Raw genomic sequence first — 144179 nt, forward strand, 5'->3', positions numbered from 1 at the left:
GTTTTCCCTTTATTTCATCTGTCAGAATGAAAAGCTTCAGGATTTGTAGCCAAAAGCAGGAGTGGATACAGAACACAGAGGACATGCAAATATCCCATTTACTGGTCATCTCTGTTTTGGATCAACTCCTGTTTGTTTTTGGCTTTAGCAATACTGATGGATTATTGACCGATTGAAGGAGGACACTGAGGGATGAAAAGAAGGGCAAAATGATCAGCGACGTCAATGCAAAATTACTGCCGACACCCTCTGCACTCTTTTGGGGAGGTTTCTACATGTAACTGCATGTCCTCCCCTGGGGCGCGGCCAGCCGAGTGGAGGACACGGACGGCCTGGGAGTTGGCTGGTGTGAGGCATTAAGGCCCCCACGCCTGCACACTCACTGCGGTTGGTGGATTTTTACACATGAAGAGTCACTGGCTGAGTTTGGCCTGGTGTAGAAATAAACACTTCACAGGACCCCGCCGGATATATCAAGGGGCCGAAGCCTCTTGATGTATCGGGCCACGCAAGAGCAGAGGCACCTTTGCATGATAAATAACCCCCATAGAACTGACCCAATGAGCTGATCTAATGATAAATAACCCCCTATATGTCTCATTATAGGTTAATTGGGCTTATATGCATTTTATTACTTTACCCATTTATTTTTTTGTATTTCAGGATAATACTTCAGTATTGCAGGGTATTAGCTGAGTCAGCCAATGCACATTCATAGGCTGACACTGTGCCTTTAAGATCTCGTCATAGATGGTATCTAGAGGGATTCATGAATGTGGCACACTCTGCACACTTCACAGGCAAACTGAACCAAATAGACGTACATGTGACATTACAAATACATGTTTGTACTGTAAAGAATGTACATAGTTAGACAAAAACCTGGTGCAGGTGCTTTAATAAATGTGGGACACTGAGACTGGATCTATGAGTAAGTTCCCCAAGTTTATCATGGTTGTATTTGATGGTATATTTCCTTTAAACTTTTTACGGTCCTCTCACCTCTTTCACTAAATGTTCCATGAATTAGCTCTTTGCCTGTAAATTAAGCATTAATGCTTAAAGGGGTTGGCTACTCTTTAACATAAATTGCCATTGTGCCTTTACAGCCTAATAATATTCCCTGAATGTTCACCAATAGATTTATCATCCCTGAAGCTTCCTTTAGTGCTGTGTGCAGACTCTCTATGCACTCTGTAGGATCTTAGTTTACATGTCTGTGCAGTGATAAATAGGAGGGACCTGTAGAAGGAGCTCCCTGCTACTCCTCCCACCTCCATGTGTCTGCCAGTGAGAAGGACTGAGAGAGAAAAAACACACCGGAGGACAGACTGAAAGATTGAGAAACAGCAAGCTGTGTATATATGTAGAGTGCAGCTTGGTCAGACCAGGGAAAGGCTGAAGCTCTCACAGGAGGCAGAGACATGTCTAATGGAAGAACATTATCGAAAAGTGACCAACCCCTTTAAACTCCTCTTAAGTTGCTTAATTGAATATTTGGAGAAGCCTGCCGACTTTCCTCTCTCCCATCATGTGAGCCAATCTCTCTAGCTTCAAGCATAGTTGTTTAGAATTCACATCTAATGTATGTTTGCTAAACATTTTTATTTAAATTTAAAGACAAAACCAATTTTGTACAAAACGATTCCATTATGTATAATCCGCATAGATTATACAAGTGTTGTTTTTAAACAATTACTATTTATATATCTTTTGAACCAACCTGCATTCTTTATCTACAATAATTGAAAACAGTGTTTAGTACATTTTTAAATCTTTCATATGTTAATTTCCTTAGAAAAATGTCACCAGATCTTGTGTCAATTTGAAGTAGTAATCACATGATTGTCCAAATATTTTCTGAAATGATAAGTGCATCATACCAGAGAACATTAGTGCTAAGCCACCCCACTACTGGGATATCTAAACTCTTCACAATTGCTCTTTTTGAATTTGTTTTTTAAAAGTGTCAGTTTTCACAGGTATGGGAGTAAAAAAGATTCCATCAGTAAAGCATTCAACACAAGAATGTTTGACTTATTCTAGTTTAGCCATCATTTCCTTAACCTCAGCAGAAAAAAACTAGAGTGGGGCACTTTATATAAGTATTTAAAGGAAATCTACCATGGGGAATCTACTTTTGGAAATATTCCCCATGGTAGATTCCCCATCCCTGCCACAGATGCAGTTTTTCACTGATTTTGGGATGCAAAATCAGAAGCTTTCTGCATCAGAAGCTGCATCCCAGAATTAGTAAAAAAACAGGATCCAGCTGCTGTAGGGACTGGGAATCTACCATGGGGAATCTTTCCAAAAGTAGATTCACCATGGTAGATTTCCTTTATGAAGAAATTGATGGCATATGCATTTTTTGATGGTCTCTTAAAACATAATGATATTACTATTTCGTTTTAATCTTAAAACATAAACAATTTATATGTAAAAAGATGAAAATGTAGAATTAGTAGTATGTTGAAAAACATAGCAATTAAAAAGTTCCAAGACATGGATAACGTTTACGCGTTTCAAGCAGAGACCCCGCTCTTAATCATGACAAACATGTTCGTCATGATTAAGAGCGGGTCTCCGCTCGAAACGCGTAGACGTTATCCATGTCTTGGAACTTTTTAATGGAGATGTACTTAATAAAGATATGTGAAGTTGGAAAAACTAGGCTGGACCGTTACCTCTTTCGTATTGGCATGGAAGAATAACTACCATCACTATGAAGTGCAATTTGTTACGCAGAAAACAAACCATCACAGAGCTCTTTACGTGTAAAAAAAATTATAGATTTTTGATTGTGGGGAGTGAAAAATGGAAATGAAAAAACAAAAAAGGGCCAGGTCCTTAAATCAAACACCTTTCTGGTTAAGCTAAATATATAGTTTCATATTTTTAAAGATCATTAACACTTATATATAAGACCATATGTACAAAACACATTGCAGACATAAACTTCAGAAAGCACTGTCCACAGTTGTGAGTTTATTCCTTATTGAAAAGACATATTGGTTTGTCTATCCTCCTGGATTAGAGGCGGACAACAGGGTAGACAAGGGCAATGAGCTCTAAAGCTAGCCCCACCTTGCCTGAAGGGGCAAACAAATATGGGTCCAAATCAAGTGAGCAATGCAGTACAGAATCAAGAGACAAATGGATAGTTATAAAACTAGAAAAGTTTAAGAGATCAAAGAATACAGGAGTCCAGAAAACTCACATGGGCACAGATGTTACAACATATAGACATATTTACAGACATAAATTAAAATATTTAACCTTATCAACCAGTCAGGTTGCACTGTGAAAATAAAATAAATCTTATTGATGACATAGATCAGTGGTGGTGAACATTCGCTTCTCTGTTGGCATTGTTCAAGAAACAGTGTTCGTGACTCATGCAACAGGACACAAAGCCTCCTTCTGCAGTCTCAGGATTTTCCGTGCTCACAGCTATGTTAAAGAGATACACCATTGGGTGCCTGGGGCTGCATGAAGAGTGAGGTTTGACGAAGGCTGGATTATCTTTGAAGCCACTTCTCTTGGTCCAACTACTCTTCCTGAAAGGGGAACCCTTGAGGGATGCTTTAATATAATCTTCATTTACCCTCTGATTTAAAGCTGACGCAGCCCAGATAAATATGCTTTAATTGCAGTGTTAGCACTTTACAACAATTGTATCATTGCCATCTGTTAGAAGCCATTATGGGGCACATTTACTTACCTGGTCCGGGAGTTCACCAAAGTGCATTGTCCAACGATAATGTACTGTGCCGTGATTTACTAAAATAGTGCACCTGATATCGTGTATGTGTCGCCTCCCTGCTCACTGCTCAGGTCCCCCGGAATTCACCTTCTTCTTCCTGGTGCATGTAAGTGCATTGTCTTGTGACACAATTTGAAAGTTAACTACCATGCTCAGTCTTAATCACTCGGATCGTCTGACTGCGCACCCCCCAATTTGTGTCGCATGGACACAATCCCATCGCAGACCCCTGTTAAATACCTGTCCTAGCTGTGCAAATCCTCAAAAAACAGTGCAAAGTCTGATGAAAGTGCAAACCGTGACCCTTAGTATATAAGCCCCAATATCTTTTCTGTCTCTGGAGCTGTGCTAGGCCTTGTTTTTTAGGAGATTAGTAATAGTTTTAATTATACTTTTATATAGCAGATATGACTTTTTATTTCTTTTTATTTCTTTTTTGTGCTGCAAAAAAAAATTATAGCTTTGTCAAGACAGAGAACAAGTCTAAGCCATGCACTTCCCACAACCTCTGTCCCTGTTTCCTTGCCAGCACTGTGCTTAACGGCAGTGGTCCTTACTCTAACTATAACTGCACTGTACATAATCATAAACAGACACAAAACAGACAAGGCAAAGTCAAACAAACCCAAATAATGGCAAGGTACAACATTGTAAGGCCTAAAAGTAGTCAAAGTACAGACATAAAGGTAAGTATCACAGCAGTATATATCAGAAAATTACAAGGTAGAACACAAAGTCGATAACAAACTTGCACCTGGCACCTGATTGGCACTTGAGTCACATACCCAACTCCAAAATGCTATTGCCTTGTCAATCAAACAGACTTCTGCAGAACATTACACCCAGGTGTGGAGCTCAGCCAGGAGGACTATGCTCATTTATAGAACCTTGCTTCAGAAAAAAACAAAGAGCAAGGAGGATGCAAATGGAGTCAATTAAGAGAGCTCTGACACGTTTTGCTTCTTTCAAAACATTTTGCTATTTTGCTGAATATGTGTGTTCGACAATGATTTATTCTTGTTGTATGAGTTGTTTTAGGCACACAGACAAAATGGGGCACATTTACTTACCCAGTCCAGTCGCGATCCCGCTGTGCGTTGTCCGTTGAGAAAACAGGTCTTCCGGGATTCACTAAGGTCATGTGCCCGATATCCAGCAGGTGCCGCTGCTGCGCCAAGGTCCGCCGGAGTTCACCTTCTTGTTCCTGCTGCATATAAGTGCGTGATCTTACCACACAAATCGTTTCTTAAATTGCACGTTTTTTCCGAATCCATCGGGTTGTCCAATGGACAAACCCCCGATTTCTGTCATGTGAAAGCCGGCGCCTATGCTCCACAATCTGGTTGCGTGTGCCAAAATCCCAGGGCAATTTGTCGCGAAATGGAAATTTTCTGGAATCCAGACGAAGTGTTCGGACCCCCAGTAAATGAGCCCCAATGTGTTGTATTTTTACACAACTATTCATTTTTTTCCATTATTTGTTGATTTTAAATGAGAAGGTGTTGTTTGGGGCATTTTAATTTATTTTTATTTTAAAAATGTATTATTTATGTAATGCATTATCATTTAGTTTGCTCACACTAATACATTGCAATAGTGATGATTATGCACAGACTGATACAAAGAGTGCTGGATCCTTCCTCTGACAGGGTCTAACAGTCGAAATCCAAAGGCAGACCTGGGACCCTTGTGATGCTGGTGTGAATCCTTCAATGCATATTCTTATCCTAAAAGAAAGTGTATGAGAAAATTAGGAGGTTAATAGTTACCGCAGTGTAGCCAAGCACTTGATGATGGATAGGATATGTAGAACTGTGAAACAACTTACTGAAAACAATCTAAAAATGACCTAGAAGTGACAAATATGAAGAATATTTTTATTTTGACACATGCCCATTGGCTAACCATTGTATTGTTTGGAGTTAATGTGGAACTACAACAAGAATTTTTCATGCATTTATTTAGCATTTTTACATTTTTGTACATTTTTATATTTAATAAATAGTCCAGAATAGTATAAAAGACCATTCTTGTTTCAATTCAAAGTAACCCTTTGAAAATGATTGAATAAAATATAAATCTGTAGCTAACTATTAACGCAGTCTAATATGAATGTAACCAATGAATCTTTGCTGGTTAAGTGCCGAAACATCAAAAGCTTTGGTTCTAAGAACGACAAACAGTCTAAACAGAAATCACAGTGTTTTACTAAAAACAAATTCGGCTTTAGTATTCTTATTATTGCTGAGCCTTTTCATTTAAAAAATGTGTAGCAACAATGTTACTTCATATACCCATTACTTTACAATGGCTGACTGCTGGAAGACTTTTAACTGTGCTGAAAATCATTAGAGATTCTACAAAGCCAGTTGGCCTTGGATCCTTCGAATTTTTTTTATGAATTTAGTAAATGGAAAAGCAATTCTTTGTGACTATGTACATTGTTAAATTATTCCTTGGATTTTTTTTCACAAGGACATGCCGAATGAAGGGACGTATTTTGACAAATGGCTTCTTATTTGCTGAGACTGTTTTCAGTTTTTGATTTTGAAGACATTGGTCAAAATAATTTTACATTAGCGAGAAACATAACAAATCTTAATTTCTAAAAGTCTTATTTAAAAATGTCTAGTAGTCAATAAATTCACAAACAGAAAAAAATTAAATAAATCTCCTTTAAGAAGATAATTTCTTCTACCTTAGCTTTCAACTACCTGTTTTCTGATATGCATTAAGGTTTAGGAATAAATCTAATACAAATAATACATCCTTCTTTTACTTTCACTTTCATTTACTCACAATAAAAATAATAAAGATATATTTTCACTGAGGAACTGAAATAAATTAAGAAATATGGCATGTTAAATTATTTTACTGTGGTGAAAATAATTCTTTTTTTAAATTGCACATTAAAATATTTCTTTAACAATTTCCTGTTTTGTGACAGTTATATCCATCACTGATAATCCATAACCGCTAATTAATGCACAACAACAGATATATCTGTTACTGAGCTGATGCCGGTTCAAATGAATAAAAATACCCTCTAGCATCTTTTACATATAAAATCCATTTAATAGAAAAAAGGGAGAATCCAGACACAAACTCCACATACAAGACGGCCCCCTACTTAAGAACATCTGACTTACAGACGACGCCTATTTAAAGATGCCCCCCCCCCCCTGCCCACTGTGACCTCTGGTGAAGCTCCCTGAATGCTTTACTATAGTCCCAGGCTGCAATAGTCAGTTATAAAGTGCTTGTAATGAAGCTTTATTGCAAAACATTTTGAAACTCCAATTGTCACAATTTTTTTTGTCTGGATCTGCAATTATAAAATATACAGTTTTAACTTACATACAAATTCAACTTAAGAACAAACCTATGGAACCTATCTTGTGCGTAACCCGGGGACTGCCTGTCATTGCATCCGCAACAACTCGTCCAATAAAATTGAATGAAAACTTCAACATCCAAAGCCATAAAAAAAGAATTAAATACACTCACCAAATAGATCATAAAAAGATCAACTTCAGAATGGTACTGGTGTAAAGTGTTATTCCTCTTGGAAGACGATATACAAAAACTATAAATTTTTCCACATATTAGGTTTTATCCTGAAAGGTTTATAAAACATAAGAAAAAAATATAGAAATATGGTATTGCCAAGAGGAATGTTGCTTCACTTATATTCAATGTAAAATATATGTCTCTTTTTAAGAGTATAATGATGTTAAAAAACCTGTATTCAGGGCATTTTTTATGGCTTTTTGTTAATATTATTTATCAAAAGGATGTTTGCATCTATTTAGTCTTAAAGCATAGAATGGTATATTCTACATTAAAAACAAAAACAGAAAGGGAAAAAAAAGAAAACCTTCATATTTCATAAAATCCCCCCCCACCAACCAGATCTTCCACGAAGTGTGAGAACATCCCTAATGGGAGTAACTTATTTTTTCCCAAGCTTCTACCTTTTTGATCAAACCTAGCCACTCCAAATAGGATGGCTTCTGTGAACTACCCCACTTTTATTGCTATTCCTAATATGGCCAATAATAGAATTTTACTAAGAGCTCATTTTTTCCCCATAATCCTGACTCTTTAAATACCCAACAATGCCACTTATATTGAGCCTAGTAAGATTATACTTACGCCTACTTATACTTATACTTACGCCTCCTCTATAAATTGAAATTTTTTTCTACAGAATAGCCCTAAATCCGGGCAGGACCAGGCCACATGTACAAAGTTCGTAGCTTCTTCTGCAAGCTGACAACCTGCAGAGTTTTCCCTCACCTTCATTTTCCATAGAAAATTAGGTGAATAGTCGAGCTAATGAACAAAATTAAATTGAACCATTCTATGATTCCAAGGCATAGATGAAAAAGAAATACCTTTAAAACAATTATTTGAAATGATTTAGACATTACTCCAATATCCCTATAATAGATATACCACTGTTAATTGTATACTGTATCAAGGTTATGAAATGATAAATATTTGAGGTTATTTTAAACGCAAATATTTTTTTCTGTAAAATGTTGAGGGCAAAAATATAAATATCAGAACCAATCTCTAATGCTCTCAGTCAGTTCAATACCAAAGCAACATTAGAGACATAACTTTTAGTGAACACCGTCCATCTTCAAAGAACGTAGCATAAATGTATTTCTTTGTAAAATGGTAGGATTTTAGATACGACAATACACATTGAGATATGATAGTTCTTCATCAAATATATATCCAGTTTTAAGATCTAAGACTAAGAGTTAGTGTCTCTGTTCTTGATTGCTAGAAAAACACTTAAAATCACTCAGTTACATTTAAGCTAATGGAAGCTACGTTCAAAGTGAGCTGCTGAATGTAAGCAGTGGTTGGTCAGTATTATTCTAAGCCTGTATTACACCATTAAACAACAACAAATTAACCTTTGACTAGTAACAAGGGAATTTCACAATACATCTAAGGTCGAGCTTGACAGGACATATTTATTTGTAGGCTTCTTACTTCATTTACTATTATGGCCCAAGTAAGTCTTTATGCTATTTTCTGTTTGCTGTGCTTTACAATGAATACACTTGACATGCAGTAAAGTCAGTTCAAAATCATTACTTAGGCTGTAACAACGTCTTGCATTAGTCTATCATTCTTTTCTTTGCACTTTGGCTTAATGTTGATTTGTTATTCCTTAGTCATGTTTTCTTTTTCTATTTTTGTGTATTTTTTTCACTTAATGGTCCATTAAACCATACAACAAGGTTCTTCAATAAGAAACAAATGTTTCTTCCAAAGGTAAACAAGATGAGTGTATTATTGATTACTGATTATTATATGGATCTGTTTTACAATATGTCAGTACTATAGATTTGGACTTAAGATACAGGATACCTTATCTTAAATAATCTTATGTTAAGATACAGGATAGCATATCTTAAATAAGTATACTCTTAGCATATAAACAGCAAAAAAACATGATTTAGCAAAATGGTGAAAAAAATGACCTTGTCTTTAACCTCTTAACATCAGTATAGCAGTGTATTACTTTGAACAAGCGATCAGATGATCGCTTATTCAAGTCCCAGAAGGAGACAGTTAAAAAATGTAAAAAAAACATTAGTTAAAAATTAAAAAAAATTTTTACAATAAAAAAATAAATAAAATAAAAAGTAATACAAGTCCTCTAAATGGCCAATTAATGACCAAACACCTACATATAAAAAAAAGGGGAAAAGCACCATATTCATGCTATACTGTGCATAAAACAAAGAGTAAAAGTTAATCTCTTGCCTACCATGGACGCAAATGCACGTCCAAGTCGGTGGGTAGTACCCTCACCAGGACTTGCATTTTTCGTCCTGCACGAAATTGTAACAATGACAACTGTAACCGGTGACAGTGTGCGGGCATCTGGTTGTATGTGATAACCAGAATCATGACCATGTTGTCTATAAGGCTTTCTCACCCGCCCCCACCTCGAACGCCACCCCCAGCGCTCCAGGTTCGGCAAGTGCCAATAGGCTCCATGGCAGCTCCAGGATCCTATGAAGGACCCCAAACTGTCTTCAGCTGCTGAATGAAAGATCCTGTTTCCAACTGGAAACAGGAATACAGTAAAAGATAAAAAACATGACGAAAATTAGAATTTTGAGGATCCAACCATTCAACCAACTAAAAAGCAATAAAAAGTGATCAAATGTCACATTGACTGCAAAATCACAATGATTGCAATAAAAAGTATAACTCATTCTGCAAAGACAAGCCCTAATACAGCTCAATCAACCAAAAAATCTAAATGTTACGCCACTTAGAAGATGTTGATGTTAAAGCAAGTGAATTTTTTCCTCAATGCATTTTTATTCAGCGAAATTATTCAGGCATAATAAAGCTGTAATCGTATGGACTCATGGAACATAAATAACATGATACCTACCCTCTTTTCCCAAAAATAAGACAGTGGGGCACATTTACTAAGCGTCCGCATGCCCAATTTCCGTCAAGGTTCTCGACTATTTCCTATTTGCACCGCATCTAACAGGGGTTTTTGGTGCATGCGACCGGATTTTTTTATGTGACACAAATTGGAAGCGTGGCCGTTGGACAACCCAACTGATACGGACTAAGTGCGGGATTTAAAATTCAAATTGTGTTGCAAGACATGCACTCACGTACACCGGGAAGAAGAAGGTGAACTCTGGCGGACCTCAGCGGGGAAGCGACACATGCAGGATATCGGCGCATGATCTTAGTGAATCACGCGGGACTTCATCCTCGTCGGACAACGCACCCCGGAGATTGAGACAGGACCGGGAAAGTAAATGTGCCCCAGTGTCTTATATAAATTTTTGCTCCTAAAGAGACACTAGGTCTTATTTTCCGGTGATGTCTTTTCCAAGAACAAGAATTCACTTGTTGTTGAACAAAAAGTCAACATATATTGATATCCTTTAGACCTGCCATCACATACATGAGTGTAACCATCTGACTTCCATCAAGAAAGTCTTGTTACTCTTATTTCACTGGGTCACATTTACCTACCTGTCTGACGAAGTTCCCCGAATGTGCATTGTCTGACGAGAATGCACTCTACCATGGTTCACTAAGATTGTGCACCTGATATCGTGCATATGTCGCTTCCCTGCTCAGTTCCGATGGAGTTCACCTTCTTCTTCTTCGCACTCAGTCTAAATCAGTCGGATCGTCTGACAGCACGGACTCCAATTTCTGTTGTATGAAAGCAAGCGCAGCTACGCCAAGATCTGACCGCGTACGAGACAATGCCAGTGTAGACCCCTGTTAAATACCTGTCACAGCCGCGCAAAACCTGAAAATGTCGGAAAGTCCAACAAAAGTGTGCACCACCCTTAGTAAATAAGCCACATTATGATTTTTGATCATATTTCTTTCAGGTTCCACACAGATTTCCCTGACCTAAATCATCCTCTGTTCGTGGTGTGCGGCTGAGGAGGTGCTGCTTTCTGTTTTTCTGTAACACTGTCAGTGTAAACACAGGTTTAGGCTTGCTAGCTGGTTTGATTGATTAGCACCACACACAGCAGTCTCCCTTAGCTAAGCTCTGACTCATTGATAGTTAACCCGCTGTTATTGACAGGTTCTGTCTCTAATCACATTGCTCCTTTGGTTTATCTCAGAATTCTGACCAATCACTGTTATTGCGTACACGTTTTGCTCACCCTTCATTGGGTTCCTTCTATAGTTGTTTCTAAGAAAGCTCCATATCATTTTTCTCATCTCTGTCTCCTGATATCCTGCCTTTTGGCTTGTGTCCTGACTATTATCTGTTAATGCGGTTATGTACTGCAAGGAAATCAGGTAGAAAAAGCTGGGTAGTGGGCTAAGTGTTAGGTCCCACTGTATTTGTCTTCTTTTCTTGTCATTTCTCAAGGCATGAATTACAGGAAGGTGTCAAAATATGTTGCTTAGAATTGAGGTATGAAGCGCTTAATTAATAATGTCTTTAGCTGCCTTCTCTAAGGTATCATTAGGGGTATAGTTTTCCTTTTCTCATCCTGAAAAACTTATTTGCAAAATCCTCACCACTAGTTTAGAGCACACTCCCTGTAAGAACACAGAAAACTTTACTATTCATTAGCTCAGAACTTTTTTTAAGTTTTTGTGTTGTGAGCTGTAGTTTTCATTGGTACCATTTGGGGCTATGTTAATTTAAAAAACAAAAAAAAAAAAGAAGATGACATAAACACAGAATTTTTGCACAATTTGGATTTGTCTTTACTAAACCAGGTAAATAATAGAGTGTTTTTTATCTGACTGTTACAAACATATCTAAACCTAATATGTAAAGTTTTTAGCAGCAGCATATTTTATGTGTGATTTTGAATTTTGTTTTCATACTTTCAAACATTTTTTACACATTATTTTCATTATATTATATTACAGCCACAATATTAGGTCCAGTCTCTGATAGGATCAAATATAAGGTTAAACTCTGTCAGGCCTGGGGGCCTTCACCAGACCCCCTTCTACCATGACAAGACATCAGTACCCTCCGATAGCAGCACAGGGGTGCTAATGTATTGCCACTCAGGACGCTATTGGTGTTTACACTGATTATGGCGAGTGTAGTGAAAGCTCAGCTATCATTATATGATCCTTCTCTATTTGCACAGGCTCTGAACACATTTCAATCTTACACCACACACATTTTAAACTATCTAGCAAAACATTAATAATTTTAAATTTAAAAAACTGCTGAAATTTGCTGTCTAAATAGTGGGGTTACATAAATGTTAATGCACCCGCTTGTATCCTTCCCTTTCAGAATATCTACCTACTGATAAGAAGAAGCCTCATGTGCTGTGCTATTTATTGGGTGGGCTGCTTAATAGCTGAAATAACTGTGCCTCCACCATTTGGTATGCTTAAGGTTGTTATGAATTTTTTTTTACCTTGTACTCACTCCCCCTTTTGTTCAAAATTTTTGTGCCTTGATAATTATGACATAATAATTTATTATAGAAAAAAGAGATTACTGTGTTTCCTATGTACATGAGATCCTGGCAGGGTAACTAAGTTACATATATTCATTCATTCATTCATTCATTCATTTTAATTATTTCAATTCCTAATTTACTATATTTTTTGGTAAGATCATTAGTTCTTTGAAAGCAGCTTTTTAATTAAAATACATTAAAATTCTGTGACAAAAACTTTTGAAAAAAGTTAATGCTATGTTAGCAAGGAAAAACAAACAAAGGGATTTGAAATATTTTTAGTGTTTATTTGAGTGAGATTACCATAGAGTGCTCGGAAAAACTGCCTGGAGGTATCAAAAAGACAAAGATTCTAAGAATCTAGTAAAATCTTCTTTCACGGATTACTTGGTAATCAATGTGAATTGTGTGTAGGATGTGAAGAGGTTTGAGTAGTCAGAACTCTCCAAAGTTTCCAAAGTCTCTATAGTTTCCATATTTACAGACATATTGATAATAGATATAATACATGTTTACAGCAATTTAGTAGTTGCCATTAAGTAGATCTATCAACAAATTGATGTCAAATCTTACTAACCATATAGAACACAACACATAATGACCGGAAACTCTTTACACAATGTATATAATAGGCATTCAGTCTATAAATATAATGGCATTTCCTGATCTAGTCTCTTTTACAAACACCATGTGCTGATCAGAAGCATCCTAGCTGTAAGGATGGCTGTGGGGGAGGGGGTTGTTCAATTATGTCCCTACATCAATGTCTATTATGTTATAATATATTCTACCTAAGTCATCCTAGGTACAATGCTCGCATGTATTTTGTAATACTTTTCTGTCCACAAAGCAATATTTATGGTACAAATCTTTAATTCAGTTTGATAGTTTATGAGAAGAGGAGATCATTGTTATAAATTATCTTAAGACAATCGGGGTTACTTATCATTAGAACAGCTCGCTGGGACAGTTCTCTGTCTGTATTTAGAGGTCTGTTGCCCATCAGATATATTAAGGTGCCTTTGGCCCTTGAATAATAATTCATCATCATCATAATAATAATAATAATAATAATAATAATAAGCTGTTCACAGTGCTCTTTAAAAATACACTGCAAGTTATTAACTGGCTTTGCACGGTGTGGCACTCGAATTGTTCTATCTTAATGTCCAGGGATTAAGACTGCCATAGGCCCTGGGCTATATGAATATTATAGCCCCTGAAATTCACTTCCTACATATGGTACTAGAATCAATCTTCTTGGGGAATAAAGGGTATGTCCCTACTACCTGCTTTTAATCTGCAGATTCAAAAGTTACGGAAATGGCTCTTGTGTACATGTGTATACAGGGCAGGCGCTATGGGTAGGCAAAGTGGGCAAGAGCAAAGAGGAGAATCTCTTATTTCAGATGTATCTAGAATTGTATATCTAGGTGCCATGGATCCAGAGATATTCAGGTTTAAATTGAGAATATCAGGTGCGATTTTTATATATAAAAATTACTCCCAACTGCATTTTTACAGTTAATATCTCCGTTTTCTTGACACTTAGAAACAGACTCTCTTCTTTTATAGGAAAAAAGAAGTGAGGTTCTATGTGTCACAGAGCCAGAGATACAGCCCCCTGAAGTGTACCCCCCTCGAGATTCTTAGCCATCAGGCTGCAGGGAGCATTTGCTGCACACAGGAGCTGCTGCACCTCACAGATAATGGAAATATTCACTTTATATGTTACTACATTCTGATAAGGGATAATATCAACTAATATTCATGTTTTTAACCCTCTCCTATCCAGAACTATCTAAGAACACACTTTCTCTCTTATTGCCTTTTATTTTGTGATAGTTTGTTTTGCAAAAATTGACCGATACGATGAACATTCAATCCTATTCGCCTAATGTGGCTACATATTAACACCGTGACCCATGTTCATAAAGCTATATGTAACACCAAAAACACACATGTGGAATAAAGTTTTTATTTCACACCATCCTCCATTATTTACATCCATGTTATGACTTTCTCACTCAAATTCTTATGAATCACAGAGGGTTCTGTTATTGTGCGGCTAATACATTGGCGCCCATCTAAAAATGACTTTTGTTATCTCATTTGCTTGGTTTATGGGTATATAGTTTTTTTGGGGGGTTTCTATTGTGTAAGAATCATACAATGATAGATCTGTGTGATGCGCAGTGCAATTTTCTGCAAAAATTGTTTAGTGTCACCTGTGGATTTAACGTTCCCTTTGCTGCATATTTTGGGGAATATACTCATGTGGGGAATGTATCAATTGCTGTTTTAGGAGAGTACATTTTATTTATATAAGCATTCTGGATTTGTACATATTTTAGAGGAAATTTAGAATTTTTATGCAATGTTTGCATTTTATTGCAGTTTGCTGCAAAGTTGCATGAAGGGGCAGTGTGTATGAATTAAAAAGTTATTCTTGTTTATATGGCGATTTCTGTATATTTTTCCATAGATTCCTTGCGTGGTTCTAAGTAACCTTCAAAGCCTGTTTTGGATATTGTTTGCATCTGAATCTATGATAGAGCTCTTTACATTCGCTCTGAAAGGCTGATTCTTCCGAGCAATTAAATCTTGCCCGTAAATATTGCCCTACGGAAATGCCCCTTTTAAAAGCCGGTGGATGCCAGCTGCGGAAGTCCAAAAAGTTATTATTGGAAGTAGGTTTCCTATAGATACTTGTATCCAAGGTTCCTCTTGATGACACCGAAATGGTTAGGTCCAAGAAGTTGATTCGATTAGTCTGTATTTCGGAGGTGAAGTGCATACCAATATCATTTTAATTAAGTGCCCTTACAAAGGACTCAAAACTGTGTTTATCCCCATCCCACAGTATAAGGATGTCATCTATAAAACGACCCCAGAATTGTGTTCAATCATTTTATTAAACATTTTCAAACAGAGTTTACAAAACAAAGTAACCATCAAAGCAATATAAAAGCTCACAGAGTCCATGAGGTTGTGACATGTATTGAAGTGTCCGGGTCTGTCTCCAGTAGTTCTGGAGCAAATGTGATGCCATCACTAATTGTAGGAAAGGCAGTGGATTGTGAAATAAACCTACAGTAAGACATTCCGACTAATTCACCTCCTCCCACTAACGACATGATGATAATTTTAGAAACCACTCTCCGACGGGGGAGAGGAGATAGCCTTAGTGTGATAGCTTAAACAATCAGAGACATTCCAAACAATGAGCAACAGATAGGACTTCACATAACATTCATACACATAGAAGGGTGTGGAAAAGACATTGGAAGACATAGTGGGGAAGAACAAGAGGAAGGTTGGGGGAAGGGTACAGAGGAGGCCCTAGTGATGGGGGAATCAACTGGATCTGAGTTACACGTCTAAGAGCCTGTCCGGGGACTGGAACTCCTAGCACCCGGAGTCCTAGTTAATATATCCTTGAAGTGCTGTGAGTCCCGGAGGACTATCCATGGCTGCGAGTGTTTTAAAAATTTCTCTGTAGTTCCAGAGGTGTCAGCGAGGACCTCCTTCATGCGATTGAGCTGTATCATTTCTTGGGCCCAGTCGGAAAAGGATGGCAGTCTTGGGGAGTGCCACTTCCTAGCAATGACGGACCGGGCTGCTGTGAGGGAGAACCTCAACAGGCTGTTTTTTTGTTTCTTAATGGGCCTGGGAAGGATCGATAGAAGAGCCACCTCCGGAGTCTTGGGGGCCTCTGAGCTAATGAGGTCATTGGTGGCTTTGAAGATTTGGTCCCAGATGTCTGCAATGTCTTGAAATGTCCACCATATATGAAACATGTCTCCCCTGACCAATCCACATCTCCAGCACGTGTCTTGGATTGAGGGATAGATCGAGTGAAGCAAGGTGAGAATCTTGTAATTCCTCTCTTGGGAGGAGCATGCTACCGAAAGCTTATGTGTATACAGAAATGACTTATCCCAATCTTCTGGAGAAATGGAGGTTCCCAAGTCTGTCTCCCAATTAGTGATAAAAGGTAAAGCTGATGTGTCTGACTCTTTTATTAAGAGGCTATATATTTGGGAGATACAGTGTTCTGGAGGGGATGCTGAGCAGAAGAGATTCTCAAAGGGCCGGATAGGTGTACTATATGCTGCCTTTGGACCACGATTGAATGTGATTAGTGTACTGTTCCATATCTTCTGAAAAAACTGAGATGGCTTCCCACCACCCTAAAAAAAGATTTGCGTAATAAGGGGCACAGGCTGTGCCCATGACAGTTCCCTTTATTTGCCAAAAATAAGTGCCTTCAAACAAAAAATAATTGTGTGTTAACACAAATTCCAGAAGTGGTAAGGTGAAGTGACTGTGTGCCTGATATTGTAAACCGCGTGTTCCACGTCAAATGATGCCAATAGGCCATTTGAAGAAAACTCTATGCCTTGTAAATGAGATATAGTGTCTTTGGTATCCCTAAGGAAAGATGGGAGACTTTCTACAAATGGTGCCAGGATCTTGTCAATGTACACACTGGCATTTTGGGTAAGATTATCGTTTCCCGACACTATAGGTCTCCCTGTCAATGGTAAGCATTTTTTATGCACCTTCGGCAGGGCATAAAACGTAGCAGTAGTTGGTGGCTGATTAAATATAAAAAGGTACTTCATTTAGGGCTCCATCCAGGAGTGATTTAAGTTCATCTAGAAAGAGTGTAGTGGCGTTCCTCTCCAGTTGAACATAGGTTTCAGGGTCATCCAGGAGTCTCCTGGCCATATCAATATAGTCATTTTTGTCCTGTATAACAATATTACCGCCTTTATCTGAAGGCTTAATAACTATATTTGAATTCTTCTTCAGTTCAGTCAATGCCAGCTGTTCATTTGGGGGTAGGTTGGATGCAATCTTTCTTTTGGATGGTTTGATCTGTTTAATTTTTTTCCATAACCAGCCTAACAAACATGTTGATATGTTGAAATTGGGAAAAGGCAGGTGTGGTTCTAGATGTAGGTTTGAGGTTGGTAAATGGGCCGGTTTGTATTGTCTGGCCACTAACATTACTCCGGATCTCTATTGGGTCCACTTCATTTTCCTGAATCAAATCTTCCAAGATTTCGAGCGCTTCTGACTGACAATATCTTGATATTTATAACTGCTAATAATCTTTTTATAACTTCACTCCAACAATCTGATGTACATAAGGAACTAATTTGATACTTTTTATATGCGTGATATCATTCATGGTGTTGATATACATATATATACTTCTCAGATTTTAACAAATCGGCTTTCAACATTACTATGGAAGCCATCTGAATTCTGGATTTTGTTTTCTTGCAGATGATGTGTTATAATTTTCATCACCTGTCCCCATTGTCCTACGCTCAATTCTTCAATCACGGCATCCATTATGTTTAAACATCAATGACCGAACATCCGCAGGCGCCAACTTACATCTGTCCGGCGCATGGTACCCGACACTTCTAATGACCTTAGATGCTGTAGAAAGAATGTGGCCAAGTCCTCTGACGTCCTCAACCGGCGACTCATCTACAGATCCAAACATCCGGCACCAGGTATGATGCGGTCAGGTCCTTTTGACCTATCCGCTGCGATTTCACTAATCCTATCGTGTCACTTTGATCTTAAATTACGCCTCATTGGTATTTACCCCATCTGCCTCATGACGCAGGATGATGACCAGAGAGTAGTAGGTTATATAAGATTAGCATCGACACTCTACACGCCACAGTACCAAACCCCTGATGACACCAGTTCAGGCGAAACATGTCGGGGGGCTTAGCTGATGTGAATTTTAACAATGCAGCAGACAGTGTACCGTACTAGTTACGTATCCCTAGGGATCGCATGATAGGTGTCACTCTAGGGAGAGGTAGTACCTCCATCCCTTTTTGGTCTTTTATCCATGTCTTGACCGATACATTGGGGGGGAAGTGATCAAACCCTCCTTCATCTAAATACAGTATATATTGTCCCACATAGGACAGTATACCCCCCTGAATACTATCAATTTAGGCCATTGTCTGCTTGTACTTTTAATCCTTCACTGCACAGTTCTTTAATACTAATTGAATAAAAGTTATATTTTAATTTCACCATAGCCTGGTGGATAAGAAGGGTTTCTTTTGGTCGCAAGCCAGGCGACTTTTTGTAAATATATTGTTGGCTTCTTACCCTTATCCACCCAGAGCTTATACCCCAAAGGGTCAAGTTGTTTTTCCTCCCCCCTAGGGTGGAGTTTGGTGTATGTTAAACATCCACTTCGATGTGAGTTTTATGTAAAAACATACGTAATCAAGGCATTTTCAGTGCACTTTTTGTTTAATAATTTGTGTTTATCGCAAAGTTACATGAGGGTGGTCTGGGCTGTCAAATGTTAATTGCCAAATGCATCGCCTGGTTGTCTGCTTTCAAAATTATATAGGTTTTACGAGTACCGTTCCTTTTTAATCTATTTTATTGCTATATTTTGCAGGTTGTGACTGTCTTAAAATTTGTAGCTGAGAAGCAGATATTCAGTTATTTCAGTTTTAGAGATATTGGGGCAGATTTATCAAGCTGCGTGAAAGTCAGAATATTTCTAGTTGCCCATGGCAACCAATCAGAGCCCCTTTAAAATATTCATAAGCACTGGAAAAATGAAAGCTGTGCTGTGATTGGTTGCACTGGGCAACTAGAAATATTCTGACTTTCACACAGTCGGATAAGTGCCCCATATTATGTTGATTTATTTATGTGAACATATCAATATGAGGCATTTGTGAATTCTACACATGTCCATCTATTACATTTAAGAGATGTGAAGATAAATATTTTCTGTTTGGAGCACATTTTTGGTCATCAAAGTCAAAATGTTTTAATTTGAATCAAAATTGCATGAAGGCGCCTATGTCTATAAACCCTTTTTGCCCCTTGGTTGAATTCCTGGGTGAAGATGCTTATCATCAATCTCTTGTCTATATATCTATCTTCTATCTGTCTAGTTATCTATCCCATATAATCTGACCATTCATATATCTTGCTTTTTCTCTATTTTTCAATCAATCTTCTATTTCTCATCCACTGTATATATTATCTATGTTATAGTTCTGTATCTAGAAATCTCTATCATGTTTCATATTTATCTTCTATCATAATAATTATAATTAATAATTCTTTATTTTTATAGTGCACACAGATTACGCAGCACTGCACAGAGCTTGCCATATCACTCCCTGTCCCCAGTGGGGTTCACAATCTATTCAACCTACCAGTAAGTTTTTTGAGTGTGGGAGGGCTGCAAGGCTTTAGTGCTAACCAATGAGTCTCCGTGCTGCCAATCAATCTCCCTATCATCTATCTCCTGGAAAATTCTCCCATATTACAGATTGGTTTACCATACTAAAGGCAGCCTTTTACTGACTGTGACTGGTCATTAAATAATTTTATTTTGGGGCCCCACTTTTAGTTTTGCCCAGGGTCTCACTTTGTCTAGAACCGGCCCTCTGTGTATTGAGAGCATAAACAGATGTATGAGGATTTCATGGGTGGAGTCAAAATGTGAATAAAATAGCAGTATATTAATCTTATTTTTTATAAATTGCATATATTCTAAAGTACAGAGTAAAATGTAAATTAGATAATTGTAAAAGAACACTGATCAAAATTAGAAAACACTTTCAGATACCTGCTAGTTATTGGTGGTAATCTGGCACCTGGTGGTCATTTCCTCAAAGGGTACCTGTCTCCAGGAGACCCATTTTTAGCACTCCCCCAGTCCCCACAAAGCATAGTACATACACTGCCAAAGTGTTTTGTATAAAAAATAGGTTTTACATAAAAAAGATATGTTGTATTGTACCTTTCAATACCCTGTGCTGTGTGAATAGGCACTTGTCACCTGGGAGTGGCTGGAAAGGAGCAGTTCCCCCTCACCCTTGGGAAACTGCTCCTCCATGTGTCCTTTTCAAATAAATTAATAACTCCCATCACTCAGGATTGTCTGTAGAGTAGCAGGGGGTGTTGCTAAGCCAAGTGATGGCTGTTTTCATATATTTGAAAAGAAAACACGGAGGAGCAGTTTCCCAAGGGTGGGGGGAAACTGCTCCTTTCAAGCCACTCCTAGGTGACGAGTGGCTAGTCATACAGCAGATGCTAATGAAAGGTACTATATAACATATCTTTTTTTCTGTAAAAACAATTTTTTATACAAAAACACTTTGGCAGTGTATGTACTATGCTCTGGGGAGACTGCTACAAATGGGTCTCGTGGTGACAGGTTCCCTTTAATTATCTGACAACCCCTATTTAACTGACGGTCTAACTTTCCAACTTTTCACTGACTTCGCAAAAATAGTGTGACTTCCCAAATAGACTGAAACCCTCCGGGGCAGCAGGTTGTCCAGATGCAGGCCAAAACAATAACCCTATCAACCATAGAAAGAGATAATGGGTAATTGTTTTAACACTGCAGCTCGAATGGCATGCTTGTTCATCACTGAAAAGTATAGGGCTCTTTGCTTCATACAGTCTCAATGTTTAAAGGAAATCTACCGCCAAGATGAAGGATTGTAAGCCAAGCACACTTATATGCTTGTGTGTGCCCCCTCTGTCAGGATCTGCTCTTCATTTTGCTTGTTAAGCCTTTGTTTTTACCAAAAAAAAAGCTTAAACAAATTATGCAAATGAGCACAGGCTACTTTGCAAAATTATAAAAACCTTGTTTTCATAAAAACAAGGTCCTAAGAAGCTAAAAGAAGAGCAGATCATGACAGAGGGGACACACATGTAAGTGTGTTTGGTCTGCAATACTTGATCCCGGTGGTAGATGTTTATTAAGAGCATTTGGACCCACTCTGCAGTGAACAAGGCTCTTATTAGCAGAAAGAATCAAAAGGCTAGACTCATCTTTGCTGAGGAGCATGTTGTATGGACAGAGGAGAAGTGGTCCACAGTTCATTTTAGTGATGAAAGCAAGTTTGATTTGTCAACAAACTGGGAAAAGACTGAACCCAATATGTGTAAAGAAGTTAGTGAAAGTTGGTGGAGGAAGTGTCATGGTTTGGGGATTGTTTTTTGCAGCAGGACCTCTTATACAGCTACATGGAAGAGTGAAAGCAAGTGTATATCAAAACCTTCTTCAACACGTAGTTCTTTTATTGGGATTATTCACTCACTTAGCCAGCAATTTTTATGCAATACAATGCTCCTTGTCACACTGAAAAACGGGTATAGTTCCTCGAAACAAAAAACATTGAAACAATGAAATGGCCAGCCCTGAGTCCTGACCTAAACCTAATAGAAAACCTTTGGCACATACTTGGCCAAGAGACTCGAAATAGAGTGGACCAAAATCCCACCAGAGCGGTTTGAGAGACTAGTGATATCCTGTGGCTGCAGGTTTGCTGAAGTCCTTCAATAAACTGCCTTTATACGTCTACTGATTGGTGACAGAAAATGTCATTATAATCTTTATCTGTGTAACAGTTATTGCTGTTCTGTAATTATGATCATCACATTTTTGTTAAATAAATCTTTTGTTGATTTACTTTGGTAATTTTGTAAATCCACCAAATGTTTAGCAATGGAGATTACATTATTTTTGAAAAAAATCAAATGTCATAAATTGTTCTCTAAATTTTGCTCACCAGTGTATGTTAACATCCTTTAATGCATACAATAACATTTAAGTGCAAAGCAGAATTTAATTAAGTGTTTTACCTTGTGTGTAATGTCTGTTGAAGCGTTTGTGGTTTACTATTGCATGTGTGAAGTGGCAAATTACTGTGTTTGTGGTTTTTGAGTGTGTTTTGGAGCATGTCAGCACTATCATAATACAAATAGAAAGACAAAATTCTACCTCTTTTCTCTGTGACAGCTCTTAAGCCTCCTTTTTGTCTTTGGTAATATGAGCACTAAAAGTTTTATGTTACAGCTAGGATGTAGCAGGTGATTATCTCAGTAAAGTGACAACATCCTGTCTGTCCCAGGATACGCTTAGACTAATAATATGGAACAAAGTAAAAGAAAATCCTGTCCAAAATATAAAACTGCTTTTATTCTCTTATAAATTTTCTACATGTTCTATATGTTATTCTTTTGTCTCTTAGTGCAATTAGAAAGACAGATCTTATATAAATATAAATGGTGCACAAAAAAAATCATATATTGGAGAAATGGAAATGACAAACAAGAAATAACAATGCTCATTGAACTAGGGAATATACCAAGCTACATGGCATGTGTCCTCGCAATATTTTTTTCCTTTTTTTCTAAATTATTATAGATGCAATTCCCACATGAGCCTCTTAACCTTCTAATAAAATTTGTCATTTTATGAAAAAGGAACAATCTGGAGGATACCCAAATGAGCTCTGTTCTGGTACCTTTACTTACATATTTTACAAATTTGGCATAAATTAATAGTGATATGATAAACACATCATTATTGCAGCAAAGAATTCCCTCTACCATCCTAATTTTCTTTTCAATGTGAGATTGGGTATTTACACTGTACTACTAATTTTTGTAAAACCTGTAGATATGGGGGGATTGTCTACTATATTACATGTTAGACATTTGAAAACATCAGTAAACATTCGATCCTGAATACAAGTGTCAGAACTATCGCAGTAGTACCTGTATAAGTATAAGAAGGAGAAAATGTGTGGAAAGGAAAGGGACAAGCGCAAAAAGGAATAAAGTGTAGCACCTTTTATATTTCCATGTAAAGAGATGTATGGGGGCTTGTTTTCAAAATGTACAAAATGTACTTTGTAGTCACTGTATTTAATATCCCATGCCAGGTACTGGTAAGTGGAAAAAAAATTCAAAATGCAGTGATATTGGGGAAGACAAATGTATCTCTGCTGTAACTTACCTGTTCCTGCATGTGGAGGCTGTCCAGGAGGCTTTGCGTTTTTTATCTGGTCCCTCTAGGCTTCTGTAGTTTTTAGTTTTTACTATTTATGAGTGTAACTGCCACCTAGTGGCCACAGATATTCTTATTCTTTCTAGGCAACTGCCTTTTTCCTATGCTTGTATATTTATATTTTTAATTTTATTACAATTTTATTAATTTATTACAAAATTAATGCAAGACATAACATAGATAACAACATGAACAATACATGTAATGTGTAAGCTTCGATGTAAACATTTATTTTATTGTCTTTTACTGATAAAGTTCATTGATTCAGCTTCCTATATACAAAAAAAAGTTTAGCATTCACATGGATAAAGTTTATTGTTGCTACTCCCTAGATATAAAAAAAACTGTTTGGCATCCACATGGATATGACGGAGGATGGATCTAGTTCCGATCCAAAACACATATTTGTATTATTTTTATCAGTAAAGGGCTGATATTCCATAACCATTTGGTTGATATACCCATCCCTGTAATTACTTTTTTTCATGTTTTAAATAAAAGTATGTATATTTTTATGATAAAGAGCGCCTCAAGTGAATTTTTGTACAGCGTTACTAACCCAAAAAAACCTTCTGGCACATTATGAATTTGCTAGGACAGCCTTAATTATGTGCCTGGGGCCCATTAGGCATGATTCAATTGTATCTGTGTATTTAAGACCCAAATACGACTGATTCAGAGAATATGTACATTATTGCGCTGCTGTCATGGGGGATACAGGTAATACTTGCATCATATGTCAACCATAATACCTTTATTCCTATTTCCAGGGCAGTTATCAGTCCCTTAAATACAGCCATCACATGGTGCATACATCCCGAACTGAACCTGGTCATGTGTATAAGTCCTTAATGTTAACCCTTCTATTCACAGCACTGGGAGGGTTAGTACATGTGTAACCACATCTTGGTGGGGTTGTAAATCTGTCAACCTGATAGCCAGAGGTAAAACTTTACAGTATAAACTCCGAAGGTGCATGGGCGCCGCCATCTTGTTTTCGATTGTTGCTCCCTGTGAAACCATATGGGATGTGGTTAGCTAGTGCTGTAAGGTGAGCAATAAACAAGAAACATGAGGTGTTTAGATTGCTAGGACAAAAAGAAAAATAAATTCTGTAAAATACAGAAAGAGGCCGCAAAATAGAGACTGGATAAAATATTGCCAAGTAAGAGTAATCCCAAATTACTTGTCAAATATTTTAATGGCAGGAAACTAAACAAAAAAAAGTGTTATCCCTCTGAGGAATAACCTGGGGGTTATGGTGGAGGGAGAAGAGGAAAAATCTAGTGGATGTCACCTTCTCATCTGTCTTTGCCTGGGAAAATCCCAGGGTGGAAGACATGTTCTGAAATTCTCTTTTACATGTCAGATGTTAAACCCAAGAAGAAGCAACTCTCTGCCTCAATACCACTAAAATAGGCCTATCACCGGACCCAGATGGCATAACCCATCTGTTATACTGTTACTGTTGTACTGTTATAATTAAAACATTATTTTTTTATATTTGAAGATTCCTTATGCAGGTTCTGTTCCATAGGACTGGCTCATAGCAAATGTGGTGTCAATATACAAAAAAGGATCAAAAAGTGATCCCAGAAATGTAAAATATTTGAGGGGGTTTGTTAGAGATGCTATCCTGGAGTATCTTAATAGACAAAACCTTTAAACACGATCAGCATGGGTTTATAAGGTTAGAAATTGTCTTAGTGATAGAAAACAGATAGTTGTCATTAATTGTATTTCCTTAGATTGGGTTGAAGTTAAAGGGGTTGTCCGAGATTTGCAATAAATTAGGGAAGGGCTGGGACACGTTTAAAAAAAAAAAGTATACTCACCTCCTCTGCTGTGTCCTGCGCCATGGTCCGTCTACGAGCTGCGCTCGGGAATCTTGCGGCGATCTGGGCCATCCCATCCGTCACCATATCCCAGCGCATACAATGCTAAGAGACAGGGACGGATGGGACTGGCCGGCCACCTCTGCTGGCCGGAAGCTCCCCGAGTGCAGCTTCCATGCCCCTCTAATCAAACGGGGGCACAGATCAGAAGGACCGTGGTGTGGGAAAACAGCAGCAATGGAGAAGTTGAATACATGTTTATTTTTTTTAAATGCCCACCCCAGCCTGTCACTAATTTATTGCTAATCTCGGATAACCCCTTTAAAAGTGCAGTGCCACAAGGTTCAGTGTTGGGACCCTTATTTCAAATTTTATGTAATAAGGACCTCACAGAGGGTTTACACAGTCAAGTGTGCTCAAGTAACGCACTCAAGCTCATTAGCATAATTTTATACATTAATTTTAGAAAGAAGGAGGCCATGGAAGATGATTACCACAGTCAATGTGCCTGGACCTACAAACAAATGCCTCTGCTTAATCATGTTTGATTCTGATGGTAGATTTCAATAACAGAAAATATACAAACTGAACACAGAGATGGTTCGATGCCAATGCATATGATCCATGTAGCCTGGATATTAATCCTTTGAAAGAACTCCTGCATATGCTAGGAAGTATGTTACATTATCTGTATAACAACTGCACAAATTTAAGCCACATAAAGTTCAGCACTGGCTACAGCCAATGGCATGGCACATGATGTAAGTAAAAGCTTCAAACTACAAAGTTTGCCACTGTGTTTATAAAGGAATAGATTTTACAAGCCATGAAATAACATCAGACAGAATGTTTGCCAGCTGTCAGAGTACATCACCCCGAATGTAATCCCTTTTACACAGTCCAGAATCCAGGTTTTATTATCCAGCATCCACAAGAATGGCAACTACACATCTTATTTCAACAGCTGCAGGTGACCACTCACAAATGTTTTAGCTTTGCTTTGGGGACTTAAGCAGATCATAGGATTTAACAAAGGTGACCCATCTGTATGATCTGTAGCTAAAGTGTTAACCTTATTTGAATGCAAGAGTCTAATCCCTGCAATGAATGTAAAAAAGCCCATTCCCCATGGAAAATCACATCATTGTTAGAGATGAGCGAACATGCTCGTCCGAGCTTGATGCTCGTTCGAGCATTAAGGTACTCGAGACGGCTCGTTGCTCGGACGAGTATTTCCCCTGCTCGAGATCGAGCATTTAATTAAAAAAACACAGTGAAGAACAATGAAGAATAGAATAAAAACAGTGACCACAGTGAACACAGGATCATTTAAGTGAAAAACACAGTAAAGAACACAGTGAAGAATAGATTACAGATGTTCGGCACATCTGCTTACTTGTCGGAAGATACGCGCGGAACCGTGCGAACAAAATAGTATGTGAAGAACAATATATATGTGTGAAGAACACATTGCACAACAGCACAGAGACACCGGGGAGCAGCACAGAGACACCGGGGAGCAGCACGAAGACATGGGGCAGCGGCAGCACGGAGACATCAGGCAGCGGCACGGAGCAGCACGGAGACAGCGGGGCACAGAGACAGCGGGGCACGGAGACAGCGGGGCACAGAGACAGCGGGGCACAGAGACAGCGGGGCACGGAGACAGCGGGGCACAGAGACAGCGGGGCACGGAGACATCGGGGCACGGAGACAGCGGGGCACGGAGAGAGCGGGGCACGGAGAGAGCGGGGCACGGAGACAGCTGGGCACGGAGAGAGCGGGGCACGGAGAGAGCGGGGCACGGAGAGAGCGGGGCACGGAGAGAGCGGGGCACGGAGAGAGCTGGGCACGGAAACAGCTGGGCACGGAGACAGCGGGGCACGGAAACAGCTGGGCACGGAGACAGCGGGGCACGGAGACAGCGGGGCATGGAGAGAGCGGGGCACGGAGAGAGCGGGGCACGGAGAGAGCGGGGCATGGAGAGAGCTGGGCACGGAAACAGCTGGGCACGGAGACAGCGGGGCACGGAAACAGCTGGGCACGGAGACAGCGGGGCACAGAGACAGCGGGGCACGGAGAGAGCGGGGCACGGAGAGAGCGGGGCACGGAGAGAGCGGGGCACGGAGAGAGCTGGGCACGGAAACAGCTGGGCACGGAGACAGCGGGGCACGGAAACAGCTGGGCACGGAGACAGCGGGGCACAGAGACAGCGGGGCACGGAGAGAGCGGGGCACGGAGAGAGCGGGGCACGGAGAGAGCGGGGCACGGAAACAGCTGGGCACGGAAACAGCTGGGCACGGAGACAGCGGGGCACAGAGACAGCGGGGCACGGAGACAGTGGGGCACGGAGACAGCGGGGCACGGAGACAGCGGGGCATGGAGACAGCGGGGCACGGAGACAGCGTATCTCCCGACAAGTAAGCAGATGTGCCGAACATCTGCAATCTATTCTTCACTGTGTTTTTCACTTAAATGATCCTGTGTTCACTGTTTTTATTCTATTCTTCACTGTTCTTCACATCTGCTAACTTGTCGGGAGATAATATACGCGCGGAACAGTGAAGAATAGATTGCAGATGTTTGCATACATCTGCTAACTTATCAGAAGACATTCTTTTTAAATTAATTAACACATTTTATTCCCGAACCATGGTCCCTTTGAAAAATGCTCGAGTCTCCCATTGACTTCAATGGGGCTCGTTACTCGAAACGAGCACTCGAACATCTGGAAATGTTCGGCTCGAGTAACGAGCACCCGAGCATTTTAGTGCTCGCTCATCTCTAATCATTGTACATACACACGTCAATACACAGTGTTATTATATAAGTAATGAAGAAAAAGCATGTCTGAAAACAGAATTATGATAATAATTAATAATAATCATAATCAAAAATTATTGCCGTTAGCAAACATAAAATAGTGAGCTGAAAAAAACATTAAAAATCACATTTGGTGGACAGTGTGGATTCCACCCTAAAAACTTTAAAACTAAAACTACATCTCAATAAAAGCATCCCATTTATGTCATGAATCAAACCTTTTGCAGTGCAAAGATTAAAATCCAAAGGAAAAAACCTGAACGGTCGATTTGAGACCTGTTGCAAGGACACTAAAACAGGTAAAGCAAAATCTGTAGAGGAATTTTTTCACGTTCACATTTAGTTAGCATTCACGTTTTTAAATTTAAGCAAAAAATTTAACATTTTATTGCATGGGAGCGAAAAAAAGATTTGAATATCAGAAAGGAATTGTTTTGTAGTGTATTACAGTGATTCACTTTTTATGAAATTATTATTTTGATAAATTTTTTTCCCAGTAAAACATTCTAATATAGCTTTTCTGGTATTTTATCAATTAAGTTTATTTTGGCAAAACAGGAACAATCCGTTTATTTCAAATCACTTTTATTTTCTGCCAATTTCTCTCATTTGTTTCCACGGTAAGGGGAATTCATTCTGTGAATCTTATTCATTTCCTTGCTGTCTGCCTTACCTTCCAAAATAATTAAGTAACTGGAGAGGCTGTCAATTAAACAGTGATACTAATCAAAGCACAAAAGCTTCCTTAAGAAACAGTGGGTCTAAAAACATTTTCCAACATTGTCAGCATTGACTTCATTCATCCAATTCTCCCACAATTGCATGCTCCAGATGTTTATGTGTCATCAAGGCAACATTTGTAACATGGATGACCCTTTATAGAGCAAAAAAAAAAAGAGAAAAGAAGCCGCCTATTATGTGGCCTAGCTGAATTCTCGAAAAAATGTGGCTATTTTCAGCATTAATTAACGTTAGCTTCCTTAATGAGGACACTGTCAAGGACAGTTAAGAAAATGACTACAAGTGTCCTTGGTAACTTGAATGTAGTACTGCTGAATTTACCTTACTTCCACTAAGTGTGACATAGAATGTCAGTTTCTTTGAAGTGTAAGGAGCAGGATTCATTGGACCAATAGCATTATACAATCGCGCAAAATAGAGGCATCTGCCATCTGCCTTAGGAAAAAAAAAATATTACTAGTCTGTTTTGACAAATTAAAGCAGAATGTTCTTTATAGTATCGTTTTGGTGTCATTGGGATTGTAGAGCAGGTTTTGCTGTATGGCAATGAACATAGAAAAAACTAAATAAAAAAGGGGTCACATACTTGTTTTACTAATGTAATTGTACTGTTTGCGATGATGTACAAAAGATTGTTTCTAGGGCACTGATAACAGAGACAGCTTCAATTGTTCCAGTGAAAGAAAATTTTATTCTCACAAAAGGTTGTAGTCATAATAACTAATTTCTAGCATTAAATATAACCTAATATGAATAAAAGGGATCAGTTATGTACAAAGATGGAACACATTAATTGTTGTAATCTACATCTCATTCAAGGAGAGCTGGGCTGTTGCTGCCTGCAGAGTTTAAAAGGAAATTTGTGTCCATGAGCATTCTACTCTGCATAAAGAAAGAAGAACTGATATATAAACACACAAACGGTCATATATATATATATATATATATATATATATATATATATATATGACCTCAGATGAACAACGCAGAACAGATTCCATCAGGATCAGGATGGTATGTGTTTGTTTATTCACAATTTTTCTTTACGTTATGCCCTAGAATTTATGTTTGGTTGATGTCTGAGGACATATCATCTTGATTTGTTTTTTCTTTTTTTTGGCCTTTCTTTTGTACTAAGGTACTTAGAATCATGGTCCTCTTAATGGTTGCATCGTTGATTGTTACTTGTATCTCAGAACTAGAAATTTTACAAATCTTCTGCTTTTATAAAGGCACTCACACTTGCTGACAATCAATTCACCAAGGCTATTTGATTATCAGATACTGCTTGAAAATTTTCCTTTGAGAAGTTTTAGAATTTTGTAATAAATAACTAAATTACAAACCCATAAAATGAGTAGTGCAGGGGTCCATACTGGTTTTGGAGATGTATTATGTTAATATACACGTACTACGAAGTATATAATAACCTATTGGAAAATCCACAAGATTCGTATTGTGCCATACTGCCGAATGACAGGTCCTGGAGTCTCATCCAGATGACGTCTTGATCCAACCTGATCCAAGCTGGCGGTACCCACGTGATGGCAGACATTGGATGACGTCACCCGGCTGTCTGCAATTCTGCACAATTTTACTTTCCGGGATACCAGTGTGGATGCTGCAGGAAAGAAGGCGACAATGAGATTACAATACTTGCAGACAGATGGGAGGCGTCACCGGTTTTCTGCAAATCAGCGGGTGGGACCTGGCTGAGTGGGGGGCGTGCATACACTATTAGATGGCAGTGCCAACAGGTGCTCCGGTGACGTATGTCCAAGCTCCTGCAGCTCATTAGAATATTTTTATAAAGTCTTTTTCTGGAGGGTGCTGTTTCCAAATATAAGAAAAAAGATGCCAACAACTATAAAACCCAGGACCCAGCTTCAGGACCAAGCTAATTTTTAAAAATCTGCTCTGTGTCACTAAATGGTTATAACTTTGGAACACTCTAACATATACAGGGGATTTTGATATTGTTTTCTAGTGACACTTTAGCCCACATTTATCAATAAATAGTGCAGTTTGTCTGTAGAGTGCAGTGTGCGACAGATTCATGAAATGCGCCCCTGGCACTGGTCCAGCAGAATGTACAATTTTTTTTTGGTGTACAGGCAGTCCCCGAGTTATGTACAAGATAGGTTCCGAAGGTTTGTTCTGAAGTTAAATTTGTATGTAAGTAAAAACATATATTTTGTATTTTTATTTTTAGTTTGAGGCAAATTTTTTTATTTCCCCAGTGAAAATTGGAGTTTCAAGATTTTTTTGTTGTAATGGGACCAAGGATTATCAATAAAGCTTAATTACAGACACCTTACAGCTGGACACTGCAGTTTGGGACTATAGTAAAGCATCCCGAGAGCTTCATCAGAGTTCATAGGGGACAGAGGGGTACGTCTTTAACTTGGGGTCCTTGGGTCGGGTGTCCTTAGGAAGGGGACTTCCTGTATTTTCTTCATTATGCAGAATTGTGGCGCAGACACAATTGTGGTGCACGTCGAAAAGATTTGGAGTGCACAACCTAACTATCCGCCAGAACTCCCCTTTTGTGGCACATTTTTTCTGTCTTGTTGGACACAGTGCACCTGCGACACAAAACTGATGCAGACAATTTATAAATACATGTGCAAGCAGTTTGAATGTTCTTTCAAAGTCAGACTGAAAACTGTTGTAAATAGAGATGAGCGAACATACTCGTCCGAGCTTGATGCTCGTTCGAGCATTAGAGTACTCGAAACTGCTCGTTGCTCGGACGAATACTTCGCCCGCTCGAGAAAATGGCAGCTCCCGCCGTTTTGCTTTTTGGCGGCCAGAAACAGAGCCAATCACAAGCCAGGAGACTCTGCACTCCACCCAGCATGACGTGGTACCCTTACACGTCGATAGCAGTGGTTGGCTGGCCAGATCAGGTGACCCTGGGATAGACTAGCCGCTGCCCGCGCTGCTCGGATCATTCTGTGTCTGGATGCCGCTAGGGAGAGAGCTGCTGCTGTTCAGGGAAAGCGTTAGGGTGTTCTATTAGAATAGTGTTAGGCAGGAGTGATTCAACAAGAACCCAACAGCCCTTCTTAGGGCTACAATAACGTTATACTTTTTTTTTTTGTTTGCTTGTGGCTGGGTTTGCTGGCACTAGTAGTGCAGCTAGTACCATATTGTGAGGAATTTGCAGGGGGACTTGCGACCACTGTGTTTTGCGCTTAGTGACGCACATATCCATCGCAAAGACCGAAGTGGGAAAATTTATTAGGGGTTGGATTTCAATTAGGCACAGTCTGCCATTTCCTTTTTTATTTTACGTTTATTTTTTTAATAACTCAGCGTCATCTCATCTGGCATAGCAGTGTGCTTTCATACTTGGCTAGAAAATAGCCATTGGAGAATCCAAACGGCTTACTTACGCCTACAGTAGCGTTATATATATTTGATTTCTGGTTGATCTGCTGGTGGCTGTCCTTGCTGCAGTGCATCTACTAGCAAATTGTGAGCAATTTGTAGTGAGACTTGCGACCGCTGTGTTTTGCGCTTAGTGACGCACATATCCATCGCAAAGACCGAAGTGGGAAAATTTATTAGGGCTTGGATTTCAATTAGGCACAGTCTGCCATTTCCTTTTTTATTTTACGTTTATTTTTTTGATAACTCAGCGTCATCTCATCTGGCATAGCAGTGTGCTTTCATACTTGGCTAGAAAATAGCCATCGGAGAATCCAAACGGCTTACTTACGCCTACAGTAGCGTTATATATATTTGATTTCTGGTTGATCTGCTGGTGGCTGTCCTTGCTGCAGTGCATCTACTAGCAAATTGTGAGCAATTTGTAGTGAGACTTGCGACCGCTGTGTTTTGCGCTTAGTGACGCACATATCCATCGCAAAGACCGAAGCGGGAAAATTTATTAGGGGTTGGATTTCAATTAGGCACAGTCTGCCATTTCCTTTTTTATTTTACGTTTATTTTTTTAATAACTCAGCGTCATCTCATCTGGCATAGCAGTGTGCTTTCATACTTGGCTAGAAAATAGCCATCGGAGAATCCAAATGGCTTACTTACGCCTACAGTAGCGTTATATATATTTGATTTCTGGTTGATCTGCTGGTGGCTGTCCTTGCTGCAGTGCATCTACTAGCAAATTGTGAGCAATTTGTAGTGAGACTTGCGACCGCTGTGTTTTGCGCTTAGTGACGCACATATCCATCGCAAAGACCGAAGTGGGAAAATTTATTAGGGCTTGGATTTCAATTAGGCACAGTCTGCCATTTCCTTTTTTATTTTACGTTTATTTTTTTAATAACTCAGCGTCATCTCATCTGGCATAGCAGTGTGCTTTCATACTTGGCTAGAAAATAGCCATAGCAATAGGATAGCATCGTTTGGTTTTAAAAACTAAAAAACACAAAAAAAAACAAATAACACAAAAAAAAGTTTAAAAAAAATTAAAGTTATAACTCTCATTTTCAAAATGTTTAACCCGAGGGCTAGGGGTAGAGGACGAGGGCGGGGACGTGGGCGTCCAACTACTGCAGGGGTCAGAGGCCGTGGTCCTGGGCGGGGTGAGACACCACCTGCTTATGAGGGAGCAGGGGAACGCCGCAGAGCTACACTCCCTAGGTTCGAGTCTGAAGTTACTGGGACTCGTGGTAGAGCACTGTTGAGGCCAGAACAGTGCGAACAGGTGATGTCGTGGATTGCCGACAATGCTTCGAGCAACTTTTTCCACCAGTCAGTCTTCCACGCAGTCCACCCATGTCACCGAAATCGGCACTCCTCCAGCTCCTGCACCTCAGCCTCCTCCCCCCCAGTCTGCCCCCTCCCAGGAAAATTTGGCATTTGAACCGGCATACTCTGAGGAACTGTTTTCTGGACCCTTCCCACAGTCACAAACCACTTGTCCGGTTGCTGCTGAGCAATTTTCCGATGCCCAGGTTTTCCACCAGTCGCAGTCTGTGGGTGATGATGACCTTCTTGACGTAGTGGAAGAAGTGTGTAAAGAGGTGTCCGACGATGAGGAGACACGGTTGTCAGACAGTGGGGAAGTTGTTGTCAGGGCAGGAAGTCCGAGGGGGGAGCAGACTGAGGGATCGGAGGATGATGAGGTGACAGACCCAAGCTGGGTTGATAGGCCGGGTGAACACAGTGCTTCTGAGACGGAGGAGAGTCCTCGACCAGAACAGGTTGGAAGAGGCAGTGGTGGGGCCAGACGGAGAGGCAGGGCCAGAGCAGGTGCATCAGCGCCAAATGTGTCAACTAGTGAAGCCCCCTGTGGCGAGGGCTCCTGCGGCGAGGGCTAGATTTTCAGAAGTCTGGAGGTTCTTTAAGGAAACACCGGATGACCGACGGACTGTGGTGTGCAACATTTGCCAAACCAGGATCAGCAGGGGTTCCACCACTAATAGCTTAACTACCACCAGTATGCGCAGGCATATGAATGCTAAACACCCCACTCAGCGGCAACAAGCCCGTTCACCTCCGGCCGTGCACACCACTGCTCCTTCCCCTGTGTCAGCTGATAGTCAGCCCCCTGCCCAGGACCCTGCCACAAAAACCCCATCGTCGCCTCCACGATCCTCCACAGCATCCACCAGCGTTCAGCTCTCCATACCCCAGACGCTGGAGCGGAAACGCAAATATAGTGCAACCCACCCGCACGCCCAAGCCCTTAATGTCCACATCTCCAGATTGCTTAGCCTGGAGATGCTGCCCTATAGGCTAGTAGAGACCGAGGCCTTTCGCAACCTCATGGCGGCGGCCGCCCCTCGGTATTCGGTCCCCAGCCGCCACTACTTTTCCCGATGTGCCGTCCCAGCCCTGCACCAGCACGTGTCAGACAACATCATCCGTGCCCTGACCAACGCCGTTTCTGACAAGGTCCACCTGACCACGGACACGTGGACGAGTGCTGCTGGGCAGGGCCACTATATATCGCTGACGGCACATTGGGTTAACTTGGTGGAGGCTGGGACCGAGTCTGACCCTGCGGCTGGTCATATACTGCCGACGCCGAGGATTGCGGGGCCTACCTCGGTCCAGGTGTTTCAGGCCTACTATGCCTCCTCCTCCTCCCACCCCTCCTCCACCTCCTCCTCCGAACTACCATCCGTGGGCATGGCGCCATCAGTCGGTAGCTCTAGGCACAGCAGCAGTGCCGTCGCTAAGCGACAGCAGGCGTTGCTCAAACTGCTGAGCCTAGGCGATAAAAGGCACACCGCCCAAGAACTATTACAGGGCATCACGGCGCAGACTGATCTGTGGCTGGCACCGCTGAACCTGAAGCCAGGCATGGTTGTGTGTGACAACGGCCGTAACCTGGTGGCGGCTCTGCAACTCGGCAGACTGACACATGTGCCATGCCTGGCCCATGTGTTAAATCTGATAGTTCAGCGTTTCCTCAAGACATACCCCAATCTGTCTGATTTGCTCACGAAGGTGCGCCGCATCTGTGCGCATTTCAGGAAGTCCAGCACAGATGCTGCCACTCTCAGGGCAGCGCAGCGCCGCCTCCAACTGCCCGCTCACCGACTGCTGTGCGACGTGCCCACGAGGTGGAATTCAACACTGACCATGTTATCCAGAGTTTACCAGCAGCGCCGAGCGATTGTAGACTGCCAGATGTCAACTTCCACCAGAACTGGTAGTCAGGTCAGTCAGCTTCCTCAAGTCTACAATGAGGAGTGGACGTGGATGTCTGATATCTGTCAGTAATTGTTTCAAGGGATTTCACCGCGCTCCTAGGATGTATGGGGGAATAGAAGAGATGTTTAGAGAAAGATTCTGTAGAGGATATTATTTTGTTTAGCTGCTGCGTCCTCTGGTTTACAGGAACAAGTCCTGATATGCAGAAATATTTTTGTAGGATGGGTGGCCAGTGGATGGTCGCGCTGCTATTCAGAATTTGGTATATTAATAAGGCATTACATGCGTGGCAATAGTAATTCATTAAATGAAAGGCATTTATTTCACATAAAAACAGTAGATTTACAAATTCATAGGTTTTGGGATTGGACGACGCGTTTCGGGGTGGATTGACCCCTTCTTCAGGTCCACGAGGTTCTGTGGGTCGTAATGGTGTATTGTCAGATTTTTCAATTACACAGAAGTACAATTTATAATTTCATAAAATTTCTTAAAAGATAGCATTGTTTATAGTAAAGAATATTTAAATACATAAAACAAGGTTAAAAAGTATGCTGATAGATAAGAGCAATCATTGTTATAGAACCAGTGTTTAGAGGTTCGAAATCGTTATTATAACAAGGAACAAAGCATCTATTGTTACAATTCATAAAACTCGTAGGTAAGTGTACTGACCTTTCTGTGTGTCAGAAATCACATGTGAAAACTCTTTTTTTCTTTTCGGGAGGTAAGTACTGTTTTATGAACACTGAAAGCAGAGAGTGGGGCGTATTAATAGGGGAACTATTATCTGTTGGTTATGGGACGGGGGGAGGTTTGTATGATGTCTAACCTTTTAAGCGCTACGCCGAGATTTGGGCCAATTATCAGGTATCGAGTTGGTCTGTTACCTGTGATGCTGTGGGGATATCAATGGAATCAGTATTGGGATAAGGTTGGTTTTTTTCGAGAGATTCAGGTGGTGGATAAGGCAGTGTATTTATGTATTTAAATATTCTTTACTATAAACAACAATGCTATCTTTTAAGAAATTTTATGAAATTATAAATTGTACTTCTGTGTAATTGAAAAATCTGACAATACACCATTACGACCCACAGAACCTCGTGGACCTGAAGAAGGGGTCAATCCACCCCGAAACGCGTCGTCCAATCCCAAAACCTATGAATTTGTAAATCTACTGTTTTTATGTGAAATAAATGCCTTTCATTTAATGAATTACTATTGCCACGCATGTAATGCCTTATTGATATACCAAATTCTGAATAGCAGCGCGACCATCCACTGGCCACCCATCCTACAATGATATCTGTCAGGTGCTGAGTAACTTTGAGGAGTCAACACAGATGGTCAGTGGCGATGCCGCCATCATCAGCCTCACCATCCCGCTGCTTGGCCTGTTGAAAAACTCTCTGATCAGCATGAAGTCGGAAGCTTTGCGCTCGTCACAAGAGACGGGGGAAGAAGATTCCCTTGTTGATAGCCAAAGCACCCTTAGGTCTGTTTCTCAGCACATATCAGAGGAGGTGGAGGTGGAGGAGGATGAGGAGGAAGAGGAGGAGAATGTTGGCGAGACACAAGAGGGGACCATTGTTGAGTCCTTCACTGTTCAGCGTGTATGGGCAGAAGAAGAGGAGTTGGAGGAGTTGGAGGAGGAGGAAATGGACAGTCAGGCCAGTGAGGGGAGTGAATTCTTACGCATTGGTACTCTGGCGCATATGGCAGATTTCATGCTAGGCTGCCTATCCCGTGACCCTCGCGTTCAAAGAATTTATTCCAGCACCGATTACTGGGTGTTCACTCTCCTGGACCCACGGTACAAGCAAAATCTTTCCACTCTCATCCCTGGAGAGGAAAGGAGTGTGAGAATGCATGAATACCAGCAGGCCCTGGTGCACAAGCTGAAACAGTATTTCCCTTCTGACAGCGCTAGCAGCAGAGTGCGTAGTTCTGCGGGACAAGTAGCGAGGGAGAGTAGGTGAGCAGGCAGCTTGTCCAGCACTGGCAAGGGTACGCTTTACAAGGCTTTTGCCAGCTTTATGTCACCCCAACAAGACACTGTCACCTGTCCCCAGTCTCGGCAGAGTAGGGCTGATCTTTACAGAAAGATGGTGAGGGAGTACGTAGCTGACCATACCATCGTCCTAAATGATCACACAGCTCCCTACAACTACTGGGTTTCAAAGCTGGACATGTGGCACGAACTGGCGCTGTACGCCTTGGAGGTTCTTGCCTGCCCTGCCGCTAGCGTCTTGTCCGAGCGGGTTTTCAGTGCAGCTGGTGGCATCATCACCGATAAGCGTACACGCCTGTCGACTGACAGCGCTGACAGGCTGACGCTTATTAAGATGAATAAAGCCTGGATTTCTCATAATTTCCAATCTCCACCAGGTGAAGGAAGCTCAACCTGAATAATTTATCCACTCCTCCTCCTCCTCATTTTCCTCCTTCTCCTCCTCTTTGTACAGTAAAGCAGAGGAAACTGGCTATTTTTTGACAGGGCCCACTGGCTCTAGCTATAGTACTTTATGCATTTAATTTTTCTGGAGGGCCACCGACCCGGTCCTCTGTTTTAAACAATTTTTGGGAGTGCCACATACAGGCACTCAATCTATTCAATTTTTCTGGAGGGCCACCTACCTGCTCCTCTGGTTTGAAAACTTTTTTTGACTGCCACATACAGGCACTCAATCTATTCAATTTTTCTGGAGGGCCACCTACCTGCTCCTCTGGTTTGAAAACTTTTTTGGACTGCCACATACAGGCACTCAATCTATTCCATTTTTCTGGAGGACCACCTACCTGCTCCTCTGGTTTGAAAACTTTTTTGGACTGCCACATACAGGCACTCAATCTATTTCATTTTTCTGGAGGGCCACCTACCTGCTCCTCTGGTTTGAAAACTTTTTTGGACTGCCACATACAGGCACTATCCAAATTAAATTGTCTCCATAGCAGCCTCCACACGTTGTCTCCATTGCTACCTCCAAAAGTCGTCCATATAGCTGCCTCCATACATCGTCCCTTTATCAAACGAGGTGTGTCAGGCAGAAATTTGGGTTGTTTTCATGGATTCCACATCAAAGTTGTTAACTTTGTCGCCACCCAGCTGTGTTATCCACAAAATATACTGGCAAACTTTTATCATTTACCAATATTATTTCAGCGCTTCTTGCGCTTCTGTTTACATTCCCCTCACCCGCCATATCCTAAACTTATAAGAACGCTACTACACTTGATCTTATACAAAAGGTTCTTAGAAGTGCTGTTTGGGGAGTAGCCTAGAGACACGGGCTTGGATTGGCGAAAGCTCGCCTGGCAGCGGAGCGCCAGCTCCATTCCAAGATCCAACTAACATAGTTTTAACTGCAGCACCTTTAATCTACTACTAGTTCACTGCCTCCATACATGGTCCCCTTATCAAACGAGCTGTGTCAGGCAGAATTTTGGGTTCTTTTCATGGCTTCCATGTTAACTTTGTCGCCACCCTGCTGTGTAATCCACAAAATATACTGGCAAACTTTTATCATGTACCGATATTATTTGAGCGCTTCTTGCTCACCTCCTTTGGTTCCTCTCTGCCACCCATTGGTTTGAAGCCTGAGTCCATTTAGGGTATGTCGCCATGCCACTCTCTAGCCTGCCGCTGCTGCCGCTGCCTCTGCATGCCATCCCCTATAGTGTCAGGGTCAATTATTGGATGTTTTAGATGCTATCTAGCTTCATTCTGTCACTCTGTCATGGCCATGCTGTTGCCCATAGTTTTGGCATAATGGTGCGATTAAGCAGCCTCAGAGGCATCCATGCATGCTGCCCCTGCTGTTTCCTGTCCATTTCCGTGGTTTTTCCATCCTTTTCTGAGGTTCCAAGGTGTTTGGCCAAGCTTCCCTGTGCAGAGCCTTGGTCCCCTTGAAAAATGCTCGAGTCTCCCATTGACTTCAATGGGGCTCGTTATTCGAGACGAGCACTCGAGCATCGGGAAAAGTTCGTCTCGAATAACGAGTACCCGAGCATTTTAGTGCTCGCTCATCTCTAGTTGTAAACGTTCAATAAACATGGGCCATTATATTTAAAATAAGTTGAAAAACTGGATGATATCTTTTGCAGTTTGCCAAATGGAAATTTGGCAAAAATTTTGAAAAATTCTCCATTTTCAAATTTAAAATGTTTTTGTTTTTCAGGCAGATAGACATAGCACCCAAATAACCTCTAAACTAACATTTCCTGAATGTCTGCTTTATGTTGGCATGGCTTTTGCATCCTCTAATTTTTCTAGGACGTTATGGGTTTTAGAATTTTGGGTGCTGTTTTTATGAAAATTTCCAAAACCTATATTTAGAGGGACCTTCTTAGCTTTCAAGGGACTTTGAGAGCCCTAAATAATAGTAAAATCCTATCAATTACACCAATATAGAAACTGCACCCCACAATGTATGCAAAAACCAACTTTAAGAAGTTGGTTAACCCAGTAGGTGTTTCACAGGGGTAAAAAAAATGAGGGTGGAATTTACATTTTATAGATTTTATAAATTTACCGGCTATAAAATGTTGATTTTTCTTTAACTGGTTCGTGACCGCCCGCCGTGTATTCACGGCGGCGGTTGGGTGCCGCTGCATTGAGAGGGCTCACGGGCTGAGCCCTCTCCATAGCCGGAAAGTCTTTGCTGCATATTGCTAGCACCGATCGCGGGTGTTATCACAGCAATCGCTGCCGGCAAAGTTTCCGGTAGCCTCAATAAAATGGTGGCGCATGGGCGCCGCCATCTTGCCTAAGCGGCAATCCATCTCCATGGTAGCCTCAGGTCTTCCGAAGACCAGAGGCTATTTCGTTTTAACCCCTTCATTACAATGTGTTGATAGCACATTTTAATGAATGAGGAGGAAAATCCCCATATACTGCCATACTGTAGTATATGATAGGATCGATCAGACAACCTAGGGTTAAAGTACCCTAGGGAGTCTGAAAAATAGTAAAAATAAAAGTAAAAAAAGTTTTTAAAAAAATCATTAAAAAAACCCCGAAAAATTCATATCACCCCCCTTTCCCTAGAACTGACATAAATATAAATAAACAGTAAAAATCATAAACACATTAGGTATCGACACATCCGAAAATGCCCGATCTATCAAAATATATTAACGGTTTTTCAATGCGTTTAACCCTGTAACGGAAAATCACACCCAAATTCGAAAATAGCACTTTTTTGCCATTTTGAAAAATATAAATAAAATCTATAAAAAGTGATCAAAAGGTATTACAGTCCTAAAAATGATATACAGGCAGTCCCCGGGTTACATACAAGATAGGGTCTGGAGGTTTGTTCTTAAGTTGAATTTGTATGTAAGTCGAAACTGTATATTTTATAATGGAAGTTCTAGACAATTTTTTTCTTTTGCCCCAGTGACAATTGGAGTTTCAAAATTTTTGGTGTAATTGGACCAAGAATTACCAATAAAGCTTCATTACATACACCTTACAGCTGATCATTGCAGTCTGGGACTATAGTAAAGCATCCAGAGAGCTTCACCAGAGGTCACAGTGGGCAGAGGGGTCCGTCTGTAACTATGGGTTGTCTGTAAGTCGGGTGTCCTTAAGTAGGGGACCGCCTGTAATTGAAAATTTTATCAAATGTCGCAAAAAATGACACCATCCACAGCTTCGTTCAACGAAGTATGAAAAAGTTATTAGAAGATGGCAAAGTCAAAAAATTTTTGTTCAGGAGGTTTTAATTTTTGTAAATGTATGAAAACATTATAAAACCTATACAAATTTGATAGCCCCGTAATCGTACCAACCCAAAGAATAAAGTAGACATGTCATTTGGGGCGCTCAGTGAAAGCCGTAATATCCAAGCCCACAAGAAAATGGCGCAAATGCGTTTTTTCCACCATTTTCACTGCATTTGGAATTTGTTTCCTGCTTCTCAGGAACAACACTATGAAGTGCAACTTGTTACGCAGAAAGCAAGCCATCACACAGCTCTTTACGTGTAAAAATAAAAAAGTTATAGATTTGTGAAGGTGGGTAGTGAAAAATGGACATGAAAAAACAGGAAAGGGCCCGGTCCCTAACCGGTTAATGTAAATATATGGTAGCCTATTTTTTCCAGGATGATATCCACTTCTCAGTTAAATCATTTAGGGGGATGAGATTTTATTACCTTTTTTAGGGGGAGGATAAGAAAATCACTAATTCTGGTTTAGGCTTTTTATTTTAATTTTTTGTTGGCCGTTCACCATACCATAGAAATAATATGTTAACTTCCTTCTAAAGCTTTTGATTGTTGAATGTTCTTGTTTTTGCATTGCCATGTTCTAAGAGGCATAACATTTTTATTTTTTGTTTGTGGAGCTGTTTTAGGGCTTGTTTTTTGCGTGAGCTTTTTACCTTTATTATGCCGTTCACCATTTTGGTCACATCAATACCAAATAAGTAGTGTTTGTGTGGTGATCTTCACTTTTTAATGTTATATATATTTTTATATTGGATTAGGGGATATTGGGACTTTTATTCTTCAATTAGCTGTAGCCCCCCGGCGTTGCCCGTGATAGTAAATAACTGCTCTTAGCTACAACAAAATACAATAGGTTGAAAAAAAATATAGATATGTATCCGTATTTTCCGGGCCATTAGGCGCACCGGAATATAAGGCGCAACAGTCCGATGCGCCTTATATATGTAATAATTCCATATATAAGGCGCATCGGACTATAAGGCGCAGGGTCGGGGGCGTGGCGGAGGTCCGGGGACCTGACGGGACGCGACGCTGAGAAGAGACGCGGAACGCGGGGAAGGTGAGCGGGGAAGGTGAGGGGGAGGTGGAGAATGGAATACTTACATAGGTCCCCGCTACCGGAGACAGCAGATCTCCAGCGGGAACTGCAGACCACGCGGCAGAAGTTGTTCGTGCCGCGTGGTCTGCAGTTCCCGCTGGAGATCTGCTGTCTCCGGTAGCGGGGACCTATGTAAGTAGGGTCCGCTGCCCTCATATAGGGCGCACCGGACTATAAGGCGCACTTTGGATTTCCAAGGAAATCCAAGGCTTTTAAGTGCGCCTTATAGTCCAGAAAATACGGTATATACTGGTTCAGACTGTGACTGATCATCTCTTTTTTATAAACTTTTTTGACATTCTCATTCCAGTGACTATTTGTCTCTGACACTCTCATTCCAGTGCCTGTCTGTCTCTTGACACTCTCATTCCAGTGACTGTCTGTCTGACACTCTTATTCCAGTGACTGTCTCGGACAGTCTCATTCCAGTGACTGTCTCTGTCCCACAGCCGTTTATAAAATTACAGCTGATCTCTGATTGGTTTTCTTGGGCAACTGGAACAGTTTTATAAATGACCTTTGGCAGAACAGCAACCAATCACGGCTCAGCTTTCAATTGCCACTGCAGCAGACAATGGCTCCTGTATATAATGGGTAATAAGTGGATTTTGGAAAGCTGGGGTGAAAATATTGGATCAATGACGTTCCCTGAGTCACAGAAAGCAGCTGTTCAAAATCTGTAAATGTTTCGGTACAGATTCCTTTAGCAGACATACATCAATACATACATCCCCACACACATACCCTCAGCATTATATATTAGACTAGCTGTAGCTCCCGGCATTGCCGGGGATAATAAATAACTGCTCTTAGCTACAACAAAAGAGAATGGGTATACAAAAAATATTTTATATATATCTATCGACCGTCCCTTTTTTATAAACTTTTTTGACCGTTTTGACTGTTATCGGCAGTCTCTTTCGGTGATTGACAACGGCAGTCTCTTTGAGTGACTGTCTGTCACCGGCAGTCTCTTTCAGTTACTATCTGTCTCTGGCACTCTCACTCCAGCGACTGTGTCTGTCTCCGACTGTCACTTTGTCTATGGGGAGATTTATCAGAAGTGTCTGAGAGCAGAACTCAATCAGAGCTCAAGTTTCATATTTGCAAAGCTGTTTATAAAATTACAACTGATCTCTGATTGGTTTCCTTGGGCAACTGGAACAGTTTTACCTCAGGCATTTCTGATAAATCTCCTCCTATCTCTGTATCTATCTTACCTCACACATAAGCTGTCTTATAATAATTGCCTATAGTAACCAATCACAGCTCAGATCTCATATAAATGACCTTTGGCAGAGCAGCAACCAATCACAGCTTAGCTTCCAACTGCCATAGCAGCAGACAATGACTCCTGTATATAGTGGGTAATAAGTCGATTTTGGAAAGGTCGGGGTTAAAATTTTGGCTCAAAACTGAGTTTATGATGTTCCAGAGACGTCCCAGAGAGCGGCTGTGCAAAATTTGGTGACTGTAAATGCGATGGTACAGCTTCCTTTAGTGGACATACATACATACACACACACACATACACTCAGCTTTATATATTAGATTAATGATTTGTTTTATTGAACTCTTTTAGTTTTTCCCAGTATGGGACTAGAACAAGTGATCAATAATATCTCTTGTTCAGTGTAATATACTGCAATACTGATGAACTGCAGCATATTACATTATTCAGCCTATGCATTTTGCTTAGGCTGACAGGAGCACTAGTTAGAGAAGGCTGAAAGCATGAACTAACAAGCATCTGCTGAAGGCAGCCCTACTGTCCTTCGTAGGCCACCAGGGCTGACAGCGATCAGCACCCCGATGGCTGGCACCGAGGGTGCCAATCATCCTGGTCATTACTTGGTAGTGCCCTATAAATGCTGCTGTCACCATTGCAAGTAATCAAAGCTGTAAGCGCAGGAGCCAGGCTGTCACACACTGATGGTCTCCTGCAGCGATTGCACAGGTTCTGCTTGTGAGCCCGTACAATCACTATGGCTTATATGGACCTCAGGGTGCTACAATAGACCACATTTCCTTGCGTACATATACGTTGGATTGCGTTAAGATGTTAACCCTATCTTAAGATGTAAAATTCTTCATAGGAATTCCAATTTTTCATTAAGTTGATGTATAAATGACATTATCAAGCTGCCCCTCAGTAACATGCTTGTGACTCCATACACTGTATAATACAATACGATACGGTATAATCACTGGAACTTTATCTCAAATAATTGTCTTTTGTCACCAGCGTCTCCGGTACTCCGGTGGGCCCTGACACCTGCCGGGTCCCGGTGCTCCAATACCTGCGGGGGGCCGCGGGGTCCCGGCGCCCGATGCCTGCTTCCTGCTCCTGTGCTCACCGGCACCTGAGATAGCACGTTCCCGCGGCTGCTGCACAGGTAAGGCCTTCTGTGTGTCTATGTCGGTCGGTACTGAGGTGGGGGGAGGCCCTATTTCTATCCTGGGGTGGGGGGAGGCCCTATTTCTATCCTGGGGTGGGGGGTGAGGCCCTATTTCTATCCTGGGGTGGGGGATGAGGCCCTATTTCTATCCTGGGGTGGGAGGTGAGTCCCTTTTTCTATCCTGGGGTGGGGGTGGGGGGAGAAGGCCCTGTCTCTATACAGCCGCAGTAAACAGCCATACATGGAGCTACAGTAGCAGTACACGGCCATACATGGAGCTACAGCCGCAGTACACAGCCATACGTGGTGCTACAGTCGCAGTACACAGCCATACATGGAGCTACAGCCGCAGTACACAGCCAAACATGGAGCTACAGGCACAGTACACAGCCATACATGGAGCTACAGCCGCAGTACACAGCCGTGCATAGAGCTACAGCCATTGTACACAGCCACACATGGAGCTACAGGCACAGTACACAACCATACATGGAGCTACAGGCACAGTACACAGCCATAAATGTAGCTACAGCCGCAGTACACAGCCACACATGAAGCTACAGCCGCAGTACACAGCCACACATGAAGCTACAGCCGCAGTACACAGCTATACATGGAGCTACAGCCGCAGTACACAGCCATACATGGAGCTACAGCCGCAGTACACAGCCATACATGGAGCTACAGCCACAGTACACAGCCATACATGGAGCTACAGCCAGAGTACACAGCCATAAATGTAGCTACAGCCGCAGTACACAGCCATACATGGAGCTACAGCCACAGTACACAGCCATACATGGAGCTACAGCCGCAGTACACAGTCATACATGGAGCTACAGCCATAGTACACAGCTATACATGGAGCTACAGCGGCAGTACACAGCCATACATGGAGCTACAGGCGCAGTACACAGCCATACATGGAGCTACAGCCGCAGTACACAGCCTTACATGAAGCTACAGGAACAATACACAGCAATACATGGAGCTACAGCAGCAGTACACAGCAATACATGGAGCTACAGCAGCAGTACACAGCAATACATGGAGCTACAGCAGCAGTACACAGCCATACATGGAGCCACAGCCGCAGTACACAGCCATACATGGAGCTACAGCCGCAGTACACAGCCATACATGGAGCTACAGGAGCAGTACACAGCCATACATGGAGCTACAGGGGCAGTACACAGCCATACATGGAGCTACAGCCACAGTACACAGCCATACACGGAGCTACAGCCGCAGTACACAGCCATACATGGAGCCAGAGGCACAGTACATGGTAATATAATAAGATGTTTTCCCAGAGATGATTGGACACAATTAGGGTGGATTCACACTGCCATTGTGGGGACACATATACAGTATGGCTGCAACCTTGGCTGAATGCTACAGTTATATATGGACCTCGATTCTGGATTTGTATCTAATGTTTGATAGAACGTGTTTTACACTTAAATTAGGAGTAGTCTGGTAGTCTTTCTTATTACATGAAGGGTGGGCCCAAGGTACACCAGTCCGACACTGTTTGTCACTGTAAGTTTTTGCAGGCAGACCTAAATGAAGTGATTTCCATGTAAATCACAGTGCGCAATGCGTTCCGAGCTGATGACCTGTTGACTTGACGTGTTTATTGTGTTTGAATAACTGTGTTTATTACAAGTACAAACTTCGTGTCAGGATAAAAGTGAACGCATTTTTACTGTGGCAAAAATCTATTGAGATTTCTTAAATATTTGCCACCAATAAGAGAAATGCCTTCAATGTCTGTCACAGAAGTCCACACACAGTATTACACTGACCTTTTGCTCTGTGGTAGTAAAGAAGCATGCACTTGTGGAATTCAATACCTTGGCTCTAGCAGAAGTTCATGGATTCATGGCCATGGTTTTCATAATACTCTGTCTTTAGAGATGAAATTTACTTTCCTCAAGTGACCAATTTTACAGTTTTACAAAGACATACATTGCTTGTGAAGAAAGTTTGTATTTTAATGAATATTCTTCCAATACTATCCAAAGATCCTCAAGATGTAAAAATTGTAAACTTGGTGTTGTGTCAATTCAGTTTCATATTAATTAGCTATATTTCTATATAGTGTATTAAACTTCTAGTTATAAGTAGAAGAGACCAGCTCACAACACTGTGCATCATTACGCTTGGATATCTCTACTAAGCATGCGGGACATGAGCAGCTTAACTTAAGTGACAGAGATCTTGGAGGTGTAGCATAGGGGAAACAATCAGAGCTTTATTGTTATAGCAAGTTAAAAGACATCTGTCAGTTAACTAAACCAGCCCCTTTCCAGTTATGTCACTGTGAAAATCCTAGTTTTATCGGAATATACCAAAGAGCTGTGCTACACTGTGGCACATTGCGGTCAGATTGACGGACCAATCTTCCAGTGGTGTGGCATATTCACAAGGGGGCCGTTCAGGTACTCCCCTCTCTTCTGCTTCACCCGTGGACTACCATTTACATATCAGATGCCGGCGGTGACTGCCAGACTTGATGCTGCAGTCACCTCCCCCTCAGACGGCCCCCTCATGAATATGCTGGACGGCTTGAAGATGGGCTGTTCAGTCGGATCGCTACATACCACAGCTTTTTGGTATGTTCCGATAAAACTAGGATTTTCACAGTGACATAACTGGAAGAGGGCTAGGGAGATTCTTTCATTAGTATGTGCACTTAGTTCATTTTATTGAGGTGACAGGTGTCCTTTAAAGGGGTTTTTCCATTAACACAATTTAGGCCCTATCCACAGCCTAATTGCTGATCAGTTCAACAGATCACGAAAACAAGGGGTTCAATGGGGGTCCCACGTACCTCTGTTGGATCCCTTGTTGCTCCGCCAGACTAATGGAGCAGACGGCCGCACATGACCGTTCTGTTCATTTATCTCTTATCTGACAGAAATTTGCGAGTGTCGCTAATATAAATTATAATGATAAGCAAACCGATTCAGGAAAAGTGAAAATTTCAGCTTACGTGGGGCTGAACATGTAAATGAAACGCCCATGAACACCATGTTACAGTACAGGATGTACTGAAATCAGCAGCTAATCAACAGCTACCTGTCTCTTGTGATGTCACAGCCACCAACTGTAGGGACAAGGGAAGTTTAGGAAGGGATAATATTTTAGTTGGCCGGGTGTGTACTGGCTGGGGTTTGAATGATCACGTAGTAGGTCGCAATCCACAGCCTCTTTATTCCAACTGCTGCTGCTGAAACTTTTGTGATTTCTGGGGTCTGTACATCCTTCTTCTGGGTTGTGTGCCCTGATGAATTATTGTAATCACTTTTTTTGCATGTTGCAATGGGGCATCAATGGGGCATCAAAAGGGCAGAGAGCAGGTTGGGGCTGTCAGCCATTTTAACTTTTCCAAGTTTACTTTAATTTCAGTTTTTGTCTTGCCTTTTTTGTATTTCCAGTTTTTTTTTGTTTCCCTGCTTTGTTTTTCCCAATTAGTTTTTTTGTTATATTTTTATTTCTTTATTATTTATACTGAACGAACTGTATATATTGTACTATTTATATTGACACCAGTCTGCATCAAGCCTTTGTGTCCACATGGGAAAGTAGTTTTAGATTGCACTAATTGTGGGTTTTGCCTGACATCTAGAGGTGGATTGTAGAAGTGACATAATAAAAACATTGCTGACACTTAAGAGGACTGTGGAGCAGACAATCTTTAATTATTGATTGGAAATTGCTTTGTAAATTAAGGCCATGCAACATATGAGCAGAACCACCATTTGCTCTATTTTCTTTCTTTATTATACAAAATTGCATAATAATAAATTAAGCAATGCTTGTAATACTGCCCAAAGTATAGAATGCATCTACATCATCAAAGTCTGTTTCCTCCTTATAGATCAGGGGTCACCAAACTTTTTACGTAGGGGGCCGTTCACTGTCCCCCTCAGACCGTTGGAGGGCCGGACTAAAGTTTAAAAATAAATAGCGGTACATGTGACCGCATCCATAATACACTGGCACCCCCCTCAATTAATTATTTAATATTTCGGTACTGCACCCCCTTGTGAACTATTTTATATATTGGCCCAATTAATTAATTAATATACTGGGACCTCTCTCCATTAATTATTGAATATGCCTCCCCCCCCCCATTAATTACTAAACTGCCCCTCAAAATTAATTATTTCCTATACCCGCACCATTAATTATTTCCTATGCTGCCCCTCATAATTAATTATTCCTATACTGCCCCTCATAATTAATTATTTCCTATTCTACCCCTCATAATTATTTCCTATTCTGCCCCTCATAATTAATTATTTCCTATACCCGCACCATTAATTATTTCCTATGCTGCCCCCACCATTAATTATTTCCTATGCTGCCACTCATAATTAATTATTCCCTATTCTACCCCTCATAATTAATTATTTCCTATTCTACCCCTAAATAATAATTATTTCCTATGCTGCCCCCACCATTAATTATTTCCTATGCTGCCCCTCATAATTAATTATTTCCTATGCTGCCCCTCATAATTAATTATTTCCTATGCTGCCTCTCATAATTAATTATTTCCTATTCTACCTCTCATAATTAATTATTTCCTATGCTGCCCCTCATAATTAATTATTTCCTATTCTACCTCTCATAATTAATTATTTCCTATGCTGCCCCTCATAATTAATTATTTCCTATTCTACCTCTCATAATTAATTATTTACTAAGCTGCCCCTCATAATTAATTATTTCCTATGCTGCCCCTCATAATTAATTATTTACTAAGCTGCCCCTTATAATTAATTATTTCCTATACTGCCCCTCATAATTAATTATTTCCTATTCTGCCCCTCATAACTAACTATTGGCCCCCAGTTGCCACAATCTTTTTACTGCCCTTTTTAATGGAGCGATGTGCGCCGGGGTTGTTGTTGTATTCCGGGGTTGTTGTTGTATTCCGGCCACATCGCTCCAGTAATAGTGCCCGAGCGGCCGTTTCCGGCCGCACCGAGCACTATACAGTGACGGGCAGGAGCTTCTTGTCCGGACGGACCGAGGCTCCTGCCCGGCTGTTGCAGGCCGCGAGGGCCCGGCGCTGGCACGCCAAGTGTCGGGTGCCGGATCGAAACGGTCCGCGGGCCGCATGTGGCCCGCGGGCCGTAGTTTGGGGAACCCTATTATAGATGATGGGGGACATTTATTAGGGCCTCTACGCCATGGCAGTGCTTTAGAAGCCCTGAAATAATCGCAAATGCTAGTTTATTGATATCACTTGTGATTATTTTCCCCAATCTGCCTCCTTCACACTAGTGGGGCGTGAAGGGGGGGCCTGGCCATGCGAGTGGTGGGCATGGCCACGGGGAGTGGGCCGGCACGGGGCGTTACTGTCCCCAAGCCTGCACACTCACTGCAGCTGGCAAATTTTCACATGTGAAAAGTCGCCGGCTGCATATATTTCTGCGTAGAGCCGCAGAACCTGCCGGATACATCAAAGGTCTGAAGTCTTGATGTATTGGGCTGCGCTAGAGCAGTGGTGGGGCTGTCAGAACGAGTGACAGCGTATGACAAATAACCCCTGATGTTTGTGTCCCATATTGCACCCAACTCAGTTGTTGCTTATGTGTGGATATCCAGCTTTACCATTTTCTTTTGATGAAAATAAACTATTCATTAACTATTGAATCATTACCTGTTATTTAACCTGAAGAATTTATCAACTGTCTTGTTTTTCAATAAGATTCACCTATATGTGTCATGATCATTTAAAGGGACCTGTCACCAGCACAAGGCATTTTGGTGCCCTAAGCAAAATTGTGCCTCCCCCAAACATGGCCGAATTAGGGCCGATCCTAACTGAAAAAATGAATTAACAATTAAAAATAATAATAAAGAAATCTAAGTGGCCAACTCCTATGGAAACATCTACAAGAAGGTCTCCAAGCTGTAAACAAAGTGTAAAATAGAAAACTATATCCCTCCAGTGAAAATACCTTGCAATTCTTATACCAAAAATATAAATCTGCAAAGAATGTAGCAGGTGTGGCTTCTGGAGAACATCTCCACACTCTGTCCCTAAAAGTCTGTCAATGTCCCCTAGATAACAGCTAAGTGCCCCCTGCATATACAGGTAACTCTGCAACACTACTGCTACCAGTACATGCAAAAAAAAAAAATGTAATGAAATAATACTTACCTACCTGTGCTCCCTGCCAGTACATGGTCACTGGAGCGGCGCCAGCGTCCTCTAACTCTTTGACCGAGGTGGTGCCTACACAATGACGTTGGCAGCCACGCACCTCAGTCATAGAGGGTCCTGCTGCGTACAGTAACCAGGGATAGATATGCAACATCCCCCACCAGGGCCTGGCCTTTCCTTGGGGCCTGGAAGCAGCCAGGGCCCAGAATACCGGAGTGGCTGATGATTGCGGCCTTTGGAATGCTGATGTCACTGTGCTTGGTATGGGGACCAGAGGTTTGGGCAAATCAACTCACGGTTCTTTATTGAATAGGTAGCAGCCAACAGGCCTAAACAATCAACAGCAGAGTGGTTGTGGAGAGTGGTCGTGAGGAGTAATGCAACAGCCTGGTAGCAGATGCAGGCTGGGATATTGGAGATGAAGCTGTGTCCAAACTGTGCAAGCTGCAGCTCTGGATTTAAGTCTCCTGACTCTGCACCTGGGCACTGAAGGTGTACTGAACACTGTCTCTCTCTTCACTCAGACCATGTGCAAAGAGACCTGGTGGTAAAGAGCATGTGCTCTCCAGACCAGCTAAGACTGGAAGCAGACCTGAACCATATGCTCCCCCTGCACAGGGGTTTTATACTCCCCCTGGTCAGGTGGTAGCACCTCTTCATTCATACTCCAATTTACAATGCAGCCACATAATTGGATACCATCCTACACCCATTTAACTATTACCTGTTCAGGCAGAATCTACAGCTGCTATTACATAATGACCAGGTTCTGAAACCTTTATAGAGGGTTCCTGACTCTCTCCCTCAGCTCCTATCCTGGAGAGGGCGCTTTTAGCAACTACCAGCCTGCCTATGTACAGGCGGTCCCCTACTTAAGAACACCTGACTTACAGATGACCCCTAGTTACAAATGGACCTCTGGTTATTGGTAATATACTGTACTTTAGCCCTAGGCTAAAATAAACAGCTATAGCAGTTCTCACAGCTGTCTGTAATGAAGCTTTAGTGTTAATCCTGGTTCTTATGAGAATCCAACATTTTTAAAATCCAATTGTCACATAGACCAGAAAAATTTTGTCTGGAGTTACAATTATAAAGTATACAGTTCCGACTTACATACAAATTTAACTTAAGGACAAATCTACAGAACCTATCTTGTACATAACCCAGGGATTGCCTGTATTGGTAGAGGTGTTGCAGATATGTGTATCTTTAAGATACTTAAGATCACTAGTGAGGACTGGGACAGGGCCCCATGATGGGAGGCGATGGTAGCGCCTCCAAAGTCATGTGAAAATGTACAAAGAAGAGTCATATTTTCCCGAAATGAGCCAAGTTTAGTGGCTGCATATGGAGTGTCACTTTAGTTGCCCCTATTTTCTGTTCTATAGTGATGATAGGTTTTTGTTATCATAATACAGATAAGAATCTCATCTTAATACATTTTTAAAAAGGCAGAATTCGGATGTTTATCTGCAGCTTGCATTTCCAACTATGTCTTAAGCTGCTACATTCTTCGCTTCTGCATTTCACAGAACTACAAACCTGATGCTTTTTCACTATCACAGTGTATAGGAAGAAATCAGTGGAAGTTGGATGGGGGAGTTGGCACCTCAGAACTAGATGATTGAGTAGATTACAGCACTGCACCCGATAAAGTGTTACATCAGAGAAACTACTACAAGAAAATCAGTGATTCATATACTGTTATAATTGTAATTTTATATAAATAACAAATATAATGGGCCACATTTACTCACCTGTCCTGTCGCGATCCCCGAAAGTGCATTGTCCAACCAGAATTCACACTATTCACGACAATCATGTGCCCGATATCCTGCATGTGTAGCTTCCCCGCTCAGGTCCGCCGGAGTTCACCTTCTTCTTCCCGGTGTATATAAGTGCATTATCTTGCGACACAATTTGAATCTTAAATCCCTAGCTCAGTCCGAATCAGTCGAATAGTCCGACGGCCCGCCAGCCCAGCTGCACCACAATCCCAGGTTAAATACCCATCACAGCAGCGCAAATCCCGTAAACTACAAAAAATCAAATAAGTTTTATACTTATGGATGAAGCTATACTTTCCCACAAAAAAAATCTAAATTCATATATAGTGTACCGAGGCAGATTCACCAAGGGCACAGCTAACAGCTCAAGGGCCTGGAGGAACGTTTCATTGTCAGCTGAACAAAGTCAACTAATTCCTTATACAAAGTGATTCAAAAGTAAATACACATAGCAAACCAATACCCTAAATAAAATATGCACAAATAGCAATAGTATGGAAGTGCATTAGAAGACTAAGGCCGGCGGCACATGATCGTGGTTGGTCACTGAAAAACAGACCATATTCTGGCCTGAATTCAAAGGTCCAGGGTCAGCTCCAGTTTTCAGTAGGTCTCTGAGCGACAGAGCCTCAGTGGGCCTCTTAGTAGTGAACTAATGTGGCGGTGTTAAAAACGCAGAAACTTAAGATACCAAATTAATATACAGCTGAGCCAGCCTCCATGAATTAATATACAGCCCCCATGCTCAATTAATTAAGTATATAAAGCCTCCCCCTGCCCCATTAATTAATTAAATACACATTAAGTACCTTATAGTTGCCAAAAAAAATAATAAACGCTAACTTACCTCAAGCACCGCACAAATGTCCAGCTCTATTCTTCACCTCTTCTAGGGCTCACCGCTCTTCTGCCACAACAATCTTCAGCGCAGCGTCTACTGTGCGGCAGCAGGGACGTAGGCTGTGTGAGGTCATTCCGCCGCGCAGCGCCTTACGCAGTGAGAGACGCTCTGCTTCTGGATTACAACAGTGATGCTGATGCCAATGCAGCTATGTTCTGTCAGGAACCGCTAGCGGTGCTGCCCTCCTGTCACCCGCGCCAACACTGTGAGGACACCGTCAGATGCTTCTCTCAATTACTTTGGCGACAAGGATACCAATGAAATTGAGTTTTCTTATCTGGCCAGTGTATGCCAAGGGACTTTCTGGGGGCTCTGGGGCCCCAGAACTGGCCAAGCACAGGGCGACCATAGTGCATAGGAAAGGGACCCCGTGAATTACCGTAATATATGATGTAAAGAGCCCCTTTTTCCTATAGGTCTGAACAAAGGCTGACAAACAAATATCTATATTTCATAAGAGTATAATCAATACAGTGGAGGTCTGTTTAAAAAATGCTATGGGGAAGATCTATCCTTTTTTTTTCTTAGTATGTTCATTTGAAAATGTTTGGAGCGATGGGAAATTTGACCATTTTTAATTTACTGTTCTGCATTTGCATTTCAAATCGGCAGTATTATTTTTTTTCCCAGATGTTTTGGAAGTTTTTTTAAAAGTTGCTAAAATACTTGCAGACTACACTCCAGACAAACATGTTAGCCATTACCCCTTATTAACACAAGAAAAAACACAAGGCTAAGAAAAAAGGCAAAATGTAAAGAATATAAAAAGATAAACCTCCCTGTATATATATCTTCAATGTGAATAAAAGATGTAATCATTTGTACACAGGGATTTTATTGTATGCCACTTGATCACTGAGCACATATACACATTAGGGAGTTATCAGGAGTAGGAAATATTGTCGCAGTGTGTAAAAGGAGCTTGTCTATGCTTTTTCTTTGTTGTCCCAGATAAATTCTATATCCAAATCTCCCATCTTTTCCTGAAAGATTGTGTCAAAAACTTCACTCTGTGCGACTGTCATTGTATTTTTCCAGTCTCCAATTGTACCTACAACGATAGTCACATAGTGAAATACAGTATATACATACAGTACATTATCAGTTATACAAATAGGCAACAAAGAATCAATCTGTATGCTAATAATAGATTGTTTAACCATGAACAATTAAAATGCATTTTATTGGTTGAGAAGGTGTACATAGCCTTTTAAAAGGAAGTGCAAAAAGTAGAAAAAATTTCTGGAAAGAATGTCACACATGTCCATTATTAGGACGGAAATTTAAACTAAAGATGAAAAGCAGGTCTTCACAATATTTAGCGTCCATTGTGAAAATTGCAACATAATAAAATAGCAAGTTTTTGTTTACTTGGTTTGAAACAAACAAATAATGAAAACCACTAATCGCTAACCACGAAGCCAACTAAACATGAGGTTTTTTTTTTAATGACATTCCTCGTCTCTCTATTATTCATGTTTTCTGCACTACACTTACCAGGAGTTCTACGAGGGTCACAGGACCTTCTTTAGCCGATGAGTGGCTTCCTTGGATGTGGGGACAACAAAGTAATGACAAGTGATCCCCTTGCATACATAAGGTACATTCCATGGTCTAAGGAGGCAATTTATTGGCTGAAGTGGGTCACTTAACACTGATACCATATGGCCAAACAAAGTGCCAGGAACTAAATTAGAGCACTGATGTGAGGATGCAGGAACTGTTAGAGCAGGTTAAATATGCTTTTTCCCAGCTACTTTAAAGGGGTTTTCCCATGAAACAAAATTATCAAATTTCGATCCCCTAATGATGTTAACACAATAAAGATCATTCTTAACCCTTTACTTCATAATTTTACACAGTTTTATTGTTGTTTTAGCTCCTATCACTTCCTAGGCTTGCAAAAATTATAAAAACACAGTGCAGCACACTTCCATACCACAGGAGCTAACACCACAGTCCGAGATCGATCCAACAAGTCCCAAACGGCAAAACCCAGGGTCGGCCGAGCGAATGGAGCTGGCGTCCCATTTTGTATACTGTTTTATGCGCATTTTAAACATACTCTTGTGAGTATAACTTTTAAGAATAAAATCCAAGGTTTTAAAAACGTACTATGCGATTTGGTGCCTACTTTCTCTTTTAGTTTTTGCTACCACACTGTTGAGTGAGTTTAAGGAGAAAACTGCACCTAAAGGACGTTCTGAATAGTGACCTACATCTTGTTGCAAAACTTTCTTCATCGGTAGAATATAATTGAAGATCTTTGAAGGAATTTTGAACAACAGCCGTATTAGAATCTTTGGGAGCTCCGGTCAGAGTTTTTTTTTATACTTCCTAGGCTTGTCAGTGCAAAATTCCAGAGTGTGGGCGGGGACTCTCTGAGCAGACACATTGGGGGTCATTTACTAAGGGCCCGATTCGCGTTTTCCCGAGGTGTTACCCGAATATTTCCGATTTGCGCCGATTGTACCTGAATTGCCCCGGGATTTTGGCGCACGCGATCGGATTGTGGCGCATCGGCGCTGGCATGCACGCAACGGAAATCGGGGGACGTGGCCGAACGAAAACCCGACGGATTCGGAAAAACCGACGCATTTAATAACCGAAAATGTGTCGCTTGGGAAGCGCTTACCTTCACCTGGTCCAGCTCGGGGGATTCTGGCGCGTTCCGATGCTTTTCAGCACAGCAGCGCCACCTGGTGGACGGCGGAGGAACTACCTTCATAAATCCCGTCCGGACCCGAATCCTGTTCAGAGAACGCGCCGCTGGATCGCGAATGGGCCGGGTAAGTAAATCTGCCCCATTATGATCCATCTAGTTCTGTGAGCTGACAATGTGATTAGATTATCAGGGTACAGGTGTATATACACTTTCATTTGGCTTCTGACATTGTACTAACACACTGACACATAGAAAGAGAGACAGATCAGAGATGAGATGATGAGATCCCTTAGAAGCCTATTATACACAATATCAGCTCTCCTACATCACTGCTATTTCACAACACACTAGATCTCCTGTGCTCTCCAGCTGTTCCCCACCAGATAAAGAACTTATCTGCCTGTAGCTTGTAGTTCTCCTGTCCGTCAGGAACCGATTGCATCTTAGCGTGCATCAGTGAGTGAGCTCCATCCTGGACTGCAGGGGAGCGGGGCAAGAGTGCATGGAGCAGAGAGAGAAAAACTCAGCACCACGGCCGTCACACAGAAATCCAAGATGGCGTCCCTGAGCCTAAGTCAGAATTTACAGGGTCGTGTCTAGGGGCAACTGAAATTGTGTTCACCAGGACTGATGTGTAGATTGCAAGAGCAAAAAGTTTTGGAGTTATGTGCGGGTGCGCTACAAACCAAATGAGGAGGTAAAGGGTATACAATGCTTAAATGGTATACAATAAATAGAAAATGGATGGAATGAGATAAATTATGTGTATTTTTATTTGATACAGCAGTAAAAGAAATGCAATGGTAATGGTTACGCGTTTCGGGAAACACTCCCTTCGTCAGACCATAAATGAAGTTTGGATCGGCAAGGAGAGGTGCTGCTGATTAGCGGATGGACAGGTTGGACTTATATCTGTTAAATGTTGTATTTTTGTTAATAGAAGCAAATTAGTGAATGTGTTATTTTGTTATCCAGAGTAAATATAAAAAGATACGGAATAAGGGACTTGAAAAGTGGCAACAATAAAACTATTATTTTTGTAAATGGTTTAACTGTGCAAAAGTCAAGAAATGTTTGCACTGAACTGATTCAAAGAACAGTTCTCATGTATACTATAACATGAAAACAGAAATTTTAAAACACAAAGGAAACTTATATAAATAAAATTACTTGTATGGCCCCCAAAATGCTGCAATTAAATAAATATCATAGTATCATAGTTTATACAGTTGAAAAAAGACACATGTCCATTAAGTTCAACTAAGGAAGGGTAGGGATGTATGAGAAAAGGATTTAGGGTAAACAATTCTAACATAACAATCAATGTTATTTAGGTGTAAAAAAGGCATCTAGACCCTTCTTGAAGCTCTCTGCTGTCCCTACTGTGACCAGCGCCTGAGGCAGGCTATTCCACAGATTGACAGTTCTCATAGTAAAAAAGCCCTGTCCTTCTCAACAAGGGACTCTTTTGCCTTTGACTTATTAGCCCCCAAGCCCATAACCTTACATTTATCCACATTGAACCACATTTGCCAAGTAGATGGCCAAACACTCAGTTTGTCCAAGTCAACCTGCAGCCTATGAACATCCTCCATAGACTGTATTACATTACACAGCTTGGTGTCATCTGCAAAAATAGACAAAATGCTATTAATTCCTAACTCTATATCATTAATATATTAAATAGTAGTGGGCTTGCACATCTATTTATTAATTGTGTGCTAGTTTTGTGTCGCGGCTGCACTGTGTGTGCCACAACAAATGCATACGCATTGCAACACATTTGGCGCATGCATTCATAATTCTGGGCCAATGTGTTTTTTTAGGTGACCATAAATATACTGTAACCTTTGTGCCAGCAGCAGTCTCTTTATTTAATGCTATTGGCTTGTGTGAACACACACTTTGCTGGCTAAATTGGAGTTGATATTACAACCCCATTAACTTCCTGAAGTCTGCTCTGGTCCGGCGATGGTTAACTGTTGACTGACAGAGCCCTGCTCCAAAAGCTCTGGAGCAGAGGTTCTGGTCTCCTATGAGTGTTTTGTTCACATTCGATCATATTTCGATCTTGGCTACTGTTCAGACTGTTTTTCTGCCCTTGCGATTCTGTGTTTTGTTGCTATCTCTGTTGTGACCCGACTTGTTGACCATTCACTCTTCTTTGTTTGCTTTTTTACTTCCTTGCAATTTAGCATAGTAACGGACTGTTGCCAGTTACTGGCCACAGTTTGGGGATGTTTCTAGTAAGCAGGCAGGTCCTTTTTGGGTCCTGTTTGAACCTAGTCACTCCATTACAATTGCAGTGTATTGTAAATGTGATTCAGTAATTATAGGTCACGTTTTCTTCAAAAACACAAAATGAATACTAACTAGCATCAATAAAAAAGTAAAAAAGCTACAACTTTAAGTAGACAGTGATGAAAAAACAAATCATTTCATTAAAGCAAAGAAATTAAATAAATTAAATGACATCAGAATCATATTGACAAGGTTAAATGTTGATTATGCCATATAATGAATGGTGCAGAATCTTAAATGAAAATTTCAGGATTAGTGTTTTTATTCTTCATTTCGTCCAGAAAATACCTAAAAAATACCACCTATACAGTCAAAAAGTATGTAAGCCAGCCAGATAAACAGTATGTGTGCTGTTCTTTCGTTATATATATTGTTATTCAGCTTTCATATTACTGCATTATTTTCTGCATTCATTATTTGTCATACATTCTATGTCTTACTGATACGCTGCCATCTGCTCGCTAGGATTTACATGCACTCCCTCTACTGCTGTTCATTCCGTTTTTTCTAAGGGGTGTTTTTGGAGTCCTGATTACTACCTGTGGCACCCATTTTAGGCTAACTGCGACTGAGACACACATATTTTTGGGCTACTGAAGCATCAATTTCTGACCAGCAATTAGAGTAGCAGTAGCAAGTGTCAGCAAATCATCTACATGGAAGGCAACAACTGCACTGCTGACCCAATACTGTTCAGTGGCTGTATTCTGGATTCTGGCTGGATTTGAAGGGAGGAAAGTTTCCCAGCCACTATCCACCAGGCAATTAAACCTTCATTCACCTCCTGTGGGAACAGAACAGTATGGCAAAAGATTGTGACTTCACCCTAGAGAATGACACTAAAAAGTGCAAATTAAACATGAAATTGAATTGAGCGTGTTTTGTCACTATTATATTGTACACAGTGTCGGACTGGCCCAGCAGAGTACCAGAGGATCCTTCGATGGGCCCTCATCTAACCCAATACTGAACCCCAGAGGCCCATCAGAAGACACCGAAATTTGGAGGCTGCTTGAGTATATTTACTGGGGGATAATGATGAGGGGGCCCCCAAATTGATTTTCTCTGGTGGGCCTAAGGAAACCCGGTCCGACACTGATTGTACACAGAAATAGATAATTGTACACAGAAGTTAAGATCATTTACCTTTTCGCATAAATTTTCCCTTTTTTACATTATAAAATTCTTCTGGCAAGTCTTCTTTATTTGCAAGTGGATCCTTTTTCATTTCATTGAATGACGCTCGTTTCACTACAATGTCCAAAGCTTCTTCATCCAATTCTTTCCCCAAAAATTTACACATTTGTTTGACCACAGAACGCAGATCCTGCATGAGATTAAATCATTTTTTTAATACAAGCAAAATATTAAGTCAAAAGTTAAGTGGATAGCCAATAATAAATACACCTTCTTCAAAGCAAGTTTATTTAGGGTCAAATATTCATTAAAATTAACATGGCAAAATAAAAAGAATGCATTGATCTTTACCATGATCATATCTTCATACTTTATGAATAGTATATTGAATTGATCTCTATGAGTGCACCATCCGTGAACATGATCAAACCAGCTGCCAGCAAAAACTGTGGAATAAAAACGCATATATGAGCTTTATGAAGTATTACTGCTACACTACAAGTCAGATAAAAGTAATAGGTTACTATAAATGTAGTCATCTATAGTTTTAGACATGCACTGAACTATGCTTGCAAAATGTTTAGTATAGACTGCTAGTTTCCAGGCGTGTAGTGAAGTAACCTGTTGTACATGTGCTGTAGATTTATTTGTCATGGTCCTGAGCTTTATGATTGTACATGTCAGATACAAACTCCAGCTCATGCATTCTAGCAATAGTAAACCCAACAGTAGATTTAAGACTTTAAGAAGAAGACAGATGCAGGAGAATGCCAATGCTGGCAGTCCATACTGGACCCAACAATCATGGTATCCTATTGCATAGCAGATCTACTTGGTCATGTAAGACTATTACTATTACTATTACTGCCAGTATATATTGTCACAAATAGGAATGTTTTGCTTCTTTAAATCATTAAAATGAGTAATTCTTCCTTCATATAGAGTGTAGAGACTCTCTTCATAAGTGAACATATGCTCACGAATGTGCATTTTGTGGGCATGTGTTAACAAACGGCTCAATGTATTTCAATGGTGGCGTCTACGGTCCTGTGTATGAGCTGACTGCTCAGACCCCAAAATATAGACCAGGTCCTATTCCTGGCCATGTTTGTTGCTCTGGCATTCCTCTCCTACTGTCATTTGCATGTGAGCGGGCCACATATTACTACATCTGTACATGCGGAAATTATGATAATTTTTAAGTTTTTGGCAATATTTGTTCATCAGAAACCTGACTATAAGGTGGACAACCAAATATTGATTCAAATTACTTTTTTTTTCATTAACTTTTCATTTTGTTAATCGATAAAAAGTATGACTTCTCACTAATGCAGCCTAAAACTTTTGAACAGTACCGTGTACATATTCCAAACAACATGAATAAAAATATTTACACTTACCTTCACCATCTAAAAACTTTTTAAAGAAATGGTCAAAATCTGGAGAAGTCTTAGCATAGGATGCCATCGCTTCAAAATGATATAGGGAATTTATGACATCCTTTGGATTTCTCATCACATAGATAATCTTAATAAAATGTATAATGTATACATGAATTTGAGGCTACAAACTCTTTCAATTTCAAAACCATTTCAGTATTAAAACCCAAATCAATAAAAAAACCCAAAAAATTTAATTCTCACAAAAATGGGAATATGAGTCTGCCTATGGGTAAAGTCTACACCTGTAGGCTGCTTTATGTGGTAATGTGTATGCAAGAGGGAATATTTACATATGAACACAGAAGATTTTGTGCATTAATGTGTAAAGCATATTTACCATTGTTATCCTTAGACCAATCCTTAGAAGAAGTTGTGAATATAACTTGTAATATATAATCAGTGAGGGGTCCAAGTGACCATGGACTGCATACCAAGCACAGTGCAGTACAATGAAGGGTTTTCATCAATAGTGTTGCATGGTCTGTTTTTTTGGCACATGAATTGTGTGGTTTATTGGAATTTAGATTGTGTTTCAAGGCTTAATGAATCAGCGCATTATTTCAGGCATGTAAGGAGATTCTGTCTCATTGGATACAAGCCTCCCCCTCAACTATGAGGGAATACAAAAATTTGCATTATTAGGCTGGAATATGGGGTCTACCGGAAGAGGAAAGTCACAAAAAAATTTGAGGCCATATGGGGTCGCTGTCTGGGAACATCAAGCCAACAGGAGAGATGCTACTGATCAAACAGAGATTGGCATAATTTGCTATCTAGCTAGGAGCTAGCTGGATTTTGGGAGGTAATGGGATTACGGTCTTGTAAAGGGTTACTCTACCAGCCATATCTTACAGGATTATGATGTATGAAACGAGCCCCAGCACAGTATCTGTAAAACTATTTTACCTGTTCAAAGGTAACAGGGCGCCAGACAAGGGAAGGGGTGGAGGAGGGTTTGCTTTGGGTCTTTGGGCTGTTGGTTTTTCTTTTCTTTGTATGTTGTATCTGTACCTTCAGCTCCTGGTTGCATCTGGAGTGCGTCTGTTTTTTCCAGTACTCTCCTTTTTGAAGATGTCAACTTGTGTTGTATAATTTCTTTTAGAATGAAAAATGTAAGGCTTTGACTTTCTCTTGCCTTAATAAAAAAAAATGTGCCCAAATAGTAGTGGAAAGCCAATAATAAATGCCCAAAGTGTGTGGTATGATATTGTTGGGAACCTTCCACACTTGTGTTTTTCATGCATGGTTGACGTGCAGAACTCGCATTGCACTCTGCCCATTGTATTTAAAAGGTTTTGTCAGACTTGCATTTTTTTTAACACACGATAAAATCCCAGCATGCCCTGTTTTTGAAAATCCTATGCGTAAAAAATACACCAAGTATTTGGAGACACATGAGAAATGCATTGCACTCTGATACACATGCAAGTTCTATGCGTTTTTCGCTGATCAATTGCCATGGAAAAGATAGACCACAGTCATGAGTGTTTTTGAAAAACACAATGAAAATGCATTGAAAACACTAAAAAAAAACGAAAACTGTGATGACTCCTAGCAAACACTTACCAAAAATGCAGGGAAAAATATTAATTTTTCACACATTGCATTCTGACGTGATCTCCAAGGCAAGTGTGAAAGAGGTCTAACTTCCATTTGTGTCTTTTAATTAAGATTGAGGAAAAGAGATATATGTTAAAGACAACCTTTCAACGGAAAGAGACCCAACAAACTACTATCAGTATGTTGTCAAGCAACTTATCACCATCCAGTTCATGTTACTTTTGGGGCCTAATGTTGTGGCCTCCTTGACTCTATACAACTCATTTCCATCTTTCAAAGTTGATTTTCTGGATGAAGCATAACTCTCGGCCATGAAAGAAAGCTAAGATGTTAAGGTGTTGACAATATACCAGTAGTGGATTATCATGTATCATGCATTTCTCATGACTGGTTCCCTTTAAACATAAATATCTTCTATATATAATAAGCAATGTAAATTGTTCTCAAGCTTCAGTTGGGTCTCATATATGGAACTTAAATGTTGCACATTTATTTAAACTTTATCTATTTTGCTTTTCATTTTTTTGATGGGAAATGAAACGCTTAGCCTGGATGTTTGGGTTTGAACCCTACCTAAAAAATTATAACAAATACACTGAGTCAGCCCTACTTACCTCCACCTGATAAGCCTCAGTCATGATCCATAGAATAGACGTAAAATAATACCACTTATATAAAACTCCTGCTCCTGGCCACATGGCCTAGGGAGGAGGAGAACATGAGGAGTTACAATCATTAACCCCTAGTTACAAACATTAACCCCTAATACAAAGATAGCTTCTTATGAACATGATGGAAATGGTGGTCATAATAATAGAAGAAAGCAGAAAGATCTAACATTAATGTATTCCAATACAAAGAACATGAATATAATAGGTGACAATGTACACTCACCGGCCACTTTATTAGGTACACCATGCTAGTAACGGGTTGGACCCCCTTTTGCCTTCAGAACTGCCTCAATTCAGTGCTGGAAGCATTCCTCAGAGATTTTGGTCCATATTGACATGATGGCATCACACAGTTGCCGCAGATTTGTCGGCTGCACATCCATGATGCGAATCTCCCGTTCCACCACATCCCAAAGATGCTCTATTGGATTGAGATCTGGTGACTGTGGAGGCCATTTGAGTACAGTGAACTAATTGTTATGTTCAAGAAACCAGTCTGAGATGATTCGAGCTTTATGACATGGCGCATTATTCTGCTGAAAGTAGCCATCAGATGTTGGGTACATTGTGGTCATAAAGGGATGGACATGGTCAGCAACAATACTCAGGTAGGCTGTGGCATTGCAACGATGCTCAATTGGTACCAAGGGGCCCAAAGAGTGCCAAGAAAATATTACCCACACCATGACACAACCACCACCAGCCTAAACCGTTGATACAAGGCAGGAATGATCCATGCTTTCATGTTGTTGATGCCAAATTCTGACCCTACCATCCGAATGTCGCAGCATTCCAATCTTCCTAATCTTCAACTGTCCAATTTCGATGAGCTTGTGCAAATTGTAGCCTCAGTTTCCTGTTCTTAGCTGAAAGGAGTGGCACCCAGTGTGGTCTTCTGCTGCTGTAGCCCATCTGCCTCAAAGTTTGACGTACTGTGCGTTCAGAGATGCTCTTCTGCCTACCTTGGTTGTAACGGGTGGCGATTTGAGTCACTGTTGCCTTTCTATCAGCTCGAACCAGTCTGCCCATTCTCCTCTGACCTCTGGCATCAACAAGGCATTTCCGCCCACAGAACTGCCGCTCACTGGATGTTTTATCTTTTTCGGACCATTCTCTGTAAACCCTAGAGATGGTTGTGCGTGAAAATCCCAGTAGATCAGCAGTTTCTGAAATACTCAGACCAGCCTTTCTGGCACCAACAACCATGCCACGTTCAAAGGCACTCAAATCGCCTTTCTTCCCCATACTGATGCTCGGTTTGAACTGCAGGAGATTGTCTTGACCATGTCTACATGCCTAAATGCACTGAGTTGCCGCCATGTGATTGGCTGATTAGAAATTAAGTGTTAACGAGCAGTTGGACAGGTGTACCTAATAAAGTGGCCGGTGAGTGGACATGTATATTCCAAAATATAAATTAGCAAACCATATTTAGTTAATAATAATAAAGTCATGATGATAGTTCGTCCCATTGGGCTGTCTAGTTTCCAAAACAAAAATCCAATAGGATTCTTTATTGAATAACTTTTTGGGTGATCTGGAACTTTTTCTATACATGTCCATCTAAGACTCGATACATCCCCTTTGTGGAGGTCTCTAAAGTGTTGCGCAAGAGAGGAAACAGAAGAATTGGTGACATCTGAAACATGTCTTCTGATGCAGACTTTGGACGAACAGGGAATATATCCTACATACTGTATTTTACATGTAATGCATGCCACCAAGTGCATAATTTGGGAAATATTGCAATTTAAGTAGGTATTTTGAAGGTTTTCTGTGTGGTATAGGATGTAAAAGAATTACCCAGAAGGATGTGATCACAGGCTTTGCAACGACCATGTCCACATTTGTGACACCCTGGAAAATCCAACCAGGTTCTTCTGTCAGTTTCAGGTGTTTTTGTAGTAAAGAGACTAGGGGACAATGAAGTGCCCAAAGTTACACCCCTTCTAGCTACAAATCTTACACCTTGTGCTACTACTTTGTGAAAATCTTTATTAAACGAAAGAATGGTTAGATGTTTTTTGATAATTTGTTTAATACTTTTGCTGATCTGACCTAGCCTCTTTCTAGCAGTCTCTCTAACTGATGCATCTCTTTAGCAGTTACGATTAATTCTAATAAATTTTCCATATGGGATATTGCTAGCAACATGTCTAGGATGGCATGATGTTGACAATAGGATAGAATTTCCTGCTGTTGGTTTTCTATATGGCATAACTTCAATATTATCTCCTTCTATAGAAATTCTGACGTCTAGGAAAGCGATGCCAGTATATTAAGGTCTTAGAGAGACACCTATAAATCTACAGTTCATATAGCCAACATTAAAAAGCTTTTATAGTTATGGCCACTAAATTTCTATTAGACAACAACTACTTTATGTTTGATGGTGTCTTTTATTTGCTGGTGAGGGGGCCCCAATGGGAGCCAGATTTTCCCCCTCACTTGCAAATATTTAGATGGTAAGTTGGGAAGAACTTTTAGTTTTTTCCCCCCGCAAATCCATTCAGAGATAACATCAGGTGGATGGGTAGATTTGTTGATGACCTCATATGGTTCTGGGTTGGAACTACCCAGAATTTTCAGGAAATGCTGTCTTGGTTCAATAACAATGATATGAACCTAAAATTTACTTATGACTTTTGAAATCCTGGCGTCACTTTCCTAGACGTCAGTTATTTCATATAGAAAACCAACAGCAGGGAATTCTATCCTATTGTCAACATCATGCCATCCTAGACATGTTCCTAGCAATATCCCATATGGAGAATTTATTAGAATTAAACGTTACTGCTCAAAAGATGCGGTTTTTATGAAAGAGGCAGCAGCAGTTAGAGAAAGACTGCTAGAAAGAGGCTATAACGAACAACTCATCACCTCAGCATACAACAAGGTCAAAAGCAAACCTAGGTCAGATCTTCTGATCAGCAAAAGAAACAAGGTTTCTCTTAGTGGTTCAGGAAAGAATTCTAGACTGGTCACATTTGTGACACAATATAGTTGTTAGTTTAACAGTATTAAACAAATTATCAAAAAACATCTACCCATTCTTTTGTTTAATAAAGATTTTCAAAAAGTAGTAGCACAAGGTGTAAGATTTGTAGCTAGAAGGGGTGTAACCTTGGGTACTTTATTGTCTCCTAGTCTCTTTACTACTAACAAACCTGAAACAGACAAAGGAACCTGGTTGGATTTTCCAGGGCCTCACAAATGTGGACATGGTCGTTGCAAAGCCTGTGATCACATCCTTCTGGGTAATTTTTTACATCCTATACCACACAGAAAACCTTCAACATACCTACATAAATTGCAATACTTCCCAAATTATACACTTGGTGGCATGCATTACATGTAAATTACAGTATGTAGGATGTATTCCCTGTTCGTCCAAAGTCTGCATCAGAAGACATGTTTCAGATGTCACCAATTCTTCTGTTTCCTCTCTTACGCAACACTTTAGAGACTTCCACAAGGGGGATGTATCGAGTCTTAGATGGACAGGTATAGAAAAAGTTTCCAGACCTATTAGGGGAGGGGATCACCAAAAAAAGTTATTCAATAGAGAATCCTATTGGATTTTTGTTTTGGATACTAGACAGCCCATTGGGATGAACTATTGTCATGACTTAATTACTATTTACTAAATCTGGTTTGCTAATTGATATTTCTGAATTCACGTGTACTTTGTCACCTATTATATTCATGTTCTTTGTATTGGAATACATTAATGTTAGATCTTTCTGCTTTCTTCTATTATAATGACAGTGTACCCACCATTACCATGATGTCCATAAGAAGCTATCTTTGTATTAGGGGGTTAATGTTTGTAACCAGGGGTTGATGATTGTAACTCCTCCTGCTCTCCTCCTCCATAGGCCATGGGACTAGGATCAGGAGTTTTATATAAATGGTTTTATTTTATGTCTATTCTATGGATCATGACTAAGGCTTAGTTAGCCAAAACGCGTTGATCGCTCCTTATCCTTGTACTTTTATCCGATGTATATTTGCTGATGCACAAAGAAAGAATTGCTTTAAGACCCTTTGGAAGCCTGCGCTGGAATTTCTACATTTTACCTACCTGAAAATTTGGGACATTTTCAACTGGCCATGCTGTCCTTACCATTTTTATTCTTTGTATCTTGTTATATGTCTATCTATTTCTGTTTCTCCTTATCGATTTTCTCTCGTTTATACTTTTGCTCTCTAAATATTTCACACTTGGTTTTAGAAAATACTGGTAATGACAAAATAATGACTAAACACTGACAATGTGAAAGTGTCCTTATTCACATAATACATCTTACCTTTGCTTTTCTCATTTTCAGTCCTTGTGGTACAAACCTATATGACAAATGTGAGGCAAACAAACGCGGCGAGGGACGACTGTTATGGTCCATAATTTCATCTGACATGAATTGACATTCAATCCAAGGCACTATTTCAGTAGTTTCTATTTGTTCTGTTCCATTCCTGTAGCCTTCACTGTAAATTAAACTAAGTATCTGTTGTGTCCAAATGGTTCCTGGAAACAAAGAATAGATAATAGTGATTTGTTACCCAACTACAATCACACAAGAAAACTTTGCACAGTATCCAAAGGATTTATCCATACAGCGGTTGTGTTCACCAGGTTTGAGTGAGAAATTACAACGCACAGGTAGTTCCACTATAATCATCCATTTATGAAGTATTTCAGACACTACCAAATTTATTTTTCAATGTTTTATTGCGGAGCATAAAACCACATATAAGCAATGTTCCAGGACAATTTTCTGAAGTTGGATTTAACCCTAAGGAAGAGCAAAAAGATGACAGCAAATGATGTGTCAATAAACAAAGTTTAAAAATAGATGGATAACACCAGTACTAAGATAAAGCAAAAAAAAGGTATATCTTTATTGATAGCATAAACTTATCAAGGCAAAAATCACACTACAGTATTACAAAGCAGAGCCCACAAGGACTCACAGCATGGATAGAACCCCTCATACACGTAAATAAATAATATATACAGGGTACCTAATTAATTATATTGTTTCCCCTAAGAGGCCAGCCACATGAATTCCAGGTAAGATTTGTAAATAGCCACTTGTTTAGTTATGATGATAACTTTTAGTTATTGTAGCAATACACACAGCTAAAGTGTGTTAGTATTTTCCTTCCCAACAGGGGTAAAAGAGCATGCCCAATTAAAAAAAAAACTGCACCTGATAAAACAGGATGACCAAAAAAAAAAAAGAAGGTCCTGTATCCAGCATGCCACCCCTGACCACGCATTTTGGAGAAAAATCGTTCATCGGGGGTGGTGCTGCACATGGAGAGGGAGGATTAAATAGTGACCAGGAACCAATGGAAGCATCATTATGGCTTATTTGATGCTCCGTTTGACAGGGCTCCAACAAGTGATCTGCAGAAAGTCAACCACTGCACACTGGAAATCACAGATAATGTATACAGAAAGACATGCTGGACAGAGCTTCAGTAGGCAGAACACATGCATATCGGGCGGTAGTCATAGAATTTAGAATTTTGAATATGACAAATTTTTAATAATTTTCACCAATTTATTGTATATTTAAATAAATAAATGCAAACAACCAAAATTTGACATTGACTCTTAGACTTACTCATAGATCAAGGCACTGAAGGTTGTTTTCACTTTAGAACTTTCCTGCCATTGAATATTATGGGGACTCAATGTAAGTCTATGGGAGAACATTTTGTCATTGTTTTTGTACTAAAATGTAACCACTCCTCCCCTGGTAGAATGTATATAAGGAGAACAGTCCCAGTCTCTAGTGTCTTGTAGTTTGGGATTAGAGCTTGGAGGAGAAGACAGTCTACCTGAGCAACTAGAAGAAGACGCTGAGAAAGGGAAACTGTGCAACAGCTCCTAGCCTTTCACCAGGGTACCAGGCTTCTGAGAAAGATAAGGACAGCTAGCCCAGGCCTTTCCTCAGTGGAGAATCTTTCTTCTGCCAGGGAGGAGATTGGAAAAGTCCGCCCATTGATTTGCTTGTATTGTTTTGCACCTAAATTTCTTCAATAAAGAAGGTAACTGTTCAATGCTGACCTTATTGGGCTTATTTATCATTGCGGTGCACCAAGCCTTACCATCCTTTCCAGAAAACATCAACACATAATGACACTTTGGTGCCTGGGGGACCCAGCATAGTTTTGGGGCCAATCCTAACCCGGGTATTGCATACCTTCTGTCAAGCAGCAGCTTATTATTATACTCTGCAGCAGAAGCTCTCCTCATTATTAAGATACAGTAGAGCAGCCTGTGAAATGCCCTGTAGCCTCCCCTGAAATGAAATGTTTAGCAGTCTCTCCTTATTAATGAAATTTCTAGCAGCAGCCTCCACTCGCAAATAGGATGTGCAGCAGTCGAACCTCACTATGCAAATCTCCCCACATCATACTACAAAAAAAGAAATAAATCTAGTACTTGCCATGCTCCGGCTTCCTCTTCTGCCTGTGCCTGTGTGCTCTGCCTGTACCCACTCTGCCCTAGCCACAAAATGATGTTGAAGAGTGTGTGGAGGAAAGGCGCATATATATGTCTCTGCCTGTGCACGGTGTGAATCAATTGTATGCTTGTCTTACACACATACAGTCATGGCCAAAAGTTTTGAGAAGGATACAAATGTTAATTTTTACAAAGTCTACCGCATCAGGTTTTATAATAGCAATTTGCATATACTCCAGAATTTTATAAAGAGTGATCAGCTTAACCCCCTTCTGCATCATGACGATCACCCGGCCTTAGAAGCAGAGCCCGTGCGATCGCCGCAGGATCCCGGCAGTATGCAGTAGCTGGGATCCTGCAGCAACAGCCGGGATCGCGATAGTCGCGATCCCGGCTGTTTAACCCTATAGACGCCGCGGTCATAGTGACAGTGCAGCTGTCAGCCTATGCAAAATGCATAGGCTGACTGTAATATGCTGCAATAAACACACCCTGGGACAAGATAAAACAGTAAAAAAAAAGTTTAAAATAAAAGTGAAATTAAAATAAATTATTAAAAAAGAATAAAAGTCCCCTGAAGTCCCGTCCCATGCAGTAATCAAATAAAACATAAAAAAGTGAAAATCACCAAAAAAACACAACATATTGGGTATCAAAACGTCTGTAACAACCCGTCCAACAAAATACAATTGTCACTAAACCTGTACAGTGAACTCCATAAAAAAACACAAAAACCTCACAAAAATTATGAAATTTTCACATTTTGACCACATAAAAAGCGCATAAAAAGTGATCAAAAAAGTAAAATTTACCCCAACATGATACCAAGTAAAAGTAAAGCTTGTCCTGCAAAAAATAAGCTCTAAACCATCTCTGTAAAGAAAAAAATATAAATGTTCTGCCCTGTTACTTGGTTATGCAAAAACAAGCAAATTTCTCACAAAATGAGTTCTATATTGTGCAAAACAAGTTGACCATAAAAAAGCCATATAAATGGGGTATCGCCGTAATCGTGATGAGAATAAAGATAACACATTATTTTTATGGTACGGTGAACGTCAGGGGGAAAAAACTGCTAAAAACCATAAAGACGAATTAATGATTTTTTTAACCACCACCAAGAAAGAGTTAATAAAATCTCATTAATAGCTATTGAACCCCCCTGTAAATGGTGTACCTGAAAAGTGGATCTCATCCACAAAAAAATAATCTCCCAAAAAAATAAACATTTTATAGCCTGTAAAATGTGACAATGCAAATCTGCTCTGAATGGCGCTCCTTCACTTCTATGCCTGGCCATGTGCCCGTGCAACAGTCACCACCACATATTGAGCATCCTCATCCTCAAACTTTATGGAGTTTTTTGTCATTTAATACTTTGCAACGGTTTAATTTTTGGCCAAAATTACTATATTGTCTAAAAAACATTACAGCTTGTAAATTACACCTCCATTTTGTGTAGCATCTGAAGGGTTAACACACTTCTTAAAGTTGATTTTTTTTGCACATTGAGCTGTGTAGCTTCTAAAATGGCATGATTTATGGGGTTTTACTGTTATTTAGGCCTCTAAAAGTCACTTAGACCTGAGCAGGTCTAATTCTAACTCTAAATAAAGGTTTTGGTGATTTTCAAATGAGAAACATTCCACCCACAATTCTGAACCTCCTAACAACCTAAAAAAGAGAGAGGATGCATAAAACCCTGTGCCAATATAAAGCAGACATTTGGGAAATGTTAGTTATAAAGTTACTTGGATGCTATGACTATCTGCCTGAAAAGCCAAAAATGAAACTTTGAAAAAAATGTTTTCATGACTAAACAAAAAAGATATCATCAAATGTTTCTATTACTTTGAAGTACAAAGTGTGACGGGAAAACAATCTCAAAATCCCCTGGATATGTTAAAGCGTCACAAAGTTAGAACCTCCTATGATGACACAGGGCAAATTAAAAAAAAAAATCGTGCCTGGTCCTAAAGGTCTAAAATGGCTTGGACTCAAAGGGGTTAACAGCAATTAATTGCAAAGTCAATATTTGCCTAGAAAATGAACTTTTTCCCCCAAAACACATTTCAACTACATTGCAGGCCTGCCTTAAAAGGAGCAGCTAACATCGTTTCAGTGATTGCTCCAGTAACACAGATGTGGGTGTTGATGAGGACAGGGCTGGAGATCAATCTGTCATGATTAAGTAAGAATCACACCACTGGACACTTTAAAAGGAGGCTGGTGCTTGGCATCATTGCTTCTCTTCTGTTAACCATGGTTATCTCTAAAGAAACACGTGCAGCCATCATTGCACTGCACAAAACTGGCCTAACCAGGAAGAGTATCGTAGCTAGAAAGATTGCACCTCAGTCAACAATCTATCGCATCATCAAGGAATTCAAGGAGAGAGGTTCCATTGTTGCCAAAAAAGGCTCCAGGGCACCCAAGAAGGACCAGCAAGCACCTGACCATCTCTTAAAAGTTTTTCAGCTTCAGGATCGGGCTCCCAGCAGTGCAGAGCTTGCTCAGGAATGGAAGCAGGCAGGTGTGAGTGCATCTGCACACACTGTGAGGCGGAGACTATTGGAGCAAGGCCTGGTGTCAAGGATGGCAGCAAAGAAGCCACTTCTCTCCAGAATCAGGGACAGACTGATATTCTGCAAAAGGTACAGGGAGTGGACTGGGGTAAAGTCATTTTCTTTAGTGAATCCCCTTTCCGATTGTTTGGAACATCTGGAAAACAGCTTGTTTGGAGAAGACAAGGTGAGCAGTACCACCAGTCTTGTCTCATGCCAACTGTAAAGCATCCTGCAACCATTCATGTGTGGGGTTGCTTCTCAGCCAAGGGAATCAGCTCTCTCACAGGCTTGCCTAAAAACACATCCATGAATAAAGAATGGTACCAAAATGTCCTCCAAGAGCAACTTCTCCCAACTGTCCAAGAGCAGTTTGGTGATCAACAATGCCTTTTCCAGCATCATGGAGCACCTTGCCATAAAGCAAAGGTGATAACTAAATGGCTCAGGGAACAAAACATAGAGATTTTGGGTCCATGGCTGGGAAAATACCCAGATATTAATTCTATTGAGAACTTGTGGTCAATCATCAAGAGACGGGTGGACAAACAAAAACCAACAAATTGTGACAAAATGCAAGCATTGATTGTGCAAGAATGGACGGCTATCAGTCAGGATTTGGTCTAGAAGTTGTTTGAGAGCTGCCAGGGAGAATTGCAGAGGTCCTGAAGAAGAAGGGTCAACACTGCAAATATTGACTTGCTGCATTAACTCATTCTAACTGTCAATAAAAGCTTGTGTTACTCATGATATGATTGCAATTGTCTTTCTGTATGTGATAAAAACATCTGACAAACACACATAAAAACCAGAGGGCAACAGATCATGTGAAAATATAAAATTTGTGTCATTCTCAAAACTTTTGGCCATGACTGTATGAACCCACAGCTTGCAGTCTGCCCCTTCCATCCACAGGCTTGGTAGCAATTTTTACACCTCTATATATATCTATATTTTTTTTAAACTTTATTTATACAAACAGCAGTACAGTGTCTTTAATTCTCAGATCAGCAACAACATCAAATAAGTGACACATAACAAAACAAATATCAGCACATTAAAAGGATAAAACCTTGTAAAAGTTCAATTCACATGCAAATTTCAACTTTATTTTTTACTTTTTTTTTTTAATTTATAGAAATATATAACCCTACCATCCCCCACTGCCCCCGGCTCTTGACGGCAGCCTCAGGCGGACCTCAGTGACTAGACTGACCTTTCAGTATATAAATAATATTTTTTACCGTTCCCCCTATACCCATTCTTGTACCTAAAATACACACCTGTACACTTAACGGAATATTAGAATCAAATATCAGTTGCAGTTTATCCACTAGCTCCCTCCAATAGTGATGGAGTTTTGGGCACCTCTAGAGCATATGAGCAAATCACATCTAGGACATTTTTCCTCATTTTTTTCCCAAAAATAATTTAGACGCTTAGGTGTATAATGTATCCTGTGTACTATAAATAATTGAGTTACAATGTATGACATATTTTTAGTGACTTTTTTGATCATATGCAATGAGTCTGCCCACTCCTCCATCTTTAGATCTGGCACATCCATTCTCAACTTTTCGAAACATTCCTTAGCAGGAGGATACTCATTATTTTTTTTTAAAGTCTCATAAACCCTGGAGGTCATAGCTCTTTTATCTACCTGTGGAGTAAAATGTGCCTCTAGTGGATGGACCTGTTCCTTAAAATCCTCCTACCTTTGACGGACACACATGGCGTAGCTGAGCTGAGCATAAAAAAAACAGTCGCTCATACTGAGATGGAAATCGGCCGACAGTTCTTCATAGGATCTTAGATTCCCTAGTTCCATTACCTGGTGGATAAAAAAAATTCCTTTGCCCTGTAGAGGCCTCGAGTGACCAGATGGGGCCAAAGCCCATTTATTAAATCCCCATATTGGTGAAATCCTGAAATACCCTTTTAACCCTAATTTATTTTTAATCCTCTCCCAAACCCATTGTATTAAAGCAAGCATGGGGAATTGTGCTTTGTATTCTATTTTTTGAAAAACCCCAATAAACTCCAATAAGCTCCAAATATCATACACTGTCAAACACTCATATTTTTCCCTATTATATAATTCACCATCTCTCTATCTGTGTCAAAGATGTTCTGCCACTGTAAAGCTAGAAAATAACTAAAAAAATCTGGGATGGCTAATCCTCCCTTTTCTACCTGTGAATACATTCTTTCTAATTTCATACGTGCCCTTTTCCCGTTCCATATAAAATCCCTTAATATAGAATCCAGAGTCAAAAAAATCTTTTTGGGAAAATTTACTGGGCTGTTCTGAAAGACGAACAAAATCTGGGGTAATCCTTGCGGCTAGTGACAAGTTCATTCTTTTCCAAACTTCCATTTTTTCCCTGATCTTTTGTATAAGAGGCTTCACATTTAACTCTATATACTCTCTGGGTTCTTTACTAACAACAATCCCCAGATAGCGCATCTTCTCCACCGCCATCAATTTATCTTATGGGTATATAGACGGATTTCTATCCATTCGCAGACATGAGGACTTTCCCCAGTTTATGCCCGAGAATCTGCCAAACTTTTCAATCATTTTAATTACTGCCTTTATCTCCTGTTCTGATTTGTCCAGGAACAGCAGCATATCATAGAGTAGGAGTTTTAACTCCCTCTGTCCCCAGACAAATCCTTTTATACTCTCCGACACTCTAATACTACATGCCAATGGTTCCAGAGCTACTGCAAATAGTAACAGTGACAGGGGGCACCCCTGTCTGGTTCCTCTATATAACTGCCAACCTGCAGAGGCTCTTCCATTTATGCTGATCCTGGCCGAGGCTTTATTATAAAGTAACTTTACCAATCTAACAAATTGGGGTCCGAATCCCATCTTTTCTAGAACCATCCAAATGTAGTCCCACTCAACGTGGTCAAAGGCCTTGTCCGCGTCGAGGGAGACCACTGCCCTAGTACCCATAGCCTCACAGGGGGACTGTAGATAGCCCCACAAACGCATAATATTGTATCTGACCGATCTCCCCAGCATAAAACCCGACTGGTCCCAATGAACCACAGATCTTACAACTCTTTGCAATCTAGTTGCCAGAGCTTTAGCTAATAATTTGTAATCGGTGTTCAGTAGGGAAATCGGTTGATACGAATCCAATTCCAATGGACATTTCCCCTCTTTTAGAATCAGAATGATGATCGCCTTCCTGAGAGACTGGGGCAACAAACCTTCAGACAGTGAGTGATTGTAAACTTTCAATAAAACCGGGAGTAGTATTTCCTCATACTGTAGCATTACCTCCGATGGGATACCATCCGCGCCCACAGCTTTCCCTTTGGGCAAATTTCTTAGAGATTCTGCTAGTTCTACCAAACTCAAAGGGCTCTCCAAATAGTCCTTCTCTTCTGGGGATAAACGAGGAATGGGCACTGCGGCCAACACCTCCTTCATCTTTTCTTCTCCCACTATTTTTTTTTTCCGTCTGATATAATTTTTCAAAATGATGCCGAAACTCCTCTCTTATCTTGTCCTGTCCAGTCACTATCTGGCCGTATCTATTCCTAACTGCAGTTATTTTATTCTTTTCATTAGAATTTTTTAATAGATTTGCCAATTTTTCCATAGATGTGTACTGACCCTTTTTCCAAACTGTACCTCCTTAATTCCTCCTGTGCTTCTACCCAAACCTGCCTATTCTTCTCATTTGGGTTTACCACAAATTGACCCTCCAGATTTGTTACCTTCTCCTTCAGGCGTTGGTATAACATTCTCTTCTCCTTTTTCCCATAAATGATCTGATCTCTTATTACTCCTCTCAGGTACGCCTTTAGTGCATCCCACACCACCCGAATGTCCATCTCCCCCATATTTCCATCAATAAAGAATTGGATTTCTCCCTTTATATCCGCCTTGTTCTTTACCAGGCCAAACCAGAATGGCTTGATTTTATAAAAGACAATACCTGACAGTTTTGCCCTTTTTAGTGTAAAGTAGACAGGAGAATGATCTGACAAACCCCTAGCTCCAAACATTATCCCCTCTATTAACTCATTCCCTGTCTTATTTCCTAAAACCAAGTCTATCCTTGATAGGGGCTTGTGTGACTTAGAGTAACATGTGAAGGCTCTCTTACCCAGGTTTCTCTCTCTACAGATATCACTATACCCCAATTCATATACCAATCTACCAAATAGAGTATCTGTCTGCTTTCCTTTGTACAGGTGCGAAGCTCCCATCTTCATTCTATCTAACCCCTCGTTCATCACGAAATTAAAATTTCCTATCAAGAATATTGGGGCTCTTTCATATTTGCTTAGTTGATTCACAATGTTAATAAGGACCTCCACTGGTGCGGTAGGGGGGAGATAAATACTCACAATAACAATTTTCAAGCCATTCAAGGAGTCATATAGAATAACATATCTACCAAGTTTATCTATCTTAACTTCATATTCTACAAAGCACACTTTTTTACAGATCATTATACTCACTCCACGGGTGTGTAGGTCGAGTAGGTCGAGTGGTAGTAATGACTTAGCCAGGGTTTTAGCAGCCTTCCACATGTATCACGTATATGTATCATGTATCACATGTCGAGTAGGTCGAGTGGTAGTAATGACTTAGCCAGGGTTTTAGCAGCCTTCCACATGTATCACTCAGCAGATGAGTTTCTTGGAAGCATATCACATCCGGTTTGTGTGAGAGTCAAACACTGCCTTCCTTTTTAATTTTTCATTTAAGCCTCTCACATTTCAGGAAAATATCTTGATCATTACGGATCAAAAGAATCTACCAAGGAAAGTCCCTCCTTATTAACATACAAATCATTACCCCTCTTCCTTGCCGTCAATCGCCCTACAACCCAACCCCCAACTTCCCCTTGCCTCCCCTTACCCCCTGTCTAAGGCATGGTATCCCTAGACTCATCTTGGAGATGCACTTTTTTTCAGCTGGGGTGATGGTGCCCGCCTATTTGCCTCAGGTCTTCATTGCCCTTTCTACCCACTCATTAGCTTCTTCTGCAGAGTCGAAGAACAGTGACTTCCCCTTGAACACAACCTTCAATTTAGCAGGATAGGATAAAGAATAAATAACCCCTTTTTCTCTTAATCTATTTTTTACACTGAGGTAACTGGCACGTTTTTTCTGTACTTCATGGGGATAATCCGGAAAAATCATAATTGGTGAGCTATTGTACTGCATATGATCTTTGGACCTGGCAGCTTTAAGAATATTATCCCTGTCTCTTGGTGATAGAAGCCGGACCAGGTACCCCCTGGGGTGCTAACCCACCGAGTGAGCCTTCGCCGGAACACGGTGGGCACAATCCACCAGAAAGACCCTGGTCCGTACCTCCTCTAAGAATGTAGTCTCCAGCCACTCTGAGATAAAGCTAGTAATGTCATTTCCCTCCGAGCCTTCTGGAAACCCCACCAGACGAAGGTTATTCCTTCTTGAGCGATTTTCCAAGTCCAATAATTTCTGGTGGAGCTCCAACTCTTTTTTTTTCCAAGCTTTTTATCCTTTTTTCAAAGTTTGCTGCTGTGTCCTCTGCTATCCCCACACTCGATTCCACTCCTTCAATCCGGGATTCATCAATCAGTCAATCATATCCTGTCTAATAAGTCCCACCTCACTTTTCAAACCACCAAGTTCTTTCAACACTCCCTCACGGATCCTTCCCCTCCACCAATACTATCTTCAAGGTTAGACCTCTCCAGGGACACTTCGCTTGCCCCTTGCACTGCACTTGTACCCTTTTTTCCTCACCCTCCTTTTTACCTTTTCCCTGAGTTCTTCCAGGGGATTGTAAAAATCTTTCCATTCTCCCATCTCTCTTTTTCTCCCCTGGGGAGCTGCCCGTATCCAATTTCGGGATCTCGTAGCGTTTTTTAGCTGCTTTCTGCTACCCATTTTTTCTTATAAAACACAGTTAACAAAATCAAGAAAATTCAATCTGCAATTTCCCTGTAACAAGGTCAGTTCATAAACTTAGCGAAGCTATTCATACAGCTATAATGTACATAACATAGCATACAAGTACATAGCATCACTTACAAAAAAAGAAAAAACATTTCTAATCACTGTATAAATTTCAGAATGCAGATTCATGGTTTAGCAGAAGAGAAAAAAAGAAAAAGGACCATCCGGGGAGGGACGTTAAAAAGGAGGCAATTGCTAATAACAGAGATACAGCAAGTCGGGCACTTTAACGGTTAGCAGGAGACACGGAGAACGGATATAACACATGTATTCTGTTGTTATTCCTACTCAGTTGTTAGTGGATAGGTACAGGGCAAAGATGTTAAATAAGCTGCACAGAAAGTTAAAGTTCCGTAATAGCAGAGCTCGATGTTAGTAAGAGTCAGGTAGAGAGCACATACAAATGCTGACAGTTCCAGCTCAGATCTTAAGAGCTATGCAATGGGTACGGTGAGAGAAGAGCGCTATAACTGGAGATATTAGGACGATTTGAGGGTTAGAAGAGAGCAAAAGAAAAGCACAGTACAGGCAGTCCCTGGGTTACATACAAGATAGGGTCTGTAGGTTTGTTCTTAAGTTGAGTTTGTATGTAAGTCGGAACTGTATATTTTATCATTGTAATCCCAGCCAGAACTTTTTTGGTCTCTGTGACAATTGGATTTTAAAAATGTTGGGTTGTCATAATAATCAGGATTAACAATAAATCTTCATTACAGACACCTGTGATAACTGTTACAGATGATTATTGTAGCCTAGGACTAAAGTACAATAAATTACCAATATCCAGAGGTCCGTTTGTAACTATGGGTTGTATGTAAGTCGAGTGTTCTTAAGTAGGGGACCGCCTGTACAGTTAATTAATCCAGTACCAATGTTAGTAACAGATACCTGCAGCGTCCAGATTATATCCAGCGGACATATGTGCTTATAGAAACATAGAAAACTCTCACCCTCCTGTTGTTACTGCCCTCTGGTCATCACCATAGAACCGTGGCAAGCAGCTTTCACATGGGGCGACACAAAGCTGTCGGGGACAGCAGCAGCTTCAAAGAACAGGGCCGACAAATTCCTCTTCGGTACTAATCTTCAGCTGAGGGGTAGCCCTGAGGTTTTCCATTCACAGGGATCCCCCCCAGACCCAGAAGAAAAACAGGCATTGTAGCTTAGACTGCTCCTCGGTCTCACGGACTCCCCGTGAGCTCGGCGTTCCGTCCGCCTACAACACCTCCTGGTGTGGCAGCTTTAAGAATATTATCCCTGTCTCTTGGTGATAGGAGACGGACCAGGATTCCCTTGGGGTGCAAACCCACCGGGCGAGCCTTTGCCGGGACACGGTGGGCACGGTCCACCAGAAAGACCCTGGTCCATACCTCCTCTGTCCACGTCTTGTCCAGCCGTCAAGTGCCGCATCCGCGTCTCCTCTCCTCCGCGTGCTGTCGGTTGCGGAAGTCACAGACGGGGCTTTAATCGGGCCAGCATTAGGCGCAGAGCACCATCATGCCCCAGCTCCGTGCGACGCATGCTACGTCATTCCGCAGCACGCCGCAAGTACCTTGCGCCACAATTGATGCATGACTGCCAGTTTGTACTGCAGGGGCGTCGCTAGGTCAAAAGATCCGGGGCTCATGCCCCGGATCTTTTGGCCTGTGCCCCGGATCTCCCCGGGCATCCTACCCTCTCTCAACACGATCCGTGTCCTGCACGGATCGTGATGAGAACGTCTGCTGTCACTGCTTTCCCCAGCAGCTCAGCCTCCGGTGAATAATAGTCACAGAGTCTGAAGGACCTGTGACGATGTCATGGTCACATGACCTGCCGGGGAAAGCAGTGCACAGAGAGAGAGAGAGCTGCATCTGTGAGGTAAGGGGGGGGGGGGGACATGATAGGGAAGGGGGAGAATAAGGGGGGTTTAGTGTGAGGCACATTACTTACTGGGAGGCTGTGTGAGAGGCACATTACTTACTGGTGGGCTGCGTGAGGCACATTACTTAGTGGAGGGCTGTGTGTGAGACACATTACTTACTGGGAGGCTGTGTGTGAGGCACACTACTTAGTGGGGGGCTGTGTGTGAGGCACATTACTTACTGGGGGGCTGTGTGAGGCACATTACTTAGTGGGGGGCTGTGTGAGGCATATTACTTACTGGGGGGCTGTGTGTGAGGCACATTACTTAGTGGTGGGGGCTGTGTGAGGCACATTACTTACTGGGGGGCTGTGTGTGAGGCACATTACTTAGTGGTGGGGGCTGTGTGTAAGGCACATTACTTAGTGGTGGGGGCTGTGTGTGAGGCACATTACTTAGTGGTGGGGGCTGTGTGTGAGGCACATTACTTAGTGGTGGGGGCTCTGTGTGAGGCATATTACTTAGTGGGGGGCTGTGTGAGGCACATTACTTAGTGGGGGGCTGTGTGAGGCACATTACTTAGTGGGGGGCTGTGTGAGGCACATTACTTAGTGGGGGGCTGTGTGAGGCACATTACTTAGTGGGGGGCTGTGTGAGGCACATTACTTAGTGGGGGGCTGTGTGAGGCACATTACTTAGTGGGGGGCTGTGTGAGGCACATTACTTAGTGGGGAGCTGTGTGAGGCACATTACTTAGTAGGGGGCTGTGTGTGAGGCACATTACTTAGTGGTGGGGGCTGTGTGTGAGGCACATTACTTAGTGGTGGGGGCTGTGTGAGGCACATTACTTAGTGGTGGGGGCTGTGTGAGGCACATTACTTAGTGGTGGGGGCTGTGTGAGGCACATTACTTAGTGGTGGGGGCTGTGTGTGAGGCACATTACTTAGTAGGGGGCTGTGTGTGAGGCACATTACTTAGTGGTGGGGGCTGTGTGTGAGGCACATTACTTAGTGGTGGGGGCTGTGTGAGGCACATTACTTAGTGGTGGGGGCTGTGTGAGGCACATTACTTAGTGGGGGGCTGTGTGAGGCACATTACTTAGTGGTGGGGGCTGTGTGTGAGGCACATTACTTAGTGGTGGGGTCTGTGTGTGAGGCACATTACTTAGTGGAGGGCTGTGTGAGGCACATTACTTAGTGGGGGGCTGTGTGAGGCACATTACTTAGTGGGGGGCTGTGTGAGGCACATTACTTAGTGGGGGGCTGTGTGAGGCACATTACTTAGTGGGGGGCTGTGTGAGGCACGTTACTTAGTGGGGGCTGTGTGAGGCACAATACTTAGTGGTGGGGGCTGTGTGAGCAAATTACTTAGTGGTGGGGGCTGTGTGAGCACATTACTTAGTGGTGGGGGCTGTGTGAGCACATTACTTAGTGGTGGGGGCTGTGTGAGGCACATTACTTACTGGGGGGCTGTGTGTGAGGCACATTACTTAGTGGTGGGGGCTGTGTGTAAGGCACATTACTTAGTGGTGGGGGCTGTGTGTGAGGCACATTACTTAGTGGTGGGGGCTGTGTGTGAGGCACATTACTTAGTGGTGGGGGCTCTGTGTGAGGCATATTACTTAGTGGGGGCCTGTGTGAGGCACATTACTTAGTGGTGGAGGCTGTGTGAGGCACATTACTTAGTGGGGGCCTGTGTGAGGCACATTACTTAGTGGTGGGGGCTGTGTGAGGCACATTACTTAGTGGGGGGCTGTGTGAGGCGCTTTATATAGTGGTGGGGGCTGTGTGAGGCACATTACTTAGTGATGGGGGCTGTGTGAGGCACATTACTTAGTGGGGGGCTGTGTGAGGCACATTACTTAGTGGGGGGCTGTGTGAGGCACATTACTTAGTGGTGGGGGCTGTGTGAGGCACATTACTTAGTGGTGGGGGCTGTGTGAGGCACATTACTTAGTGGTGGGGGCTGTGTGAGGCACATTACTTACTGGGGGGCTGTGTGAGGCACATTACTTAGTGGGGGGGCTGTGTGAGCACATTACTTACTGGGGGGCTGTGTGAGGGCATTACTTAGTGGAGGGCTGTGTGAGGCACATTACTTAGTGATAGGGGCTGTGTGAGGCACATTACTTAGTGGTGGGGGCTGTGTGAGGCACATTACTTAGTGGTGGGGGCTGTGTGAGGCACATTACTTACTGGGGGGCTGTGTGAGGCACATTACTTACTGGGGGGCTGTGTGAGGCACATTACTTAGTGGGGGGGCTGTGTGAGCACATTACTTACTGGGGGGCTGTGTGAGGGCATTACTTAGTGGAGGGCTGTGTGAGGCACATTACTTACTGGGGGGCTGTGTGAGGACATTACTTAGTGGGGGGCTGTGTGAGGCACATTACTTAGAGGGGGGCTGTGTGGGCACATTACTTAGTGGGGGCTGTGTGAGGCACATTACTTAGTGGGGGGCTGTGTGAGGACATTACTGGGGGGCTGTGTGGGGATATTACTGGGGGGCTGTGAGAGGCACATTACTTACTGGGGGGCTGTGTGGGGACATTACTGGGGGGCTGTGTGGGGACATTACTTACTGTTGGGGCGTGATGGGTAACACGCACCTGGTTTTGTTTAAATGCAAGACAAAGTGTGAGCGCAGCCTTACAGTATTTGGGGAGATTGTTAGGGGCGGCAGCAGGATAACACTGCCAGGGAACCAAGATGTAGGGACAATGAGGAACATAAGATGTGGTGATGCCTAATGGAGAAGATGGAGGAGACGTCACCTGCAGTCACTGGAGGGAAAAAGTAGGGATTTCTCTGGTGCTTCTGTAGCTGTATACACTGTCAGTAAAGTTGTTATGTGAGGGGTTATGTACAGGAGGGGGCATTACTAAAAGAGCGCTACATATGTATTGGGGCCCTTCCCCCGGATCTTTTACAACCCTAGCAACGCCCCTGGTGTACAGAGCCAATGGTTGACATATCTCTCTGCTGAGTGTAATGCATACTGGTCCTAAACACACGGGGTAATTTATTATGGCCTTTCAAACAGAAAACTGTTGTGTTTTTTTTTCTCTTTTCTGCGCCTGAATTTCTGAAGTCCTGGGCCACAATATTGGTGTTTTCCAACACTCTTTATTTTTGGGTGCAAAATAGTCGCACCGCTTGTGAATTTTCTGGCTCTTCCATTTTTTAGACTGATTTTTTTTGCGCAAAAGCTAATCTAGGGAGTTCTAAACCTTTTAGTCCGTGCGCCAATTAATGAATCCCTTGCACCACCAACTTACACAGTTACAGTGCCATCCTGCACCAAAATTAATAAATGCCCCTCAGTATCTTAAAATGTTTTTTCTAAACTCACCTGATTTTGGATATGTAATCAGGAACAGATCATCGTTTCTTATTTGAAAATCCTGAAGTGAATCTACAAACTCTGGTTTCATAAACTCCTTATAAAAGCAAAACCCTTTATATTTGTAAAGATTTGAGTCACACAAAACTGGAGTAATTGTGTCCATGGTTAAATGCTGCTACCTGTAATGAAACAGCACATGAACGAAGTTACCTTAATTTGAACACACACACACACACATATATATATATTATTTTTTATCACACACATACCATAGCATGTTTTTAATGATAATTCTTAAACATTTTGTAAAATTCTTTAAAAAAAGGAACATAAAAAATTCACTAGTTTGTTGATCCAATGGTTTTGTCACATATTCTCCACCATTTTCTTCTCTGCTTTCTAGTAAAGTATTTGACACTATAAAATTGCTCTGTTTTATGCTGTTTCAAAAAAGAAACACTAGCCCACATTTACTAAAGCCCCTGCACCGGTTTTTGTCTGACTTTGTACATTTATCATGCAGTGTCCGACACAATTGTTTAACTCGCTGTATGTAAAGACGAAAAGATTCATGAAGAAAGTGCGCCACAATTCATAAATGTGGCGAACCTGCAAACTTCACAGGTAAACTGCACATAGTCCAGTTTGCACTGTTTTTGATAAATGCGGGCCAATATTTTGCTCATTTGTTAAAAATCATCTTATGCAAAATGCAGACTTGTGTGCACTAAATAGTGTGCAGGATTTCTGACTCATGTTCTCTATGAATCTGGCACCCCCAGCACTGCCCCACAAGCGTGCACCACTTTTTTTTTTGGTACACCTTTGTACACATAGTGCAGTTTGCACTGTGCTTAGTAAATGTGCCCCAATATTTTCCAATAAAGAAGTAAAAAAAATCTCCCACTACACTATGAAAAACATTGCGACAGTCACTCTATTTACCCAAGAGAAGAGTCATATTTTTCCTTTTTCAAGTTTAAAGGAAATCTACACTTGGGTAGCAAGCATTTTAATAAAAGCCACTTACTGTTAGGCGCTGCTGTGCTGATAAGGTATCATATCTTGATGATTTCCAAGACCTTCTACTTTTGACAAAAAACATCTTTTAAATCAGGCAGGGGGCGTGCATAATTAGCAATGGCCAGAGCGCCAAAGAGATAATAGGATGCACCCAGAGCTCTGAGGAGATAATAGGCTGTACCCCAGAGTGCCGGACAATAATTTAAAAGATGCTTTTTGGCAAAAGTAAAAGGTTTTGGAGCTCATCAAGATATGATACCTTATCAGCACAACAGTGCCTAACATTAAGTGGCTTTGTTGAAAATGCTTGATACTACGGTGGTAGATTTCCTTTAATCATAAGAATCTCATCATTCATTTTACATCAAGGTTGTGGTTCTGAGTTCCAGGACAGGCACTTAAAAGGTATAGCTGGAAGCGTGAGCTGAAGATACTGATCCAGTTCCCACCGAATACTTTAATTGCCCATATCTCTGTCCTGTAGCTTAAAGGACCACAAACATGATAGAATCCAAAAGATGAGATTCCCTCATAAAAGAGGAAATTCTAGAAAGAACATTCCTTGCTCTACCTGAGGGGGCTAGGGGTTTGCCTCACTGCAAAAACTTGATGGCGCAGAAATCACACATGCAAACATAAGGGGAAAGTAAGCATCACAGTGGGACATATATTTATTACCTATTCTGTGGAGAGTTGAAATATGTTAAAGGGGTATTCCTATTTCAGCAAATTAAGGTTATTGTTTGTATTATAAAAGTTAAACAACTTTCCAATATACTTTCTGTAACAATTCTTTATGGTTTTCTACATCTCTGCTTGCTGTCATTCTATAGAAAGCTTATGTGTTTACTTCCAGTGGACAGAAAACTGACCATGGTCACACAGGTGCACAACTCGTTATATCACAGATAGTAATCACATGTGGGTGTTATAAGCTGTGCACCTGTGTGACTGCGGTCAGATTACTGTTCACTTGAAATAAATGCTTAAGCTTTCTATATAATGAAAGCAAGCAGAGATCTAGAAAACCATGAAGAATTGATACAAAGTGTATAGGAAAGTTGTATAACTTTTTATAATGCAAACAATAACATTAATTTGCTGAAATGGGAATACCCCTTTAATAGTAAGCATCCTACTTTTATGCCATTTTAACATCAACACCTATGAAACAGTCTCATTTTTAATGAAATCAATAGAAAAACTTCAGTTCTGGATTATTGCATGTCATCTTGAAAATATTTCTCTGATATATTTATCAGAGCATTATAAAGAAAATCTAGATTAACACATCTACAATTTTACTCAACACATTATGGAAGTGGTATGCAGGAAGTGACATTTAAGAAACATGTTAACTTATTCTATAGTTTACTTTGATGTCAAATCAAGGAAAGAGAAGTAAAACAACAAAAAGAAAATATGACAGAGGAGATAAAACCCCCTTTATAACTTACTTATGTAAGCCTTTCCTGGTCTTCACTTGTAGCCCTTGGAGGCAAATACTACTGTATGCACACCGAACAGAGGACTAACAGGATCTCTGCCAGGATGTGGCAATACAGCAAAGTCCAACCCATTCAGCTTTTATTATCATTCATTTATTCTACCAAACAAATTTAACACTTGAGTGTCACATTAAGAAGAAATGTAGACAAGAACATTTTTAAAGTCACTTCATCCCTGTCTAGGTGTACTTTACATCTGGAAACATGGCATAAAATCCTATGCTGCTGGTATTATACCCCTACCCAAATAGCCATAATCTACCCTACTGTATCCAACAAGTGCTGGGGATGCAAAGGTCAAAAAGGTACTATTTTACACATATTTTGGACATATTTGCTACTGCAACTAGTTGTTTTCTTGTGGCCTGGAGGCCGCCAGGCCCAGAATACCGGAGTGGCTGTCTAGTGCGGCCTTGGGCACGCTGTGGTCACGGTGCTTGGTATGGGGCCCGGAGGGCTGACCTACAGCCTGGCAGGTCTCCAGCAGGTGGTGTGTGCAAGAGATATGGAGGGAGAGGTTGCAGTACTGCTTTCTCCCTGGGGGAACCCCTGAGTGTATGTAGGATGATTCCCTGGGTGATGGATGGGGAAGCCTGTGGTAGATCCAGGGATTAGATGGAGGCAACATTGTGCAAATCAACTTAGGGAAGGTTACACGCAGCCTGGTTGTAGCTTCATGCTGGGCTGAGATAATAATTCTTTATTTATATAGCACCTACAGATTACGCAGCGCTGCACAAAGCATGACAAATTGATGAGGGAGCTGAGTCCGGGTGGTGGATCTCAGCTCTGGGCTTAAGTCTCCTGACTTGCGCTGGGTGCTAGGCAATGGCCTGAGGCACATGTGGTTGCTGGTAGTGGACACTGGCTGCAGCTGGAGCCGACATGTGCTCCAAGGTCACAAGGTTACAAGAACATCATTGGACAATAACATTATGTATTGTTAACTCTTGCCTTACCAGGCAGTGGCTACAGCTGCAATTACTAAGTTCTCTTAGAAGTAGCTCCTGGATGAGTTGCGCAGGCTCACCAGATATATTCTGACAAGGAGAGAGCACTATTTGCAGCAACCACCTTGCCTATACATTGGCAGGGGTGTTGCATTACAATCACTACTACAAGTTAGGGTTCAGCTAACTCAATGAATCAGCTTAATTAGGAATAGGTATCGAATTGTTCTCTTAACAAGACAGAACTGTAATATTTCATACTACAACTACTGCAATTATACTCTAGCTAAACTTCAGAAAACTCCAAAGATTCGATCATTTGCAGAGATCACCAACATAATTCATAGCAATTGTTTATCAGAAAAGGGGAAATGGGAAAATGTAATACATTCTCTTCTTAGGATTGGGTAAGTGTTTGGCCTCATGAGTAGACTGAATGTATTATGGGGTTATTCTGTGTCCTATCTTTGCAGTGCATCTATTATTTTATTAGTTATTACAAAAGAAATTGTCACGGTTACACCCGCGATCCTCGGTACGGATTGAGGGATCAGTTATTACAAAAGGAATTGTCACGGTTACACCCGCGATCCTCGGTACGGATTGAGGGTGTAACTGTGCCTGCTGCCGCGGTCCCCGCTCCCCCAGCTCTCACTTACCTCTCCTGGCTCCGGCCTTCACTCTTGCTCCCAGCGTGTAGGCCGCATGCCTCCTCCATGCAGTCGCGTGCTCCTGCCACTAGAGGGGTCGCGCGCGGACTTCTCCCAGCCTTAAAGGGCCAGCCGTCCTTCAGAGGTCCTGCCAGCCATCCTTCAGAGGTCCTGCCAGCCGTCCTTCAGAGGTCCTGCCTGCCATCCCGAGGTCCTGCCTGCCATCCCGAGGTCCCACCTTCCCGTGGTTCCCGTGTCCCTACCTTGGCTGCCACCGCGGGCCTAGTCGCACCCGCGGAGCGACCTGGTGACTCCCGCCGCAGCAAGACCATCCCGCTTTGCGGCGGGCTCTGGCGAAGACCAGGAGTTCACTTAGACTCTGCTCCTGGGTGCGGCTAAGGTTGTTATCTCCCGCGGTGGTCCAGGGAGTCCACTTACTTAGTCCTAAGGGACTAATCCCCATAGACTGTGACAGAAATATTGTAATTGAACAGAGATCAAAGCTTGAGAGCGGTACAAAAAGCCCCTCCCTTTTCCTAAACCATGGCCATCAACCCAACCCTGTCCCCCCAAACAGCAATATATAATGCCCCCTCTTTAACTTTTTTCTCCCTATAAATGGGTTCCCCCACTTTAATTTATTTCCTCTTTGCTTACCTATATAAGTTCCTGTAATTCAACCCACCCTCCCCTCCTCATATTGTGACCTCTCTCTTCTTCCCTTTGTGATTGTAATCCCCTGCCCTACATTCCCTTCATATTGTGATCCACGCCCTCCATTTCCTTCATGTTGTGGCCTCCCTCCTCCATAATATTGTGACCTCTTGTCCTACATCATATTGTGGCCTCACTTCTCCCTCATATTGTGGCCTTCTGTCCTCCATCCTCCCACATATTGAGACCTCCCTATGTACTATATTGTGGTCTCCCTCCTCTGCATATTGTGGCCTCTGTTCTCCATCCTCCCTCACATTGTGGCTTCTATCCTCCATCATATCGTGGCCTCCCTCTCCATCCTCCCTCATATTGTGGCCTCCCTCCTCTATCCTCTACATATTGTGGCCTCCCTCCTCTATCCTCTACAAAGTAAGACCCCAGTCCTCCTTCCTCCCTTATATTGCGACCCTCTCCCCCCCTTGGTATTAAACAAAAAAAAATACTTATCCATCGTTCCCCGCAGTCCTGCTTCCTCCTCCCTCTGGGGCTCTGAGACAACTTGGAGGAGGGGGTGAGGCCAGTCAAAGGAAGGCGCTATTGGCTCCACCGCTTCTTTGAATCATCTTAGGGCTCCAGGGAGAGGAGGAAGCAGGACTGTGGGGGAATGATGGAAAGTTAAGTAAAGTTTTTTTTTTATTAAACAGAGACAGAGCCAGCAGGAGCTGATCCTGCCTCCTGCTCTCAGTTTTATAACTCTTGCACGTCAGGGCTGGGACCAAAAGATGCAACAATGCGGACTCCACAAACATTCTCCCAGCCACCCGAGATGGTGGGACAGTGCCGAAAAAACTCACCAAAAAAGATCCACCAAATGCAGGACGGTTAGGAGCTATTCTGATCTGTTACTGTATATTGCAAAACTCTGGTAATCACTGAACACTATAAGGAGCACATGGATTGAGTCATGCAAGTCTTATTGACAGTTTCACATATAAATATTAAGTATACAGGCGGTCCCATACCTAGTTACAAACGGACCTGTGGATGTTGGTAATTTACTGTACTTTAGCCTTAGGCTACAATAAACAGCTCCAACAGTTACCAAAGGTGTCTGCAATTAAAGGGGTATTCGCATCTGGACATTTACATTTAATTTACTTCATTTGACTTATATAAACATTTCTTCAATTGGATGTTATTAAAAAAATGTTCCTGTATGAAGATAATTTCTCATAAAAGTAGCCATGTTGTCCCTTAGAAACCAGATAGCTTCCTCAGATACGACCACCCTGCACTCTAGTAGCGGTGGCCATATATGCGCTATTGAGTCCTGTCTGACCACCTGGATTCAGCGTTCATTACCACAGAACGGCTGAAATTTTTTTTTTAATAACATCTAATTGAAGAAATGTATTTGTATGGCAGATTAATAAAATTGAAAGTGAATCCTCAGATGAGACCATCCCTTTAAGCTTTATTGTTAATCCTGGTTTTTATGTCGATCCAACAAGTTTTATATCCAAATGTCACAGGGGGCAAAAAAAAATTGCCAGCAGATACAATTATTAAATATACAGTTCCGACTTACATACAAATTCAACTTAAGAACAAACCTACAGAACCTATTCTGTACGTAACCCGGGGACTGCCTATTTATATCAATGTAAAATACTAGTGTAGATGTGAAACCATACTAAAGGTACACACCAAATAAAAATGAGATGCATAGACCAAGGGGAATAAACATAAGTGCTAAAATAATATTAAGGTACAGGAGCTAAAGAATGGTATCGGCTCAGTAAGGAACCCCTATATTAATTTGACTTTAGGTAAAACTAGCTTTAAAGAGACACTGCTATTAAGTTCTACATCACTAAACTACCAGCACCCCCAGGTAGGTATCCTTTTTAGAAATACCTTATTTATGTTAAAACACACCCATTTACCTATAAAAAATTAGTTTCAAAACCTAAAATACTAAAATGAGCTGAAAAGGCTGAAGGGGGAATGTTAATTCAGATGCCCATATCTTGGGCTCGATAGTACCTATAATATTTTTATGTATCATATTAAAGATAAGAATATCATCTTTCAATTTGCATGAGGTCTGAAGTTCTTTGACCTACTGTAAAAAACTTTTAAAACATAGTTAACCCCTAGGCGCACCAGGATGTTATACTACGTCCCTGCGTCTAGATACTTAGCGCACCGAGACGAAGTATAACGTCCAGCTTCTGGGACCGGCTCACGAACTGAGCCGGTACCAGAAGCAGCGGCTGTCAGCTGTCTAGCACCGCGACTCCGATCGCGGGTGGTAACCCCTTACAGGCCATGGTCAAGCATGATCGAGGCGTGTAAGGGTGTTCCTGCTATGCATCGGATTCCCTGTGCTGCTTACCGGGGGATCCAATCCTCTTCTGGGCAGCCCCAAAGTCTGCCTAGAACTCCGGGGCTGTCCAATCTCCCTGGCAGTCAGATCCCTTCCGGGTCTCACTGTAAACTGTCTGCGCATGCAGACAGTGTATTGAACAGTGTATTGCAGTGTATTGAACTTGAACCAGCAATCAGAGCATCGCTGGTTCAGTTCAAGTATTTATAAGTAAAACCATGTAAAAACACTAAACACTACATATTAGAATAAATCAAAAATAAATTCATAAAAATATAAGCCCCTAAAATGTCACTTTCCTGCTTCCTCCTCCCTCTGGGGCTCTGAGACAACTTGAAGGAGGGGGTGAGGCCAGTCAAAGGAAGGCGCTATTGGCTCCACCGCTTCTTTGAATCATCTTAGGGCTCCAGGGAGAGGAGGAAGCAGGACTGTGGGGGAATGATGGAAAGTTAAGTAAAGTTTTTTTTTTATTAAACAGAGACAGAGCCAGCAGGAGCTGATCCTGCCTCCTGATCTCAGTTTTATAACTCTTGCACGTCAGGGCTGGGACCAAAAGATGCGACAATGCGGACTCCACAAACATTCTCCCAGCCACCCGAGATGGTGGGACAGTGCCGAAAAAACTCACCAAAAAAGATCCACCAAATGCAGGACGGTTAGGAGCTATTCTGATCTGTTACTGTATATTGCAAAACTCTGGTAATCACTGAACACTATAAGGAGCACATGGATTGAGTCATGCAAGTCTTATTGACAGTTTCACATATAAATATTAAGTATACAGGCGGTCCCATACCTAGTTACAAACGGACCTGTGGATGTTGGTAATTTACTGTACTTTAGCCTTAGGCTACAATAAACAGCTCCAACAGTTACCAAAGGTGTCTGCAATTAAAGGGGTATTCGCATCTGGACATTTACATTTAATTTACTTCATTTGACTTATATAAACATTTCTTCAATTGGATGTTATTAAAAAAATGTTCCTGTATGAAGATAATTTCTCATAAAAGTAGCCATGTTGTCCCTTAGAAACCAGATAGCTTCCTCAGATACGACCACCCTGCACTCTAGCAGCGGTGGCCATATATGCGCTATTGAGTCCTGTCTGACCACCTGGATTCAGCGTTCATTACCACAGAACGGCTGAAATTTTTTTTTTAATAACATCTAATTGAAGAAATGTATTTGTATGGCAGATTAATAAAATTGAAAGTGAATCCTCAGATGAGAACATCCCTTTAAGCTTTATTGTTAATCCTGGTTTTTATGTCGATCCAACAAGTTTTATATCCAATTGTCACAGGGAGCAAAAAAAAATTGCCAGCAGATACAATTATTAAATATACAGTTCCGACTTACATACAAATTCAACTTAAGAACAAACCTACAGAACCTATTCTGTACGTAACCCGGGGACTGCCTATTTATATCAATGTAAAATACTAGTGTAGATGTGAAACCATACTAAAGGTACACACCAAATAAAAATGAGATGCATAGACCAAGGGGAATAAACATAAGTGCTAAAATAATATTAAGGTACAGGAGCTAAAGAATGGTATCGGCTCAGTAAGGAACCCCTATATTAATTTGACTTTAGGTAAAACTAGCTTTAAAGAGACACTGCTATTAAGTTCTACATCACTAAACTACCAGCACCCCCCGGTAGGTATCCTTTTTAGAAATACCTTATTTATGTTAAAACACACCCATTTACCTATAAAAAATTAGTTTCAAAACCTAAAATACTAAAATGAGCTGAAAAGGCTGAAGGGGGAATGTTAATTCAGATGCCCATATCTTGGGCTCGATAGTACCTATAATATTTTTATGTATCATATTAAAGATAAGAATATCATCTTTCAATTTGCATGAGGTCTGAAGTTCTTTGACCTACTGTAAAAAACTTTTAAAACATAGTTAACCCCTAGGCGCACCAGGATGTTATACTACATCCCTGCGTCTAGATACTTAGCGCACCGAGACGAAGTATAACGTCCAGCTTCTGGGACCGGCTCACGAACTGAGCCGGTACCAGAAGCAGCGGCTGTCAGCTGTCTAGCACCGCGACTCCGATCGCGGGTGGTAACCCCTTACAGGCCATGGTCAAGCATGATCGAGGCGTGTAAGGGTGTTCCTGCTATGCATCGGATTCCCTGTGCTGCTTACCGGGGGATCCAATCCTCTTCTGGGCAGCCCCAAAGTCTGCCTAGAACTCCGGGGCTGTCCAATCTCCCTGGCAGTCAGATCCCTTCCGGGTCTCACTGTAAACTGTCTGCGCATGCAGACAGTGTATTGAACAGTGTATTGCAGTGTATTGAACTTGAACCAGCAATCAGAGCATCGCTGGTTCAGTTCAAGTATTTATAAGTAAAACCATGTAAAAACACTAAACACTACACATTAGAATAAATCAAAAATAAATTCATAAAAATATAAGCCCCTAAAGTCACTTTCACATAAAAACACTTAATAAAGTATAAAAAACACAAACACACAAAAAAACAGCACATATTTGGTATTGCCGCGTCCGTAAAAAAAGTAAAAAGTGATTTTAAAAAGTCACGCACTCTAAAATAAGACCACTAAAAAGAATAATCCTTTTTGCAAAAAATAAGCCATTAACCAGATTTGTAAGCCGAATAATAAAAAAGTTATGCATATGAAAGTCGGTGATGCTAAAATTAAAATTTTTTTCCAAATTACTTTTTATTCAGTAAAATGGAAAAACATTTTTTTAAAAACTATATAAATGAGGTCTTTTTGTAATCTTGGAGACCCACAGAATAAAAATAATATACTATTTTTAAGGGAAGGGTAAACGGCCAAAAAGAAACACAAAAAACGTTCCTAAAAATTGTTCATTTTCCTTTCCTATAACAACAAAGAATTAATAAAATCTAACCAATTAGGTATAGATGCCCCAAAACTATGTACCAGAAAAGTGCATCTCATGTGGCAAAAAAACAAGTGCCTATAGGTCCACAATAAAAAAACTAAAAAAATTAAAGCTTGTACAATGTGACATATCAAATGTGATCTGCATGGCACCTCCTTCCTTTCTATGCCCGTCCGTGCGCCCATACAGCAGGATACCACCACATATGGGGTATCGGTGTACTCGGGAGGATTTGGGTATCAAACTTTGTGGAGCCTTTTTTCATTTAATCCATTACAAATGTTTAATTTTCCACCCAAAATGAATGTATTGTCAAAAAATATTAAAATTTGTAGACCACACCTCCATTTTGTTTTAACCCCTATAAAGCACCTAAGGGTTAACAAACTCCTTAAAAGTGGTATTTCATACGTTGAGGTGTGTAGTTTCCATAATGGGTCATTAACAACAACAGATATCATCCAAATTTTTAAACTAATTTTTATTTTAAATTTATTTTTCTGAGAACACATACAAGACAAAAACCAATGACATTAGCATATTTTTCATATTATCATATTTTTATAGTAATAATATGCTGATTCACTATGATAGCCTGGGAGGGGCAAGATTTTCACTTTGTGTCCAAAGTGTAAAAATAAGGAAAAGATTCACTTATATGTGGATATAGGTTTTCTACTAAGCAGAGATCGCATTAACGCCTCACCAAGCGTCATAGACGCATGATGAGGCGCCATTACTCCCCAGAATAATTGCCAAGCGTAAAAGTATGCTTGGCAATTATCCCCTGTAGTGTGTGGCTGAGCGGTCCGGAGTGCACAGCAATGGTGTGCAGGACATTACACTGGCAGTGCGTGGGCCGGCACCGCTCAGCTCACACTACAGCGCTGGTAGCCTGTAGAATGGAGCTGCTCCGAGGAGCCGTGATGTCACGGGAGGGGGCGGAGCCTCCGGGAAAGGGGCGTGGCTTACTACGCAGTCTCCTCACAGGAAGTAGAGCTGTAATGGCTGCCTGCAGGTAGAACCTGTTCAGGTACTGAGTGCATACATGTATATGGAGGTGAGGGGGCTTGACAGGAGTGGATGTGATAAGGTCAGGGAAGACCTGTATATTACATGGGACTGCATGTCTTGCAGGTGCTGAGGTGGCATTAGGTATATATTACGTAGGACTGCGTGTCTGGCAGGTGCTGAGGTGGCAGGTGTGTGTTACGTGGGACTGCATGTCTGGTGCTGAGGTGGCATGAGGTATATGTTACGTGGGACTGCGTGTCTGACGGGTGCTGAGGTGGCAGGTGTATGTTACGTGGGACTACATGTCTGGTGTTGAGGTGGCATGAGGTATATGTTACGTGGGACTGCGTGTCTGGTGGGTGCTGAGGTGGCAGGAGTATGTTACGTGGGACTGCATGTCTGGTGCTGAGGTGGCATGAGGTATATGTTACGTGGGACTGCGTGTCTGACGGGTGCTGAGGTGGCAGGTGTATGTTACGTGGGACTACATGTCTGGTGTTGAGGTGGCATGAGGTATATGTTACGTGGGACTGCGTGTCTGACGGGTGCTGAGGTGGCAGGTGTATGTTACGTGGGACTGCATGTCTGGTGCTGAGGTGGCATGAGGTATATGTTACGTGGGACTGCGTGGCTGGCGAGTGCTGAGGTGGCATGAGGTATATGTTACGTTGGACTGCGTGGCTGGCGGGTGCTGAGGTGGCAGGTGTGTGTTACGTGGGACTGCATGTCTGGTGCTGAGGTGGCATGAGGTATATGTTACGTGGGACTGCGTGTCTGGCGAGTGCTGAGGTGGCATGAGGTATATGTTACGTGGGACTGCGTGTCTGGCGAGTTTTGAGGTGCATGTGAAACAGAACTGCATAAACAGTAAAAACACGTAAAAAATGACAAAGACGCAAATTCAATTACTAAAAAACCTTAAAAAAAACGCCTTCCCCCAACACAGACACCAAAAAAAATAAACCAAAATTTCTTTTTAAAAAAAGCATTTTACAAAGCAACTATCATGGATTTGCAGTGTCAGCTGCAGTCTGGTCACATTGTGCGTTAGCCGCAGTCTGGACGTTTGGTGTCAGCGGCGTTAGCCACAGTCTGGTGGTGGGCGGTCTCGGCGGGCCGCAGTGTGGTGGTGGGCGGTCTCGAAGGGCCACAGTGTGGTGGTGGGAGGTTTCGGCGGGCCGCAGTGTGGTGGTGGGCGGTCTCGGCGGGCCGCAGTATGGTGGTGGGAGGTCTTGGCGGGCCGCAGTGTGGTGGTGGGAGGTCTCGGCGGGCCGCAGTTTGGTGGTGGGAGGTCTCGGCGGGCCGCAGTGTGGTGGTGGGAGGTCTCGGCGACTGTGGTTGGGGGGTTGGTGGCGCCCGCTCCAGTCTGGTCAGTGCATGATGTAACATCACTATAACTGCCTCAATTTGCTATTTAAACACAGAAGATATTGACACATGATTTTCTTATATAATTAGCGTCTATCAACATTATATACAGCTATGAGTTATATACTTGTATTACTGAAAATTTCATACTCCTTCCCGGCTAAAAATACTCCTCAAAAATAGTAAGAGGAGTATTATTACCCTTCTAGAAATATGTTAGTGCGATCTCTGCTACTAAGTATGTCTATTTATACCAGTTTGGCTACTCCCCAAAGAAACTTTTTGAGCGGGAGAGGCCCTCATAGATCCGAGAAGGGGGATTTCTCCCATGCGGCCCATCTCTCTTTTACTTTACAAAGTTGCATATAATTTAAGGCCATAGTCATTTCATAATATCTATAGGTGTGCTCCTGCTATATTTGGAAAGTTTTCCCCGTATAGAGTGATTTAAAGGATGATGTTCCTGAGTTGATCATATCGCAACAGAGACATTTTTTATGCGCTTCGGACTATGTAATTTATTTGATTAACTGCGCATGGGGCCTACAGTATATGGGTCGCACCATCCAACCCTTACGGGTAAGGATGAATGGTCATAGACATAAAACCAAGATAGGATTTCTAAAACAGAGCCTGTCTAAACATCTCACACTGGAAAACAACTGTACTTTTGAGAAACTGACCCTTACCCCCATTGAGCAAATATCAGAGGAGTGTAAGAATAGAGTGAAGACTCTCAATATACGAGAGTCCTATTGGATTTTTAAATCAGGGACATTACATCCAAATGATTTGAATGCCATGTTAGAATCCATATAAGCCTCTACACAAACATCATCTTTACACCCTCTGCTCAGAATTATCCATCCACATCAAGTTCACAACAACTTACCAATTTTGCACCTTCTTCATCCTCCCGGTCCTCATATGCCATAGAAACGCGATCGTCCTTGAGCCCGAGAGAAGTCTGACCCATCCAGGCTTCCGTAGAATCCTCACGTCACACAAAGCATCGAGCGTTACTAAGCAACCTGCCGTCAGCTAAGATAGTGTAGTCTCATCCCCCTGATACGTGCCCACTTCCGGCCTCCCGAGTTCTCGTTTTCGTTTCCCGGTGAGACAATAATTTTCACACTTTAAATATTATTTTTAAATATGTGGCAAAACTTTGTTATAACCTTACCGATGTAAGTTCTCTCTATATTTATGTATTTTTATCATTAATTTGTTGTCTAGAGTGTTACACAGGTCTGTGACGTAATTGTCAGTGGTTTTCCCGGGATTACCCCGGTGCACTCATTATCATCCATCTGTCTATGTATATAAACCGTTCACTAACCATGTAAGCTTATACCTGACAAAGGCGCATGTGCTGAGCCGAAACATGTTGTAACCATTGTTTTTTAAATTCCTTTTATATATTTTATATTTGATAAAATAAAAACCTTCATTTTTGGAACTATGCATATCGGTTCCTAGAGGTTTCTTTCCCAAAGTGCCGGATTCTCTCCTGTCTTCCACTGGGGACTCCCAATATAGAATTGGATTCTTGCTACCCAAGATAGATGTGTTTTTCCTAGTTTTTCAAAATCATTTTTAAGGCTAGTTTTAAGCTTCTTAATTGTTTCATTTATTGATGGGCACAGCTAAACTCCCAGGTATTTAATTCCTTCTGGTTTCCAGGTAATGCCACATGAGTTTGACATGTCCATACACACTCTCAGGGGAATATTTATCGGGAGAGCTAAAGATTTTTTTATATTCAGTTTGTAGTATGATATGTGTTAGATGGTTTTTAAGGTCTGTATCAGATTGAGAAATGATTTTTTGGGATCATGGCATGTGATAATGACATCATCAGCATATAGGGAAATTGCATGTCTTTCTTTACCCACTACAATTCCTACTATTTCTGGATTTGTTCTTACGGTTTTGGCTAAGGGTTCCATTATTAGGGCAAATATTAGTGGGGATAAAGGGCACCCTTGGCGAATGCCATTAAAGATATCAAATGAAGATGACAAAAAGACCCTTGCTGAGGGGGCAGAGTAGAGCGCCAGAATTGGCCTCTGCATTTGATCCACTATACCAAATTTTGAAAGGACCTCCTTCAGGTATCCCCAGTGCACCCTGTTGAAGGCCTTTTCGACATCTAGCGACAGGAATGCAGCCGGGGCCCCCAGTGACTTTGTTATATGAGTAAGTTCAATCATTTTCTTTGTCGCATCCCTAGTTTGTCTCCCATATATAAACCCTGTTTGGTCTGTAGAGATCAAACTCGGCATTATTTTTTCCAATCTATTTGCCAAGATTTTAGCATGTATTTTTAGATCACAATTGATTAATGCAATTGGCCTATAGTTCTCTGGATATGGTCTAGGATTATCTTGCTTTGGAATCCCTCTAATTATTGCTTCTGCATTCTTGAAACTGTACCTTAATCCTGCCAAAAGTTAAATGTTCTTACTAGAAGAGGGGTCAGAACTTCTGCAAAGTTAATGTAGTACATATTTGTCAGACCATCCGGTCCTGGGGCCGAGCTTGGTTTAAGCCATTTCAAGGCTGAGGTTAAATCTTCATTATTAAATGGCCTTGCCAGGTCCCTTACCTGGTCCCCTGATAAACTATGAAGTGATATAGAAGAGAGAAATTTCCGAATTTCCACGATAGTAGGTTGGGGTGTATTTTTATTGTCTTTTAAGTTATATAGTGCTGCATACTATTTTCTAAAGGCCTCGGTTACTTGTCTAGGATCTCGTAGATGAGTTTTATTGTTTTCTTGCAGAAGCGTTATTCTTTACTTGGCTATTTTTTTCTTAATTGTTTTTGCAAGAATACCACTTGCTCTGTCTCCCAAAGAGTAATTCTGGATCTTTAGTTTCCTTAGTGATTTCTCAAAATCTATTACCATCTTGGATCTTAATCGGGCTCTAAGTGATGAGAGTTTATTAATGGTGGAATCTAAAGGGTTTAATTTATTAAATTTTTCTAGTGACGTAATCTGTAATAAAATTTCACAAATGTCTTTATTTTTAGCTTTTTTCCCTTGCTGCTATCTGTTTAATTATTTCTTTTATATGTAGCTTATAGGCAGTCCATAAGGACTCATCAGTGACTTCCTTATTATCCTTATTGTTCAACCTCCAGGGCGTATTCATGTAAGCAATTGAGCTTTCCTTAAGAGTTAAGAATAGAGATGAGCGAACACACTCGTCCGAGCTTGATGCTCGTTCGAGCATTAGCGTACTCATAACCGCTCGTTGCTCGGATGAATACTTTGCCAGCTCGAGAAAATGGCATCTCCCGCCGTTTTGATTTTTGGCGGCCAGAAACAGAGCCAATCACAAGCCAGGAGACTCTGCAATCCACCCAGCATGACGTGGGGGAGCAGACTGAGGGATCGGAGGATGACAGACGCAAGCTGGGTTGATAGGCCTGGTGAACACAGTGCTTCTGAGACGGAGGAGAGTCCTCGACGAGAACAGGTTGGAAGAGGCAGTGGTGGGGCCAGACGGAGAGACAGGGCCAGAGCTGGTGCATCAGTGCCAAATGTTTCACGTAGTGAAGCTCCCATGGCGAGGGCTAGATTTTCGGAAGTTTGGAGGTTCTTTAAAGAAACACTGGATGACCGATGGACTGTGGTGTGCAACCTGTGCCACACCAGGATCAGCAGGGGTTCCACCACTACCAGCTTAACCACCACCAGTATGCGCAGGCATATGAATGCTAAACACCCCACTCAATGGAACCAAGGCCGTTCACCTCCGTCCGGGCACACCACTGCTCCTTCCCCTGTGTCATCTGCTGCCTTCTGCTAGTCAGTCCCCTGCCTAGGCCCCCGGCCCAAACACCTCCCGTGCGAAAACCGCACCTTCGCCTCCACAATCCTCCACAGCATCCACCAATGTCTCCATGCACAGCGTTCAGCTCTCCATACCCCAGACGCAACCCCAGACGCAGAGGAAGTACAGTGCAACCCACCCACACGCCCAAGCCCTCAACGTCCACATCTCCCAACTACTTAGCCTGGAGATGCTGCCCTATAGGCTCGTAGCCTATGCACCAGCACGTGTCAGACAACATCATCCGTGCCCTGACCAACGCCGTTTCTGAGAAGGTCCACCTGACCATGGACACGTGGACGAGTGCTGCCGGGCAGGGCCACTATGTATCGCTGACGGCACATTGGGTTAACTTGGTGGAGGCTGGGACCGAGTCTGACCGTGGGGCTGGTCATATACTGCCGACGCCGAGGATTGCGGGGGCCTACCTCGGTCCAGGTCTCTCAGGCCTACTATGCCTCCTCCTCCTCCCACCCCTCCTCCTCCTCCGAATTACCATCCGTGGGCATGGCGCCATCAGTCGGTAGCTTTAGGCACAGCAGCAGTGCCGTCGCTAAGCGACAGCAGGCGGTGCTCAAACTGCTGAGCCTAGGCGATAAATGTCACACCGCCCAAGAGCTATTACAGGGCATCACGGCGCAGAATGATCTGTGGCTGGCACTGCTGAACCTGAAGCCAGGCATGGTTGTGTGTGACAATGGCCGTAACTTGGTGGCAGCTCTGCAACTCGGCAGACTGACACATGTGCCATGCCTGGCCCATGTGTTAAATCTCATAGTTTAGCGGTTCCTCAAGACATACCCCAATCTGTCTGATTTGCTAATGAAGGTGAGCCGCATCTGTGCGCATTTCAGGAAGTCCAGCACAGATGCTGCCACTCTCAGGGCAGCGCAGCGCCGCCTCCAACTGCCCGCTCACCGGCTCTTGTGCGATGTGCCCACGAGGTGGAATTCAACATTAACCATGTTATCCAGAGTATACCAACAGTGTAGAGTGATTGTAGACTGCCAGATATCAACTTCCACCAGAACTGGTAGTCAGGTCAGTCAGCTTCCTCAAGTCTACAATGAGGAGTGGACGTGGATGTCTGATATCTGTCAGGTGCTGAGTAACTTTGAGGAGTCAACACAGATGGTCAGTGGCGATGCTTCCATCATCAGCCTCACCATCCCGCTGCTTGGCCTGTTGAAAAACTCTCTGGTCAGCATGAAGTCAGAAGCTTTGCGCTTGTCACAAGAGACGTGGGAAGAAGATTCCCTTGTTGATAGCCAAAGCACCCTCAGGTCTGTTCCTCAGCGCATATCGGAGGAGGTGGAGGAGGATGAGGAGGAAGAGGAGGAGAATGTTGGCGAAATAGAAGAGGGGAGCATTGCTCAGTCCTTCACTGTTCAGCGTGTATGGGCAGAAGAAGAGGAGTTGGAGGAGTTGGAGGAGGAGGAAATGGGCAGTCAGGCCAGTGAGGGGAGTGAATTTTTGCGCGTTGGGACTCTGGCGCATATGGCAGATTTCATGCTAGGCTGCCTATCCCGTGACCCTCGCGTTCAAAGAATTTATTCCAGCACCGATTACTGGGTATTCACTCTCCTGGACCCACGGTACAAGCAAAATCTTTACACTCTCATCCCTGTAGAGGAAAGGAGTGTGAGAATGCATGAATACCAGCAGGCCCTGGTTCACAAGCTGAAACAGTATTTCCCTTCTGACAGCGCTAGTGGCAGAGGGCGTACTTCTGCGGGACAAGTAGTGAGGGAGAGTAGGCGAGCAGGCAGCTTGTCCAGCACTGGCAGGGGTACGCTTTACAAGGCCTTTGCCAGTTTTATGTCACCCCAGCAAGGCATTGTCACCTGTCCCCAGTCTCAGCAGAGTAAGGCTGATCTCTACAGAAAGATGGTGAGGGAGTACGTAGCTGACCATACCATCGTCCTAAATGATCACACAGCTCCCTACAACTACTGGGTTTCAAAGCTGGACATGTGGCACGAACTGGCGCTGTACGCCTTGGAGGTTCTTGCCTGCCCTGCCACTAGCGTGTTGTCTGAGCGGGTTTTCAGTGCAGCTGGTGCATCATCACCGATAAGCGTACACGCCTGTCAACTGACAGCGCTGACAGGCTGATGCTTATCAAGATGATTAAAGCCTGGATTTCTCAGGATTTCCATTCTCCACCAGGTGAAAGAAGCTCAACCTGAATAATGCATGCACTCATTTTCCTCCTTCTCCTCCTCTTTGTACACTAAAAAATAGGAAACTGGCTATTTTTTGCCAAGGCCAACTGGCTCTAGCTATAGTACTCTATGCATTTCATTTTTCTGGAGGGCCACCTACCCGGTCCTCTGTTTTAAACAATTTTTGGGAGTGCCACATACAGGCACTCAATCTATTTAATTTTTCTGGAGGACCACCTACCTGCTCCTCTGGTTTGAAAACTTTTTTGGACTGCCACATACAGGCACTATCCAAATTTAATTGTCTCCATAGCAGCCTCCACACGTCGTCTTTATAGCTGCCTCCAACCGTTGTCTCCATTGCTACCTCCGCACATCATCTCCATAGCTGCCTCCCAAAGTCGTCCATACAGCTGCCTCCATACATCGTCCCCTTAGCAAACGAGCTCTGTCAGGCAGAATTTTGGGTTGTTTACATGGCTTCCACATCAAACTTGTTAACTTTGTCACCACCCTGCTGTGTAATCCACAAAATATACTGGCAAACTTTTATCATTTACCGATATTATTTCAGTGCTTCTTGCACATCGGTTTACATTCCCCTCACCCGCCATAACCCAAACTTATAAGAACACTACTACACTTGATCTTATACAAAGGGTTCTTAGAAGTGCTGTTTGGGGAGGAGCCGAGAGACAGGGGCTTGCACAGGCGAAAGCTCGCCTGGCAGCGGAGAGCCAGCTTCATCCCAAGATCCAACTAACATAGTTTTAACTGCAGCACCTTTAATCTACTACTACCTTACTGCCTTCATACATCATCCCCTTATCAAACGAGCTGTGTCAGACAGAATTTTCGGTTGTTTCACCAGATACATAATGGAACACGGCGCATCTGTCGCCGGCATGCTGGAGACCTGAAGTTGCAATCATAGCAGCGCAATATGGATGCCCCATACTGTCGCTCTTAATCATGGAACCATTTCTGAAACAACAATTAAAAATAGAACCGCTATGCTATTCCATTATTCCTAGATGAAATATTCAAACGACCCCGCCTGCTTTGAAAATTATAATTTTTTTCAAAGTAAACGCTTCTGGCCCCAGGCCCATTTTGGGTGGGGAGGAGCCGAGAGACAGGGGCTTGGACAGGCGAAAGCTCGCCTGGCAGTGGACCGCCAGCTCCACCCCAAGATTAGGCAGCCTCAGAGGCATCCATGCATACTGCCCCTGATGTTTCCTGTCCATTTCACCTCCACGATCCTACACAGCGTCCACCAATGTCTCCATGCGCAACTTTCAACTCTCTATACCGCAGACGCTGGAGCGCGAGAGGATATACAGAACATCATCCCCTTACTAAACGAGCTGTGTCAGGCAGAATTTTTGGGTGTTTAACCAGATACATAACTGTCACCGCCATGCTGGAGACCTGAAGTTTCAATCATATCAGCGCAGTATGGATGCCCCATACTGTCACTCTTAATCATGGAAGTCGTCTCCATGGCTGCCTCCACATGTCGTCCCCTTATCAAATGAGCTGTGTCAGGCTCATTTTTCGGGTGTTTCACCAGATACGTTATGGGACTTGGTCACTATGTCGCCACCATGCTGTGTTATCGACTAAATATACCGTCAACCTTTTGTTCACATAGGAAATCATTTCAGCTCTTCTTGCTCACCTCCTTTGGTTCCTCTCTGCCACCCATTGGTTTGAAGCCTGAGTCCATTTAGGGTATGTCGCCATGACACTCTCTAGCCTGCCGCCGCTGCTGCTGCCTCTGCATGCCGTCTTCTATAGTGTCAGGGTCAATTATTGGATGTTTTAGATGCTATCTAGCCTCATTCAGTCACTCTGTCATGGCCATGCTGTTGCCCATAATTTTGGCATAATGGTGCGATTAAGCAGCCTCAGAGGCATCCATGCATGCTGCCCCTGCTGTTTCCTGACCATTTCCATGGTGTTTCCATCATTTTCTGAGGTTTCCAGGTTTTTGGCCCTGTGCAGACCCTTGGTTCCCTTGAAAAATGCTCGAGTCTCGCATTGACTTCAATGGGGTTCATTATTCGAGTCGAGCACTCGAGCATCGGGAAAAGTTTGTCTCGAATAACGAGCACCCGAGCATTTTAGTGCTCGCTCATCTCTAGTTAAGAATATTAGGACATGATCTGTCCATGTTATTTCACCTATTTTTGAGTTTAAGCATGATGTAAGTGCAACATTATTTACCAGAAAAAGGTCGATCCTTGAATACGAGTGGTGTCTAGCTGAAACGAAAAAGTATAATCCCTTTCTTCAGCGTGTTGATATCACCACACATCGTGGAGTCTCTCTTCTTTTATGAGCCAGATCTCCTTTATTGCCTCTCGTACACAAGGAACAGTCTAGTTCTTGGTTTGGGGGATATTAAAGTCTCCCACGATTATGACTTTTCCCACTGCGTTTTGATCTAATAAAGCAGCTATTTTTAAAAAAAAGACCTTTGGCCTTTATTTGGAGCATATATTGTCACAAAGGTGTAAGGGATTTCACCAATTTCCCCCAAAACTATAATATATCTTCCTTCGTCATCAATTATTTTTCTATTAAAGGTAAACATAATAGTGTTTTTAAACATCATGCAAACACCAGCTTTTTTAGTATTGGACATTGCGCAAATAATCATAGGCAAATCCTGATGGAGCAAACGTACTTAGTCTTTTTTAAGATGTGTCGCTTGAAGCCCCACAATATCTACTTGTGTTTTTCTTATTTCTTTCCAAAGTGAGGCTCGCTTATGAGGTGTATTCACTCCATTAACATTCAAAGACATTATTTCAATAACCATACTTTATCATCTTGTAATAAACTGCTATTAATCCATCATTATTTATTTTAATTATTTAGCCCCACCCAGAGCCAACTTCAACATAAATATGACACCAGTGTACATTATTAATTGTTCAGCTAGATTTTTAGCTAGACAAGACATTCTTTTTATAATGTCAACAGTTTAACCCAGGAAGAGGTACGGCGCCGCCTCGCAACCACTAAGATAGATAAATCACCTGGGCCAGATGGCATACACCCCCGGGTTCTGCCGTGATAGACAGACCGTTATTTTTAATATTTGAAGATTCACTGAGGACTGGTTATGTTCCACAGGAATGGCGCATAGCAAATGTGGTACCAATATACAAAAAAGGATCAAATAGCGATCCTGGAAACTACAGACCCGTAAGTCTAACTGCTGTGGTGGGGAAAATATTTGAGGGGTTTATTAGAGATGCTATCCTGGAGTATCTTACTGTGCACAACCTTATAACCCAGCGTCAGCATGGGTTTATGAGAGATCGGTCCTGTCAGACTAATCTGATTGGTTTCTACGAGGAGGTAAGTTCAAGACTGGATCTGGGGGACGCTGTGGATGTTGTATATCTGGACTTTTCAAAGGCATTTGACACCGTGCCACATAAAAGGTTGGTATATAAAATGAGACTGCTGGGAATAGGAGAAAATCTGTGTATCTGGGTAAGTAATTGGCTTAGTGATAGAAAACAGAGGGTGGTCATTAATGGCACATTCTCAGATTGGGTTGATGTTACCAGTGGAGTGCCACAGGGGTCAGTATTGGGGCCACTTCTTTTTAATATTTTTATTAATGACCTTGTAGTGGGTTTACACAGTCAAGTTTCAATATTTGCAGATGATACTAAGCTGTGTAAAGTAATAAATACTGAGGTCGATAGTTTAGCATTACAGAGGGATTTGTGGAAGCTTGAGGGATGGGCAGAGAAATGGTTGATGAGGTTTAATGTAGATAAATGTAAAGTTATGCACTTGGGCCATGGAAACAAAAAGTATAATTATGTTCTAAACGGTCAATTACTTAGTAAAACTGAAGCTGAAAAGGACTTGGGCGTATTGGTGGATGGTAAACTTAATTTTAGTGACCAGAGCCAGGCGGCTGCTGCTAAAGCAAATAAAATAATGGGATGTATCAAGAGAGGAATAGATTCTCATGATAAAGACATAATTCTGCCCTTATACAAATCCCTGGTCAGACCACACATGGAATATTGTGTACAGTTTTGGGCACCAGTATATAAAAAGGATATAGTAGAGCTGGAACGGGTGCAGAGGAGAGCAACCAGGATTATTAGGGGAATGGGGGGACTAGAATACAATGACAGATTACAAAATTTGGGATTATTCAGTTTAGAAAAAAGACGACTGAGGGGAGACCTCATTACAATGTACAAATACCTGAACGGACAGTACAAGGATCTCTCCAAAGATCTTTTTATACCTCGGCCTGTGACCAGGACAAGGGGGCATCCTCTACGCCTAGAGGAGAGGCGATTCTACCATCACCATAGACAAAGGTTCTTTACTGTAAGAGCAGTGAGACTATGGAACTCTCTGCCGCAGGAGGTTGTTATGGCCGACTCTATGTACATGTTCAAGAGAGGCCTGGATGACTTTCTGGAGAGAAAAAATATCACGGGTTATGGGGATAAAACATTTATTTAATTCTTGAAGGTTGGACTTGATGGACTTGCGTCTCCTTCCAGCCTTATATACTATGATACTATACTATGATACTATGATTGACATATCCAGTGTTCTCCTTCTGGATCCGGGGCAGAGTGTCACCAAGTAAATGGTATTCTCCCCCCTGTATTGAGATACAGCAGGAGTCCTACCACTTAGTGACTCCATATTAAGGGATTAGTCCCCCCTCCGCATCCTATCATTCCTTATCTTACTACTGACCACTCCTGATCCACTTTATTTTTAGCTGTTCCACTGTCCTGAGTTGAGTTAGTGTTAAATTTAAACAACACCATTTTTTAATTAATTTTTCAGCTTCCTTTTCATTATGACATGTATAGCTCACATTTTCCTTTGTTATAATTCATTTTATTGGGAAACCCCATCTGTATACCAAACCTGCTTCTCTCAAAAACTTAGTTATTTCTCCGAACTCTCTCCTTTTCTTCAATGTTGTAGCTGACAGATCTGCAAAAATCTCAATGGGGCAGATTTACTTACCCGGTCCATTCGCGATCCAATGGCGCGTTCTCTGCGGTGGATTCGGGTCCGGCCGGGATTCACTAAGGTAGTGCCTCCGCCGTCCACCAGATGTCGCTGCTGCACTGAAGTTCCCCGGAATGCACTGATCTTCACCAAGCCGGACCGAATGAAGGTAAGCGCGAATCCCGCGACACTTATTTTTTTTTTAAATGCAGCGTTTTTCTTGAATCCGTCGGGCTTTCGTTCCGCCACGCCCCCTGATTTCCGTCGCGTGCATGCCAGCGGCGATGCGCCACAATCCGATCGCGGGCGCCAAAATCCCGGGGCAATTCAGGGGAAATCGGCGCAAATCGGAAATATTCGGGTAACAAGTTGGGAAAACGTGAATCGGGCCCTTAGTAAATTACCCCCTTATGTCTTTATATGGTGGGGGAAAGTTGTTTTTTTTTTCGGGTTTCTTGGATTAAGCGATCTTTTGTATTAAAAAAATGCATCCGTAAGATTGTGTTTCTTGGGGTTTCTGCTTTTACATGTTTTGGTCTTGGTATTCTATGGATACGATCTATTGTGATATGTAACTCTTTTGCTTCTGGTAGTATTGTCAAAATAAATTTCCCTGTGTATTCCTCTAGTGCTGAGTCCGGGATAGCCTCTGGGATACCTCTCAGGCGTACATTATTTCTTCTCGATCTATCCTCTAAATCTCGGATTTTTAGCTCAAGTTTTGTTAGTTTGATACCCAATCCCTCCCGTGTATAACAATACCCCATATGTGGTGGTAACCTGCTGTATGGGCACATGCCAGGGCATCGAAAGGGAAGCTGCACCATTCAGAGCAGATTATGCATTGTCCCTTTTTATTGGCTATACAATCTTTATTTTTTTGGCAATTTGGACATATAAGGGCTTATTTTTTGTGACATGAGATGCACTTTACAAATACTTCATTTTAGTGGGTCATTAGCTTAATGATGAGATTTTATTAACTCTTGAATGTATGGGTGAAAAGAAAATTGTCAATTTTGGTTTACTTTCTTTTCGTATTTTTTAGAGGTCGTACACCGTACACTTAAACTACTATATTATCTTTATTCTATAGGTCACTACAATTACAGTGATACGTCATTTATATAGTTTTTCATTTATTTTTACAATTTTACTGGATAAAAACTAATATAGAGGAAATCTCATTTGTTTTTGCATTTCCATCTTATCGGAGACGTAACTTTAATACTTTTTTGTTGACAGAGCTACTTTAGGGCTTATTTTTTACATGATGAGTTGTTCTTTTCAGTGGGACCATTTTGGCGCACATAACTTTTTGATCACTTTTTAGAACATTTTTGTGTAGAGATTTTATGAAAAATGTACATTTTTGGCGTGTTTTTCGTGTTTTGTTTTTATGGCGTTCTTCGAGCGGGTCCAATAATGTTTATGAGTTATTTTACAGATTGTTACGGACGCGGCGATACCAAATATGTGTTTTTTTTGGCGATTTTGTGTTTTTTTCACTTTATTGCATGTGTATAGGGAATATTTGTGTTTAGGGGACTTTAACTTTATTTATTTAATTATTTATATTAAAAAATGATTTTATTTAATGTTTTTAACTTTATTAACTTTTACAGGTTAGCTTGAACAAGCGATCCAATGATCGCTTGTTCAAGCTCTTCTTCACATTACACAGTGTAATACAGAAGGCACGGACCCGGCTCACAGAGGAGGATCGCGCAGCCCCGGGCACTGGCAGTCCCGGGACTGCAATCGGAGCAGCGGACCCCACCGGTAAGCGCCGCGGGGAGGTCCGATTCTTCTCAAATGCCCCTTGCACGCCGCGGTCAGCGCGACCGTGGTGTGTCAGGGGTTAACACCCGCGATCGGAGAAATCTCCGATCGCGGGTGTTAGAGGCAGGTGTCGGCTATAATATATAGCTGGCACCCGCAGCTTCTGGCCCCGGTTCCGTTCAGGAGCCGGTGCCAGAAGCATGACGTAATAGTACTGCATTTTGCGGGAACGCACCTCCCGCGATGCAGTACTATTACGTCAAATGTCAGGAAGGGGTTATTGAAGATGTTTTTATTTTTCATATACTTGCTAAATGCTGAAAACTAAGATGAGGCCAGACTATGGATGAAGATTGATAACAGAGCCCTGTGCAGTGAAAGAATGTGGCCTTGGCTGATTAACGATACTGCCCACTACAAGAAGAAACAGCCTTACTTTCCGCAATTATCATATTATAATTTACTAACCAATGAACTACGGACATTACTTCTTATCTTTAACTAGCCGAGCCCAAATCCATTCCACTGAAGATTTCTATAAAATCCTTTGTGACATGAATAAAGCACGTATATTATACCATACATTGTCTTGGTCTAATTTCTTCTGAGCTCAACTCTGTGACTTTTATCAGTTATTAGAGAACCTGAGGTTGTGTGAACAAGGACATAACTTGACACCATCTTTCACTGAAGCGGCCATATCTACTGGTTGAACTTTGGATTGAGATGAGGTGGAGGGCTGGGATGCAGATTGTGGTTGGAAATTAAACTGTAAAGAGTTAGCGTTGACCCCCTTAGCTATATTCGGGATTGGGTCCCTTGAGGAGGGTTTATTCTGTGAGCGGGTTAGTTGTTTTTTTTAGCTTTAGCAGGGTGTTTTTTTTCAGTAAGCTTTTACCTCTCGTCATTATATTCAACCAGAGGACAGGAGAATATTAAGGATTAAATAAAAGAGGTGAAAGATAACGGGTTCCTCTCAGATCTTAAGATCCTCTCCTTCCTCCTTCGAATAACTTCCCTTTATTCTCCCCTTTTTTTCCCCTCTTTTTTTTCCCTTCCCTTCCTCCTCTGACAGGGGGTACGCACAATCCAAAAGAAACAGTAACAATTCAGATCAATTAATTTTGTCTATAAATATCAGATATAGTCATAATTATCCTATGACAAATTAATCTAAAGGACAGTAAGAGAGAGGAGGGCACGTGGAGGGCCCGATCTCGATGTCAGTGGTATCAGCAGCTGCTGCACAGCGTTCTGATGCTGCTCTCAGGATGTCTCAGCGGAGTTCGGCAATCTTCGTCTGCACACGGGCAGACTCTGGCAGTTTCCAGCAAGCCCCGACAAGCTTCGAGATCAGGGCCGCCCAACCACTGCCCCCTCACTGAGGACCGGGCCGCGTTACTTCCCCACGCCATATCAGAATGCACATGGAGCACATAGGGGCAGATTTAGCAAGCTGCCTGAATGTCAGAATGTTCCTAGCTGCCCATGGCAACCAATTATAGCTCAGCTTTCATTTTAGCAGTGCTCATGAATATTTTAAAGGGGAGCTGTGATTGGTTGTCATGGGCAACTAGGAATATTCTGACTTCCAGACAGCTTAATAAATCTGCCCCACAGAGTCAGCGCGTTGCGGCAGTGCCGCAGACCGAGGGCCGAGGAACAAGCCAGAAGTAAGCCAGAAAGGATCAGGTAGGACCGGGTATTGGTTCACCTAAACATATACGGAGGCGGGAGTGAACTCCCTCACAGCATGGAATCGGCAGCCATTACTCCTATCAAGCCATTACTCCTATTTTTAAACTAATTTGAAGTACATTGTGTCACAAGAAAACATTCTCAAAATCCCCTGGATATCTTATAGCGTTCCAAAGCTATAAGCACTTATAGAGACACAGGGCTGATTTGAAAAATGGGACTGCGTCCTAGAGGCCAAAAGAGGCTGAGTCCCATAGGGGTCAATCACCTACCTTGCTAAATATCCAAGCAAAAAGCTTGGCTTAAAAAAACACAGAAAATGTTCCTAATAAACATTAAAAATTTCCCTTAATCCACCTCCCAATTAGTTATTTTTGTACATTAAATCCAGAACTGAATTAATCAAACTGGTCCAAGAAGCAACAACAGATAATAACTGACCCTCTCAGAAATAACCTTCAAACCTTGATGTCTCTAGGAATTTTGAAAAGAGAAGATTCTGTACCATCACCACATGAGAGATCCTTCTATCTTTGAAAGTCTGAACCACGTTTATGCTGAATGCTTGAAATTGATGAGATAACTATTTCCTTGTTTTACATCTCTAGCAAATATGACTAACCCAATAGGGTTTTCTACAAGCTCCAAATATGGCACTCTACACCAATTCAAGATCCAGTATTTTGTAAAATTGAACTTTTGAACTCAACCTTTTATAGTCGACATCACCAACAATAAAGAATGAAAAAATAAATATATATAAATATATAAACCGAGAGAAAGACATTGGTTGCAGTTATACTACATAAGAATGGAAGACAATACTGGACTTAAAAATACCCACAGGAAAACATAAATAGGAACTCTGTGGGAAAATCATATTAAAGTGCCACTTGCTGGAGAGACTGGGACCTGCTTCTCCAGGCCTTTTGTACCTGACCTGAAAAGTCCTGCGCACTATTCTTCTAACTGTACCATACCCATACACTAACTTCAGTTACTACCAACAGCAGGGGCGTTGCTAGGGTGGTAAAAGATCCGGGGTACGGGCCCAAAAGCATATGTATCGCACTTTCAGTAATGCTCCCTCTTGTACATAACGCCCTCACATGTGGTTGTGCCAATAACAATTTTACTGAGGGTATATATAGCTACAGACACACAGGAGAAATCCCTACGTGTTACATCCAGTGACTGCAGGTCACGCGTCCTCCATCTTCTCCACTAGACATCACCACGTCTTATGTTCCTCAATGTCCCCATATCTTGGTTCCCTAAAAATCTCCACCAAATACTGTAAGGCTGTGGTCAGACGTTTGTCTTGCATTTAAACAAAACCAGGTGCTTGTTACCCATCACATGTGTTTCACTGGAAAACACAAATGAGATCAAACCGGGGCCTGTGCTAGTGTCACATGTGCTTCACATAGCTACCCCCCAGTAAGCAATGTGCCCCCACACAGCTACCCCCCAGTAAGCAATGTGCTTCACATAGCTACCCCCCAGTAAGCAATGTGCCCCCACACAGCTACCCCCCAGTAAGCAATGTGCCCCCACACAGCTACCCCCCAGTAAGCAATGTGCCCCACATAGCTACCCCCCAGTAAGTAATGTGCCCCACACAGCTATCCCAGTAATAATGTGCCCACACAGTTACCCCCCAGTAAGTAATGTGCCCAAATAGTTACCCCCAGTAAGTAATGTGCCCACACAGTTACACCCCGTAAGTAATGTGCCCACACAGCCCCCCAGTGAGTAATTTGGCCACACAGCCCCCCAGTAAATAATGTGCCCACACAGACCCCCATGTTCTTCCCTTCCCAAAGCTGCTATAATGTTTTTTCCTCAACTCACAGATGCAGCTCTGTGTGTGCATTACTTTCTCCTGCCGGTCATGTGATCATGACATCATCACAGGTCCTTCAGCCTCCGGGAGTCTTATTCTCTCAGAGGCTAGGACCTGCTGGGGAAAGTAATGTACACGCTCTCATGAGGACACTGATCGTGATGAGAGAGGGGAGGGTGCCCGGGTAGTAGGTCAAATGTCCTGCTGACCTGGGGAGATCTGGGACTCTGGTCAAAAGATCCAGGATATGAGCCCCGGATCTTTTGATCTAGCGATGCCCCTGATCACTAGCGCAAAGCAGATTCCTGTAATGACTGTCCAGTAGTGAGAGCCACATGCAGGCGAAATGAAAATCTACAAGTGCTGGCTTAATGGAGTTGCCAATATGGTGGACTGTATGGCTGATGCCTTTTGTAGGTCTGATTAGTCACTGACAAAAACACTGTGCAACTAAAAATATCACTTACAGTATAATGTCACCTTGATAACAGTGCTCCTTAACCCCTGCAGGATGTAGCCTGCAGCTTGTCACGGGTGTTCCCGTGCCCCTCACTGCCCGCAGACACAGTGCCAGCTCCTCTCATCTATCCCCATCCCAGCCTTGCTTCGTGTGCACGCGTCCCCGTGTTCTAGGGTGCGCGCGCCGGCTTCAGGAAATTTAAAGGCGCTGGCCTTAATTGGGGTTCTGGTGAAGACCTGGTGCCACTTAGACTCCGGTAACAGGTGTCAGCTAGTAGGACCTCCCGGGGTGTTCCAGTGGATTCATGCATCCCGAGTCCTGACATAGCTTAAGGCTCAGCCCCTTTTTTTGCATTCTTACATGCTGTCATGCTTGAAGGGGGACAAGCGTGGGGAAAAGTCTCTTAGGGAAGAGTCTTTGGACCCCCTGGACCACCGCGGGGGTTGGTATTGAACCCGCGGTTGTTGGCCAAGGAAACGGATGCAGGAAACAGTCACAACTTCAGATGACAGAAGGAACGCAGAGGAGTAGTGGAAATGCTGGTACAGAATGAAGACACTGCTGGGCTGGTACCCTGGAAGGCACGGCAGAAGCACAGAAAGGCAGAAGGTCAACACTGGGCTGGAACCCTGGATGGTACAGCAAGAGCACAGTTGTACAGGAACGGACCACAGGATACAGACCACAGGACTCGGACCACAGGCTACGAACCACAGGATACGGACCACAGGATCCGGACCACTGGACTCGGACCACAGGCTACGGACCAACGGACAAGGACCACAGGATACGGACCACAGGATATGGACCATCATACACGGACCACAGGCTACGGACCAAAGGACATGGACCACAGAATATGGACCACAGGATACGGACCACCAGACATGGACCACAGGCTACGGACCAGCGGACATAGACCACAGGATACGGACCACCGGACACGGACCACAGGATATGGACCACAGGATACGGACCACTGGACATTGACCACAGGATATGGACCAAAGGATATGGACCACCGGAGACAGACCCCAGGATACGGACCACTGGACATGGACCACAGGGATGCATCTGGAAATGCACAGGGACACGGAGGTGTCTGGGAACGTTCAGGAACACAGAGGCATCTGGGAATGCTCAGGAAACAGGAACTCGGGAAACATACAGGAACAGGACCTTGGGATACACACAGGAGGCTTTCACTTCAGTGGGAAGACTTGAAGATCCAGCCAGGAGTGAAGAAAGCCGCCAGGTTATATGGAAAACCCGGAAGTGACCAGCACCAATGGGAAGAACTCTGGCCCTTTAAGTTCAGGGAAGTGAGCTGGCGGCAGGAGGCGTGCGCCTGCACGACACGACCTGGAGCACAGACAGGAGCCAGGAGAGCTAAGTGAGGGCAGGGGCACGGGGATAAGTCTAAGTGCGTGTTGGGCTGACACAATAAAGGCAGAGGTTCTCCTGTCTCCATCTGGTATGCTCTTGGAAGGTCAGACAAGCTTTATCCACCTGCATCGGCACCTCTGCAGTAGACACTGAAGATGACTGATGTGGTGTTTGGAAGACTGGAGCCAAAAGGGGGCAGACGTAGGGTCTTGACTTGTGGTTGTTCCAGATGTTGGTCCTCAGAGCGCTCAGTAAACCGGATGTCATATCACTCATCATAGACAGCAGGTCCCATGTAGACAGGGCGTCTTTGATCTAACCAGACAGTCCTTTTTTAAAAGTAGCACGTAAGGTTCAGAAGTGCGGTCTTACCATAAAATGCACGGGCAGGTTCCTCAAAGATCGACCAGAATTCAGTGAGGAATGCAGTGAGAATAGCCATGACTGGATTGTTCCTGTCCCAGAGGGGAGAAGCCCATGCCAGGGCTTTCCCAGAACGAAGACTGATCAACAACGCCACCTTAGCCCGTTCTGTGGCATAATGTGAAGACATCAGTTCGATATGTAGGGATCACTGAGTAATGAAGCCCCTGCATAACTTGGCCTCACTGTTAGATTTGGAGGGCATGGATAGACACAGCCTGGGCTCAGCAGTAGACGAGCAGCGTAGAAACGGGAGTTACTGCAGGTACTGGACCCTGGTGCTGGGTAGCCAACAATTGCTGTGGCAATCTGTTGAGACTGCTGGACCACGATGGTGGTAAGGTCAGCCAATTCAGGTAGCGGAACATTTTTTCACACTTTTATTTTAAACTTTTATTACTTATCCCATTATGGGACATGATCCATTGTAGGGTATTAGCACTGCCAATGCATGGGCTGACTCACTCTCTGTAAGGTTCCATCTGTAACAGGAACTTACAGGCATTTACTATGGACAGCCCTGGAGTCTTAGGTTGCTATTGCAAGTTCAGCACCCCCTGAAAACACTGTGGGGGGCACCAATCAAGCAGGGAATCTCCATGCAGCCATTTAAATGCAGCTTTTGAGCTGACCATGGCATTTAAAGCGTCAGCTTGCTCTGACTGCGAGTGTTACACAGGGATGTCAGTGGTGGATTACCGCTGATACCCCACGGTTCCCAATACCATCTCAGCTCCAGTGCAGAGCTAAACCAGCATTGGCTCCACAGGAGGACCCCCGCACCATACTAGTATGGTGCAGAGTGCTAACAGGTTAATATTTTATGCCTCTAAAATCCCAACTGACCAAACAAATAATTAAATAAATTAAATAAATATTTAAATAAATTAAAATATGTACAGCATCCACAATTTATTATATATTTTCCCTCATTAATATATAGATATTATATACATGCAGGACCCCTGCACCAAAAGGCAGTAAATACAGGAAGTACCCCCTCCCCCATAGGTAGTATAGGTAGTATATTAAGGTAGCTCCCTATATCCCTAGCTAGTATATACAGGGAGTACCCATTCACTCATAGTTAGTATACACAGGCTGCCTTCCCCTCTAGGAAGAAAATATACAATAGCCCTATGTAAAAAAATAATAAAACTAATACTTACATGAAGCGCTCTCCGGCCCCAAAGATCTCTCCGTTTCTTCTCCATCTACTTTGTAGGGGCACAGGCCGGCGAACGTGATGACATCACACTGGCTTGTGTCATGCAGAGAGCTGCAGATGGACATGTCTCCGCTTCACTGCTCTGCCTGTAAATTACATAGGTGTCTTAAAGATGGCGATGTAATTGATTTTCTTGTAGATGTCTTCGTTATTAAAGTGTCATCTTCAGTTGTCTCCCCATCACAATGCGCCATCCCCATATTACATCATGCCCACCACAGCTTGACTACTTACTAACCAGCTGCTTCTGAGATTAAAATGTTAATAATCTCCTAAAAAAGAAGGTGATAAAATTGCAGACACTTTAAAATAGATCAAATTCTTGTATGACAACTTGTTGGCTTCTCTGACTTCTGGGCCCTACCTTTGCTTGTACCATGAATCCGGCCAAGAGCGGTCCCATCTGTATGGGCAGCAGCATTTTCTGTTAGGGAAAGCTGAGAAGAAGCATAAAAACCTTAAAGCCACGTGAGTCATACTGCTCATAATCTCACGAGAGCATGAGAGAGAGCAGGCACCAAGCAAAGCACTGCACATAAAGTAAAGTTGCAATGCAGTGAGTCACTACAAACAACTAGGAAATCACCCCATTCTATAAAATAGCCCATGTTATTGTCCCTGTACATTATAATGTCCCCTTTTTAGGCCCCATCTATTTACCACAATTTTAAATGCCCACTTGGGCCCAGAGATCTGGTGGGGTCCACCCTTGGTGTCTATTGATATGCACAGAGGTAGACGTTTGGCTTAATTTGAAATGAGATATACTTATTGCATCCAGTAGGTGGCATCATATCTCCTATTTCTAATAAACAGTGCTGTGTTTTCTGCTACTGGAGAATGGAGGTGAAGGGAATTCCCAGGCTTCCATGGCAATGATGATGCAGGAAGCCGCCAGCTCTGAGCCTCTGTTGCTGCTGTGTGTGTGGCAGATGCAACAGGCTCAATGTGATGTCAACACTTATGCTGGCATCAGAGCCGCACACTGCACCAGCAAGGAGAAGAACTTGCTGAGGGGAACAAAGAAAAGTTGTAGGACCCTGTGAATCAGGTCTCACATTATTTTGGATAAACCTAGTATACAGGTTATCTCTCAAGTGCAAGGAGAAGTCACTGCCTTTAAAAAGGAGAAGCCTGTGTGGGGGAGTAATACACACTACACAATGGAGGAACTTCATGGCAGTAATGGTGAGCGGCCAGGCCCTATATGAAGATCCGCCATTAGTCTAAAAAATTAAAAAATCTATACTCACCTTCCGGCTTCTTCTTCCTGGTCTTCTCCTCTTCAGGCATATCACTATGACGCAGCGGTGTTGCGACTGCGTGACGTCATAGTATCTGTGCCGCACGGGCAGGAAGAGAAATAGACAGAGCCACAAGGAGAAGACGGAGCCGCGGGGGCCGGGGAGAAGAAGCAGAAGGTAAGTATAGATTTTTTTTCCAAGAGAGCCGTACTGCTAGTGGAAATTTCTGTAAAGGGGGACTCTGCCTGTGGACATTTCTGTAAAGGGGGACTCTGCTGGTGGACATTTCTGTAAAGGGGGACTCTAACGGTGGACAATTCTTTAGAGGGAGACTCTGCCAGTGGACATTTCTATAAAGGGGGACTCTGCCAGTGGACATTTCTGTAAAGAGGGACTCTGCCGGTGGACATTTCTGTAAAGGGGGACTCTGCCGGTGGACATTTCTGTAAAGGGGGACTCTGCCAGTGGACATTTCTGTAAAGGGAGACTCTGCTTGTGGACAATTCTGTAGAGGGAGACTCTGCCAGTGGACATTTCTGTAAAGGGGGACTCTGCCAGTGGACATTTCTGTAAAGGGGGACTCTGCTGGTGGACATTTCTAGAATCCAAAATTACCCTTCAGAAAGAAGGGAGAGAGGGCACTAATACAATACACAAGTTGTTAGTCTTAAAACATCAAAACCTTTATTGATGCTACAATACATAGTACAGTTTTAAAAACCATGGAGACAAATTTGTGGCCTTAACGTTGAGGATATCCACAGGATGGAACACAATATTGGGTGGTGAAACACAGAGACAAAAAGGGCAGTCTAACACCTGGCGAAGTGGAGCTGGTACATATGTATATGCAGTGTAGTGAGCTGGATGCCAGAGGGAATAGACCCTATAAAAGCTGTCTGAAGTATGCACAGTGTGCGCAGCATGAAGATGGCCGCTGGGATGTGAATCCAGTAACCCAGGGCCTCTTAAATTAGGCTACCAGTTCTTACCTAATGTTGGTGATGTTGCTTCACCGTCTGGTAAAGACCACCTCTCCGACGCGCGTTTCGGCTCTAACTGAGCCTTCGTCTGGGGGTGGCGTCTTCACGGTCAGGGATCATCTCATGAATCGTGGCCGGACCAATGGGTGTTCGAGTAGCTGTTCACGTGACCGCGGTCTAGCGAGACACGTGACACGGCTCACAGTCACATGGTCGCCCGGTCACGTGTGATAAATCTCGCAAAACTACGATCACTATGGGGACACACTATGCATAGCTCGGCAATACAGTAACTGAGCCTTCGTCTGGGGGTGGCGTCTTCCCAGTCAGGGATCATCTCATAAATCGTGGCCGGACCAATGGGTATTCGAGGTGCTGTTCACGAGACCACGGTCTCGCGAGACACGTGACACGGCTCACAGTCACATGGTCGCGCAGTCACGTGTGATAAATCTCGCGAGACTATGATCGCTATGGGGACACACTATGCATAGCTCGGCAATACAAGGCGCATTAAAGCGCAATACGTGCCATTGGATATTAGGGACAAAGTAAGCAATGGCTCTTTTGAAGAGGGTATGGGTGCTGAAAGTGTCCTACACAAAGAAAAATCTGTGTGAGATTTATAGCCTGCATTATAGATTTATACATTGATTATCACAGGGGCGTCGCTAGGTCAAAAGATCCGGGGCTCGTGCCCCGGATCTTTTGGCCAGTGCCCCGAATCTCCTCGGGTCAGCAGATCATCTGCCCCGCTGCCCGGGAGATACCTTCCCTCTCGTTCTCATCACGATCTGTGTCCTCAGATCGTGATGAGAACGAGAGCAGGCGCTGCTTTCCCCTGCAAGGACCTAGCCTCCGGGAGTTCCAGAGGCTGAAAGACCTGTGATGATGTCATGATCACATGACCTGCAGGGGAAAGCAGCGCACAGAAAGAGAGAGAGAGCTGCATCTGTGAGGTGAGAAACATGATAGGGACTAGGGAAGGGGGAGAACATTTTTAGGCACATTATTTACTGGGAGGCTGTGTTGTCTGAGGCACATTACTTACTGGGGGGCTGTGTGAGGCACATTATTTCCTGGGGGGCTGTGTGAGGCACATTACTTACTGGGGGGCTGTGTGTGAGGCACATTACTTACTGGGGGGCTGTGTGAGGCACATTATTTACTGGGGGACTGTGTGAGGCACATTATTTACTGGGGGGCTGTGTGAGGCACATTATTTACTGGGGGGGCTGTGTGGGCACATTACTGGGGGGCTGTGTGTGAGGCACATTACTTACTGGGGGGCTGTGTGAGGCACATTATTTACTGGGGGGCTGTGTGAGGCACATTATTTACTGGGGGGCTGTGTGAGGCACATTACTTAGTGGGGGGCTGTGTGTGAGGCACATTACTTACTGGAGGACTGTGTGAGGCACATTATTTACTGGGGGGCTGTGTGAGGCACATTATTTACTGGGGGGCTGTGTGAGGCACATTATTTACTGGGGGGCTGTGTGAGGCACATTACTTAGTGGGGGGCTGTGTGTGAGGCACAGTACTTACTGGAGGACTGTGTGAGGCACATTATTTACTGGAGGACTGTGTGAGGCACATTATTTACTGGGGGGGCTGTGTGTGAGGCACATTACTTAGTGGGGGGCTGTGTGAGGCACATTATTTACTGGGGGGCTGTGTGAGGCACATTACTTACTGGGGGGCTGTGTGTGAGGCACATTATTTACTGGAGGACTGTGTGAGGCACATTACTTACTGGGGGGCTGTGTGAGGCACATTACTTACTGGGGGGCTGTGTGTGAGGCACATTACTTACTGGGGGACTGTGTGAGGCACATTATTTCCTGGGGGGCTGTGTGAGGCACATTACTTACTGGGGGACTGTGTGGGGCACATTATTTACTGGGGGGCTGTGTGAGGCACATTATTTACTGGGGGGCTGTGTGAGGCACATTACTTACTGGGGGGCTGTGTGTGAGGCACATTACTTACTGGGGGGCTGTGTGTGAGGCACATTACTTAGTGGGGGGCTGTGTGTGAGGCACATTACTTACTGGGGGGACTGTGTGAGGCACATTTCTTGCTGGGGGGCTGTGCGGGGACATTACTGGGGGGCTGTATGAGGCACATTACTTACTGGGGGGCTGTGTGTGAGGCACATTACTTACTGGGGGGCTGTGTGAGGCACATTATTTAATGGGGGGCTGTGTGAGGCACATTATTTACTGGGGGGCTGTGTGTGAGGCACATTATTTACTGGGGGGCTGTGTGAGGCACATTATTTACTGGGGGGCTGTGTGTGGGCACATTATTTACTGGGGGGACTGTGTGAGGCACATTACTTACTGGGGGGCTGTGTGTGAGGCACATTACTTACTGGGGGGCTGTGTGAGGCACATTATTTACTGGGGGGCTGTGTGAGGCACATTACTTACTGGGGGGCTGTGTGAGGACATTTCTTGGAGCGTGTTCACACATGGCACTAGGACAGGCCTTGGTTTGATCTCATATATTTTCCAGTAATACACATGTGATGGGTAACACGCACCTGGTTTTGTTTAAATGCAAGACAAAGGGGCAGATTTACTTACCCGGTCCAGTCGCGATCCAGCGGCGCGTTCTCTGCTCTGGATTCGGGTCCGGCCGGGATTTATGAATGTAGTTCTTCCGCCATCCACCAGGTGAAAGTAATCTCATCGCGCCGGAATGCACCACCTCGGACCAGGTGAAGGTAACTGCTCCCCAAGCGACACTTTTTCGGTTTTTAAATGCGGCGGTTTTTCCGAATACGTCGGGTTTTCGTTCGGCCACGCCCCCCGATTTCCGTCGCGCGCATGCCGGCGCCGATGCGCCACAATCCGATCGCGTGCGCCACAATCCCTGGGCAATTCAGGTACAATCGGCGCAAATATTCGGGTAACACGTCGGGAAAACGCGAATCGGGCCCTTAGTAAATGACCCCCAAAGTGTGAGCGCAGCTTTTCAGTATTTGGGGAGATTGTTAGGGGCAGGAGCAGGATAACACTGCCAGGGAACAAAGATGTAGGAGCAATGAGGAACATAAGATGTGGTGATGGGGATTTCTCCTTTGTTCTCTGTAGCTGTATATACCAGAAGTAACCTTGTTATTGGCACAGCCACATGTGAGGGGGTTATGTACAGGAGGGGGCATTACTGAAAGTGCGATACACATGCATTGGGGCCCGTGCCCCGGATCTTTTACCACCCTAGCAACGCCCCTGGATTATCATAAAGGTGATTATCATAAAGGTGACCTATGAATTAGGACCCAAAATGAGGGAAGCATTGTGAGTATATATCATGATGTGATACATCACCAAAGGAATACATAATTTAAAATATATATATACAATAAAGTGACATATGTACAATAAAGTGCCATTTATGCAGTAACATTGACAAAAGGGTTAGGTCGTGGTTAAGGTCTTAACTGGGTCCTCATTAGATTCAGACAATTTATTCACAAAAAAGGCCTAAGTGGCCTCACTAGAGCCCATTAGTCAAGAAAACGGGGAAAATGTTAAAACAACTATCTTTATTGGTATATATTAAAAGAGAAAAATTTTTGAAACATTTTTTTCAAAAAATTGGTATGGGCAACACCACAAAGAAAAATCTACAGTCAGTAGAGCCAAGGAGTGAGAGTTTGTTATTAGGTTTGGTTATTTGTGGCCAGAGTGTTGTGTGTATCACTGGTTGTTTATTATTATTTGTGTGCACCTCGTTGACAGCTAGAGTGGGGTGATGCTAGTTTAGAATCAAAATTACCATTCGTTCTAATCTGGACAAAGGACACTTTTCATTAGGGGCACTAGGTATCAGTAAAATACTTCACCTACAGCTCTTTAAATTGATACAAAGTATCCTTGTGCAATCATGTCTAATTAGTAAGATAGTTCTGTGTATGTGTCCGTCCAGTAGAAATGATTAATCATTCTTTTTTGTATGGATTCGTCACACCACTCTTGTTGCTTCACTCACTGCCAATACTTTGTTGTATATGTTACAAAGCATGTATAAGTCTCTCTTAGACACACTCACATTCTCACATACTTTTTGCCACTATTTCTAAACTGTCTGTAATTTCAAAAACTCTCTGACTGCTAAATAAAATTCAAGGACACTACGTTTTGGGCTGTCTTAATGACGTCAGATCCTTAACAGAAAGGGCATAGCGCGATTTGTTGAGAGTTTTAACAAAGAGATTATGTACCTATACTCCATTGGTTGATATCCCGATCACTCAGGTAAGTATGCGCATGCGAAAGAACTTTTTAAGTTGTAAACACTTGCGCCGGGACCGACGCGGCTGCGCGAAGTGTTAGGAAAATTCCTCCGAATAACCGAGAATGTATGCCGCATGCGTCAAAAGGTGGCGCACGCGCCCTACTTTTGTTTTCTGCTTACTGGAGAGCCTGTTTAGGCGCATGCGCCCGGACTCAGGGGAATTTTGGCTCACATGAAGTCTGCGCAGACGCGTGGACTTCAGGGGTCTTGGCCAGTATCAACATATAGTAATATGCAACGTTGCGGGAGTGCTTACATCAAAATGGCTATGTACCAGCCTATGCTTTATATTTCTACCACGCCGGTAAGTAATCGAGGGTCCACTGCCTATCACTTCAGCAAGATCCGTATCTGCCTGGAGTAAAGGCCAGAACCTGTGCATGATACTCTTGATGTCCTCGTCGTAGGCATCGAAAGTACTGATGCACCGTACTATCTTTTTTTCTTCATTTCTTTCTCCTCTATTTCTAAGGATCAGTTGTTTTTGCACGTTTGTACGCGCGTTTCAACACTCTTTTTGGATACCCTCTTGCTTTGAAGCGATTAAAAAGTGTGTAACATTCTCTTTCAAAATCACTTTCATTTGAACAGTTCCTTCTGGCTCTGAGGTATTGGCCGACTGGGATGCCTTGTTTAAGTGGTCTTGGGTACCAGCTCTCCCAGTTAAGTAAACTATTTGTGGCCGTGGTTTTTCAGAAAATTTTAAAGCCCAGGTCCCCCTTTGGATCAATGTAGACCGTAAGATCTAAAAAAGTTTATCATGGTGGAGTGAAATTCGGGGGTAAACTTCATACCAATCGTGTTGTGATTGAGTGTGATGACAAAACAGTTGAAGATGTCCTCATCCCCCTGCCCCAGGATGAGGACATCATCAATATATCTGCCCCAGAAAAGAATGTGATCTGTAAATGAAGTCAAAGTGTCACAAAAAACAAAATTAGCTTCCCATCACCCAAGAAATAGATTGGCATAAGTGGGGGCGCAGATAGTGACCATGGCATTTCCTTTCTCCTGGTGGTAAAAGGTACCGCCAAACAAAAAATAGTTGTGTTTAAGTAGAAAATCAAGTAAGGTTAGAGTGAAATGGTTGTGGTCTTTAAATTGTGTGCCCTTGGTGTCCAAAAAGCTTTTTATTGCACGGAGTCCCAGATCGTGTCTAATATTGGAGTAACAAAGCATTGGCAGTGAGTGAAGCAACAAGAGTGGTGTGACGAATCCATACAAAAAAGAATGATTAATAGAGATGAGCGAACATACTCGTCCGAGCTTGATGCTCGTTCGAGCATTAGCGTACTCGAAACTGCTCGTTGCTCGGACGAATACTTCGCCCGCTCGAGAAAATGGCAGCTCCCGCCGTTTTGCTTTTTGGCGGCCAGAAACAGAGCCAATCACAAGCCAGGAGACTCTGCACTCCACCCAGCATGACGTGGTACCCTTACACGTCGATAGCAATGGTTGGCTGGAGAGATCAGGTGACCCTGGGATAGACTAGCCGCTGCCCGCGCTGCTCGGATCATTCTGTGTCTGGATGCCGCTAGGGAGAGAGCTGCTGCTGGTCAGGGAAAGCGTTAGGGTGTTCTATTAGAATAGTGTTAGGCAGGAGTGATTCAACAAGAACCCAACAGCCCTTCTTAGGGCTACAATAACGTTATACTTTTTTTTTTTTGTTTGCTTGTGGCTGGGCTTGCTGGCACTAGTAGTGCAGCTAGTACCATATTGTGAGGAATTTGCAGGGGGACTTGCTACCGTTGTGTTTAGCTCTTAGTGACACACATATCCACCTCAAACACCAAAGTGGGAAAATTTATTAGGGGTTTGATTTCAATTAGGCACAGTCTGCCATTTCCTTTTTATTTTACGTTTATTTTTTCATAACTCAGCGTCATCTCATCTGGCATAGCAGTGTGCTTTCATACTTGGCTAGAAAATAGCCATAGGAGAATCCAAACGGCTTACTTACGCCTACAATAGCGTTATATATATTTTATTTCTGGTTGATCTGCTGGTGGCTGTCCTTGCTGCAGTGCATCTACTAGCCAATTGTGAGGAATTTGTAGTGAGACTTGCGACCGCTGTGTTTAGCGCTTAGTGACGCACATATCCATCGCAAAGACCGAAGTGGGAAAATTTATTAGGGGTTGGATTTCAATTAGGCACAGTCTGGCAGTTTCTTTTTATTTTACGTTTATTTTTTCATAACTCAGCGTCATCTCATCAGTGTGCTTTCATACTTGGCTAGAAAATAGCAAAAGGAGAATCCAAACGGCTTACTTACGCCTACAGTAGCGTTATATATATTTGATTTCTGGTTGATCTGCTGGTGGCTGTCCTTGCTGCAGTGCATCTACTAGCCAATTGTGAGGAATTTGGAGTGAGACTTGCGACCGCCGTGTTTAGCTCTTAGTGACGCACATATCCATCGCAAAGACCGAAGGGGGAAAATTTATTAGGGGTTGGATTTCAATTAGGCACAGTCTGGCAGTTTCTTTTTATTTTACGTTTATTTTTTCATAACTCAGCGTCATCTCATCAGTGTGCTTTCATACTTGGCTAGAAAATAGCCAAAGGAGAATCCAAACGGCTTACTTACGCCTACAATAGCGTTATATATATTTTATTTCTGGTTGATCTGCTGGTGGCTGTCCTTGCTGCAGTGCATCTACTAGCAAATTGTGAGGAATTTGGAGTGAGACTTGCGACCGCTGTGTTTAGCGCTTAGTGACGCACATATCCATCGCAAAGACCGAAGTGGGAAAATTTATTAGGGGTTGGATTTCAATTAGGCACAGTCTGGCAGTTTCTTTTTATTTTACGTTTATTTTTTCATAACTCAGCGTCATCTCATCAGTGTGCTTTCATACTTGGCTAGAAAATAGCCAAAGGAGAATCCAAACGGCTTACTTACGCCTACAATAGCGTTATATATATTTTATTTCTGGTTGATCTGCTGGTGGCTGTCCTTGCTGCAGTGCATCTACTAGCCAATTGTGAGGAATTTGGAGTGAGACTTGCGACCGGTGTGTTTAGCTCTTAGTGACGCACATATCCATCGCAAAGACTGAAGTGGGAAAATTTATTAGGGGTTGGATTTCAATTAGGCACAGTCTGGCAGTTTCTTTTTATTTTACGTTTATTTTTTCATAACTCAGCGTCATCTCATCAGTGTGCTTTCATACTTGGCTAGAAAATAGCCAAAGGAGAATCCAAACGGCTTACTTACGCCTACAATAGCGTTATATATATTTTATTTCTGGTTGATCTGCTAGTGGCTGTCCTTGCTGCAGTACATCTACTAGCCAATTGTGAGGAATTTGGAGTGAGACTTGCGACCGCTGTGTTTAGCGCTTAGTGACGCACATATCCATCGCAAAGACCGAAGTGGGAAAATTTATTAGGGGTTGGATTTCAATTAGGCACAGTCTGGCAGCTTCTTTTTATTTTATGTTTATTTTTTCATAACTCAGCGTCATCTCATCTGGCATAGCAGTGTGCTTTCATACTTGGCTAGAAAATAGCCATAGCAATAGGATAGCATCGTTTGGTTTTAAAAACTAAAAAACGCAAAAAAAAAAAAAACACAAAAAAACACAAAAAAAACTTTAAAAAAAATTCAAGTTATAACTTTCATTTTCAAAATGTTTAACCCGAGGGCTAGGGGTAGAGGACGAGGGCGGGGACGTGGGCGTCCAACTACTGCAGGGGTCAGAGGCCGTGGTCCTGGGCGGGGTGAGACACCACCTGTTGATGAGGGAGCAGGGGAACGCCGCAGAGCTACACTCCCTAGGTTCATGTCTGAAGTTACTGGGACTCGTGGTAGAGCACTGTTGAGGCCAGAACAGTGCGAACAGGTGACGTCGTGGATTGCCGACAATGCTTCGAGCAATTTGTCCACCAGTCAGTCTTCCACGCAGTCCACCCATGTCACCGAAATCGGCACTCCTCCAGCTCCTGCACCTCAGCCTCCTCCCCCCCAGTCTGCCCCCTCCCAGGAAAATTTGGCATTTGAACCGGCATACTCTGAGGAACTGTTTTCTGGACCCTTCCCACAGTCACAAACCACCAGTCCGGTTGCTGCTGAGCAATTTTCCGATGCCCAGGTTTTCCACCAGTCGCAGTCTGTGGGTGATGATGACCTTCTTGACGTAGTGGAAGAAGTGTGTAAAGAGGTGTCCGACGATGAGGAGACACGGTTGTCAGACAGTGGTGAAGTTGTTGTCAGGGCAGGAAGTCCGAGGGGGGAGCAGACTGAGGGATCGGAGGATGATGAGGTGACAGACCCAAGCTGGGTTGAGAGGCCGGGTGAACACAGTGCTTCTGAGACGGAGGAGAGTCCTCGACCAGAACAGGTTGGAAGAGGCAGTGGTGGGGCCAGACGGAGAGGCAGGGCCAGAGCAGGTGCATCAGCGCCAAATGTGTCACGTAGTGAAGCTCCCGTGGCGAGGGCTCCCGCGGCGAGGGCTAGATTTTCTGAAGTCTGGAGGTTCTTTAAGGAAACACCGGATGACCGATGGACTGTGGTGTGCAACCTTTGCCAAACCAGGATCAGCAGGGGTTCCACCACTACTAGCTTAACTACCACCAGTATGCGCAGGCATATGAATGCTAAACACCCCACTCAGTGGCACCAAGCCCGTTCACCTCCGGCCGTGCACACCACTGCTCCTTCCCCTGTTTCAGCTGATAGTCAGCCCCCTGCCCAGGACCCTGGCACAAATACCCCATCGTCGCCTCCACGATCCTCCACAGCATCCACCAGCGTTCAGCTCTCCATACCCCAGACACTGGAGCGGAAACGGAAATATAGTGCAACCCACCCGCACGCCCAAGCCCTTAATGTCCACATCTCCAGATTGCTTAGCCTGGAGATGCTGCCCTATAGCAGTGATGGCTAACCTTTCTGTGGGCACTCAGGCCATCACCAGAGATGACTCCAGGTATCTTCCTGCAGTCCCAGACAGTCCAGGACTTGCTGTGCACAGAGCTATTTTATAGTGACAGCTCTACCTGGGACTATTCTCTGCTTTATTGGTGTGCTCAGTTGCTGGTATCAATGAAAACTGTGACGGAGAAGGAAGTATAAATCACAAATTAAATTTCTGTGTTGGCACTTTGCGATAAATAAGCGGGTCTTTGTTGTAGTTTGGGCACTCGGCGTCTAAAAGGTTTGCCATCACTGCCCTATAGGCTAGTAGAGACCGAGGCCTTTCGCAACCTCATGGCGGCGGCCGCCCCTCGGTATTCGGTCCCCAGCCGCCACTACTTTTCCCGATGTGCCGTCCCAGCCCTGCACCAGCACGTGTCAGACAACATCATCCGTGCCCTGACCAACGCCGTTTCTGACAAGGTCCACCTGACCACGGACACGTGGACGAGTGCTGCCGGGCAGGGCCACTATATATCGCTGACGGCACATTGGGTTAACTTGGTGGAGGCTGGGACCGAGTCTGACCCTGGGGCTGGTCATATACTGCCGACGCAGAGGATTGCGGGGCCTACCTCGGTCCAGGTCTCAAAGGCCTAGTATACCTCCTCCTCCTCCCACCCCTCCTCCACCTCCTCCTCCTCCGAATTACCATCCATGGCCATAGCGCCATCAGTCGGTAGCTCTAGGCACAGCAGCAGTGCCGTCGCTAAGCGACAGCAGGCGGTGCTCAAACTGCTGAGCCTAGGCGATAAAAGGCACACCGCCTAAGAGCTATTACAGGGCATTCCACATCAAACTTTGTCGCCACCCTGCTGTGTAATCCACAAAATATACTGGCAAACTTTTATCATTTACCGATATTATTTCAGCGCTTCTTGCGCATCTGTTTACATTCCCCTCACCCGCCATATCCCAAACTTATAAGAACGCTACTACACTTGATCTTATACAAAAGGTTCTTAGAAGTGCTGTTTGGGGAGTAGCCTAGAGATAGGGGCTTGGATTGGCGAAAGCTTGCCTGGCAGCGGAGCGCCAGCTCCATGCCAAGATCCAACTAGCATAGTTTTAACTGCAGCACCTTTAATCTACTACTAGTTCACTGCCTCCATACATGGTCCCCTTATCAAACGAGCTGTGTCAGGCAGAATTTTGGGTTGTTTTCATGGCTTCCATGTTAACTTTGTCGCCACCCTGCTGTGTAATCCACAAAATATACTGGCAAACTTTTATCATGTACCGATATTATTTGAGCGCTTCTTGCTCACCTCCTTTGGTTCCTCTCTGCCACCCATTGGTTTGAAGCCTGAGTCCATTTAGGGTATGTCGCCATGCCACTCTGTAGCCTGTCGCTGCTGCCGCTGCCTCTGCATGCCGTCCCCTATAGTGTCAGGGTCAATTATTGGATGTTTTAGATGCTATCTAGCTTCATTCTGTCACTCTGTCATGGCCATGCTGTTGCCCATAATTTTGGCATAATGGTGCGATTAAGCAGCCTCAGAGGCATCCATGCATGCTGCCCCTGCTGTTTCCTGTCCATTTCCGTGGTGTTTCCATCCTTTTCTGAGGTTCCCAGGTGTTTGGCGAAAGCTTCCCTGTGCAGAGCCTTGGTCCCCTTGAAAAATGCTCGAGTCTCCCATTGACTTCAATGGGGCTCGTTATTCGAGACGAGCACTCGAGCATCGGGAAAAGTTCGTCTCGAATAACGAGTACCCGAGCATTTTAGTGCTCGCTCATCTCTAATGATTAATCATTTCTACTGGACGGACACATACACAGAACTATCTTACTAATTAGACATGATTGCACAAGGATACTTTGTATCAATTTAAAGAGCTGTAGGTGAAGTATTTTACTGACACCTAGTGCCCCTAATGAAAAGTGTCCTTTGTCCAGTAGAACGAATGGTAATTTTGATTCTAAACTAGCATCACCCCACTCTAGCTGTCAACGAGGTGCACACAAATAATAATAAACAACCAGTGATACACACAACACTCTGGCCACAAATAACCAAACCTAATAACAAACTCTCACTCCTTGGCTCTACTGACTGTAGATTTTTAATATTTTTTTGTGGTGTTGCCCATACCAATTTTTTCAAAAAAAATGTTTCAAAAATGTTTCTCTTTTAATATATACCAATAAAGATAGTTGTTTTAACATTTTCCCCGTTTTCTTGACTAATGGGCTCTAGTGAGGCCACTTAGGCCTTTTTTGTGAATAAATTGTCTGAATCTAATGAGGACCCAGTTAAGACCTTAACCACGACCTAACCCTTTTGTCAATGTTACTGCATAAATGGCACTTTATTGTACATATGTCACTTTATTGTATATATATTTTAAATTATGTATTCCTTTGGTGATGTATCACATCATGATATATACTCACAATGCTTCCCTCATTTTGGGTCCTAATTCATAGGTCACCTTTATGATAATCACCTTTATGATAATCAATGTATAAATCTATAATGCAGGCTATAAATCTCACACAGATTTTTCTTTGTGTAGGACACTTTCAGCACCCATACCCTCTTCAAAAGAGCCAATAAAGTGACATATGTACAATAAAGTGCCGTTTATGCAGTAAAATATATATACAATGAAGTGATATAAGTACAATAAGGTGAAAATTATGTAAAAAAGTGACATGTGCATTGTATGGAACTATCTGAATAAAGGTTTACAGATGATGCAAAGAGTGAAATGCTATTTAAAAATTGTATCATTATTTGCTTAATTTATACATCTCAAAATACCAGGAACAAATCCGGACCTAAACATGTAAACAAAAACAGTACTAGACATAATATAATTACGTATCCCAGCATTAACCACGCAATTTTTAATTCATTAAAATTCTAGCATAAACACTGAATTTTTAAATACTTTGGAAATCCTGAACTGTATAGTGGGGTGAGGGGGAGAGGGGGGGGGGACATAGGTGATGGAAGGGGAAGTGAAGTGCCAGAAAGTGAAGGAAAGAATGTGCCCGAGAGATATGGTGGGGTGGTATATGAAGGAGGCTGTATATACCATTGTCAGTATCGTTATAATATATATCATGGTTACCAAATTTCTTTGGATATAGCATCCTGTTTGCGACCCATGTTCTATATATGTTATTACTGTAATAAGATCTATGTTTGCAATTACATCCAACAGCATCATATTGGGTCCTATGTTGAAGTATATAGTACCAGGTCACAATGTGCTTGTCTGTCTGGAGGACAGGCAGACACGTTACGTCATTACCGATGTAATACCCATGCAGATTGCACCCAGTCATCTTTTTGCTTCCGCCTCTATAGGTTCCTTCCCATCTTGTTTCCTGGAAAAAAGTCTGCGATTTTCAAGTATATGCCGTCATAGGTGACCCATACCCAACCGGAGAAGATGATATCTGACTGGAATATAGAAGTACAAAACAAAGTCAGTTAAAAACACTTAAAAACTGGTGTGCAGAGATGCCAGTGTGCATTTGCAAGACACGACCCAAATAAAGCCGAAAAAAGTCAAAGGTTATAAGGGTTGTAAGGAGTGAGATCGTGTTTGGGATGCCTATTGGAGAAAAGGAGCAAAACTCAGGGTCTCATTGAGCCCCCTTGGTTTGAGGGTATTAAGGGTCCAGATCCATCCAGTTTCGCATTGCGCCAATCTTTTTTGAATTGGACCGCCTCTGATGCCCAAATCAATTTTGTCGATGGCACGTACTTTCAGGAGCTTAGGGTCTGAATTATGTTTCTCCTTGAAGTGTAGTGCCACCGGTTTGCCTTCAAGGTCAAAATCTGTATCCTGAGTGGCCCTGATGTCTCGCATGTGTTCCCTGATGCGAATCTTCAATGGGCGACTTGTCAGACCTATATAAATCAGGTAGCACGGACAAGTTGCGTAGTATACAACTTCCTTTGTATTACATGTAATACTGTGTGTAATATTGTACACCTTACTTCCATAAGAATCTGTGAATGTATTTGCCCATTCCACATTAGGGCATGCAATACAGCCCCCGCAGGGTTTGCACCCCCAGGGTGGTCGTTCCGATCCAAAGATTGTGCTGGATTTGCGCGATGTATAGCGGCTTCTTACTAATAAGTGTCACAAATTTTGCGCTCTCCGGGCTGTCACAGATGGGTATGGTGCAATATATCTGCTTACAATGGGGTCTCCTTGAAGTATCGGCCAAAAGTGTGTCAGCACTTGGCGCATATCTTGCCACCGAGAGTGGTAGTTCGTAACAAACCTTACCTGAACTATTGTTGACCGCTTTTCTTTAGGTATCAGCAGGGTTTCACGTGGTGTATTTTTTGCGCGTCTATATGCCTGTTTCAATGATCTGTTGCTGTATCCGCATTATTGGAATCTTAGTCGCAGGTCCGTTGCTTGTGTTTCAAAATCTTCCTCAGTGGAGCATATTCTTCTGATTCTGAGGAATTGTCCTGTAGGTATTGCTCTGATTTTCTGGACTGGTTGGGATGATGTGGCGTGTAATAGCGAGTTGACTGAGGTTTCCTTTCTATAGACGTCCGTCTGTAGAAATCCTTCTGCGTCTTTCCTAATGGCCATGTCCAAAAAGGAGACATAAGATTTATCAGCATTGTATGTTAATTTAATATTGTACTGGTTGTTATTCAGTGCCTCGAAAAAACATTGTAATTCGATTAAATCCCCCTTCCAGACAATCAGGAAGGACATTTCTGTAAAGGGGGACTCTGCCGGTGGACATTTCTGTAAAGGGAGACTCTGCGGGTGGACATTTCTGTAAAGGGGGACTCTGCCAGTGGACATGTGAACAGCCCGCGGCCCATGGGACATTTAATCGGCCACTGGCAGTACAGCATTCAGATAGAATTTAGAAGGAAGTTACCTGCACTACTACCATCAGTTGTGCAGAGGTTGACCAAAGAAAATTTAGTTTGCGCCGTGCTAGCAATGACTGACATGGCGCAGAGGCCCTGATAAATATGCCCCAGTTATTCACGACCTCTTTCCTTCTAACGTAAAATTATGTTAAGGAGCCTGAGGGGCTATCCAAGCCTTCTGTGATCTGGTTTTACAGGCTGTTACACAGTCTCGCCCCCAGCCCTCCCCCCTCCGTGCTGACTCAGTGTTTGTGCATTGAGCACTTCCATCCATTAGTGAGAACAGGACGACCTTTGTTCTCCGGACTGCGGGGGGTCCTGTTCTTGTGGTCGATGGGGGTTCCAAGAGCAAAACCCTGACTTTTAACCTATTTTTAACCCTGTTTGCCCCTATTTATCTAATTTGTTTTTAGTCACCATTCTTCACTATAGTATTTCTAAAATGTATTTATATATAAAGTATATTTTTTATATTGGATTGTATCTTTCATATTGATGTATGTGGGGGTAATTGAATATTTGGTAATGTACAGCACATTACTAACATTACTAAATTATTCTCCCATGTATATACATAAAGATATGTTATGTAAATTATATATAGAGGGGGCGTAGCTTGCTGATGGCGGGTTAGGACGCACATTGTTAGTGCTCCGTGCCGTAACCCCGATTTCAACAAGCAGCAGGCGCTTGTAAACCTGACCCGAGCCATGATGGTGGGTAAAGGCAGCAGGAGTACCGGGAGACCCCGCTTGAAGAAAGAGACCGGGAGCCTCACAAGTTTTTTCGAGCCGGCCGTTCCTAAGAGGACCGTGGCCTCCAAGATGGCCGCCGACACTGAGACACCAGAGTAGCAGTGGCGCGCGGGATCCCCCAGACACGTGCCGGCATCGGATGCCGCAGCAGCCCTCTCTCTGCACACGGGAGCAGAAGGGAAGCGCCGGGAGACATTGAGCTCTAAATGGGCCAAGGTAGGCTCAGAGGAGCCGGAGACAGTGGCAGGGACCCAGGCACAACGTGTCTGCACCACGTGGGCGGACATAGCAGCAGGGGAAGAATCCTCTAATGAATCTGAGAGGGGACACAGAGAGTGTGGCCGCAGAGCACCTCATTCCCCAGGCTCCCCAGCCACATCTGGAGGAGACCAGGTTAATCCCCCTACAGGAATACAGGCTAGGGGATAAAGAGGTCATCATACAACATTCATCTCAAATAGCTGATATCATGGATCATATTGATGACATAGAAAATCGCCATAGATGAAATAATTTGCGAATTCGCGGACTTCTGGAGGAGGTTCTACCTGCCCAATTAGAGGGTTGGGCCCAGAAATTCTTTGGTAACTTGCTACAAATGTCTCCTAACAAAAAGATTGAAATTGATAGAATTCATCGTACTTTAGGTCCACGGTCCACGGATCCTAAACGCACACGGGATGCAATCTGTCGAATTCATTTCTATAAAGAGAAAGAACGCATCCTACAGCGAGTTAGAGACTCTGATGGTTTACAACATGGTGACTCACCTATCCTGGTTCTTCCAGACTTGGCTAGATGCACGCTCCTGCTTAGGAAAGCTCTTAGACCCTTATTACAGTTGCTGCGGGAATGTGACATTCCATATAGATGGGGATATCCCTTCCAATTGATGGCCAAGAAAGAAGGGAAGAGTGCTTCTTTCAGACGCCTGGGTGACTTGCCCAAATTTCTAGGAACATTTGAGCTTGCAATGGTGTCACTTCCGGACTGGCCGAGTCCGGTCTCTCTGCCGCTGTCTCCCCCGAGGGAGCAATGGAATAAGGTTCCACCGAAACAGCAAAGGGACCCTAAAAGGCCCAGGAGCGCTACATCTCAGGGACCACCATGAGACGCATGTGCTCTCAGGTCTGCCTTTGGTCCCAGGAATCGGGTTCCACACAACCTGTGATGTTGTTTGAGTTATAGCATGTTCGAGGGAAATGTGCTTTGTTAACCTAGTTCTAATTAGTTAGGATACAGCTCATTGATGCTTAATTGTCTTGCCTGCTGCTCATTTACTTCGCCCAATTGGCCATCTATATAATTAAGGGTTCGGTGCTAACGCACGACCATCACTAGTTTTCCAGTTCCCAAGTAGGGTCTGCGACACATAGTGTTGCCCAGTGTATAACACCAGAGGGTAGATTAGAGTATAACTACTGGTTGATTTGGCCTCTTCCTATTAGCAAGGAGAGGCCAGCATATTGATTGTTTATTTTCTTTCCTGTTAGTTAAGTTCCATCCGATTGGAAGTTTGATATTTGTGCACCCCACGTCTGAGCCTGTGTGTGTGTTTGTCTATGTGTGGATCTATTAGTCTGTGTCTAGCCTTGTTCGTCCTGTCTCTTTTGTTTCTATTTCTTATTCCCTCCTCCCCTATTTCACAACCAACGTACAATGACCAATCTTTCTTTTGCCACGTATAACGCTAGGGGCTTGAACAGCCCAGGGAAATGCGGGAAAATTCTGTATGGGCTCCACAAAACGTGTGCAAGTAGTCATGTTTCAAGAAACACATTTTAAGACTTCCTGCGTTCCTACGTGTCGCAACAAATTTTATAACGTGTGGTTTCATGCACCAAATCCAATTCAGAAATCTAAGGGGGTCTCGGTGGCATTTCACTCCTCCTTCTCCCTGTAGATCTTGGACTCTAGGATAGACCTAGAGGGCAGGTTTCTTTCCCTTAAGATCTCAGTAGTAGGCTCTATATATACATTGGCTAATGTCTATTTTCCAAATACAGGGCAAATTTCATATGGTATTCGCCTCCTGGAGGATCTGGCAGACTTTGCTGGGGGATCGGCCATCATACTTGGTGGTGATCTGAATGTACCACTAGACCCAGACCTTGACACATCTGAAGATAAGTCCTCAATCTCATTTGCGGCCACCCGTAGACTGCGACAGGACTTAGCCAAATTATACCTAGTGGACCTTTTGGAGAATATTGCATCCAACACAAAGGGATTATAGTCACTATTCTAGTGTCCATAACACATATAGTCGCATTGATGTAATCTTAGTCTCCCACTCTCTTCTTGATCTTAGTCCCACATGTTCCATTGATTCTATTATATGGTCAGATCACGCACCTGTAGTGGGGGATATTAGGCCCTTCCCCCAGAGAAGAAAGACATTCTCTTGGCGGCTGAATGACCATCTATTGAAAGACGCCCTCTGCATGACCGAAGTAAAGGCGGCCATCGAGCGATTCAAGAGAGGCAACTCAATTGATCATACTAATGCTGCACTCATGTGGGAGGGATTAAAATGTGACCTACGCAGAGTATTTATGTCACATGGGGCCAGGATTAAGAGACAAAGTGCCCTTTAACTTCAGACTTTGCTATCTACTCTGGCCTCCCTTGAATCCGCAAACAAAAGACAGAAAACTGAGGCCTTGAGAGCGGAACTTTCTTCCGTTAGACAACAAATCCTGCAAATTCTTGATCAGAAAATGCTATGCGCAAGGGATAGGTTGCGTTTTGGTTTCTTTGAGTATGGCAACAAATGTGGGAAATGGCTCTCCAGGGCCCTACACCCTAGGTTATTATCCTCACGGGTTATGTCTATTAACTCCCCTACTAAGGGTACACTACACAGCCCCTCCGAAATTCTCGAGGAATTCAGGGAATTCTATGAATCTCTCTATAATATTCAGACGTCTGCAGATGCTGACAATAAAGAGGACATAGCTAAATACTTGTCTAAATTTGCCCCTAAACGATTATCACAGGCATTGGCAGAGGGTCTAGAGGAGGAATTCTCATCAGAAGAGCTTAATAATGTGATTAAAGAGTTAAAAGTGGGCAAGAGTCCGGGACCTGATGGCTTTTCCCCGCGTTTTTATAAGGAACTGAAACTAGACATATCAGAACCCCTCCTAGCCTCATATAACGCGATAGCGAAAGGGGCTACTTTCCCTAAACAATCCTTAGTGGCACATATATCTGTAATCCCAAAACCCGGAAAGGATACCCCCCATTGCGCCAACTTCAGACCCATCTCCCTTATCAATATTGACATTAAAGTTTACTCCAAACTTCTGGCACAACGCTTGCAAACTTTGATCCCTGACCTCATTCACAAAGAGCAGGTAGGCTTTGTTCCAGGTAGAGAAGCCAGGGACAATACAATCAAAACGATGTCCCTGATGCACGCTGCTCGACGGAAGAAGGTACCTATGTGCCTGCTCTCTGTTGATGCCAAAAAGGCATTTGACAGAGTGAGTTGGAGCTTTATGGAACAGACACTTAAGCAGATAGGCCTCGGTCCTTCCATGTTAGCATGCATAATGGCCCTATACAACCATCCGATGGCAAGGGTTAGGGTAAACGGGGACCTAACTGCCCCGTTTGGTATAAAGAATGGGACGTGTCAAGGATGCCCTCTTTCGCCATTGTTATACATCTTAGTGATGGAATCCTTAGCAAATGCCATTAGGGCTAATGCATCCATTAAGGGCTTGCACCTTGGCGGGCCTCACCATAAAATGGCCATTTTCGCGGATGACTTACTGCTATTCATCACCCAACCACGCACAACCTTTCCAACAGCTATGGCAGAGTTTAAAACCTTCTCCGAATTATCAAACTTTAAAGTGAATTTCACCAAATCCGAAATTCTCAATGTCAACCTTCCTGATAGCTTGGTAAGAGATATTAAGGCTGAGTTCCCCTTTCGGTGGGCCGAGAGTGCCATCACTTATCTAGGGGTACAAATCCCAACAGATTTGTCTAATCTCTTTCAAGTTAATTACCAGCCCCTCTTAACTTCAATTGAGAAGGATCTTCTCACCTGGAAGCGCCTCCCACTTTCCTGGTTCGGAAAGATCAGTGTAATTAAAATGGACATTTTACCAAAAATTCTCTACTTTTTCCAAACAATTCCCATACAAGTAGCTTCCTCCTATTTAAGTAGACTTAAAAGGATAGTATCGGGATTTGTCTGGGACTCCTCTAGACCCGGATGTCACACAACCTTCTTACCAGGCCTAAAGAATTGGGCGGGGCGAGCCTGCCTGATATGAGCTTATATTATGAAGCTTCCATGATATCCTGCCTGACTGATGCTGTCTTGAGCCAGCCTTCCAAGTTATGGGTGAAGCTGGAAGCATCTTTAAATTCAGCACCTTTGATGGCATCCCTGTGGCTCCCAGCTGCAAACCGAGATTGTCGTCCTCTTGTACGCCTCTATACAAAACTCTTCTTGGTAGCTGGGACAAGTTGAGGAGACGTCACAACTTGACCTCTATATCTGGCCCCATGTCGCCAATTTTTATGGACCCAAGATGTCCACTCCGAGATCTGAACCCTGAACTTTTTGGGCTTCCGACAAATTCAGTGGCACAGGCACGACATGCACTAGAAGGCCGTGATATACAATCCCTGTAAGGGTGGTTTCCCGCTGACATTAAGGGTAGCAGATGGTTTATGGCTAATCAATTGAGTAGTTTTCTGCAGTCCTTAGGTCACACACAATCTCTTACAAGGGAACTGACATTCATTGAACAGATCTTCACAAATAAGGTTGCGCCTAGACATCTGATCTCTGCAGTCTATGGGTGGTTGCTGAGGGAGAGGGCTAAGAAAACGCCTGTTCCTTACAGACAGGCATGGGAAAGAGCATTGAACAAAACGTTCTCTGAGGCGGAATGGGATAAGGCGGCTGTTTTGACGCATAAAGTATCCGTTTCGTCACAAATACAATTCCACTACTTCCAGAGATTGGTCTCTTATCTATGTTCCCTAGCTCTATTTCAGCGGTAAAGAAAGGTTTCCTGAGACATTGCATTTCCGCTACTCGCCAGATCATCCCCAGACTTTAGAAGTCAAGTGTTTGCCCTTCAAGGGCTCAATGGGCAGAAACATTGAATCATATCATGAGAATGGAGGGGATGAGAGCTATAGAGGGGATCGCATATTCACAAATGGATAGGTACAACAAGATTTGGTCCCCGTGGATTGATTTCCGTAGTTCGACGGAATTTGCATCTTGGATATCGGGTGGGGGCAGCTCATAGATCCCCACCTTATCAATTGCCACTCAGGAACAGACCGAGCGGTAGATACATAGTTGCTTGGTTTTATATATATGTATCCCCTTTTTTCCCTCTTTTTCTTCCTTATGTGTCTCCCTCTAATGCCCTCCCACCTCTTCCCAACCCTTTTCATCCCCTGTGTACTTCCCTCGGTATTTTTGTGTCAAATGTGCTTTGTTATTGGTGTTTGATTTGTTGCCAGTATTGGTACTAATACTTGTAAATTGGGACACGGTCATCTTTAACATTTACCTATATGCTTCAAATGAACAGAAATATTGTTTATGTTGTCCTAAATATTGTGTACCTCAGATAAGAGCACTCTTGAATGTTATTACCGAATTGATAGGTATATGGTGCCCGTTTCTCACATTGTAAGTAATGTATAGACAAAGCATGTACCTGATATACTGACTATGCCTTGTGTTTTGTCATATGCTATTTTTCAATAAAGTTTATTGAACAGAAATTATATATAGAATTATATGATTGTGATTAACTTTATTCTATTCATTGTTTAATAAATTTAAAATGTACTTTATTTAGAATTTTAAATGAAAATGAACAGGTAGTGTCAATATTCTGCCACTAGAGTGCAACAAAGTATTTACATACAGAATTGAGGATAGCTGCATTGATTTTCAATATACTAAATACTAGGTCATAGGTGTTATCTCCCTGATATCACCAAAATAGTAACAAAACCCCTTAGACAACAAAAAGGTACAGAAGTGTTTCTGGATGATTTAGTTGTCTAATAGGTTCTGGAACTGTGGCCCACATTTACTAAAACAGTGAAAACTGCACTATGTACAGTTTGTCTGTGTAGTGTGCAGAGTGCACCAGATTCATTCATTATTGTGAGGCGGCGCCTTAACTCTTCCTGGGTTAAACTGTTGACATTACAAAGAGAATTTACATTATTCCTCATTGTGTCTTCCACCAGGGGATTTTCCTGGGTAAAGACAGTTGAGAAGGCGACATTCAGTAGATTGGCCCTTTCTTTATCTCCTTCCACAATGACCCCCATGTTATTCGTCAGAGGGCCCACACTCTCCATTTTTAGTTTCTTATGATTTATATACTTGAAAAATAATATGGGATTCATTTTACTCTCCCTGGAAATATTTTTCTCAGTCTCTATTTTTGTGGCTTTTATCTTCTTTTTGCAGGATTTATTTTTCTCTCTATAATCCTATAATGCCTCATTGCTACCTTCGTGTTTTAGCACTTTAAACGCCTTATCTTGCTCTCCTTACAAGACTAGTTAGCCACATTGGCTTTTTCTTGTTCCTTTTATGCTTTTTCCCATATAGTATGTGTTTCTAACAGACCTTTTTTAGAATATTTGTGTGTGGGGGTAGGGGACTTTTGTCTTTGAGAACATTGTCCCAGCTCATGCCTATAAGGTCTTCCCTTAGTTGCTGAAAATTTGCCCTCCCGAAGTCTAGAGTATTGGTTGCCCCTCTGCTAATGCTGTTAGTAAAGCGTAATACAAAATCAATGATGTTATGATCACTATTACACAGGTTCCCCCTAACCTGTAATTTTGATACTCTATCAGGTCTGTTGGTTGGGATAAGGTCCAGCAGTGCTCCCCCTCTTGTTGGCTCCAGGCAGGACTAGTTGTGACAGGTAATTGTCTTTTGTTGGTAGCAAAAACCTGCTACCTTTAAAGGACCTGCAGGTTTCTGCCCCCCTCTCAATATCTGGGTAGTTAAAGTCCCCCTGTGACAAGTACTTAACCATGCTTTGCAAGCAGTTTGCACTGAAAAGAACTTGCAAAACTGGCGCATGGCACTTAATAAATGTGGGCCTGTGTATTCTAAGACCCATATATTATATATTCTATTTCTTCTATTTATAAGAGCAATGGAAAAATAACAAGGTTTTTAGATGAATGTGTTTTAGTGCTGCCTGGGCATGGTTTGCAGACTATATTCACATTTGGAGAGAGAAAGATCTGGATCTGTTAGTTAAACTTTGATCAAATTGCATCACATGGCACCCACTATCACTTCTACATGGCACCAGCAGGGACCAAGACTCAGCAGCCCACCAGTTGTAGGTTAAACCCCTATGGCTCGGGGTGCTCGGTCCTCACTAGCACCGCACCACAGAAAGCATCATCTGAACAGGTCTAAAATGCTTACCATTCCATGTTGTCTCAGAAACTGGCAGAGAACAAGTAGGCAGCCACTATATGCAGTCTCCTGAGAACTAAAAACACCTGGGCCAAATGGGGCAGAGTACTGGTACCAAGGACTGAAGTGATAAAGCAATCGCTAAAAACTGCCCCAAAATCGTTGGGACAGTCCCAGTTTTTGGGTGCAGTCCTGCTTCCCAAGTGTTTGGAAGAATATCCCGGGCTGCCTGTGTTGTCCTGCCTGACTCATCAGAGCTCAGAAGTCCAGAAGGTGGGATCAGTTGCTGCTGCCTCCATACTTCTTTGTTGTGCTCCATAGCAGAGATGTGTGGAGGCAGCTCCTCCCCTGGCTGGCCCGCCCCCTCCTCCATCATCTCAGAGCTGCTGGGACTGGAGAGGAAGAAGCAGGACTGCTTGTTCAATAGTTTAGGAACAGGGAAGGACTGGAGGCCACTCTATGAGAGGAGATGGAAGAGAACAGGAGGACACTATATGAAGGGAGATGGATCTTCGTGGGGCCTACAATCTTATCCGCATCAGGAGGGGCGACGAGTGGAAGACTGCCTTTAACACCCGTGATGGGCATTTTGAATATTTAGTTATGCCTTTCGGACTCTGTAATGCGCCACCCGTTTTCCAAGAGTTTGTCAACGATATCTTCAGGGACTTATTGTACCGCTGTGTTGTGGTTTACCTGGATGACATCCTTGTGTATTCTGCTGACCTCGAGTCCCACCATTCCCATGTACGGCAAGTGCTTATCCACCTCAGGGCCAACCATCTCTACGCCAAACTGGAGAAGTGCCTGTTTCATCAAAAAAGCCTTCCATTCCTCGGCTACATTATTTCCGATAAAGGCTTGCAGATGGATCCTGACAAGTTATCTGTGGTTCTTCAGTGGCCACGCCCAGTGGGACTGCGGGCTATTCAAACATTCCTGGGCTTCGCAAATTATTATAGACAATTCATTTCTCACTTCTCGACTCTGGTAGCTCCTATGGTGGCGCTAACGAAGAAAGGTGTCAATTCTCGTGCCTGGCCCCCAGCGGCTGACGAGGCCTTCACAAGACTAAAGTCTGCTTTTTCTTCTGCATCTGTCCTTACCAGACCAGATACCGAGAAACCATTTTTTGTGGAGGTTGATGCCTCCTCCGTAGGAGCTGGAGCAGTCCTTATTCAGAAGGGGCCTAGGTGCCGAACTCTATCCTGTGGCTTCCTCTCCAAAATTTTCTCCCCCGCAGAGAGGAATTATTCTATTGGAGATCGTGATCTTCTGGCCATCAAGCTTGCCTTGGAGGAGTGGCGTCATCTGTTGGAGGGAGCCAGATTTCCAGTCAGCATCTACACTGACCACAAAAACCTCCAATACCTACAGTCGGCTCAATGGTTGAACCCGCGTCAAGCCCGGTGGTCTCTCTTCTTTTCCCGTTTTGACTTCCAAATCCATTTTCGCCCTGCCGAGAAAAACATCAAGGCTGACGCCTTGTCCCGTGCTTCGGATGTTATGGAGGAGGACTGTGCCCCGAGATACATCGTTCCTCCTGAGAGACTTGTGCTGGCAGCGCCGGTGGACCTCCGGCAATTACCTCCCGGCAAGACTTATGTGCGACCTGGACTTCGAAAGAGGGTTCTGACCTGGGGACATTCTTCTCGTGTGGCTGGGCACCCTGGGGTGCAGCGCTCTGTGGCCCTAATTTCCCGATTCTGTTGGTGGCCTGATTTGGCCAAGGACGTTCGGGATTTTGTGCGGTCCTGTACCTCGCTTGTGCTCGTAATAAGCCCTCACGACAAAAAACAGCTGGTCTTCTGTTGCCGTTACCCGTGCCTACCTGCCCGTGGTCTCACGTGGCTATGGACTTTATTACAGATCTGCCACCATCATCTGGCAATACCGTTATCTGGGTGGTAACCGACCGCTTTTCCAAAATGTCTCATTTTGTTCCTCTGCCAGGCTTGCCGTCTGCTCCACACATTGCCAGCCAGTTCTTCACTCACATCTTTCCCCTACATGGACTTCCGTTGCACATCGTCTCGACCCGCTCACCCGTGCCGCCCTGCCCCCGCCAGCGCATCTCACCTGTCCCGGCTCCTGGCTCGCTCCTCTCCGCTGTGCGCGCGTGTCCCCGACTGCTAGGGCGCGCGCGCGGCACCTTCTCCAAATTTAAATGGCCAGCGCCCATTAATTGGCGCTGGCCATATTGCCCAATTCTTCATAAGCCTGCCTTTTCCTGTTACCCTTGCCGGATCTTTGTGCCTTATAGCCTTAGAGAAAGCTTCCAAGCGATTATTCCTGCGTTCCTGTGTATTCCTGCGTTCCTGTGTAGTCCTGTGTGATCCCCCTCCTGTGTCCTGTGTTACCCGAGTTCCTCCGTGTTGCTGTGTTCCGTGTGCCTGTGTTCCCGTTCCCACCTGCCTGGACCTCCCGTTGCTGACCTTGGACTTGGACTTGACGTTGCATCTCTGCCGCCTGCCCTGACCCTGTGCCTGGACCTGACTACAAGACTGTCATCCGCTAAGGTACCTCGACCTCGGCAGCCACCGCGGGCTGGTCGCACCTGTGGAACGACCTAGTGGTATCCTGCCGCAGCAAGTCCAACCTGCTTTGCGGCGGGCTCTGGTGAAAACCAGGTGCCGCTTGGGCTCCGGTCCCAAGTGTCGGCTAGTTCCATCTCCCGCGGTGATCCAGAGGATCCACTGATCCTGACAGTATTAAATGTATGCTCCCAAATGGAGGACAATAGAGACTGCATGCGCATATCCTTATCCAAGATAGCGCTTGTAGGCATCTTAGGAGGTTTTGCGCATGCATGACATGTGCAGTAGAGTATCTGCTCTCCATTACATTTCACTGACATGCGCAGTAGCGCTATGGAGACGGTATTGTATATATTATACACGTATATGATGTTTACCTTATGTATGATGTCACTACACTGCGACTGTATATATCTCTATGTATCATGAAATGTTGCTGAAGGTGGAATAAACACCAAGTTTGTTTTCATTATATTGGAGTGCTGCTGTTTTTCTTTATTTGGATATATATTGGACTCTGGCTAGTGAGAGTATAGGATAGTACATATTACACATATTACATTAGTTGTTGAGGACTGTGCTACTGTTTTTCTACTATATGGGCATACCTGGGCAGGTGTCGGGGCCCAGAGCTGCTGGGGGGGGGGAGCCCACATAAGGCTGTACATAAGGAATCCATAAGGGGGAGGGGGAACTGTATCGAATGAACCCATAGGGTGTGATGGGGGCTTATATAAAACAACCATGACGGGGCTGCTTGGGATGATAAACTATATGATATTTTAGGGAACAGGAGACTGTTTCAGTTTCTGAATTTTTAATGCATTCATATGAGTTCACTGCAGGGGTCCTACTGAAACCTGGAGCTGACCCTGTATCCATGGTTTTTGGGGGGAGGGGTGCCCCAAAAATGGAAGAAACAGAACACACACCTCCCCCAACAACCATGGATACAGACATGTGAAGGAAGGCCGCTCCTATATAGGGGCACATAGGATGCCACCCCCTTTCCGAATAGTTCAAGACTAGGAGCGCTCCTCAAGACAGCTACTCAA

At 42.8% G+C, this 144179-nt stretch overlaps 1 protein-coding gene and 1 long non-coding RNA gene across 4 annotated transcripts; one reads left to right on the forward strand and one right to left on the reverse strand.

Moving 5' to 3' along the window:
* Positions 1 to 44740: 44740 nt before the first annotated feature.
* LOC140121730 (uncharacterized) lies at positions 44741 to 67956 on the forward strand. Its single transcript, XR_011854169.1, has 3 exons — positions 44741 to 44885; positions 57216 to 57330; positions 67874 to 67956. It is a non-coding gene; the product is annotated as an uncharacterized lncRNA (long non-coding RNA).
* On the reverse strand, positions 54582 to 116510 carry LOC140121729 (amine sulfotransferase-like). 3 transcript variants are annotated; one of them, XM_072141721.1, is made up of 7 exons: positions 116427 to 116510; positions 83759 to 83931; positions 67853 to 68070; positions 61270 to 61396; positions 60221 to 60315; positions 59879 to 60059; positions 54582 to 54817 (listed from the first exon to the last, which is right to left on the reverse strand). In XM_072141721.1, the coding sequence occupies exons 2-7, from the start codon at positions 83913 to 83915 to the stop codon at positions 54693 to 54695; spliced, it is 903 nt and encodes a 300-aa protein (XP_071997822.1). In that variant the 5' UTR covers positions 83916 to 83931; positions 116427 to 116510; the 3' UTR covers positions 54582 to 54692. The 3 variants fall into 3 exon arrangements, with proteins under 3 accessions (XP_071997822.1, XP_071997821.1, XP_071997820.1); XM_072141720.1 differs by lacking the exon at positions 116427 to 116510 and adding an exon at positions 116004 to 116139; XM_072141719.1 differs by lacking the exon at positions 116427 to 116510 and adding an exon at positions 86233 to 86316.
* Positions 116511 to 144179: the final 27669 nt, after the last annotated feature.

This window comes from Engystomops pustulosus, chromosome 3 (genome assembly GCF_040894005.1).
Source record: "Engystomops pustulosus chromosome 3, aEngPut4.maternal, whole genome shotgun sequence".
NCBI classification, from domain to species: Eukaryota; Metazoa; Chordata; class Amphibia; order Anura; family Leptodactylidae; genus Engystomops; species Engystomops pustulosus.

What these genes read in the sequence shown, in the direction of transcription:
- LOC140121729 (XM_072141721.1), bottom strand. Translation starts at nt 83,915, where the DNA reads ATGGACACAATTACTCCAGTTTTGTGTGACTCAAATCTTTACAAATAT. An exon ending in GATTACATATCCAAAATCAG is followed by an intron (nt 68,071 to 83,758) that starts GTGAGTTTAGAA and finishes CTTTGTTTCCAG; the next exon opens with GAACCATTTGGACACAACAG. An exon ending in TGAAAATGAGAAAAGCAAAG is followed by an intron (nt 61,397 to 67,852) that starts GTAAGATGTATT and finishes CATTTTATTAAG; the next exon opens with ATTATCTATGTGATGAGAAA.